Source organism: Sceloporus occidentalis, unplaced genomic scaffold (genome assembly GCF_023333645.1).
Source record: "Sceloporus occidentalis isolate IW3139 unplaced genomic scaffold, rSceOcc1.0.p SCAF_249, whole genome shotgun sequence".
Lineage (NCBI taxonomy): Eukaryota > Metazoa > Chordata > Lepidosauria > Squamata > Phrynosomatidae > Sceloporus > Sceloporus occidentalis.
Window position 1 is genome coordinate 779,467 of NW_028317229.1, and position 144,179 is coordinate 923,645.

Consider the following 144,179-nt stretch of genomic DNA (forward strand, 5'->3'; position numbering starts at 1 on the left):
CTGCTCTCAGGATCTACTTATTTATTCCTCCCCATTGCGCCCTTACTATTCTGTCTTTAGAATGATCGTCGCCATGGACGTCAGTGAAGTCAGAGCCCTTTGATGTCATTAATACGAGCCTTTAAACTTTATCAATGGAGATTCACCTCATGCCATGAATGTGTTAACCGGCTGGCTGCACCGGGCAGATGTAAAGCAGGAGCCGGAGGTTGCTGTTCTGGAAACGGGAATTCCAGGCAAACCTGTCCGTTGTGTCAATTATTGTCCTCAGTCGGTCGGTGGATCAGATAAGATGACCTTTCAGAGGTTCAACCAGGGAAGACTCCAGTGCTCAGACTCTGAAGGCTGTGGTGACGGCACTGGAGACCGTTCTCGTTCAAGGCTGTAGCCAATAAGGGTTAATACATGCATCCACTGTCAGAATCACTTATCCGATGGCCTCCACTGTCAGAATCTCCTATTCCTTACATGAAATTACTTAAATTGCTTATTTCAAGCCTCCCCATTGGTTGATCACCGAATTGATTATCCACCACTGTTACAGTCACTCATCCCTTGCCCATCAATGTGACTTATCCCATACCCTCAACTGTTAGAATCACTTATCTCATACCCTCAACTGTTAGAATCACTTATCTCATACCCTCAACTGTTAGAATCACTTATCTCATACCCTCAACTGTTAGAATCACTTATCTCATACCCTCAACTGTTAGAATCACTTATCTCATACCCTCAACTGTTTTTGAGCCCCTCCACTGTTGAGTATTCAGCGCCGGCCCCCGTTAGTCACTTATCCCCTTCCAACCACTCTTACAAATGATGACATCATAAGTGAATCCATGACTTGGAAACGCTCGCAGGAATGTCATTGTATTTCTTTCTACAGTCTCTTGGGAACGCGGGCGAATGCCTCGGCCGACTCTACCCGGGATACTTGTACCAACTTCTACACATTGGTTTCCAAATAGATGCGACACCCCCTACTGTCACAATCTCTAAAAGCCCCACTGTCAGAATTTCTTAGTCCAGCCCCGTGCTGTTGTGCAGTAGAGAGGGGGGGGCAGATATTAGTATGGGGGGGGTATTTAGGATTATAGTCTCAATACACCAAGCACCTCCTAGTTACATTTTACATTTGCTGCTGCTTAACATTCCAAGATCTGAAGACAAGCAGGTAATTACCCTGTGCCTGTTCTAGAGGCGCGGACCCGGCCCCTGCCCGGACTGGCAGAACCTGCTGCCTGCGGTCTGCTGCCAAACGCCTGCAATGTATCCACTAACAGATTCGAGCTGCCGGGTGCCGCATAATCATAGACGGCGGATATAAATCACAGAGGCGAAGGAGACTCTGTACGGGGGGATCTATACGGGGGGATCTGTACGGGGGGTTTGGGTTTTTGGGGGTTATACGCAGTTTTTCCCCAGAATGGAGCTGCGCATGTGCTGGGGGTTTGGAGACGACCCGCGGTCCTGTCCGGGCAGATCCTGTGCAAAGAAACCTTCTTCTTTTGTTACAATGTAATAGGAATATTTTCTATTCTTTCGGATGAAGCTTCTGGGGACTAAATCTCATCACGCTCAGCCAGTTAAAGAGTTTCCCCCTTTTCCTTTCTCTTTCTTCACTCTTCTCTCCTTCTCTTCCTTTTTCCCCTCTCACTATATTTCTCCCTACTTTTCACGTCTTAGATTCATGAGCCATATGCCTGTCCCATGCATCTTTAAATTATTTCACTGTATAAGCCTCTACCACTTTTGCTGGGAGGCTGTTCCATTTACCTACCACACCTATGACCCCACCCAGTCACACCACCATGCACAAAATCTCAGAGTGTCCAGGAAACAGCCCTTCAAAAAGTCACAACCATAAGTTTTCCAGCTGTTGTAGAACTACGACTCCCATGATGCTTGTCCAACCCACAATAGGATGTGCATCATGGGAACTGTAGTTCAGTGGAACTAACTTGGGTGTAGCCAATATTTAGACACCCCCACTTTATACTTACATCAGATTCAATACTAACCACCTGGGGCAAAAGTTTCTTTTTATGGGGGGCAAATGGGCTAAATAGGCCCTCCCAGTCTTGTGCACGGCCAATCCGCTTCTTGGGCTGTAAATCCGTATAACGAACGCAGCGCCCGGTCCCCCGTCCCGCCGATCGCGTAAAATAAACATTTCATTCAATTCCGGACAAAGTTCACCAGATTTCATTCTAAAGAGGAAGGAGATAATCGGCTTAAATCCCTGAACCGGGACACTCAGTTCCGTTCTCAGACGCCGTGCGGAAATTTAATTAGTTTTGTTGGAAAAATTGATATAATTTGCCGGGCAGACAACAAACGTCTCTTACATTCAATGTATTCAGCCTGTAAAAGGTGGGATCACCGGATCACCAGGCAGACCGGTGAAGGCGGAAGCTGACGGGATCACCGGATTACCGATCCAATCGGATTAGTCAGCAGCTAATAAATTATTTTGGGGATATTTAGTTTAAATTTGGGTAAACTGAGTTTGGTGGCAGCCTGTGGCAGAGCCAGTTTTATCTGATCAAATTTATCTGATCTCTCCCTTCTCCTCTCCCACCCTTTACAACGGCTGCCTGAAACAATCAGCGACTTAATGGCGGAGAGATAATGGGGAGGAATAATCCCGCAGATACCAGCAGCAGGAGGTTAAGGTGGCCGCTCCACCTGTTACGTGAGTTTGTAAACCTGTAAAGCAGGATTTGGAAAAGTGGCAGATCTGCCGTAACATCACCTGATTTACTATTCAACGGCAGTGACCTTATGTAACCCAGAAACTCATACACCCCCCCCCAATATCTACCCCCGGCGAATCGGGACGCTATGGGAAATACGGGGCAGAGCTGCAAAATCGGGACTGTCCTGCACAAAGCGGGCCAGTTGGGAGGTATGCTGTAGCTAATGAAAAACCCAACAAATTGGTACCCCACCATATGCATTTAATATTGTCTTAGGAACCAGGGGCAATTTTTGTATTTGGGTAATCAGGCGCTCACACCTCTCAACGTGTCAAATGGCCATATTTGGGCACATTTGTTTTAGGGGTGTGGTTAGAGGCGTGACTGGGGCGGAGCTGTATCCAGACTATTTATGTGACTTTGTGCCCTCTTGCTGGGTATTAGTGAAAGTGAGTGGGGCATTTAGAAGAAGAATAAGAATAATGGGGTTTATTTACCCCGTTTAAATTATAAAGCCGTTCCCTGCTGTTTCTATACACATTATCGGGGCTTTTAGAGCTGTAGAACCCTGCAATCCCCTCATACCCAGCAAACATTCTGACCTCCTAGAAAAGAGGGGCATCAGGGGGGAGAGAGGGGCATCGGGGGAGGAGTGGGGGCTATCTGAGAGGCATGATGAATGTTGTTTGATACATTTTGGGGAATGTGGAAGAAAGGATCTGTAGCAGATAAATCTTTTCATCCACTTGAAGAACGTCCCAGATCCAAATGCAAAAAATTGCACAACAACTAACGGGTCTAAAGAAATGAGGTCAGAAAACACGATCTTAAAACGCGATCGAGAGCTGCGCCAGAAGAATAAAAATAACGACATGAGAGAAATGGCTCGTATTTTATATAAGAAATGCTTATTATGCAAAATGTTTATGTAAATAACTATCCAAACGGGACGTTTCCCCTCGGAAATTATGTTTTATACCCTCTAAAAATCCACATCAACCAACCCTTTCTCAAAATAATTAAATGGAAAAAAATGTAAAGGCTTCGATAATTTGCTTCTCTAACGAGGCTTAGAAATTCACTGCAGATACAAAGTAGTCAAGTTATTATTATTATATTAATTTATTGTTACTGTTATTGCTATTATGAATATATTATTATATTAATATATTATTATTGTGATTTCTGCTATTAATATATTATTACATTAATATATTATATTAATATATTATAATTGTTATTAATATTTTGTTATTATTATATTAATATAGTATTATTGTTATTGCAATTATTAATGTATTATTATAGTAATATATTATTATATTAATATATTATTATTGTTATTATTATTATATTATTATTATGATCTTTTATATAGGACTACCAACAATTTGCACAGTGCTATATGATGCCTCCCTCGTCATCCCCATTTAAACTCTGGCACTGAAAAGGTTAAAAAGTCACAATTTTTCTTAAATTTTTTTATTGTACAGGAGTTGTTTTTTTCCACTAAGATTTTTTTTCCTCTCTGCCCAGAAGTCATATTTGGGGGTCAGTCACTACCTGATTGCCGACTCAAATGTCTATCCCATTCATGTTTAATACCCTTACTGTATTACCCTCTACGGCTCTACCACTTCTGCTGGGAGGCTGTTCCGCTTATCTACCACCCTCTCTGTAAAGTAAAGCTTCCTCCCATCCCATCTAAGCCTCTGGCCCTCTAGTTTTAGATCATGGCCTCTTCTTCTAACATTTCTCCTCCTTTGAAATAGACTTAAAAAAAGGTGATCGATATACCGCTCACCTTCCTGGCACTCAAAGAGTTACTTTGTGATGATTCTTTTTTAGCTATTTCCTAACTTGTCTTTTTGGCGTGTTTTTTTTTTACATTAATTCTGTTTTCCAAGATCTTCCGACGTCCTCATTCTCCGCAAGACTGCGAATAGCTACGATGTGACCCCCCCCCCCCCGTGGCTGGGTGTGCTGGGAATCGTCCTCCGTGTTGGCGGCCTCGGCCATTATGATTGCCATACCTCTCACAGAGCCTCCGGTCAGAGGAGTCATTCAGACGGTGTCATTCATGGTACACAGCTTGGGTATAATGGAAGACGTATTTAGTGTTAACGTAAGGCCGTAGGGCTTATGAGTGGCGTCTGGGGGGGGGCCGGCGCGCCTTCTGAGCAGCTCATTGTTACATTCCATAAAGGAATTGCCACGGGCTGCCGGTTACGGCCGCAGAAGGAACGCATTATTGCGAGCGGCCGAGCTTTTGAGGTCACTGAAAAGTAAATCAAATTGTGTTTCTCCCTCAAGGGCAGATTCTGTGTCATTGGAGGCTTTATATGGAGGGGGGGGGGGGGGTCCAAAGAAGGAAACGTATCTTCTCAAGGCTGAGCGAGGGGGTCAAACCCCCCCCCCCCGTTTATCTCAGTCGCCCGCTCTTTATAACGTGATTTAAAAGGAACCGGAGGAGCTTTGCTTGTGCGTAGCTTGTGCTTCGTTACTTCGAGCAAACTGTGATTTGGGGAGGAATAATTATGCTGATCATGAGAAAAGGAGGTTAAGATGACTGCTCCCATGGGGTACACATAAGCATGGAGGGGGTTAATATATATATTGCTTCTTTTAACATCGCAGCGGAGCCGCCTTGGAAAATGCCCCACTCTCCGGGGCGGAATGAATTGCCCGTGGCTATTTCTACAGGCAAATCACATTAACAGATGGAAGATAATAGCCGCAGACGAGGAGACCACTATGGCTTCAACCATGCAGAATATATCCTGCCTTATCGCGCTCTGTATATAAGGCATGAAAAGCCATAAAGTTCATTATAGAACCCTGTGATCCCCTCATACCCCGAAAACATTCTGACCTCCTAGAAAAGAGGGGCATCAGGGGAGGAGAGAGGGGCATCAGGGGAGGAGAGAGGGGCATCAGGGGAGGAGAGAGGGGCATCAGGGGAGAAGAGACTGGCGAAAGACTTATATTCGATCCCAGGGGGGAGAATAGGAAGGAGTCAGACTGAGTGACCCCGAGAATCTGCCCCTTCACCCTGAGATTGGGGCAAAAAGAATTGTAGTACTCCTGGTCTCCGTGTGTCCGGATTAAAGCTGCCTGCGGTGCTATACCCTCCAGCGCTGAAAGGGTTAAATAAAATCCCTGTTTGCTTTTCCATCTTCGACTGGCAGACGCCAGATGTGGCCCCCGTCCCGCTTCCTGCGATTAAACAAGTCAGTGACACCAGATCGCGGTCGTTAACTAGAGATTGACCCTGCCGTTGGGGTCGTTTTAACATCACCCCTTAACTCTTTCAGCCCCCCCCGAGGGCCACACAAACATATCCTGGCACTGCTAGGGTTACATGATTCCGCACGGCTCCTTGAACTGGATCTACGGAATAAATACGATGACTGAGGAAGCTGAATAGCCCAAACCCGTCAAGTAAAGACGAAATAACAATTATTACCGTTATTATTATTTATATAGCGCCATCATATTCCACAGTGCTGTACAATAAGTATGCAGAATTCATAGTAATCTCTACTGGTAAATGCAGCACATATGCCCTCCTGTGGCCACATGAGGAACTACAGCCTGTATTTCACACACTTTTTAATTATTGATTTATTCAGTACCATCGTATACCGTAGAGAGGTACAGTGGGTGCTCGATTTCTATCACCACACACAGAGCATTTCATGCAAATGCCCCTCTGTTTCCCATGATCCCGCAGTGCGGGATTGGAATTGGAATCCCATTGGTCAGCCCGAGCAGGAAGTTGGAAGCCGCTTCCTGTTCTCTCCCCGCGTTGGTTTAGCAGACGGTGCAAGAGCCTCTAGCGCTAGAGATTGTTTCCGGCCGCGCAGGTCCCTCCGTAACGCTATTATCACAGATATCTCACAGCGAGGGGGTGATTTAACCCTTTGATAGGGCAGCTAGATGGCAGCTTCTGCATGGAGCACAACAGAGGAGTAAAAAGGCAAGTTTTATATTGGTATTTAGGTAAAAAAAAAGAGAAAAAAACATAATTGATGAGACATATAGCTGTGAAAATTAGGACTGGGGATTATCTTGAACGAGGCTGGCCAGTTTACGGCCCCTGACAGGCCCACTCTGTGAGTACTCTCATATGCATTCTTCTTCTTAAAAAAAAAAAAGCTGCAGTACAAGCTGCAGCTTCCCTTCTCCTCTGTGGTTCTTTCCACTGATTGGCTGCTTGAAGCACGTATATCACGGACAAAGACATCTCTTGTAATGCAAATAGCGGGGGTGGTAAACGGGCAAATGAGTAAGGGGGTGTTATGCAAAAATGTAAAGGAACCACGCAGCTGTCATATACATTAAAGTGCATATGGGGGCCGGAGTGTTACTTACATGGTTTAACCCGACAGCTGGTTGTTTTGGGGGTCTTTTTGGGGGGGGGGAATCAGGGAAAATGCGACATCGTCCGGAACAGACAGTCCCATCTGCCTGCTTTGTCCTGCGTGACGGTGAGACGCGTTCCTGGAGCGAGCAGCCAATTACCGCAGTAATGGAAACACGCGGACGGAATCGCATGGAATGCACTCAGGGCTGGAGAACATTGCATCTCGTGTTGTAAATACAGACAGTCTTTCATCTTTCACTTTAGTCTCGAGTGATGAGCTGAGGGTCTCGTCCACCTGGCTCTTCCCAGCGTCCGTCATTCTCGCTTCCATAGTGGAACGAGAAAAACAACATCACAATCTTTCTTATCTCGAAGACCCAGATGGCGCGCATAGGTTGTCTGGATGGATCTCATCCCCCGCTATCAGGTGGTTTTAGGGGTGGAGGGGCAGGTAGAGTTGTTGTTTTTTTTTTGGTAGAGGAAGGGGCAAAATATTAAACTATTTGCAGAGGCACTAAATGAAATATGCTGCTTGCAGGGTAGCGTGTAATACCCTACTTGGACAGCAGGTGGTGCTAAAGTGCATTAGGATCCTGATACAAATATATGGAGTGTTTGAATAATACATTTATTTATATTATCATTTATATTATCAGATTCTGTAGCGTTGTTACAATAGGGAGCCGTGAAAATAACATTTAACACACAATAAGACATATTGGTACAGAAGGAGAAGAGGGCCCTGCGATTGTGAGCTTACAAAATAGTCAAATATATTGGAATATATTTAGATTTTATTTGGACGCTGGGTCGGACTAGAGTTAAAAAAATAATATATATTAGGGCTGCAACTAACGATTATTTTAATAATCGATTAGTTGGCCGATTATTTTTTCGATTAATCGATTAATCGGATAAAAAAAAACAATATGCAAATTTTTTGTTTATTTAAAATAATTTAATGAACTGGATGTTAAAAAACAACTTAAAATTTACATTAACATTCTTATTTTGTTATGATGTAATAAAAAAACAATATTTTCAAAGTACAAAAACCCAAACACAATATTTATGAAACAAAATAACCCCAAACATTCTGAAAAGAGGTGGACTATTACTGTTCAAGAAACTTTGCACCCAGCACTTTGCACCCGGCACTTTGCACCCGGCACTTTGCACCCGGCCCTGGCACTTTGCACCCGGCACTTTGCACCCGGCACTTTGCCCCAGCCCTGGCACTTTGCACCCAGCACTTTGCACCCAGCCCTGGCACTTTGCACCCAGAACTTTGCACCCAGCACTTTGCACCCAGCCCTGGCACTTTGCACCCAGCCCTGGCACTTTGCACCCAGCCCTGGCACTTTGCACCCAGCCCTGGCACTTTGCACCCAGCACTTTGCACCCGGCACTTTGCACCCAGCCCTGGCACTTTGCACCCAGCACTTTGCACCCAGCCCTGGCACTTTGCACCCAGAACTTTGCACCCAGCCCTGGCACTTTGCACCCAGCCCTGGCACTTTGCACTGTGCCCCTGCACCCAGTCTCCAACTCTGCCCTGCACCCAGCCCTGCCCCCACATTCTGCCCTGCCCCCACACTCACACCCTGCACCCACTCTGCTCTGCACCCACACTCACACTCTGCCCTGCACCCAGTCTCCAACTCTGCCCTGCACCCCCACCCCCACTCTGCCCTGCACCCAGTCTCCTGCCCTGCCCTCACACCCTGCCCTGCATCCCCACCCCCACCCTGCCCTGCACTCAGTCTCCTACCCTGGCCTGCCCCCCCACCCCCACTCTGCCCTGCATCCCCTGAAACCCCACCCCCACCCCCGCAAATCGCTCTGTGCGAACGGAGCCACTCGCACAGAGCGAACCGCAACTAAAAGAAGGCGCGTGTAGCGGAAGCGGGGAACGCTCGCGGAGGTAAGTAAAAGGAGCCGAGTGCTCCAACAACGAATTGATCACTCAATTAATCGATAACGGAAATCGTCGACAACGATTTCCGTTATCGATTATTATCGATTTTATTGATTCGTTGTTTCAGCCCTAATATATATATATATTTTTTGTTTTCTTTTTGTTTAAAAAAATAATAATAATAAGCCAAATTCCATTAGAAAATAAAAGCTCAAGCATTGGGGATGGGGGGGTCCTATGATCTCTCCTGACCAGCCTAGGGAGCGGTTAAATCAATGGGGTTTGTGGCGTTGCAGCCAGAACTCTATTGCAGTGCTCAACATGGCCACCTGGTGGCACTCAGCAAATGAGCGCCACAAGGCGGCTTTTCGGATAAGTTGGGTGGGTGGCCGGCTCCTCTGGCCTCTTCCGCCCCTCCCCACCTCTTGCTTAATATCTCCAAGACAAATGTCCCAGTTTACATGCTGGGGGGCTGGCGTTGACTATATCAGGGCTGGACCCTGGCACTTTAAGGCCGCTGGCCGCCTAACGGGTTTGAGTGTAGCCAACGGCTGGATATGAGAGGCCACACATTAACCTTTTATGCTCACGTCTAGTATGGCCGGGCGTATCTAGCCGCTGGATGAGTACGGAGTAATGTTTTCCAGCGGCCCACCACGTATTTGCATAGCGTGCCAGATGGCCAGTCCTGGGCTATGTCAGTTAAATGGCTGGAAGGACGAACATCACGATCGCTGAACGCATCTTTAAATAATAAACGGTGCTTTTGTTAGAAATAGAGATAAAAATAAATTCGGTATAAGGAACGTTTTGTGTTGGAGCCTCGAGTGCCCTGCACTGACACAACTTATCATCCGCTATTCCTAAGAATGATCTAGTAACGGTCCTTGAGACGTTCTTCTTCTGTTTATTCTGCGTCATTTTCCTCGCTGAAGGTGAGAGGAAGGTTCAATGATAAATACATCGGCATTGTTATGTTCTTATATTCACTAAACCGGGCTTTTCACTTAAAAGAACAAATAGAAACCAGCGGAGGATAAAAATATTCTGTGCGCGGTGATGACGTTTTGGTCCAGATATATATATTTTTTTTATTGTAATTAAATTAAACTTTAATGCCGCTGAACTCACTGTTGGAGTCACACGGTCCATGGTCTGAGTCTGGCACCAGTTATACATGTTAAAAACATTGATGTGCAGCCCTAGTGCACGCCGTCATGTGACCTAAGCAAACATTCTGAGCTCCTAGAAAGGAGGGGCATCGTGGAGGGACTGGCCAGACTAAACAGGGACACTTGTAAGTTATAAAATTAGCGCTTGATTTGTCTACATCTGTGCCATACAGAAGTGATAGAGAAACCGTCGTCGCGTTGCAGTGCTCCCCCTAGTGGCTGGTGGAGGCAAAACGCCCTCCTGTCAATAAAAGGAGCTTTTAAATACTGTAAGACTTTTATAAAAACACATATATATATATATATAATTTATAATGATATTATTTAAAAACAAAAAGAAAATCGAAAAAAAAAAAGAAAATGTTGTCCATTAGAATAACATGAAATGGATCAGAAATCCAGTGCAGACGGGGTTAATGCTATAAATGACTTTTGTAGCTGGAAACGGCTGATTTTTAATGCAATCTCGTCATAGACGAACAGAGGCCCTTTATCACTCCCATCACTCCTGTGTTCCAATTGCCTTTTATCACTCCCATCACTTCTGTGTTCCAATGGCCATTTATCACTCCCATCACTCCTGTGTTCCAATGGCCCTTTATCACTCCCATCACTCCTGTGTTCCAATGGCCCTTTATCACTCCCATCACTCCTGTGTTCCAATGGCCCTTTATCACTCCCATCACTCCTGTGTTCCAATGGCCCTTTATCACTCCCATCACTCCTGTGTTCCAATGGCACGTTGTGTTCGCTGATCCGAGTTAAAGTTTAAAAGGCTAATTTTGTTACAGACATAAATTTCCTGGTTTTCCATGAAAACAACTGCATGACCCCAAACTTTTGAGCGGCGGCGTGTAACTATACATCGTATATAAAATTTCTTATGATTTCTGTAAAACAGAAGCACAATTTCTGGCTGCAAATTATTCATGAGCTAAAATCCTCTTAAAAGCCGCAAGACTTTTATTTTTCGCGGATAAATCGTAAATGCCGCTTTCTGGCTTCTCAGCGGACGGACGCGAGATGACGGCGCCGGCCACTCAACCGGATTTTATACCGGTTTAAAAAAAAAGAAAAAGAATGAAGAAAAAGGAAAAAATCTTTCCCATTTACAGAAAACTGTCAGATCCGGTATGAATTCTGCCCACACTCCCCACTCAGCCGTTCCCTTGGTGATTACTGAGTGGGAGTCGGAGTGACTCTGACGGGGATTTAAAGAGACGCCAGAGATTTCCTCCCACGTTCGGCCCGGTAACCGGTAACCGGATCAGAGGCGAGCCGGTCTGGGAATAAATCCCAGTGAGCGGGGGATGTGCCAGGGAACGAGCCGGACCCTCAGGTTTCCTCCCTCGATGTGCATCGATGGTTACTTTAGTCACTAGAGAGCGGAAGACAAATTAAAGAGTCAGGAGTTGGAGTCAAGAAAGTCGTTACATAATCCTACGCCCGTCCCATGCACGCTTACATTCCCACAATGTAAGATCCCCTACCGCTACTGCTGGGAGGCTGTTCCGCGTATATAACGCACTCTCAATAAAGTAAAACTTCCTCTTCTCTCTCTCTGTTCTCTCCATCCCCTTGTTCTCTCTCTCTCTTCTCTCCATCCCCTCTCTCTCTTCTCTCTCCATCCCCTTGTTCTCTCTCTCTCTTCTCTCCATCCCCTCTCTCTCTCTTCTCTCCATCCCCTCTCTCTCTCTTCTCTCCATCCCCCCTCTCTCTCTCTCTGTTCTCTCCATCCCCTCGTTCTCTCTCTCTCTCTTCTCTCCATCCCCTCTCTCTCTCTCTCTGTGTTCTCTCCATCCCCTCTCTCTCTCTTCTCTCCATCCCCTCTCTCTCTCTCTCTCTCTCTCTTCATCTCCCCCCCCCCCTCTCTCTCTCTCTCTCTCACTCCATGTTTAGATCTCACAGGCTGATCATTCGGTTCCCTTTAGGGATAACCAAGCGGGGAGCCCTGAACAGGGGCCGGTCACTGATTTATCTATACATTATACAGGGGCCGGTCACTGATTTATCTATACATTATACAGGGGCCGGTCACTGATTTATCTATACATTATACAGGGGGCCGGTCACTGATTTATCTATACATTATACAGGGGCCGGTCACTGATTTATCTATACATTATACAGGGGGCCGGTCACTGATTTATCTATACATTATACAGGGGGCCGGTCACTGATTTATCTATACATTATACAGGGGGCCGGTCACTGATTTATCTATACATTATACAGGGCTGTTTCTTCATGATGTTCAGTGAAATCAGAGAATGAAATATCCAGAACTCCCAAAATGCTAAGCCGGCGTCCAGGAAGGGGTTAAAGCTCTCCCACGATGTCCCTTTAAATCCTTCCCCTGGTGCTTCTGTTTTTCCTCCCCGCTATTGATTATTCCATGAGCTGCTGTTTGTGGAGCGGCTGCTTGTGCGATGCCCCGGGGAGCTCATTAACCGCATTGTGTGGGGTTTATAGCATCGCCTGGCAACCTGGATGCTCCAGACTCGCATCGTGATATTCAGGGGCCGGCCGGGGCCGCCAGGGGCCCCGGGCTCCTTATCTGCACCCCCAGTGCAACCTCAACAACAACGGGAAATAAATAGAAAGGATGTCATCTTGTTATATTATGTCCCGCCTTCCCTTTGTACAGCGCTGCGGAATATGCTGGCGATATATAAATCAATCAATAAAAATAATAAACAATTCAGCATTTTCCTCCTCATAATGTGTTGAGGAGGAAAATGCTGAATTGTTTATTATTTTTATAGTTTTATTGATTGATTTATATATCTCCAGAAAAACCAGCTGGCCGAGGCTCTGCTTTCTGATTGGCCGGCGGGGGACAGGTCCTTATCTGACTGCATCGCAGGTTTCCGTCTCCAGGAAGGAACATGTATAAAAAAAAAGCAGCTGCCTGACAGCTGGAGCCACAAACCTATCCCGGGCATGCTTATATCCCCTCACTGTATTACCCTCTGCCACTTTTGCTGGGTGGCCGTTCCACCCATCTACTACCCTTTCAGTAAGGAAAAATTATGTTTATAAGGCTAATTTGTTTTTATTACAATTTTTTGTTTTCTGTAGAAGATTCCGGAAAAGGTTTCAGCTTCTGAGGTTTGTAGAGATAAGAATCATTTCCCGGGAGGGGCGAGAGTCCCGGGGGGCGACGCGGAGCGCGGGGTGTCGGGAGAACGCTCTGCAATAACACAAACAGCTCCCGTCGCTCCCGGGCCCCAGGGGCCCCTCTGAAGATTATTTCAGTGTTTTTTAACCATTGAAATATATTTGGGGTCCGAGGCTGGAGCGCACCGTGGGGTCGGGGAACGTTGCTGGGGCCGGCTGTATCCCGCCCGGGGCCACACGCTGCACCGTGTGCCCCCCGGTCATTCGCCAGCCGTGACCTGGTCCCCGGGTGATTAAATCTATCCATTGAACCATTTTAATCCAAGACATGTTTTCCCATCTAACCACTTCTGCTGGGAGGCTGTTCCAGCTATCTACCACCACCTTGGTAAAACTACCTTCCTCCCATCCCATCTGACCCTCTCGTGTTAGATTCCGGGGTCCCCTCGGTATCGCGGCCCCCTGGGACGGCTGTGATTGGAGGACGCCGCGTTTCCTGCGATCAGATGTAAGCGGGAGATTCCCAACGACGTCTCCAAAAGTCAAGAGCGATAATCGCCCCGAACGCTGGAAACGATTTCCATAAGTAATAGAATTCCGCCGCTCAGAAGAGATGTTGCCACGGTTACCGGGATAAAAGGATGTATTTGTGAATGAAAGCGGGGATCGTACCCGAGAGAGGGGAGAGTTTGCGGGTCACTTCAGTTTTCTTATGTTTTCAGATAAAATGTATTGATTCTCGGCACAAAAAAAAAAAACCTGAAAAATAATCAGCTGCAGCAGAACTTCCTGGGAGGGGGGGGGTTATTATTTAACAAATGGAGGGACTTCAGAAGCAATTGCAAGTGGCTTGGCATGTGCTACAAAGCCTATTTTAAAGGTAACGTGTCATCGGCGCGAATCGCTGCTTTAATAAAGAATGAGGAAGCGGATGAATGAATTCACTGCCGAGGAATGAAGTTTTACTTTACTGAGAGGGTGGTAGATAAGTGGAACAGCCTCCCAGCAGAAGTGGTAGAGACTAATACAGTGAGGGGATAAAACATGCATGTGACAGGGTTTTGCGTTTCTGTTGCTGTAGCCGGTTTACTTCTTGTTGACTGAGTTGGGGGGGTAAGTCCCGGGGGGGGCAGTTGGCAGAACAACGCGGGGGTCTCTTGGGAGGGTAACAGTTCTTGAAAAGAACTCAAAATCTTATGGGAAAGCAGGGGTTTAAAGATGCATCAGATGCATCGACCCGACCATCGGGGGCATCCAATACCCCCCCAGGTGCATTTTCTGGACACAGAAACACTTATTCAGTCGTTGGTCTCGTCTTAGATTCAGGAGCCGTATGTCTATCCCATGCATGTTTAATACCCTCACTGTATTACCCCCTACCACTTCTGCTGGGAGGCTTTTCCACTTATCCACCACTCTCTCAGTAAATGCAATCCCTTTCATTTCCAATCCCAGTGTTGTGCAAAGATCTGGATCCACTGAACGTGGTTTAGGTGGCCGCTTCGGGCCGCGATGGAGGTCGGGGCGCTGGAGCCGCTAATAATATTCATGAAGTCCGGGAGGTTCCGCCCATTCGCGATTCACGCCGCGTTTACACCCTTTCAGTGCCAGAAGGCGTGACGCAGCGCCTGGCGAGAGATCCAACTTTAAAGCTGCAGTTCCACTTAGACTTCCTTTTCCGAAGCAGCTTTATTGCGTTTCCATGGCTACGACCTATCAATGCCTGACTTTGTGTCACATGACAATTAATCGCTGAACGTGTTTGTGGGAAGGCAGTGATGGGAGTGATGATTCTAACGGATTTCTGTATTTAATGTAGGTGGAACCCCCCCCCCCCCCTTTAACGAGGTTATAAAAGCGCCGAGCGATACAAAGGAGCGGGACTGGAGTCACGGCGTGGGAGGATGTGCAGGTATTAACGTCAAAGAAACGAGAGATGAATCACCGCAGAGGGTGACGGGGGCCACAAAGGATTCCCACCACGAGTGGAATGATTCACCAGTGGGGAGGAATAAGCCGGCGTGGGAGAAAGGACAACAATCAGGCACTGTAGGTATATAAAATATTTACTTTACTGGAAGGGTGGTAGATAAATGGAACGGCCCCCCAGCATAGGCGGTAGGGTGGGCTTTTTTAGAAAGTTAGTTTAATTTAATAGAAGCTGTAAAGGCAACAAATCCCCTTTATTTACTAAATAACGCGGCCGATCATCGCCCAAAACCAGATGCGCCGACCGCGGGTATTAAGTGCTGCCCCCTGCAGTATAAACTCCCAGCTGTTATACATCACACAGACTGCAGGGCCAGCACTCACTTTCCATTGGCTGGCGAAAGCCACACTCAGGGATAAGTTTGTTGCCTGTTTACCCCAGCGTCTCCACCAAGTGCCCCCAACTCAGTGGCAGGTCGGCCCCCGTCCAGTCGCCCGATTCTCCTGCTGTAACGACTCAAACCTTAATAAGTCGTTGGTCTCGTCTTAGATTCAGGAGCCGTATGTCTATCCCACGCATGTTTAATACCCTCACTGTATTACCCTCTACCACCTCTGCTGGGAGGCTGTTCCACTTATCTACCCCCCTCTCAGTAAAGTAAAAACTTCCCTACATTCCATTAAAGCCACCGACCCTGACGTCGGGCCTGTTATACATTTCTTCTGGACACGCATTGGCCTTTAAGGTTGTGTACCGACTGCTTGAACGTCTGTAGATTACACGCATGATTTAGAGAGTTAAAATACCCCACACAAGAACCGCAGCCATCCACACGCTACATGTTACACGCCACGCGTCACGTTATCCAGAAACATTTTAATTCACGGCAGCAAAATCATCAGCATTTGACAGAAGAAAAGCCATTAAAAAGTTTGTACGGGTCCCGTCCGGACTCCCCCCACATTATTCAAGTGCGTTGCGGTAATAAAGCACAGAGCTGTCCGGAGGGCGGCCCGCGGGCCAGGTGTAAACATCAAGGGTTTTTTCTATTTTATGTGCAGCCCACGACCTTCCTGAGAACCCGGCCCTTCCCATTAAGACGTTGGACAGAAGTTCCGCCGTGCGGCGCTGGGATTCCCGTTTTTCGGCAATTTCCGTGCTCACTTTAACCCCTCCCCAAACTCTAAAGGACCCGTCAGAGACACGCGGCCGGACTGACGTCATCTAATAATAAGCGTCAGGAAACGGTTCGACCCGTTCCTGCGGCAAAGTTCTCCTTCTCCCATCCCAAGGCCCGAAAGGTTCTAGAAGGTCCTTCCGACGGGGGCGGTCGGCGGGGACCTCACATCACCGAGCACTTCCCCTTCAGCTTGTCTTTCTTCCTCTGCTGCTTGGACCTTTTCCCGTCGACCTGCAGGCTGACGGCCCGTCTCTTCTCCAGGTTCAGAAGCTCCTGGAAGAGTTCCTGCACGTTGTAGTTGAGTTTGGCCGACGTCTCCATGAAGGAACATTTCCACTTGTTGGCCAAGCTCTCCCCTTCGCCGGCCTGGACCTCCCTGAGGGTCTCGTCGCATTTGTTGCCGACCAGCATGACGGGGATGTGCTGCGTGTCTCCTTTGATCTGGCAGATCTGCTCGTAGATGGGCTGGAGGTCCTGCATGGACTGCTTGCTGGTGGTGGAGTAGACCAGGATGAAAGCGTGGCCTTTGGAGATGGACAACCTCTGCATGGCGGGGAACTGGTGGCTTCCCGTCGTGTCGGTGATCTGCAGCGTGCAGATGTTCTTGTCGCAGCTGATCACCTGCCGGTAGGTGTCTTCGATGGTCGGGATGTAGGTTTCCCTGAAGGTCCCTCTCACGAAACGGAGAACCAAGGAACTCTTCCCGACTCCCGCCGCCCCGAAAACCACCACCCTGTAATCGTTGCTCTGCTCCGGCATGGTGCCCGGTTCCGGAACGCCTGCAACGCTTCTGGTTCTGGATCCGTTACTGGATTAACATCTCAGGTCCGGGTAGTCGGACGCCTAGAACAAAAAAAAAAAATAAGAATGAAGGCGGATAATTCTGAAAACTTAGAGAAGTACACCCAAAGTAACGGCGACCGAGGGGGGGATACAGAGTAACGGCGACCGAGGGGGGGTTTACAGAGTAACAGCAACCGAGGGGGGGATACAGAGTAACGGCGACCGAGGGGGGGATACAGAGTAACAGCAACCGAGGGGGGGATACAGAGTAACGGCGACCGCAGGGCAGGTGCAGAGTGACGGTAACCGTGACATTTATCCACATAACGACATCGTTTGCCCCAAGCTCCCCGTCAGTCACAGCGGCACCTACATGCGTCGGGGCTTCTAATCCCGGCAGGACGGAGACCTCGCCGCGCGGCTCTGCCTCGAGATTCTCTCGCTCTCTGGATGAGGTTTGATTTCTGTCTCTCGGAGAAAAGCCGCCGGTTCCTCCCTTCACTCGCTTTTCTTTTTTTCTCTCCGATCTCTTTTGAATCTCTTTGAGATTAAATAAACTCTGCCACCTAGTGGCGGCGACGCGGCCCTGCGATCACTTGGCTTCAATTATATATTAATTAGAAAAATTCTAAAAAAATAAAATAGAAGGTTTTTTGGAACCTGAGAAATTTGGTTTCATTTGAAACGTTGGAACAACAAGAGAGTTTTAATTTACTGAGAGAGTGGTAGATTAGTGGAACAGCCTCCCAGCAGACGTGGTAGAGGGTAATACAGTGAGGGGTATTAAACATGCATGGGATAGACATACGGCTCCTGAATCTAAGACGAGACCAACGACTGATTAAGGTTTGAGTCTTTACAGCAGGAGAGACGGGCGACTAGACGGGGGCCGGATGGGGGCCGATCTGCCCACGGGTTCTATGTTTTTATTGAATTATGGTTTTCCCACAGAAGTGAAAAAATAATTCATCTTCACATTTTGTTTTGTTTTGTTTTAAAGATGTCCAAAACGGGTCACAAATACAGAGGATGATGTAAAGGTGAAGCTTTCATCTCAGGTAAACTATGACATCATCACCCCATTCATTCTATTGATAATATTACCATAAAAAAAACCACAGGATTCAACGGCTGGCGGAAAAAAAAATAGATTATAAGCTCCTGTTCTTGGGTTGTTTTTTTTTTGTGTGTGTGTGTTTTAACCCTTCATATGCCAGAAAGTTAACGGAGCTCATTGTAAAGCCTTCTGGTTCTCAGAGGGTTAATTTAGAGTCTTTCTCTGTCGATTTCTGTGGCACTAATGAGCAGAAATGACTGGAATCCATTTAATTCTCTCACGGGAATACCCTGCGGAGAAGACGGGGAGGAAAAAAAACATCCATAGAACGAGCGCTCGGGTGAAAAGGGGCAGTTAACACACAAAATACCCCGCTTTCTCCAAACAATAATGTAAATATTTCTCCTCCCCCCCACCTTACAAAGGCTGCCTCAACCAATCAACAACTTAACGAGAGGAGAGAAAACTTAATGGGGAGGAATAATCACGCAGATCCTGAGAGCAGGAAGTTAGGACGACCTCTCCCCCAGGATACGCAGCGGGCAACATATTTATTGCTTATTTTACCGTTAGAGATGTGCATTTAGCGTACATTTGGTCAACATGAATGATCTGCTTAAACTAAACATTATACAGGGTGATTTATCTATACATTATACAGGGGGGCCGGGTCACTGATTTATCTATACATTATACAGGGGGGCCGGGTCACTGATTTATCTATACATTATACAGGGGGGCCGGCTCGCTGATTTATCTATACATTATACAGGGGGCCGGCTCGCTGATTTATCTATACATTATACAGGGGGCCGGCTCGCTGATTTATCTATACATTATACAGGGGGCCGGCTCGCTGATTTATCTATACATTATACAGGGGGCCGGCTCGCTGATTTATCTATACATTATACAGGAGCCGGCTAACTGATTTATCTATACATTATACAGGGCATCTCACTGATTTATTTATACATTATACAGGGGGCCGGTCACTGATTTATTTATACATTATACAGGGCCGGCTGAGCCCATCCTGCAGCAGAAGCTCCCAGCGGTATGAATATCGGGGAGGAAACACTCAGATCTCCCGCTTGCTGTCCTTGGTGCTGAACACCAGCTCCAGATCCCAAACTGACTCCTAAACCAGAGAGCCAGCCCTAGCCTATCGTGTAGCTCCGCCCCTTACGGCAGTCCTTAGATCCACCCCCTACGTTCATTGGCCTGGGACCTGAAGTAGGACCCGCTCCGCACACGCGGTGCCGGTCCATAATTTACAGTTTATTGAGACGTCCGAGAACCTGCGTCCGATTTTGGTCGCTGCTAAATCTCGTACATACCACTGCGGGGCAACTGCGCTGTCTATATGATTCTGGACTACAATCCCCATCATCCTCAATACAGATGGAGGGCAGCAGTTTTCCAGTTCTGACAAATAACTTCTGAGCATTTGAAATGGCAGCACCTATATACACACAGTATATATATATATATATATATATATCTCTATATAGTACATATACATACATATTCTTTACATTCAGCCGGCCATTAACCATTTCTATGCCGCAGAAACAAGCATTACTCCTATCTCTGACACCAGCTATTATTATTATTATTATCCTTTATTTATATAGCGCCAACAGTTTACGCAGCGCTTAATACAATACATAAATTCAAGGGATATGACAAGACAAGAATTGACAGACTAAGACAAACCGATACATTTGGTGGAGAGAGCCCTGCTCGCAAGCTATACGGCTCCCAGCACCCAAAGGGTTTAAGCAGCATGCCCAGAATGCCCGCTCGTAGTTTTTATGCTCCGGTGACCCCGCTGGGATCTACGCGGTAACAGGGAACGCGAGCAGCTGCTGCGGGAGGGATTATAACGCCGACAGTGTACTCATAAAATCGGTGTATTTCTCAGTAATGATATAAAAGCCCCGGGCCGGGCGGCTCGCAGCGGGGGAGGGAGCCCCGTGTTATCACTTCTAAACCCACCCCACCTACTATAGAGGGGTCTCATTAACGGTGTCCACAGAGGGCTTTAAATCGCAGGAGAGTCTCGTGGGTTAAAGGGCAGCCCCGCTGATCCAGCCGTGTCGGGATTAGACAGGACTCGGTGAGATTGGGGTACTTGGTCGTAGTTGGGGGGGCTAAGCGATAAATGACCACATAGTGTGACGGGACCCCCAATATGAATGCCTCAGATAGGGGCTTTTAAATAGTATTTACTGGACATGCGCCGCGCTCCCAAATCTGCATTTATTTGCCTTTTTTAGGGTGAGCTTCCCTCCTTAATGCACGGATGATGCTTTCCCATGCGGCAGAGTGCCCAGAGTGCCCCGGGGTGAGATACAGGGGGCCCGCTGAATGTGAGCCTAAATAATAAGCATGTGCCTTGAATAATATAGTGTGTGGCCCCCTGCGGAAAGGTCCCTAGGAGCCCTGGCCCACCGCGCGGTCTGTCCAGGGGCCCCACTTCAGAAACCGAGCACGACGAGCATTTCACTTACCGGCGGACAGCGGCAGCGAAACGATTTACTAATCAGGGAGGAATCTCTCCAGCGACAAAGCAAGGGCTGGACCATTCCATTCCGGGGGCAGGAGAGGGGGGGCTGCTTTTATGGAAATAGAAGAAATTGTAAAAAAAAATCCCTTCATCCAATTAATTACCGCTGCATTAAACTTATGTTTTTTGATGTTAAAATAAATATCACCTTTAAGACACACGAAAGGTGGAAAAGTGCAAAGCAAATACTGGCTGGCTCCCCCTACATTTCATTCATCGTTTTAAGCAATGGAACATCCCATTCATGCAGCTGGAGAGTCAGAAAAACCTTAACCCACTCAGTGCCGGACAGAACGCAGCACAGAGGCAGGTCTCATATGAGACTGTATAGTGATGCTGGGTCTCGCGTTCCTCGGGGGCATAACACCGGCCTCTGCACTGCAGGGGCCCCTCAGGTTTAGGTCCTTGGTGCGGTATTACTGAGTATACCCAAGGTATTTGTTAACATACCATTCACTCATATCTTGAAAAGAAATTGCATTTATTTGCCCTGTAATAGTTAGGTCCAACGTAAGGTAGATACATAGGAGAGGGCCACTGAATACAGCGTGCTGGGGGCCCTGGAATTTCGTGTTATGCCTCTGGCCCGCGCATACTCCAAGAATCTGCCAGAATCCGGCCTTCAGGGGCTACAAAACTGCCACTCTCATCAAGCACTACATTATAACTTTACGTGGATAAGCATAATTGGAGTTGCCACAGCACCGGAAGGTCCCGAGTGTTATAGACGATACCATTTATTTACCCTCTTTGCCCAAAAAAATAAGCTCAAATCCATGTTAAGATTGCAGTTTGTGTGTAAGAGACATCTGTGGCCTCTTTCCCCCAGAGAAGTGCTGAATCACAGCATGACATCACCCATCATCATCAAAACTAGATCAGCCAAGACCCCAGCTGCTGCAGAACCTCCGAACCGTCCATCTTCCAAAAAGGTTCTGCAACAGCCCCACCTGTACACAGGGTCCTCACCAATCCCTAGCACCAGATCCTTCTAATTATAATTCGTTTGTGGCGGCCAATAATACCTGATCCGTGTCACATGTCGCGTGTTAAAAAGCGCTATCTCAGCCGTTATGTCAGATTTCACAAGCAAATCCAACCCTTCTGAGAGGAGAAACTAATTGGGGTCCCGCAGACCCTCGCTGAGAGTGGGAAACCCCACGGACAATGATCCAAAAGAGTATGTAGCAGACCTCATTGGTCCCTTTTTCAATTGTAAGGACTTCTAGCCCTACATTTGCAGCAAGAGGTGATGAAGTTTTCCATTTCCAGGTCTCTGCGAGTTGGCATTTAGTCGAGCCGGCCCTTATAATGAGGTCATCACGCGTGACGCTGCCGATTCTATAAACAGATACATGCGTCTGCTATCTTTAGCTCTGACGTAGAGGAAAACATTGTGTGCGTCCGCAGAAATACGATAGACTTCCCGCGACTCCACAACCCGAGGACGGCAGATTCACTAACAGATGTACAAACACAGAACCCGCCGGCAGATCGGCCCCATCCGGCCCCCGTCTAGTCGCCCGTTTCTCCTGCTGTAAAGACTCAAACCTTAATCAGTCGTTGGTCTCGTCTTAGATTCAGGAGCCGTATGTCTATCCCATGCATGTTTAATACCCCTCACTGTATTACCCTCTACCACTTCTGCTGGGAGGCCATCCTGCTTATCTACTACCCTCTTGGTAAAGTAAAGAACCTTCATCTTTAAGTATGTTGGAGTCGCTCCAGGATAATCTACTAAAGCCTTTATAATAAACTGTTCTTTGCCGCCTGCAGTCGCTGAATGTTCGGTCGGTTATGAACCCGTTATGTTATTTGACCTTTGTTTTATATTATACAGTAATATAACCCCCAGCGCTGTATACAGTAATTTCAGTCATGTGATATTTTGGGTGACTTTCCCGGCTCAAACACCACACTGAGCTGATGCTTTATGGCGATGCTAATGAAGTCCTTTCCTCCATAGACTTTCATTAGTCAAAGAGTCCAACTGTGTAATTAAGACTGAGCCATTCTGTTGTTCCCCACAGGCAGTATGATAAGGAGTCGGGGTGTTTAGTAGATTGGGGATCAGATAACAGAGCGAGAAACAAAAGATTTAATAACAAAGTTGTAAGTGGCATCCAAAAGTCGAAAAAGGACAGAGAGAGAGCTGAGGAGAGGAGAAAGCACCCTGCGTGAGAGAGAGAGCTGAGGAGAGGAGAAAGCACCATGCGTGAGAGAGAAAGAGAGCTGAGGAGAGGAGAAAGCACAATGCGTGAGAGAGAAATGGGAAAAATCCACACGAGACAGAGAGAGAGCCGAGAAGAGGAATAACACGGGGGGGGGGGGGAATCAGCAGGCAGCTCATAGTCTGATTAATAAATAATCATGATTTTTGGAAGGCTGATTTAACCCATGAAGTGCCATCGTAATGGAGGGCTCTTCATCAACGGATGAGGAGTCTGCGTGAAATCAGCCCCACTTCTCTCCGTCCGCTCATGTCGTATTTGATTGATTAAAGTGCACTCCACTCGCGTGATTAAAGATAAAGTGACGCCGAGCGACGTGCGAGTGTTATAAGTGGCAGAGACGTGGGAGGCGAGCGCGTCTGTTATTACCAAGACACAGCTTGTAAAGGTTCGGGCTATACATATGAACAAGGTGCGTGTATGAGGGGGATCTGGATACATAGTGCACGGGGGGCAATATGAACCCCAACATGGGCATTAATATTTTTTAGCCCACCCGTCTTGGCAGAGCTCTCTGCTCCGCTGTTAGTCTGCATTAGCCGTAACGGAACCTTCTGGAATATCATGTCGGCTCTTTAATTAGGACAGAACAGGGAGGGTGAGAATTAGAATAAAGTGGAACAGCCTGGTCCCCAAAGTTGTATTTGTATTACTCAGCTCCCATTGAATGGAAGCGCTACTGAGCATGTGCAGGAAGTGTACACTGGAATGCTTCCTGGTTTCAGTAGAGGCAGCCGGGGGGAGGAGTTACGTGAGACACCGGCCTTTCTTTTTTTTTCTAAATCTTGAAATAGTTGCATTGATTTGCAAACAATAAAATGCATTGGAATCCGAATCCATGCATAATGATAACAGGATTCGAGAGGCCGCATGTTCTTCATAATATCAGTAAAAAAAAACACTTAAAAACCCCCCCAAAAACACGTATTTTCTATAATATACCTATAGCTCCTTCTAGATTGTAAGCCCTTTGAGCAGAGCCGTCTCACTCATTTGTTTCTGTAATTCCACAATGTTATGTGATGCGCTACTGGTTATGTCCTGTTTACCTATTGTACTGCGCTTTGGAATCTGACAGCGCTATATAAAACAATAATAATAATAGTCTGAACTACAGCATGATTCTCGTCTTGTCTCGGTGTACTGCCATCACTTTGCCTCTAGAGGGCAGTATATCACCGAATATCCAGCAATATAAAATAAAATGATAAAGGCAATCATCAGGCAGGTTTTTATAGAATTTTTTTTTTTTTGTTGCCCGATATCACGAGATACAATAACCGTTACCCAGCAACATTACAAAAAGAAAATTCAATTTAGTTATGTGTAAATGCAATTTTTCTCCTAATAGAAATTCTTGGGGTTTTTTTGTTTTTTGTTTTACTAAAAAATGTATCGGACGATGTCGGTTTTACACACAGGTCACATATAAACGTAACTAGATTGCCGTCTGTTTTATGCACCGGCGCGCCGGGTTTATTTCCGGATCGGAGTGCGTTGTTCCGGGTTCTGCATCTGTTGGCTGGCGGCCGCGGAAGCTGCAGCGGGCGCAGAATCCACGGGAATGAATGACGCGTCGGAGAGCGACCTCTCCCTGTAAATACTACGCTCCCAGAAGTGGGTTTTGGACATTTCGGAAGCTGCCGGTCAAACTCCTCGGAACATTCCATGGAACGTGACCGGAATGTTGGCGTCCACCTCGGCTCGGGCGATTTCGTTCATATCCTTGGCATCCAAAATCAGCAGAAACGACTGTTTCTGCCCCACGCCGGGGCCAATAACCACACTGAGCAACACTCCTGCCACGGAAAATAAATATATTTTATATAAAAAAATAAAATAAAAGTGTATCCGGGGCGTGTTATGAGGAGCTCGGAATTAAAGTTCTTCCTAAACCAATTATTATGGGGAGAGGGGGAAGAAGCATGCGAGACAGGGAGAGCTGGGGAGAGGGGGAAGAAGCACGCGAGACAGGGAGAGCTGGGGAGAGGGGGAAGAAGCACGCGAGACAGGGAGAGCTGGGGAGAGGGGGAAGGAGCACGGGAGACAGGGAGAGCTGGGGAGAGGGGGAAGGAGCACGCGAGACAGGGAGAGCTGGGGAGAGGGGGAAGAAGCACGCGAGACAGGGAGAGCTAGGGGGGGAGGGGGAAGAAGCGCGCAATATTGCCCTTTTATGTGCCTCTTTCCAAAAAACTGACTTCCTCTAAAAGATGAATTGACAGTAATTACCATCATCCTCCTCCAGGGCATCCGGACTGGATACAAATATCGGCTCAGAGGGATAGGTGTTTGGCTCCTGCCATACCCAGATCTCTTTGGTTCGGACATTCAGTTTGGAGAGCTAGAAAGAGACAAAGATTTATTCAAATTCCTGATCTAGTGATGGGGGGAGAATGCGGCGACCGAACGACAAAATATCCTTACCCTGTCAGGGACAAAATGATTCAGTCCCAGGCCGTAGGCGTACGAATACGGCTTCCCCCCGTACTTCTTATAGTTGATTTGCGGGAATTCAAACGCTGTGGAATTATAAAAAGTGAAGATGCAAATCCCCGACGCTGTATACAGTAATATAACCCCCCAGCGCTGTATACAGTAATATAACCCCCCAGCGCTGTATACAGTAATATAACCCCCCAGCGCTGTATACAGTAATATAACCCCAGCGCTGTATACAGTAATATAACCCCCAGCACTGTATACAGTAATATAACCCCCCAGCGCTGTATACAGTAATATAACCCCCAGCGCTGTATACAGTAATATAACCCCCAGCGCTGTATGCAGTAATATAACCCCCCAGCGCTGTATACAGTAATATAACCCCCAGCGCTGTATACAGTAATATAACCCCCCAGTGCTGTATACAGTAATATAACCCCCCAGCGCTGTATACAGTAATATAACCCCCCAGCGCTGTATACAGTAATATACCCCCAGCGCTGTATAAAGTAATATAACCCCCCAGTGCTGTATACAGTAATATAACCCCCAGCACTGTATACAGTAATATAACCCCCAGCACTGTATACAGTAATATAACCCCCAGCGCTGTATACAGTAATATAACCCCCAGCGCTGTATACAGTAATATAACCCCCAGCGCTGTATACAGTAATGTCAGTCATGTGATATTTTGGGTGAATTTTCCGGCTCAAACCCCACACTGAGCTGATGCTTTATGGTGATGTTAATGAAGTCCGTTCCTCCATAGACTTTCATGAGTCAAAGAGTCCAACTGTGTAATTAAGACTGAGCCATTCTATTGTTCCCCACAGGCAGTATGATAAGGAGTTGCGGTGTTTAGTAGATCGGGGATCAGATAACAGAGCGAGAATCATACAAACGGCTGATATGCTGTTGCCTGAAAACTTTATATTATGGGGCAAAAACTACAGCTGGGGTAAAAAAGAAAACAGAGCGATATTTATGAAAACGTATTTGTAATCTGATACGAGGAATGAAAAGATTTGGTGGAAAGTCTCCTTTAATTACATTTTAAATAATTTTTATACCTTGGCGAGGTCCTGAGAACAGAACTTCTGGTTCGAGCCAAATTGTGTCATCGCTGCGCAGGGTGGCGGTTGCCGTGGTATAGGGCAGCGATACTAAGTTCTTTCCGGCGTCAGACTGGATCAAAAACACAAAACAGAAGATAACGTCTTAATGAAAACGTGTAGTTCTTGGTTAAAATGGGTCAATTTTTCATCATAATGTTTTTGTTTTTAAAAAGTAAATTGAAGGAAAAATATTTCTCCAAATGTAGATTCTTTTATGTGAAACCTTTTGGCCGGAGCCTGAAACGAAATGTTAAGGAGTAACGAAGTAACAGAGTAACGAAGTAACAAAGTAACAGAGTAACAGAGTAACGAAGTAACAGAGTAACAGAGTAACAGAGTAACAGAGTAACAGAGTAACAGAGTAACGAAGTAACGAAGTAACAGAGTAACAGAGTAACAGAGTAACAGAGTAACAGAGTAACAATATTCTGGGGAAGAGGGGTATGGGGGGGTCTTCTTTCTGGAAACGCACCTTCTGGATATCGAGAGGCAGCACGTATCTGCGGACCTCCGGCTGCGGCGCTTTCTCTGCGTGCTTCTTCACTTCTTCCCAATTATCCCGTAAATTGGCCAAATACAAATAATTATAAATGAACTCAAACCTACGGAGGAGAAACAAAAAAATCATCGCCGGTCGCTCTGTACAAAAATCACGCAAAAGACTTCTCCGAAACTACCTGTGATTTCTAGATTTTATCATTTTAAAGATTTAAGTAACATTCCTGGGTCTTAGATTCAGGAGCCGTATGTCTGTCCCATGCATGTTTAATCCCCTCACTGTATTACCCTCTACCACCTCTGCTGGGAGGCTGTCCTACTGTCTGCTCTCTTCTTTCCACGAGGTCAGGGAGGTGGAAATTACCCTTTCCAGCAGCAGAGATCCACAACCAGGAAGCCGTTATCCTCATACGTATTAATATGATGGAAAACGTTAAATGCTGATGTCCGGTATTTGATATTCAGGTATTCGCCGGTGTGCTTCTCCGCCACGTGGATCCACGTCTACAAAATCCAAACGTTCAAATATTATACAGTAATATAACCCCCGCCGCTGTATACAGTAATATAACCCCCGCCGCTGTATACAGTAATATAACCCCCGCCGCTGTATACAGTAATATAACCCCCAGCGCTGTATACAGTAATACAACCCCCAGTGCTGTATACAGTAATATAACCCCCCAGCGCTGTATACAGTAATATAACCCCCAGTGCTGTATACAGTAATATAACCCCCAGCGCTGTATACAGTAATATAACCCCCAGCGCTGTATACAGTAATATAACCCCCAGCGCTGTATACAGTAATATAACCCCAGCGCTGTATACAGTAATATAACCCCCGCCGCTGTATACAGTAATATAACCCCCAGCACTGTATACAGTAATACAACCCCCAGTGCTGTATACAGTAATATAACCCCCCAGCGCTGTATACAGTAATATAACCCCCAGTGCTGTATACAGTAATATAACCCCCCAGCGCTGTATACAGTAATATAACCCCCAGCGCTGTATACAGTAATATAACCCCCAGCGCTGTATACAGTAATATAACCCCAGCGCTGTATACAGTAATATAACCCCCAGCGCTGTATACAGTAATATAACCCCAGCGCTGTATACAGTAATATAACCCCCAGCGCTGTATACAGTAATATAACCCCAGCGCTGTATACAGTAATATAACCCCAGCGCTGTATACAGTAATATAACCCCCCAGCGCTGTATACAGTAATATAACCCCCAGCGCTGTATACAGTAATATAACCCCAGCGCTGTATACAGTAATATAACCCCCAGCGCTGTATACAGTAATATAACCCCAGCACTGTATACAGTAATATAACCCCCAGCGCTGTATACAGTAATATAACCCCAGCGCTGTATACAGTAATATAACCCCAGCGCTGTATACAGTAATGTACAGTAAACTTGATTTTATTTCATTTTGTTCCAATAAACTCCCTTTATCTGCAGACCTGGAGCCGCCGCTGCTGTCAGTCATGTGATATTTTGGGTGACTTTCCCGGCTCAAACACCGCACTGAGCTGATGCTTTATGGCGATGCTAATGATGTCCGTTCCTCCATAGACTTTCATTAGTCAGAGAGTCCAGCTGGGTGATTTAGACTAAGCTATTGTATTGTTCCCCGCAGGCAGTATGATAAGGAGTCGGGGGGTTTAGTAGATCGGGGATCAGATAACAGAGTGAGAATCATTATATTATGGGGAAAAAACTACAAACTGGATTAATAAAGAAAACAGCGCGATATTTGATGCAGGATAAGGGATTTTCTTTATATAACGGCTCTTAGATATAAGATTTCTAGCGATATGACATCATAGAGAAGACGTTGCCGGGTCACTCACCCCCATAGTTTCGTGAGACTCGAAGCAATCCATGTAATTGGCTCCCCAGATACTCCAAGCCGACAGGAATTTGATCAGATTGATTTTTACGGGTTGTTCTACGAAGATTAAGTAATTTGGGGTCATTCCGAAACTGGAAAAGAAATGAAAAATGATGAATTACCACCTAGAAGCGACGGACTACACGACGGGTGTCCCCACGAGATCGACAGGAAAGTAATTAATTCAACCTAAAAAAAACAACATACGGAAAGTACAGACAAAACACCGAATATGGGGATCATCCAGAAAAATAAACACAAGAGTGACAGCGACCTAGAAATACGGGTGAAAAGAGTAATATTTGCATGAGATTCTTGCTACAATGTTATCGGCATCCATCGTTATCAGCATCATTGCTGGAGATGACAGCGATGGTCCGGTTCTCCAGTCTTTGGGTGGAATAACATCGAAATCAGTAAATTCTGGTTAAATTATTTGATTGGCTGGTTGCGGGATACGGAGCGTAGAGGTTCGAACGCAACCTGACCGAGGACAACAACAACAACAACAACACCTTCTGTCATCTACAAGCCGGGCCCGGGTCGCTCGGCAGACGTCCGTCACGTGGAGCCGCGGAGAAACACGTAGTAAAGGACACGTGACGGCGTAACATGTGACATCGCCCAACATACACGGAGGGCGACACGCGGCGTGACAGATCACCTGTGAACGTAGGACGGCTTGAAGCGATCGCTGCACGGAAACTGGACAACGACCTTGGCTTTCCTGATCGGATCCTCTTTGTCTGAAATAAACATACAGAGTAGATAGTTGTGGCTAGGAGGGTATCTAGTGATAGTCGCTCATGCGCAAGTGGAGTCCTTAATCAAGTTAGACCTTCCTGTTCGGGCTGACAGAAGGCCATATGTCTATCCCGCGCATGTTTAAACCCCCTCATTGTATTAGCCTCTACCACTTCTGCTGGGAGGCTGTTCCACTTATCTACCACCCTCTCAGTAAAGTAAATCTCAGCCTCTTGTCCTCTATCTTTAGATTATGACCTTTTCTTCTAGATGCTCTATAATCACATTATTTGCCAAGCAGACGAAGTCTCTCCTCTTTGATCTCCCCCTAAAAGGCTCCGTAAGAAGCACAATTTATCATTTTCCTCCCGAATTAAATATTTCAAGCGTTCACAATGAGTGAATTGAACGGATTGACTGCAGACGGCGGACGGCAGCAAAACCGATCGCTTTGGGCAAAACACGTGAAATATCCCTCTGTCTGCGGTCACCGGCGCGTTTCTGGTCCCGTCGGGTAGATTTCCGGAGGAATCTGCAGCGCGTGACGAGCGAAAATCATTAAAATTTGCTAGACTTCGCTTTTCTGTCTGTCTTTAATACGGAGATTAAATACCCGTCCGTCCGGAGTCGAGTTCCGTACATTTAAAGGGAATTGTCACAGCTTTTAGCAATAATTAGTATTATTAATAAAATAATATATTAATAATAATAATATATTTAAAAAAAACTATATATTAAAACTTACCATAGCTTGTGCTTTTTGACTATTCTAACACAATAAACAATTGACTTTCTTAATGTTATTAACGTTAGAATACCCCTCCCCCCACCGTACTTACAAAGGCTGCCTGAACCAATCAACAGCAATCAGCGACTTAATGACAGAGGAAAGATAACTTAACGACGAGGAATAACAAGAAGTTGAGACGGACGATCCCACTGGATACACATAAAGGGGGGTTTCCCCCAAAATTTTTTTCCTTATTTAATGTGTAATTCCTCCCCCCCCCGTCGTGGGTTTATTTAGTGTTTAGAACTGTGAAATTTGGGAAAAGCTGACAGGTACTCATTAACCCCTTCTATACCCAGGAGGCCGCTCCGTTATCTGCCGATGACGCCGTGAGACGCACCTGCCTGCAGAGGAGGGATCATTATGACGTTGTAAGCAAACGCAAAGTACTTCCCAAAGCAATTCCCAATATTATAGACGGTGCCGTCATTTTCGATGTGAGGATGCGCCGTGACCCCGTTAATGGCGACGTAGTTGCACAAATCCACCTGAGATCACATAAAAAAAATAACCATAAATCGGATTTTACACTCATTTTGTTCTTTTATTTTCTATATAAAGACATAAAATCGGAAATCAATACATTCGCCGTAAGTTTTCGGAATTCTTTATGATCACGTTTAATGAAAACCTGGGTGGGGGAGGGGCGCTCACCTTTTCAATGGTTTCCAGGGTTTCTGGGTTAACCTTCGTAATGTAGTTGGTTTCTGTACATGCGTAATAATCTTCCCCGACGGGATAGACGTTCACTAACGCGTTATCCGTCACCTCCAAGCCTTTGAAGTATGAAAAAAACCTGGAGAGACAGGTTAACTACTATATTATGAACTATTATATTATATTATTAACCATTATATTAACTATTATATTATTAACTATTATATTAACTATTATATTATGAACTATTATATTAACTATTATATTAACTATTATATTAACTATTATATTATTAACTATTATATTAACTATTATATTATTAACTATTATATTAACTATTATATTATTAACTATTATATTAACTATTATATTAACTATTATATTAACTATTATATTATTAACTATTATATTAACTATTATATTATTAACTATTATATTATGAACTATTATATTATTAACTATTATATTATATTATTAACCATTATATTAACTATTATATTATAAACGATTATATTAACTATTATATTATTAACTATTATATTAACTATTATATTATTAACTATTATATTATATTATTAACCATTATATTAACTATTATATTATAAAAGATTATATTAACTATTATATTATTAACTATTATATTAACTATTATATTATGAACTATTATATTATTAACTATTATATATACTATTATATTATTAAATATTATATTAACTATTATATTAACTATTATATAATATTATTAACTATTATATTAACTATTATATTAACCATTATATTATGAACTATTATATTATAGAATGTTGTAGAATTTAAGAATTTTTGGCATTTTTAGCATTAAAATATATTCGTAAAGCGCCATTGGCTTACCTGGAAAATATATTCCGGCATGGATCTGGGAACGCAAACGTGCCGAATTCTGTGATAACAATTCGCTTTTCCGTCATTGCCCTGACGTACGCATCAGTCCGAACAAACCTACAGACAGACAGACAGACAGACAGACAGAATGTTCCGTGAGCCGCGTTCAACAATTGTTCTTATGTGCTTTGATTGTGAATACAGGTGGCAGCCTGTGGCAAAGCCTGTCCCGTCTTTGATGATGTTCTCTCCCATATCCTCCCTCCCACCCTTACAAAGGCTGCCTGAACCAATCAGCAACTGAACGTAAGGGGATAACCAACTTAATGGGGAGGAATAAAACTAAACTGTATTTTTGGATTACGGACCTGCGATGATACGTAACGTGCCCATCTTTAAACTCAAACTTGTGCAGAAGCGCCTGCCCGTCAAACAGATGATAATAGAATTCAGATCCAACTTCAAAGAGCCCAGGTCCGCATCTCAGGAGGCTTCCTGATAGCCAAGGGGGCAAGCGACCTAAATCAAAAATGTAGCCAAATGGTTTGATGAAAGAGGTAGTTTCATAATTATTACAGAGCCGCTTCATTTGTTCGGAAATGAAACAAAATAATAATAATAATACCGGTAATAATGATGATAATCATAATAATAATCATAAAAATAATAATAATACCGGTAATAATGATGATAATCATAATAATAATCATAATAATAATAATACCGGTAATAATGATGATCATCATAATAATAATAATAATAATAATAATAACGGTAATAATAACAATAATAATAATTATTATAATGATTTTAATGATGATAATAATAATAGTAATGCTAATACCGGTAGTAATAATAATAATAATGGTAATGATAACAATAATTAATGATAATAAATGGGATTTTCTCTGTAAAGATTCTATAATCACCTCCCAAGTCCCAAAGATACAATAAATATTAAAAATGATTTATTCTAAATAAAAAAGCATTTCTGGGAATGCCTTAATTTGGATAATTTCAGGTTAGGAGATTCCTTTCATACGGATATCGGTATCTGCTGCAGATACATGATTTGTGTTAGATTTATACATAAAAGCGAATATTATTGATTTATTGATAATTTATTAATGTATAGATTCTGATAAAATAACAACTAATGTCTCCGCACCAAAAACAAGTTGAATTATTATAATTATGGAAAAAGAAAGTTGAATTATTCTAATTAAATGGAATTTTGAAGGTCGTTGTTTATACATTATGGTTTCTGGTTTAATCGTTTTCGGTATCATCTGTAGCTGAAAAGCCCCTTGATAAACGTGCGGGGGTCTCACCGGTAACGTGGACGCTCATCGGGGTCGCCAGCTCCTCTACGGTTTCAAACAGTTTCTTGTAACCCCCGGCGGGATGCTCCACGCTGCGACAACAGAACGAAAAATACAAAATACAACAAACTCGAAATTTTGCCAGGGCGGCCGCCTTCCCGGCGTCAGAAAAATACACCTTTCTTTTTTTGTGATCTTCACTGTTATTGAACATTTTATGTCGTGTTGCCAAGAAGACATCAAGTGCGAAATTTACTGAGGGGGTGACAGATAAGTGGAACAGCCTCCCAGCAGAGGTGGTAGAGGGTAATACAGTGAGGGTATTAAACATGCATGGGATAGACATACGGCTCCTGAATCTAAGACGAGACCAACGACTGATTACGGTTTGAGTCTTTACAGCAGGAGAAACGGGCGACTAGACGGGGGCCGGATGGGGCCGATCTGCCTTCAGATTCTGTGTTTCTGCTGCAAGAATTCCAGGATCAAATCCAGATAAGAGGAGCCCTACAGCTCCTGTGAAGAGATCCTGAAATCCTCCTTATAGACCCCAAACGCTTACTATCCTGAGTCCCCCCTGAACCCCATTAAAGTATTTCAAGACTTTTAGCATCGGACGGTTCGAGCAGCAGATACACATCGTGAACGGGTAATGAGCCGGGTGGGTTATGTGCGGCTCGGTCGTCGCTCCCAGGGGGTTAACAATTGGGCAAAAATAATGTGACCGTGCTTTTAAGTTTTCTACCCTACAACAAGAAAAGATTCCTAAAGTACGTGATGTAGATTGTAAGCCTGCGAGCCGAGCCCTCTTTACCTAACGTATCGGGTCGGTTCTAGTTTTGTCAGACCCTTTGAATGTAGGGACTTTAAGAAGTGGTGCGGGAATTGTTGGCGCTATAGAAATAAGATAATAATAATAATTATAATATAATATTTTATTATTGATAAATAATAATAAATGATGAATTACGCAGCAGCGAAGCCGGCGTCGCACTTACCGGTTGGACATTCTGCGTCTCGTGACGTTCCCGGCCGTCGTGAATGAGACGGAGAGATTGAACTATTTATAAGAACTTTGATTTCTTTCATAAGATTAATCGTCTTAAGGAGACTCGGCAGCCAATCAGATCGCAGGCTGCAAACAGAACGTTCTTTCACGAATCGCATTCTATTGACCCCCCCCCCCGCTTTCTATCGCTTTTCGCACAACGAAGGTCTTTGAGAGATTTCTTTTTTCTTTTAGTCTTAAAATCCGACGGATTAAAAGAAAGGAGTTTGGGAAAGAATTTCGGGCTCCCGAGGGGATAAGTGCTTTTTACATACTAATTACTCACAAAAACCACAACAAATCATGGGGAACCTGCGCAGCTTCAGAAATAAAGCAAAGGGGTTTTATTACGCGGGACGGGGCTTTTCTCATTGATGGGTCAGAACTATTAAAAAAAACAAAAAAAAACTTCAAATAAGAGTAGACATGAATTATTTGGTAAAAAAAAGTTACCAAAAATGTTTAGTTATTACAATATAATGAAATTTCAACCACCTCTGCTGTGGAGCCACTCCAAGTATCTAGCACCATGTCTAAACTACATTCACCATCGTTTTTTTTACTATATAGCATCTTTTTATTTCTTCTGTGATCTCACAATATGTATAGCTTTTCCTTTCTTATATTGATGTTTAAAGGGGATCTCCCACCATTGTTTTTACCCCTAACGTCAGGTGAAAAATACATTATCTTGCAGTTTTCTTTTTTACCTATTTTGTAGTTTTTTCCCCCATAATATAAAGTTTTCAGGCAGCTGCATATCAGCCATTTGTATGATTCTCGCTCTGTTATCTGATCCCCGATCTACTAAACCCCCCCCGACTCCTTATCATACTGCCTGCGGGGAACAATAGAATGGCTCAGTCTTAATCACCCAACTGGACACTCTGGCTAACCAATGTCTATGGGGGTTATATCACGGCATACAGCGCAGGGGGGGGGGGGGGTTATATTACTGTATCCAGCGTATTAGAATTGTGTAGAAGGGAATTGGGTAGTAAATACCTAATTTTTAAATTTATTTTATTTAATCCCAGAACCACTTTCAGTGTGAAATATAAAGTAAAGGTTTTAAGGTTTTGCATCTTTATAATTCACAAAAGAGATTATATAATAAAATAATTCTTAGAAACAAAAAAACTCAAGATGCCTTTGGGGTCGGAACTCTAAGATTTAAGAAGAAAAAAAAAAAATTTAGACAAACTCCGTTTTGGAAGCCATTGTTCATGGATTTTCGGGTCAGGGCAGGGTTGTGTAACGGGATTTAGACGTCATTTCATGCAGTTCTGCGGTTACTTTGTGCCGAGATCAGACCTTCGCCCCAGAACATCCACTAATGAGATTAATCCTCGGGAGTAAAACCGCACTTTGCATTCAGGGAATTTCTCGCACGCAGCACAGAGAGCGCTAGCCCACCGGGCAAGACATGAGTGCCAGGACCAATCAGAGCGCAAGAACGCCCCCTAAAGCAAGAAAGTTCTGCTTTCATGCTGTTTATGGGGTTACCCAAGCTATTCTTGGAAAAGACCCCCCCCCCCCCCCCCGAGTCAGCCATTCGTAATGTAAGTCAGGGAGATGAAGCTGCAGCTTTCCTGCAAACCTCCCTCTTTAGTGAATAAAGCGGGCTAAATATCACAGAGACCGAGACTAGGACAAAAAATAGATTCATGTCAAACATTTCAAGATTACAAATTTTAATTTGAATAAAATTAAAAATATATGTTTTTGTGGCACACAGAACAATATTTTATATTCATGCAGGAAAACGTACCGGGTATAAATACAGACGGCAACCACATAACAACGGAGTGCAAAAAATGTAGCAATAAAAACAGGAAGACGGAGATAAAAACGAACATTATCTTAAAAACAGGAGAACAAGCGTCAGTTTTAAGGCACCTGCGGGATTTAAAAATGTGCAAAATTGGCAGATTTATGTATTTGTTTAATCAAAGCCGATACTTTTTATAGTTACACGAGTCAGACGGCCTTAAGATTTCCTTCGCTGCCCTCATGGATACCAAATGGTCTAAAGTAGCAAGAATTCGCCCGTTATGAGGAGCCCCCAGGCGTTCATTTTTGGCTTAAAATGTTATTTTTTTTGGTGTAGAAAGTCTAAAAATAGAGAGGCGATGCAGCAGAAGCCATAAATAAAAACCCCGAAAGTCATTTATAGCGACTGTAGATCCCGACCGATACCTGATCAGTTAATTTGAGAGGCTCTGCTTTTAAAAACTATTAGGGGAGAGATGATAAAGGCAGGGTAACTGGGACACTCAGTCTGCGGCCGGCACTCACACTCAGGCACCCTTTACCTGCTGCAGTAATACCGGCCGGCACCGGTGGTGGTGGGGGGGGGGTAATGTCCGACACCATTAAAAACACTGAATATTAAATGTAAACAGGGGCCGCGCTGGGAAGCTGCAGCGCATGGCTTTGTTTCCGTTCCCGATGTAGAGAGTCACCGGGGAGGTTAGACGTTCAATGTCTCAGACCCCGAAACTTTGGCTTCTTCAGGACCAGCATGGGCTGCTTTATCGTAGGTTTGTCTCCGAAGAGCTTGGCTTCGCTTTCTGTGGTCGGGAAGCGGCTGTGGTATATTTCGGGGTATTCTTTCTGGAACTGGGGGGATAAAAATAAATGAGGCATTTCCAAAGTGACTTAAAGCCTTAAAGAAAAGATCCAAACAATGTCTGCTTAATCAGAATTTTGGGAGAGAATTAAGAAATTTCAGTCCATATTACGCAGGACGGACCCCCGGGAGCGGCCCCCGCAGCATGGGCTGAGATGTATACTTTATAGATATCTCTTATTTAACTATACATTATACGGGGTCGGCTCAGCCCCTTGCGCAGAAGCTAAAATCAATAATTTATGGCGCACCGGAGCCTCGTCTCACCTGCTTGAGCTTTTTCTTCTTGTCCTTGGCGGACAGACGTCTGTCTCGGACGATGCTTTCCAGAAGCTCTTCGATGGCAGCCTGCGAGGTGGCGAATCTCTGCGCCTCGAACTCCTGGCGGCTGATCTGCTTACAAAAGTAATACGAGGGAGCGGCGCCCGGCGCTTTCGCCTGCAAGACAAGGAGAGCCACGACTTTTACACGAGATCTCGCGCAAGACCGCAGGGGACGAGGGGCCGCCGTTGGCGGTTAGAGACCCCAAACCAAGGACGCTAAAGAGACCGTTAGCCAGCAAGGTGCGAGTGGAACAGTTAGCGTGGGTCACCCGCTCACACCAGTTTAAAGGTGCTGTTCCAACTGCACTGCATATAGTACACTCCGCTGCTATGGCAACAGTGCCTGCCTTCGTGTCACGTGAAAATTAGCATTCCCTGACAAATTCTGAATAAGACAGAACTAAACTTTTTTTTTAAATAATCATTTCTGCGCATTGAGCGGAGAGATGTCCGTTTATAAAGTGGAAGTTTAGCAGAGCAGGTGGAACAGAAGCTTTAAATGATTTTAGGACATGACTTTCTGGGCTCACGTTTTATTTTTATTTTTTAGACTGCGGCCCCTAAACATTTGTCATACGTGTGCTCTCTGCAGATACTGTATGTGGTCCTGGACGGCGGTCTGTAGGTAACACGGCACTTGGAGGACGTCTTGGTGATGGTCCAGCAGGAAGGAGACGAGCCGCGTGGCAAGTAACTCATCCAGGTCGACCTCCTCGGAGCAGCACAGGACGCATCGAGAGAACGTCTGAATCATCTGGGGGGGGGGCACAAAAATTATAGAATTAGAGCCTTCCATGCAGAATATATTAATTATTAATCCATCGAGCCGCTCATCAATTGGCTGCCATCACTCTTCCCGTATCTCAAACCTGACCAGCTGAGGCATTCATTAAGACACAGCTACTACCATATCTGCTGGACGAATGTGTCCGGCGTCAACTGCATTCTCGATCACTACAGGCATTTTTCCAGGAAAATAAAAAGCCTTGGAGACCCGGTCACAGCATTTCGCTGCAGATCATCAAAAAGCCGGTCCCAACAATAAGGTTAAACGCCAGGAAATCGCATGTTTCCGATGGCGCCTTAAAGACGTCCTTACCAGCGACCTGGTGCCCATCGCGTCGTGGAGCCGCGGCATGTCGACGTTCTGGCTCATGCGCGAGATCATTCTCATCAACAGCTGCAGCTTTCTGCGGTTGGGAGGCGGGAGAAGGAGGCAGCAGAGCTGCAGCGCCTCGATGGCGACCCGCTCCAGGTGCGGCTGCAACAGACCTGAGAACAGACGGACACGTTAACGCCGAGACAGACGTGCGGCTGGACGGGGGGCAATTACTTAAAAAATAAAGAGGAACGACACCAAGGAAAACCCGTCACCCAAAATCAGATACAATAATGAGAGTCTGCAGGGATGGGAACCCAATTCGGGGCGTCCCGAGCGCACAGAGGACTTGGAACGTAACCCCGAGGGGCATTCGGGTGATTAGACCGAGTGTCGGGGTCACGTTTTTTAAAGAGGGGGACAGCGATCTACCGTAAATCTCGCACGGTTCTGATTGGTCATTAAATTTGGACGCCGGCGGTGACGTAAGAACGTTGTACAAAGCATTAGACGGATTACATTGGCTCACGCGATTAGCGTTAGAAGCGGCATGCGGCGAGCGGCGTTGGCCTTACTTTGCGTGCAGTTTGGGGAGGTTTGTGGCCGGAAAGCATTAGAGGCGAGAGCGCGACCGGAGAGCTCCATCGTGCTGTGACACAGTCTCTTCGTGACCGCGATCCCGGGATCCGCCGTCTCGCTCGCCGGAAGGGAAGGCAGACGCTTTTGGGCAGAGAGTTGCGTAGATTGGCCGGGCCGGATCGTGATCTCGGCGACCGGCGCGTTGATGTTGGCACAGGATCCGAGACCGTCCCCCATGCTCTTGGATTTTCTGTAGTCCAGCTGCCCGCTGCGGGGGTCCTCGGGCAGTGCCTTACGAGCAGGGGGGCGGCGAGGCGCGGGATCGGTAGGAAGGGCGAGCAGGGACCCCGCTTTATTTCTGGACCAGTTGGCAGAGAAGCCCCCTTGGGATTCCGAGGGCAAATCAACAATTGGTTCCATAGAACAGCTCCGTACCCCGGCTTTGTAGAGCGCATGCGCGTCCGTCGCGGAGAGAGAGAGGTTCTGACAGCTCCCCCCAACGAGCCGGCCACCCCTCGCTCTCCTGTCCAGAGACGGATACATCCGGGAATCCGCGCTCCCTCCGTGTTCTCGGCCGATTTCCCCGAAGCTCTGATCCTCCTCGTCTTCCTCTTCCTCGTTGGGGACTTTACTCAACAAGCTGAGGAGGAGGCACTCCGTCGACTTAAAGTTTGCCTCGTTGGCGCGCAGCGTTTTAGAGGACTGGGGGCCGGACGCGTCATGCTTTCTGTTAGGCCTGTTAGGAACCGTTATGTAGCCACAGAAAACTATCAGGGAACGAAATAGAAACGATAAGAAGTGTCATAGAAACGGGATGGAAAAAGCAAACAAATTGGCAGCTCGTTAGCGTTAGTAAGTTATTGCAGACAGCGAGGGTACAAGCGGCCGGGTACAAGGTCATCCCAATAACACCCTGACCGTATTTATATAAAAAAGGTAAATAGAGTGGAACGGGGAGGAAAGAAAAAAACAAACAAAAAACGGTAACGATACAGACTGCAGTAAAGTTCGTTCAGATTGAAAAGTTACAAAGTGCTGCGGAAGCAAATAAAAAAATTGAAGATTTTATACGTACCTAAAATATTAACAAAAAGCTCATAATACTCGTAGGTAAGCAGGGGCTCGGCGAGGCTCAGGAAATAGTCCGCCACCGTCCTGAAGACGTCGCGTTCGAACCCGGGGTACGTCGGCTGGCTCAGGTCGTTGTTCCTCGGCCCTGGGAAGAGGATACAGACTATTTTATATCTATAAACTTGCCCCGTGTTCTGCGCCCAACAGCTGCAAGGGTGGCCGATAAATGCGGGTCTTAAAAAAAACAAAATAAATATAAAAAAAAACAAAACAACTTTGCTCCATGGATAGGGAAAAACAATAAAAGAAAATAGGGAAAAAAGGCTTTGTAACGGTACTTGTGATCTGTATTAAATACGGAAGGTTATGATTGACGGCCACCTTTTCTATGGACCCCAAGCCCTTGACAAGAGCCAATGCCGGCACCAAAGGGGGTCCGACAGCCCCGACAGCTAGCGGGTCCAGGCCAAGCTTTTCCGTGACATTCCCCAGAGGATCTACCCGTCACCCCCAACCAGTCACACTCACAGTTTGCGAGACATTTCATGGCCGATAAAACCCAATGAGGAAGATCATCTGAAAATAAATAAATAAATAAATATTGGTTTATCAAACATTTGGAAATAAGTTTGGCTCAAGCAGCCGGTAATCGGTGGAGACGTCAAACCCTCCGACTGACCCGTTTTATCCTCCAGGACGACGACGCCGTGTTTACTCGTGTGCGTCATGTTGTACATGATGTGACCCGGGTTTATCTGGGCAGGATTTAAAACCTCATCCAGGGACGGCAAGGCCAAGATCTTCTGAAGACTGATGAAGGAAAGGGTTAAAAAAAAATTTATTTTTAAAGTTTTTTACATGCTAAACTTTTCCATACAGAGAGAGCTTTGACCGGATAACGGACGCCGGTGGTCTCAGCGGCCCGAAGTTCTCGCCCTTCTCTGCCTGAAATAATCGGGGAGAGATAACTAAACGGGGAGCGACGCGCCCAGCAGGGAGACGGCTGCTCCCAGATCTTACTGCGTCAGAGCGATTCTCCCCCAGATCTCTTCGATGTCCTTCGTCGTCAGCTCTTTGGGGCCATCGGTGCCGTTCTCCAGATCCTCGTCCATCTCACACGCTTCGTTTTCCTGCTCATCCTAAACGGGGTCAAACAAAACGCATTAAACAGAATTAGAACACTAAGAATAGTCCTCGGCCCTTCCCCGGCCCGGCGGGCTCACAATACACTTCTGGAGGAGTTTTAGAAAGTTCTAAAGACTTGTAAATAATAATAAATAATTATTTCTTGTACAGAATCCGCTTTATGCTGCATTTATTACCCGGAATGGGAAACGGTGCAGGCTCCAAAAAAATAGGGGCAAAAATTTCCCTAAAAACAGCCTCAGACATTCAGCGAAACTCATCCGAGCTGCTAAAACCTTTCCCCTTCCTGAGTAAATTATACATTGTCTGGGGATCGTGGGACAGACCCCGCAGTCTTTAAGAAACTTATTAGACAGATAAGGGCCCTTGGGCCGCCCGCACCGGGGAGATATTAGGTGATTTATTGCAAAGAATATATTTGACCAAAGGGGTCTATTCACTAGAGGGGGGGGGGGGGGCGTGAGAGGACCCGGCGAGCTTCTTGAGCTTAGTCGGCCCTGTATAATGTATGATTCAATCAGCGAGATCCGGTCAACCCTACATAGCTGAGAATAGCGGGGGAGAGAGATGGTTAAAACCCCAACTCTGCCTTTAGTGAATAAGCCCCAGACGCAGCGGTGACCGCCGTACCTTATGACCCGACGAGGCGCGCTTCCTCGGCACCTTCCGGGAGAAACTCGCCAGCTTGAAGATGTTGTCTCGCTCCTTGAAGACGTTCTCCAGGCTGCTTCTCTTCCACAGGGGTTGGCGGCTGGGAACCGGCTTCACCGGGGAGCTGGAGGGAAACCTAGGAGGAGGAGAGACAGCGGGGGGGTTACACGGTCGGCTCCGGGGGGGGGGGCGGCTGGAAGGTCCCCGTGCCCCGGGAGGGAGGGACGTACCGGTAAAGGTTGTTGTTGTCGTCCAGGTCTTCGGCCCCCCACCTCCCTTTGATATCCTCGATGACGTGGTTCTTGAGGAACTTGCGCAGCAGCTGGACGCTCTGCTGCCGGGTCACCTCCGCCCCGAAGTTACTGTTGTTCTTGAGCAGGTGGTGGAGCCAGTCCACGGCCTCCGACGCCGTGAAGCAGTTCCCGTACGTTTTGAAGTGCAGCCGGTGTCTCTTTAACGGCATCCCGGCCCGAAAGTACTTTGTGACTTCATTCCACTGACGGACGGACAGACAAATTAAGAGATTTACTGAAATAGTGCATTTCGCTGCCAAAAATCGCTCGGTTACACAGCCGCGGGGCAACGATCACCATGATGCGGACGCACAGACCACTGGCTAAGATAGGGTTAAATACTAGCCGCAGTCCGGTAACAATGTAGCCCAAACTACATGAAGTATATTTACTGCCGATACCAGACGGCAGTCTTACGCCCCCGCAGAGGATCCGGCATACCGGAGAATGAAACCCCGTGCCGTCCGACAGGCTCAGAAACCTCACGGGGCGACACATATATGATCCAACGAGACGCACCCTTCCATTAACCCCTTAACGACAAAGCCCGTACATGTACGGGCTCAAAATACATTGTTTTCAATGGGTTTAGGGACCGCCCATTTTAAAGGCGCTGATCCACTTAGACTAAACATGTTAACGAAATAAACCTCATCAGATCTGTGCGTTTAATCGCATAAAACAAGAACCTCTCTTGGTAGCACCAACGTATTCTGTAGCGCTGTATGCCAACGCCCTGTCACTGATTGCTTTAGGGCCACATGACAAACTATACCCCATTATATATATATTTCTGGACACACAACAGTACTGGGAATAATGTGTTAGAATACGGCACAGTGGAACTGCAGCTTTAAAAGCAACGATTCCTTTATATTGCATAAAACCCACAAATAGCAGAGCCAGAAACACATTATATATCAGTATTATTAAACCAGTATGGAGGAGCGTATTTAATACACAACATGACAGACACTGGCAGCGATATATTCTTCATTCCCGGGGTGTAACTAAAACTACATTTTAACAATTAAAAAAATCTTGTGATTATTTGTTTGTTTTTTTATATCGCCATCATATTCCGCAGTGCTGTACAATGGATCAACAGGGCATAAGTATTTACCAAAACAATTCGACTTACAGAAACAAGGGGTAAGGAGGACCCGGCCCGAAGAGCTTACAATCAATATATTCTATTGTTATAGCGCCAACAACACCCTCAGCGCTGCTCACCGGTCATACATTCTAAACTAGAACTGACAGCTGAACCGATACATCAGATAGAGGGGCTCGGCTCAGGAGCTCACAATCCTACTGAACAACTGGGACTCAAAAAAATAGAATATTAAGCTGGAGGATCAATAACAGCTTTTTTGGGGGAGAAACTTTTGCAAAACACAGTGCAGAGAACTTGCCGGCAGATCGGCCCCCGTCTAGTCGCCCGTTTCTCCTGCTGTAAAGACTCAAACCTCAATCAGTCGTTGGTCTCGTCTTAGATTCAGGAGCCGTATGCCTGTCCCATGCATGTTTAAATTACCTCTTCTGCTGGGAGGCTGTTCCGCTTATCTACCACCCTCTCAGTAAAATAAAACTTCATTGCACTATACCCAAACGTCTAACCATCCAGTGTCAGATTTGGAATTATTGTTTAAAGTCATGAAACGCCATAGGGATCGGAACTATTTTATTTTCTTCAGGATAAAGTTTTACTCCGGTGATAACTGCCCAGCAGACAGGTACCGTGTTTATCAGGCTGTCAAAAGGTGGGGAGGAAAAAAAACCCCAAAAACAGTAAATTATAGAAAACAAACAAATTCTTTCAAGAGGCAGGACTGATGCAGATGATCACTGCAAGAAGTCAGCTATTGCTCCCCCTTGTTTGGCTGCATCTGACCTCAGGGTAAATAAGACGTATTTTTTTACCTCCAAGGAGCAGCCAACTTCTATTCCTACAGACAGGAGAGAATCAGCAGGGGGTGGGGTGCTAAATACAGTGCAGTCACCATAGAAACCATTGGAATGCGCCACGGGGCGTGGGAGCAGGGCAGAGGGGTCACAGACAGGGTTAGTTGCTGGCTAGGTATGATAGGAATGTCAGTCGTCGGGCATACGCTTATAGACAGGGACTGTGGCATCCGACCCTGGCCGGGACACCCGCTTCCCGCACGGGACAGGCCCCGGCACACTCACCAGCTTGGTCGCCCTGTACGGGCCCGGGGTAATAATCCGGCTCTCCATCTCTATGACACCGCGCGAGCCGCCTGCGGCTCTTTAACCCCTCCGGACCACGTGACTCCGCGGACTATGCGAGCAACCGTCCGAGACCGGTTTGAAAAACGAGCCACGGGAAGCCGCACGTTCTGATTGGAGGGTTCGACAGCCACGTGACGCACCACTGGGAAAGCCCATCCTTAGACTTGGAGCCTGTAGGGCTGTACCAAGAGACACTGCAGGGGTGCATTCCCCGTGTCAGGCAATGACAGCGGATCCCTGATCTAATCCACAGACTGTGCTGATATATATACTACACACCAAGTGTCCCTGTTTATTTTGGACAGTCCCTCATTAACCCTCCTAACATCCTGTGCCCCTTTTGCCCTGTTGCCCCTCTTTTCTAGGAGCTCAGCATGTTTGCTGGGTTTGGGGTATCACAGGGTTCTGCAGCCCTAAATACCCTGATTCTTTTATATTCCACACCATAACACGTCGTAAGATGAGGGACGGGGTATTATTTCCTCCGTATGACCACACGAGGGATTCGGTTAATTATTTTAAGTCTACAATTAGCCATAATACGTCTTAATAAAGCGGGGTCGAACTTTTTCCGTTTATTTATATAGCGCCAACAGATTCCGTAGCGCTGTTACAGTAGGGGGGACAAGGAAATATTTAACAATCGAAAGTAACTTTAACACGCATTCAGTTTTGTGCATTAGGAGGAGGTGGCCTTGCTCTTATTAGCTTACAAGCTATTACAATGTATCAGTGCATTAAATGCCAGCATGTCGTTATCTCGCCTTCAAGGACTTTACGGAAACCAAACACACTCGTCGGGTTATCCACCTTTTAATTGTCTGTTTGCAATGATTTCATTACCAGCCAATGCCGCATTAGCCTGTAAATAAACCAATCAGAAAACAATAGCATTTCTCCGCAGCGAATCAGGACTAGCGGGCTAGCATTTTATTTATAACAAAAAAAGTTTACCTTGTACCAATAAACTTCCTTTATCTGCAGACCTGGAGCCGCCGTTGCTGTCAGTCGTGTGATATTTTGGGTGACTTTCCCGGCTCAAACACCGCACTGAGCTGATGCTTTATGGCGATGCTAATGAAGTCCATTCCTCTATAGCTTTTCATCAGTCAGGGTGTCTGGCTGGGTGATTAAGACTGAGCCATTCTATTGCTCCCCACAGGCAGTATGATAAGGAGTCGGGGTGTTTAGTAGATCGGGGGTCAGATAACAGAGCGAGAATCATACAAATGGCTGATATGCAGCTGCCTGAAAACATTATATTATGGGGCAAAAATTACAACTGTGTTAATTAAAAAGAGTAATATTTTGGGAAAACATTTTAAATTGAATACTAGGTTTGGTCAGAGCTCTCATTTTAGTATTTATCAGGTTTTCCATATCTTTATCTACTAAATATGGGTAACAGACAGTATCTGTTTCAAGGCAGAGCTGATACAGTAACAGATTGAAAGAGTAAGAAAAACAATCTTATTCCCAGTCTATCGTCGCCGGATACTAACGGCTTCTATACAATTAACTTGTACTTTGGTTGCAGAGCCCTATTTCTCCCCCTTTTTGAACCACCACTGCTGGGCGGCTGTGGACAGTGCTTTGAAAAACAGCCAATAAAAATTCTGTAGAGACATAACGAGCCCCCTTCAGAGGCAGCCACCGGTGCTGGAATGGGTGATGGGGGTAACCCCCTTTTGGGGCTGCTCTGCAGGTGGTCTTCGACTCTCTGCATTTGAAGATCCTGATAAAGGGACATGTGGCCCCTAAACATCCACAGGTGGTGAGCTCCCAGGGGATAGATGCAGTGCCCCAGGGTGGGATACAGGGTGCGCCGAATGTGAACCTGAATGATAGGTCTGGGGTTACACACGACATTATGGGAGCCACAGACCTAGGGTCCCTAGGAGCCCGCACACTCTGCAGCCAGTCCAGGGGCCACTCTGCAGCAAAAGCACATTTTTTATTTTATTTTTTTTTTTTCATCCAGTTCTGGGATCCGGCGCTGATTCTGGGTTGTATTCGGCAGCCAATATATCTTCAGTTTTATAAAAAATGAAATAAAAAAAAAAAACAAAAAAACACCGAGAACGTAATTGGCCAATCAGTTAGGTCCATTTCCATTGATCGGCCTCCATAGCGCGCGGATTCGTATACACATTCTATGTTATATTATGATATAGCACCGGCTAATAAACCGGATCGAAGGCCCGTTGGGTTTAACGTATTCTCATCAAACACACAAACAAAAAATAACAAAAACACCTCAATGTTTTATTGCTTGCTGGATATTGCTTTTCGAACACAAAAAAGGAGTGTATTTTATGGTCAGCGATTAATGTTTTCCCAATAAACTCATAGAAAACCTACAGGAACGAATCAGCCGCTGTGCAGAAACATGGAGATTATAACCGTTAGTGCGGAAAACGCATAAAAACTCATCGTCGAAAGTTATAATTATATATAAAGTATAAAAACCGCAACAAAACTGTTACCGACGGACGTAACCCCCGCCCTAACCGAGTAACTCCGCTATAAATACTGCCGTCTTCTCGGAGCGGGATAGATTTATAGATAAACTAAATATGTCTACATCGCGCCCCCCGACGGGATTTACTCCTGGGACTCCTTGCCGGCGAGTCTGTAAACCTCCGTTGGTCCGTCTAGGCTGGTAATTGTGGTCGTCAGCTGAATCTCCTCGGTGCTGCCCATGCCTGTACTACCTAAAAGGGGAAGAAACCGTCAGAAGGAACGCATGCGCGGCGCAGAACCAGGAGGTGGCAGGTTCAATGATCAGAGGTGCACCCGCCACATGTTCCAGAACAGAACACGCTGCAAGGTAGATCCAAATGCAATTATTATAACAAAGAGGGTGGCAGATAAGTGGAACAGCCTCCCAGCAGAGGTGCTAGAGGGTAATACAGTGAGGGGATTAAACATGCATGGGATAGACATACGGCTCCTGAATCTAAGACGAGACCGACACAAGGGTAGGAATCAGACGGTTGTTTGCGAACGCCGACAATCTGAACTATCTACTGCTACACCGAGCGGCGGTTCCTTGCACAGAGTCCTGCTCACAGGGAAGGGATCATATTTTTGCCAAGTTTACAGCGAGGTTCGGTTGCTGCTGCTTTATTGTGAATCTACGTTAAAGACCCCCTGTCGGAAGCCTCACATATATATTGAAACCTAAAAGCTGCGCATCCCGTGAGCAGGAAGTAAGAGCGTCAGCTCCCGGGGCAAAGTCTCACCGTTTCCCTGGCCGTCTCCATACTGCTTGTGCGAAGGCGCGTAGAGGAACATGAGGGCAAAGACGTAGAGGTTCCACATGCCGTAGACCCCGGTGAAGAAGGCGCTGTTCAGTTCAACCGAATATTCTCCCCATTTCAGATTCCCGTCCGAGACCTGCGGAGGCAGAACCCCAGCGCGGAGTTACAGACGGGGACAAAATATCTCCAATACATTTATAATCTATCCACGCCGCTAAATCCCAACGGCACTGGGCTTCAGATCCATCCGAGGATCTAAAGGGGTGGCTGCTCCAAGGCCGGATCCCTGCTGGGCTTTTAAACGTGTATTTAATATCCCGAATAGATTGTTTCAGGTTTGTAAACAGCGTGGAAGCTGAAGCCCTATCTGCAGGATCAACTGGACAGGGCAAAAAAAATAAAAAAAAATAAAAAAAAATACCCCACCTAAAAAAGAAAGATCTGCGCGTACCTGAGTAGTGATGAAAAAGACGACCGTCAGAGCTGCGCAAGCCAAGGTCACAATCATCAAAAACTTGAATCTAAATATCAGCCCCTGTGGGAAGAAATATAATATATCTGTATATTCTACATAATAATAGAGAGACGCCCACTAACTACCGGGCAGCAAACAGAAACATTTACATACATAAAAGGGGTTAATAAAGCGCAGGAGGGAAATTTTATTTGAAAGGAGGAGAAAAGTTACAACAAGAGACCGGAATCTAACACTAGAGGGTCAGAGACTGAGATGGAACGGAAGGAAGTTTTACTTTACTGAGAGGGTGGTAGATAAGTGGAACAGCCTCCCAGCAGAAACGCCCATATTACGTATGGATTAAATACACACCCTACTTCCAGATTCTAAAATATTTCCAAGGCGTGTTCAAACCGCTGCATTACCCCTTCCTACCAGCAGGTGGCGGTATATACGAGTGCAATAAAAATATATTTTCTTTTTCAACAAAAAATAAAGGAAAATGGAAGCGCCCCCCCCCCCATCCTCGATTTACTGCAGCTTCATACATGTAATATTTTCATTAAGTGGCATGTCTTGAATAGGTGGGCTTTTTTTTTCACCCCGGTCACGTATATCATTTATCTCAGAGTAGGCAAAATCAACCATATTTTGGCAACGTTTAGCAGAAGGAAGGTCACCTACCTGGTAGTGCAGCCTGCGCGCTTTACTCATCGCCGGCAGACTGGTCTGCTTCCCGCCGATGTTCCGGAACACCTGGTAAACCATGAAACAGAGGAACAAGAAATACAGACAGGCGCAGATCCCGGCCACGATAATGAACGCCATCTGAGCGCGGGCGTTAAGGAACGAACAATTACAATCTTTATCCTCAAAAAACAAATAAAAAATACAATAAAAAACATCTGCGCCAAGACGGTAACTAGAAAACCAGGGTCAGGATCCGCGTGCGGATGGGAAGCCAGACATCTGAAACCGGTTCTGGAATATGAAATGGGGGGGGGGGGGGGGCAATTTAGGACAGCCAACCCCCACAGACACTGGAAGGGTTAAAGGAATTCTATTGTCTATCTTACAGAAGCCTGGTGGACTACAACTCCCATTAGTCTTTGCCAGCCCAGCACATGGCTGTTATAGTTACAGGAGTCGGATTCCAGTAAGAGTCGGAGGTCCAGACTATCGCCGACCGCGTGGCCAGTGGGCATGGAGTTGGCCACGTAAGGCACCATATTGGTTTTTGCTCACTGCCTCCACTAACTGGGTTAAAGATGCCGGCCGGCAGCCAGAAATAAAATATTAAAGACGTTACTCACACTTCTACGGGTTTAAGTAAAAAAACGTGTCACTTCTGCTCAGCTGGTGTGAAGAGACAGGACTGGGGGGGGGGCAGTTGATCGGTGTGATGGTGCTCCCCACCGCCGGCACAGAAAGGCGTTCGGCATACCACAATTTCTCTGTGCGATATAGATATATTTATATATTACATATACACACACACACCTCTTAATGATTAGGTCTTAAAATTTTTATATACATATTTTATTTATTTTATTTTATTTAAGCCCTAATCCTCAAAAACATCCCATCACCCACCTGATCGGTTTGCCGTATATTTAAAGACTAACGTTTTAAAAAGTTCATTCTGTTACAAATAATAAGTTTTCCAACGTGACTGGTGCACAGAGATACGGCACAACGGTACGGAAAAAGAGGTTCCACCCAAAAGGAAATGTCTTTTTTCGGAAAGTTTCCAGTTTTTTTTTTTTAAGAAAACAGAAAGGCACCAAGCAACAGCAAGAGTACGTCGCCGGACTCTGGGGTCCTACGTAAAGGATACAGCCAGTTCTGCACCAACATCTGTCGCCCAAATGCTGTAGAACGGGTTCTTCAGCTGCACCCCTCTGGGAAAAGCAAAACACACAGGTAAAGTTACTCGGAGGCGAATCGAGACCACCTCTGCCCCCCCGCGGCCAACGGTGAGATCAGGAAGAGACGTGACGGAATGTTGGTGAAGCCTCAAAGATTATGCCGGCGTTCCAAAGGGGGTCCCGGCAGCCCTATGTCCCCAGACAAGGTGCCCAAGATATTTGCCCACCTCCCGGTATTCACAAACACGTATGTTTTAGAGTAAGACACTCACCGCTCACACATGTCAAATATAAAGAGACAGCAGGATCCAAAGGCAATGGGGCCGACCTGCTTCCAGTAAACGGAGATCCGATTCCGGTCGCTTTGATCCTACAGACGCACAGCACAAAGATCACCGTCAGCTCAGTCTCACAAATAGATAAAAGGGACAGACGAGACGGGCTCAGGGGGGCTTATCTGCCTTCAAACGCTTTTGTGTTAAATAAAATGTTCTAGGAGGACTTGGTGGAAAGGAGACGCCGTGTTATAAGTAATGGGGTCATTTAAATGACGGGGCTTTTAAAAGAAAGCAAGACTTTGAGAAGCGTGTGAAGTCCAGCAAGGCAACACGCGGGGAACCAAAGGATCTCGTGGACCATTCCTGGGAATGCCAGAAAGAGCAGCTTCTACGTTATACACCATATTTCTAACTAAAAAAAGATATATACATTTATATACACGGCTACAGAGCCTTTAAACCCCACCATCATGTGCTCTCCGCAGAAGATGATCCAGAAGGACAGCAGCATCGAGTAGAATATCCCCTGCCGGATATCACCAAACAGCAGCATCCAGGTCCAGTCGAAGCCGATGGAGAACCACTCGACAGGGATATTGATGAAGGTCATGGAAAAGCCCAACGCGAAAATCACTCTGGGGGCAAAACAGAGCAGTTTGGGTTTTTTCGTTTTTTTAATCAAAGACTTTAATGCTCCCATGAAGCCAGCGTCTGCTCGGATGTCTTTTTATCAGGCAATTAATAAAGAGATTGCAAAAGCAAACAAACCAAAAAAACCAAAACTCCTACTTTTCCAAGAGAACCGGTGACCGCGTCATCATGGTGATCCTCCTCCAGTACCAAATCATGATGATGATGATGCTGGGTGTGAGGAAGGTCTTCATAGCAAACCAGACTTTTGTGAAGCCCCCATTCTGGAATATACTCTGCGAGGAGGAAAAAATAAAATAAAAAAAATACAAATTTTTTTCCAGCAATTGAAAAAAATTAGTCACATTTAATCTCATACGCGAAACAGAGAACGTCGAGCATATAATCAGGTTTCGTTAAAGGGAATTTGGCCTCCAGCCCCCTGCGCTATGCAAGTAACAGGCCAAGTTTCGTCAGAAAAGCTGCGTCCCCTGCAATTCGGTGACGCAGTATATATATATATATATATATATATATATATATTTTTTTTTTTATTTTAATGGTCACCGGGCCACTGCTACAAAACCCCACCCCCCTTAAAAAACAAAAATTCTCACCACAATATGCAGATCCTGAATTTCACCAATTCCGATGTTGATTTTCTTCCGTTCGTTGACCGGCAGACGGATGTTAAGCAGGTAGAATTTATGGGCTATGCTCCCGAGCTCCAGGAGCGGAAGGGTATCGCAGTCGTAATTACGGCCCTCGTTCTCGTGAGTCTGAGAGGAGAGAAAATACGGAGACAAGAAACCGATCATGAGTGACATCGAAGCGAAGAAGTCGGGGGGGGGGGGGGGGTTCCATTTAAACAACAGCTTCCAACTTTAATAAGCAACCTTTAATCTTCATTTTCCGAACCAACCTTGGGCACCGGCAGGATACACTTCAGCTTCCGCTGCTCCATGGACCGCGCCATTTCCGTCCAAGGATCGTTGGGGTCGTCGCGGTAGGCCATCGCCACGTCCAGCGTGACCATCGCGTTTTCCTCTGAAAGGCAAGCGGTGGAACAATCAAGAACATGGAAATTCCAGAACCCCCCCCCCCCCCCATGTTCTAGAACTCCGCTGGATAGAGTGTAACGACCTCCGGATACTTTGAGGGTCTCAAACAGCCAAAGAACCGTCTAGTAAAGGCATAATGCTAAGAGGGTCCTGCAGGATCTGCCCCCAAGTCCTGTCCTATAAGGGTGGTCCTCCTCAAGGGCCCCGTTTTGCAAATTCCCATGCATCGTTTGAGACCACTGCAACGGGAACGTTAGCGGTTACAGAGAAGGGGAACGTAGGCACGCATGGGCTCGGCACACGGCTCCTGAACCCAAGACGAGACCAACGACCCAGAAGAAATAAAATAAGCAGACTGCGGCTCTTAAGGAAATCCGCCCACGACCCACCTGCCAAAAAAATGGTGCATTTCCTCCCAAAAACAGCAATTTGCCCATAATTTTTTTCAGACCACCTCCGCAGAACTCGTATCCACGCACCCACTGCCCTTACTCTAAAACATCAACATTAAAAACGCTCGTCTTCTAAAAATTCCCCGTAGGAGGCCGGATTCGTGTGTCTGCTGGAAAGAATCCAACTCCCTAAGCCTCGGCCGACGAGCGTCTGGACTATTTACAGACATCACAGAAAGGCGTAAGCTGGCGGAATGACACGATGTGACGAATGTTATATAGAACGTTACAACTGTATATAAAGTATGAAGCCACACTGCGGACTGGAAAGTTCAGGCTCCGGAGCCCAATCTAACCAGATTATTATTAATATTTGGAATTACTTAAAATGCCAATTATATGCATTTACACAGCTCTGACATATCTGAAAGCGATAAAAAGGGTCTTTTAATGCAAATTTGTCATTCATTTTACAGAACCCCACAGTGAACACCATACTGCTATACGGTCAGCCCAAGCAGAAAGAACAGTATAAATAGTAATAGTGTCACTATTTTAAAGTTCCTTTAGCAAAACCCCCAGCGCTGTATACAGTAATATAACCCCCCCAGCGCTGTATGCAGTAATATAACCCCCAGCACTGTATACAGTAATATAACCCCCCCAGCACTGTATACAGTAATATAACCCCCCAGCGCTGTATACAGTTATACAACCCCCAGTGCTGTATACAGTAATATAACCCCCCAGCGCTGTATACAGTAATATAACCCCCAGCGCTGTATACAGTAATATAACCCCCAGCGCTGTATACAGTAACGTCTGGTTTTCTCTCATTTTGTTCCAATAAACCCCCTTTATCTGCAGACCTGGAGCCGCCGCTGCTGTCAGTCGTGTGATATTTTGGGTGATTTTCCCGGCTCAAACACCACACTGAGCTGATGCTTTATGGCGATGCTAATGAAGTCCCTTCCTCCATAGACTTCCATTAGTCAGCGAGTCCAGCTGAGTGATTAAGACTGAGCCATTCTATTGTTCCCCACAGGCAGTATGATAAGGAGTCGGGGTGTTTAGTAGATCGGGGGTCAGATAACAGCGCGAGAATCATACAAACGGCTGATATGCAGGAGCCCCAAAACAGTCTGCAGAAAACGGTCGATAATGTATTTTTAAATACCTTCTTATCCCGCTTGAGGAACCGATTAATCCGTCCCCCCCCCCCCCCCCCAACAAGCGCAATAGGAAAATCCCTTAGTTTCTGTGGGAGCCGCCATCTTGCGGTCCATCACTTGGTTTAATTTGCCCCCCCTCGCCCTGAGATATTTCCGATAATCTCTAGCACTAAAGGCTCACGTGCCGCCCCCTAACAACGCGGGGAGAGAACAGGAAGTGGCTACCAACTTCCTGCTCAGGCTGACCAATGGAATTCTACTGCAGTCAGCAGCGAGGGATCATGGGAAGTGAACATTTGGCATAGAGGCCATTTAGTGCAGGATTGCTCCATTTTATCTCAGACGCGGCCGTTTTGCCGGATTTCGGATAAATTACCGATGGCGTTCCTGAATTTGAAGACGACGTTCAGCTCCAGGATAATCAGCATGAACTGGAACCAGGAGCTCATCTCGTAGCCGCTGAACGGGATGTGGACGGAGAACACGATGTCGTTGGCCTCGATGAGCCGGCTCATGGCTTCGTCGAGGGACTGGACCTTTTCGCACTTGTCTTTCCCCCACGGCATCAGCCACTTGTTGGAGCCGTGGTGACCTTTCCGGATGTCGATACATTTCGCGGCCAGGAAGCGGACAGACGTCGTGGGCTTCGGTGCTGAAAAAAGAAAAAAGTGAAAGTAACGTTGAAAGCCCATTTTACCAACTATTGTGTTAAGAAGAGGAAAAAAAAATAAAAATAAAAATTATATAAATCCCTAGGGAGAAGCTGCAGCTCCCCTCATCGTCCTAGTCGGTTTCCATAACTGACTGGCGGCGGGGAAAGGAGGGGGCAAACAAATTTAAAGGGACCCCTCAGCCATCGCAGTGCAAAACTAATTAAATGGTAAATAATGCATAAAGAAGGCAACACATGAACATCAAAGATTGAAGACGTTTCCTCGTAGAGACCCCCGAGGTCCCAAAAGCTTCCACAGCCCTTCTGCCGACTCTTCCATCAGCAAACAGACACTAGGGAGTTGACCTCATTTCAGCAAAACTAAGTTGAAATAGTAACTTTTTGGGTTTTTACGACCTTTTCTCTCTAAAAAGCCGTCCATCAGCTTCAACGCGACTGAAGCCTCCATATATAAAAATAAAAAAAAAATAGTACCCCCACGCCCCAGAGTTACCCGCATATGACATCACTGGGGCAGAGGAAGATACCACTTAAACACTAATGCAACCGCATAACAAAAGTGAAAATTTTCAATCATGGTTCCTGCCCATAAACAAAAAATCATAACATGTGACTAATACCCCAGGGTGGGGCATTTACAGGGGGTGTGCTGCAAAAGGTCTTTCGACAGGTACATCCGAGCCAAATAGTCTCAAAACTTTACATCTATAAACATCTGCACTTAACAGAATACGCAAAAAACAGCTCTTTTTAAAATTATATAATCACACACTTTAACAGTTTGGGGTCACTCAGACTGCAAAAATTATTATTCAAAAATAAAATAAAAAATGGATCAGAGATCCAGCACAGACGGGGTTAATGTTGGAAATGACTATTGTAGCTGGAAACGGCTGATTCTTAATGGAATCACTCCCATCACTCCTGTGTCCCAATGGCCCTTTATCACTCCCATCACTCCTGGGTTCCAATGGCCCTTTATCACTCCCATCACTCCTGGGTCCCAATGGCCCTTTATCACTCCCATCACTCCTGGGTCCCAATGGCCCTTTATCACTCCCATTACTCCTGGGTCCCAATGGCCCCTTATCACTCCTATTACTCCTATGTTCCAATGGCCCTTTATCACTCCCATCACTCCTAGGTTCCAATAACCCTTTATCACTCCCATCACTCCTGGGTTCCAATGGCCCTTTATCACTCCCATCACTCCTGGGTCCCAATGGCCCTTTATCACTCCCATCACTCCTGTGTTCCAATGGCACGTTGTGTTCGCTGATCCAAGTTTACGTTTAAAAGGATAATTAATGGTTAGAAAACACTTTTGTAATTTTGTTACAGCCAGAAATTTCATTGTTTTGCATGAAAACAGCTGCGTGACCCCAAACTATTGAACATACATATAATAAAAGATATATACCTCCATTAGCTTAATATTTTTATATTATTTATATTAGAAAATAAGAGGAATCTGGAACGATGAACGTCAGTATTTATTTTAGGCTCCGTTGGCTTTTTTTGTAATCTATAATAAAAATGATATGAATGTAGAATTATTAAAATTCTGTATTTTATAGATCCAGCGTCGGTCACCCGCAGATAAGATCCATCTTTGAACCCGAAGTCAGAAGGCGTGGGGTGCGTTTAATTGGAGAGTAACCCCGGGTCCTGCAGCGAAAGCAGTCCTTTCAACGTCAATTACCCAATTAGAGGCGGAATCGCAGCGCCCTCACCCTGCGCGAGCGTCGCACATTCCTGTCTGTCTGTCTATCCACCCAATTACCCCCTCGTGCGAGGATCCAGGCCCTGCGCACACATACAATGCAGCTACGCTTCACTACACCGAGCAGCAGCAGGGCACAAACCAGCCAAGCCAGCTAAAGGGAACCCGTTTAACACCCAGGACATCAGCTCAAAAAAAAAAGCACCTATTGTAAAGCAGAGGCCGAGATAGAATGGAAGGAAGTTTTACTTCACTGAGAGGGTGGTGGATAAATGGAACAGCCTCCCAGCAGAAGTGGTAGAGGCTAATACAGTGAGGGGAATAAACGTGCATGGGATAGACATACGGCTCCTGAATCTAAGACGAGACCAACTGGTTAAGAGGAGTTATCCCACCTACATGCAATCATTCACACAAGGAGCATTTTGGGCATCCACGGAAGAGACTACACTGTCGACAACAACAAAAATGGCAAGTATTAATAAGCCTCAGCAACATACACATAGCAGTAGAAATGCCCAAGAAGTTTTTTGCGCTGCTACAGCAACAACTTTCAAGCAGCACCCAATATACACATTAACAAGGTTTTTTTTTTTTTTTAATATCTGCCCAGAGTTTGGCCGCCAGCGATGTCCGGAACGACGATTCCAATAACTACCTTTTCTTTTAAAGCGTTACATTCGGCAGGCGAGACAACAGCCATGGTACGTATTCAAAGAGTTCCAACAGAGTCTGCGGCGCTGTACAAAGAACACAGACAGACTTAAAAATGATCAATAATAAAGAGATGTGTCATTACTGCTCCAGAAAGAGTTAACGTGCCTCTGGCTCATCTACCCCGGAAGGGGGTAATAGTATTTTGGGCGAGGAGGAGACGAGTTACGACACGCGAGGCGCAGGAAGCGCTGGGAGGCCGGAGCTCATTCTCTCCACTTAAAAGCATTCCAGGAGGGATCTGTAATCACTTCAAAGTACCACTGGGTATTGTTACACGATTACTGCCCCCCTCCCACCCCCGGCTGCTCAGAGCCCAGGGTCCAAGACCCCATAAAGGGGGCAAAAACCTGGTCTCCAGAGAACAGCTGTGGTCGCACAATAGCCCCCCTACCTGTCTGCGGGGTAATTAACTCTGCAATTTCACCCCCTCCCCACATGCCATTCCCTGTTCCCAGGACAGAGGGGAGGGACGCCATATTTAGCAGCTATTTAGGGGTTAGAAACTTTAAAGTACAAAGAGGCAAAGGGAGCGCCTTAATGTATATAATGCGGGGCTATTTAAAAGTGGCGTGCGATAATTTTTATATAAAAAGAAAGAAGGGGGGGGGAATAAGTCTTGATATACTCATTACTTACATCTAATATTAATCCACTTTCAGGACATTAAGTTATTTTATAGCATAGGAACTGAGGTTATAGCCATAATACTCCCTGTTCTCAGCAGCCAGGGGAAGCAAATCACCATTACACCTTGCATTTCCTATTTAGTTTCACGGTCACTTCCTGTTTGGATCACAGGATGAAAATAGTGTCGTCGCCCCCCCCCCCCCCCCCCATCTTACCGTACCTCGGCACAAAATGGAAAACACAGTTGCCATATGGAGTTCATTAAAGTTAAGTTCATTCGGAGAAGATATAAATAATAAAAAAAAAATAAAAAAAATAGGTAGACATCTCTAGCGCGCTGCGCGAGTCAGACATGTGCCTGCGCGCTCCTCGGACACAAGGATTATACGCTCTACCATTAAGCAAATAAAGAGCCGTCATTTTATTCTCTTATGAAGTGAATGGCAACAGCCAATCAGTGGCTGCTTCCTTGTCACATGACAAATATGCATTCCCGGAAAAAAAAAAAACCAAACTACATATACACACACACATATATACACATATATATATATAATGCAGAGTAAAATAATTACGTCTCGGTAATTGGGATAAATACAGTAATACAGAGTAGACATCTGCTGTACAGAACTTGTCAGCAGACACCCATCACCCTCAGCACCTGCCCTGGTGTCTGGTGCTGCGTGAAGTAGAATACCCCCTTGAAGATAATTTTGAGAGGGCTGCAGCCGACAGAACGGAATCAGGAATAGGGGGAGTTTTTGGCAGGATGCGGCCGATACGGAGTATCGAGTATAAAACGGAACCGGTCTTTTCAGAAGTCTCCACGTTTAACAGCCTACCTGCGGGCGACGGCGCTACAGACGGGGGCAAGAGGTGCAGCTGCCTTCGGGATCAACATTAGCCGTCCCGTGGGCTACATCACCAGCTGAAGGTCTGAAAGGCAAACGATGATGTCATATCCCAGCACCTGACATCATGTCCAGGAAGCCGGCACCAAGTGAAGCACACACAGCAAAGGTGGCAGAACCGATGCAGACCCCCCCCCCGCCCGTACTGCGCCACTACCGATGACAGACATGGGTGCGGGTATGAATGGGCATGGGGTCTCCTGGGGTAAGCCCAATAACCCTGCCTAGAGCAACCAGCGCTGAGTATCCAATCAGCACCTCAAGAGATACATTGTATACCCTTCTCTGCAAGATTAAAGCCATATGAAGTTATGACATCATCACATATCTGAAAGTGAGTGGACTGTGACAACTGGGTTTTTCTATTAACCCTTTAAAACACAGAGTGGCAGATGCTACGGCTGGATGAGGACGCCCGACATTCTTTTTCTATGAAAACCAATATTTTAAACACTGGCCCTTTATCTAGCTGTCCCGGGGCCCTCCTGCTACAATATTCTGGCATATTAAAGCTCTGTTTATTTACAGCTTGTCGTCAAACAGAAACCCCCTGGAGGGCGAGACAGACCCGGCCACTCAGAGCCGACACGCACAAAGGGTTAACCCACTTGACATACCAAGGGCATTAGTCCTGTGCCCCGATCCCCGGCGCTGCTCAGAGCTCGCTTGTCCTACACGGATTTAAAGGGACAGCACCAAGAAAAGAAAAAAAAAAAACACCTAATATGCGATAATAATGTTTAAAATCTTCTAGTAAAATATTCATATTTTTTCCATGACTGCTTCATAAAATATTAAGCGTTACCTGTGTGCACTTTTTGTTATGGAGCCTCCAAAATGTCATCCTGACATTAAAAAATAAATAAAAAGAAAAGAAAAGAAAAAGAAGTGTTTATTTTACGGGCTACGGTACACGAGAGACACTTATTTGCACGGATTTCACAAGCGCTGATCCAGAACACGGCTCTCATGCACCAAACGCGATCCAGCTGCTGTGCACGACAACTCCCATGACACTCAGCCAGCGACCGCGCCTGCCTGCATCACTGTGCACAGCTGGAGCGCTTACTTTGAACCCAGTTATGGGCCAATTAGGAAATGTAACCTGCATAATGGTGAGAACCGTCCATGATATATTAACCCATTCCCTACCTCTTACATATTAGGAATAAGCTTAGTGATATGGGGGGGGGGCTATAGTCTGCGTTAATGGCAAAACATTAATCTCGATTTGTAGAATAAGTGAATTCTTAGCAGCTCCAGCTTTGGAAATTAACCCCGGCAGTCACCGATTGATGGGAGTTGTAGTCCACGTCCCCTTGGCCTCTAGCGCCGGTTAATCCCCTTCTGTGGGGTAACGGAGGGCGAGTAAATTCCTTGGGAACGATACGAGGTTCACACGGCCTGTAGTGTCCTTTAATAACCATCACAGAAACACAATGAAACAGGACAAAAACTTACACCGTCGCAGGTTAACTCTTTGGGTACCACACTGGAAGCTAAAACACATAGAGCAAACGCAGACATATATACACACACACACACACAGCACATGCGCAGACAACACAAAGTATACCTAGTACTATGAAATCTGTAAACACAACAGGATAAGAGCTGGAAGCAAAAAAAATAAATAAAAAATTAAGTAAATTCTGCCTGAAATCAATTTAAAAAAACAAAAACCAAAAAACAACCACAGGATAGAAATAAAACATTGCAACAAACGAGAAAAAAAAAAAAAAGGGGGGGGGGATTTAATTTCACTCCCACGTTACAAGATTTGGTTAAATCACTTTTATTATCTGAACACGAAAATTCTTTCCCAAACCCAAAGCGCTAAACGCAGCAACAATCACTATTGTCCTCGAAATAAACAGGGAAATAAAACCGCCGACGACCAAATTCTCTCGTCACACGGGGGGGGGGGGGGGGGGGTCGGATTAACCAAAGAATTTGGGGAATAATAAAAAAAGTAGTAAACAAAGGAACTGAAATGCAGGATCTTAAAAGGAGAAGGAAGGGTTAAAAGAAATAAAATAAAAAAACACTGGAGGATGAAAACCAGAATTACTGAAAATGTCCTGTTTTAAGGCACATCTTGAAATGTATATTTTAGGATCTGACCCCAGATGTGAGGCCACCTCGACCGCCCCCCCCCCCCCCCCCCATTATCTCTTGTACAAAACCAGACTAATTTCCTTGTTTCAGAGTGAATGGCGCACACATGCGCAGGAGCGTCCCCCGATTTAAAAGGTACAGGCAGTAGCCAGCTGAATGCGCCACTTGCCACTTTTTTCACTCCATGTTCTCTACCCAAAAACTCAATACCCTCAGGACTGCAGTTATTTGCGATTTAGGCAAAAAGCATAATTTTAAAAGTTTTCACCCCCCGATTTGCACTTTTCTCTATAATACGAGAATAAATCATTTCATAACTTTTGTAAACAGATCACTTGTAACAAATTTACTTTCTACCCACAAATAGATACAAAAGGAGGCCATGCGCAGCTTGGGGAATCTCTATTACCCTCCTGGATTGGGGCAGAATTAATGGGGGGGGGGGGGCAGGCAGGGAAGGGTTAATACAAACCAGAGGTTATGGGGGGGGGCAGAATACCCTCTAACTTTTACCCCCCAGCCCACTGAAGATTGTCCCTGCTTTGGGATGCATTCTGGGGGTAAACGGGGAGGGGGGAGGGGTAAGAGCGAAAGTTTCACTCACCGATCAGCCCCCCGACCAGGAATGCCAGCACCTGGAAGACCAGCAGGGTGACCCCCACCATGCACAGCTTCTTGGTGCTCATGTTTTCTATGATCGCCCCCGCCATGATGACTCCGGTGCGGACTCGGTGAGCGGACTCTCTCGGTACGGATTTATAGCACAGGCTGCCGCAGCCTCTGGGTCACGTGACTTGCTCGCTCCCTGCGCCTCCCCTGGCTGCAGTACCGCCGCGCGGCCACTGGGGGCAGAGCAACCCCTATCACTGCCGCTGAGCCTTACCTGCCGAGTGTCCCTGCTCACAAGGGCCAGTCCTTCCCTGAGCCCTAAATCCCTGATCCCTCTAGGGGACTAGTAAATTAATTTAACGATTTGCTTTGCAAAATTCTTGTGTTTTTTAGTAAAACACATTGTCTACATATGTTGGCTCCGCCGTGCTGCTCGCGCATTTTATTTTTTCCTTAATGTAAATTCCAACTAATAGAAATCTGTAATATCAGTGATCATATTAATATTGGACAAATTATAGAAGTCCCTCTTGTTCTTGTCATGCCTTGAAATGCTGGCAGCAGTTGAATAAATGTCCTACTTTCCCTCCTCATGATGGATGAGTAATGAGTATCTCCCTGAACTTCTCAGCATTGAAGAGACCATAAGCCATTCATTCTGAGCCAATCCCCAACTCTGTATACAGAAATGAAGCCCCAAACAATGCTGAGCTGATGGCACTGCTGGACATCTTCTGATTGCCAAGGGCATGTAAGCCTGATGTGTCTTTCATCTGCTAAACTAAATTTTCATTGGCCCATCACTGCGCCTACGGCCCTCGACATTTCCCGTTTCTTTGTTTGATAGAACATCTGGAAACCCCTGTCTGCCTTCACATTTCTGTCTGTGAGAGACCTGGCAGGGTACAGCTACCCTGGGTGTTGTTGCTGTGCTGAGTCTTGCGTCTGGTTTGAGAGGTAGTCTGCGCATGTACAGAGCCCTATACAACACTTTTGCACCTGATCAGTACACCATATAATGGACTCCTTGGGAGGCGGACCTTTGGTATCAGATTTGAAAATTTCTGCACTTTTTGAAAATACGCGATATGGATTTCATTAAAGCACAATTTATACTTTTTGTGCGTTTTTTTTCCCCTGGCCCCAGTTTTTTTCAAGCCGCCTGCTTTACCACAGGTAGACAGGTAGCACATTTTAAATTTCCTTTTTTATGGTCCGGCTTTCCTTAGGATTCTTTTTGTTGAAGGTTGATTTAAGATTTAAAAGGACGCGAGTGATGGATGTTTCTTCAGGACTCTGGAAAACTGCAGTGAGATCATGTCTCAAACTTACGCAACAATCACAGTCACCCGACGCTGTATGCAGAAAAAGGCAGCAGGATCCGCAGAGACTCTTAACTTCTTAACGGTAATAAGGTACAGATTTTTATTGACTCGTTATTCACTTACATTTCGCAGCTATTAACGGGGTGCTTAAAATGCTTTAAAAATGTTGTGCTGTTTCTTTTTACCCCAGTTGTAGTTTTTGCCCCATAATATAAAGTTTTCAGGCTGCATATCAGCCGTTTGTATGATTCTCGCTCTGTTATCTGACCCCCGATCTACTAAACAACCAGACTCCTTATCATACTGCCTGTGGGAAATAATAGAATGACTCAGTCTTAATCCCCCAGCCAGACACTCTGACTAATGAAAGTCTATGGAGGAACGGACTTCATTAGCATCGCCATAAAGCATCAGCTCAGTGTGGTGTTTGAGCCGGGAAAGTCACTCCAAATGTACAGTTCTGGGGATTATATTACTGTATACAGCGCTGGGGGTTATATTACTGTATACAGCGCTGGGGGTTATATTACTGTATACAGCGCTGGGGGTTATATTACTGTATACAGCGCTGGGGGTTATATTACTGTATACAGCGCTGGGGGGTTATATTACTGTATACAGCGCTGGGGGTTATATTACTGTATACAGCGCTGGGGGGTTATATTACTGTATACCGCGCTGGGGGGGTTATATTACTGTATACAGCGCTGGGGGGTTATATTACTGTATACCGCGCTGGGGGGTTATATTACTGTATACAGCGCTGGGGGTTATATTACTGTATACAGCGCTGGGGGTTATATTACTGTATACAGCGCTGGGGGTTATATCACTGTATACAGAGCTGGGGGTTATATTACTGTATACAGCGCTGGGGGTTATATTACTGTATACAGCGCTGGGGGTTATATTACTGTATACAGCGCTGGGGGGTTATATTACTGTATACAGCGCTGGGGGTTATATTACTGTATACAGCGCTGGGGGTTATATTACTGTATACCGCGCTGGGGGGTTATATTACTGTATACAGCGCTGGGGGGTTATATTACTGTATACCGCGCTGGGGGGTTATATTACTGTATACAGCGCTGGGGGTTATATTACTGTATACAGCGCTGGGGGTTATATCACTGTATACAGAGCTGGGGGTTATATTACTGTATACAGCGCTGGGGGGTTATATTACTGTATACAGCGCTGGGGGTTATATTACTGTATACAGCGCTGGGGGGTTATATTACTGTATACAGCGCTGGGGGGTTATATTACTGTATACAGCGCTGGGGGTTATATTACTGTATACAGCGCTGGGGGGTTATATTACTGTATACAGCGCTGGGGGTTATATTACTGTATACAGCGCTGGGGGTTATATTACTGTATACAGCGCTGGGGGGTTATATTACTGTATACAGCGCTGGGGGGTTATATTACTGTATACAGCGTTGGGGGGTTATATTACTGTATACAGCGCTTGGGTTATATTACTGTATACAGCGCTTGGGTTATATTACTGTATACAGCGCTGGGGGTTATTACTGTATACAGCGCTGGGGGGGTATATTACTGTATACAGCGCTGGGGGTTATATTACTGTATACAGCGCTGGGGGGGTTTTATTACTGTATACAGTGCTGGGGGTTATATTACTGTATACAGCGCTGGGGGGGTTATATTACTGTATACAGTGCTGGGAACTATAAGAAAGAATAAAAATTAGGTTATTGTCTAAAACTAGAGAGTCAGAGGCTCAGATACATTATAAGGAAATTGTACTTTATTGAGAGGGTAAGATAATATAAGTGGAACAGCCTCCCGGCAGAAGTGGTAGAGGGTAATACAGCGAGGGGATTAAACATGCATGGGATAGACATACGGCTCCTGAATCTAAGACGAGACCAACGACTGATTAAGGTTTGAGTCTTTACAGCAGGAGAAACGGGCGACTAGACGGGGGCCGGATGGGGCCGATCTGCCGGCAGGTTGTGGGTTTCTATGTTTTGGGTGTAATTAACCGGTTATTGCCGAGTCAGTCACTGAAAGTCTATCTCAGGATTCCTGACCTGACTGCAGATGTTGCCCGGGGTTGGGGTATTTCCAGGATGAGTCCGGGTATCGCTGCCAGCACTCGCTATCACGCAAAGGGCTCTTTTGTTAAAACAAGAACTCAAGATTTAACCCCTTACTGGAACGCGCCGGAGTAATCAGACATTTTAGCTAATCAGTGACAGTTGGCAGTTGAGGCCCCCGCTGGAAACCAACTAATTAAATGAGCTGTGATATGCTTATAATTAACTCGTTAAAATGTACAGGATCTAGTCAAATACCTCCCAAGTATCCCTGATTAAGAAGCACAGTCCCTGTTTGGTCCCCACAAACACCTCCCGCGCCTCTCTCTCCTCCCCTGATGCCCCTCCCCCCCCCGATGCCCCTCTCTCCTCCCCTGATGCCCCCCCCTGGTGCCCCTCTTTTCTAGGAGGTCGGAATGTTTGCTGGGTATGAGGGGATCGCAGGATTCTACAGCCCTAAAAGCCCCGATAATGTGTATAGAAACAGCAGCTATATATTTATATATATATATAAATTAAATAATGGGATTTTCCCGTCCCCAGCAAAGTCATCCACTCAATAACCAGACGATTGCAGAGATATTTAACCCCTTTGGGGATGGGGTAGATCCCAATCCATGATCTACTTGATTCCAAGGCACAGTTATATGTGACATCCTGAGACCCCTGTACTGTGTAAGATTCGATTTCCCCGGAAGCCCCCCATCTTGGCTGACCTTGTTATTCGATATTAAATGTTCCAGTCCAAGCAATGTGACAAAATATTTAATGGCATCTAATTCTGGGCAAAATGCCTAAAATTAGGGAAATAGTGTCCTCAAAACTGCTCTGAATTCAAAGACTGTAATCTGTAAAGAGGACAGTCCTTTGGTGTGCTCCAAATCCCCTGTGCCCCTCTTTCCCCCCCCCTGTGCCCCTCTTTCCTCCCCCTGTGCCCCTCTTTCCTCCTCCTGTGGCCCTCTTTCCTCTCCCTGTGCCCCTCTGCCCTCCTCTGTGACCCTCTTTTCTCCATTGATGCCCCATTTCCTCTCCTTGTGCCCCTCTTTCCTCTCCCTGTGCCCTTCTGTCCTCCCTTGTGCCCCTTTGGAGTTGGGGCACTACCTACTGTTCGAAACCTCCATATAAAAAGAGAAAAAACAGGATTCGCCGGCAGATAAGAACCCCTTGCCTGTCTGTGTGTGAGCGTGAGTGTGTGTGTAAGTGGTGTGAGCGTGAGTGTGTGTGCGTAAGTGGTGTGAGAGGGAGTGTGTGTTAGTGACTATGAGTAAGTTAGTGTGTTAGTGTGTGTGTACATATGTGTGCCAGTGCATATGTTGGGGGGCAGTTGGCCGACGGGGCCACTTTTGCTTTACTTGCCCTAGTGCCAGAAGGTGCCGACCCTCCCCTACCCCTGTCCCTTATTAGTATTATTATTGTTTCATATAGCGCCATCATATTCCGCAGCGCTGTACAATGGAGAGGAGCCAAGGCTGGTGCATTTGAGACAGGATAAGGGCTTTCTTCGGGTGGAATGCCGCAGAGATGACAGGCGCTGGCGGAGATGCTTTCATGTCAGGATTCTCGCTGCCGCCTGCTGAGGCCGAGAAAGAGAGCGCTTTCTGCGGGATTCACGCAGCGACTCTGATTAATCCCGAGGCGTCCCGCCGGCCGCCAATCCCCCGCAGCCGCCATCCGGATCTTTAATGTGAAACACATTCTGCTTTCTTCCAGCCCCTGGAGCCAAGAGAGAGACTGAAACCCGCAGGCATTTCGAAAAATTATTTTCCATTTTGCTCTTTTTACCTCCTTTTAATGAATCCAAATTATTAATACAAAAAGGCAAAGGCAAAAATAACAAGACGGTAAAATACCTTGTAACGTAAAGAAAAAATATATATACACAATATTTATTTAAGAGATGATTTATACCCCCCAAAAAATTTGGCTTATGTTAAAAAATATACATTTGATTTGTGACATTAGAAACATTCCCTGTAAAGACAAATAAAATCAACGTAATAATCATTTTTTGATAGGAGCGGCCGTAAAATATTATATTTATTATTGCTATTATTATTATATGTATTATATTTATCATTACTATTATTATTATTATATGTATTATTATATTTATTATATGTATTATTATATTTATTATTGCTATTATTATTATATGTATTATTATATTTATTATTACTATTATTATTATATGTATTATTATATTTATTATTACCATTATTATTATATGTATTATTATATTTATTATTACTATTATTATTATATGTATTATCATATTTATTATTACTATATTATTATTATTATTATGTAGATTTAATGTTATTATGTTATTTCAGGCATGACAAAGTCTAGTGACGTCATAGTATGTAAAATGGGATTTGAGGGTAAAGAGGGATCTGAGTTATGTCAACTCTCAGGGTTTTTGCCCCAATCTCAGGGTGAAGGGGTAGATTTGGGGTCACTCAGTCTGACTCCTTCCTATTCCCCCCGCTGTGATCGTATATAAGTCTCCCAGTTGGTGCCTTTGCTCCCAGTATGTTATGGTTGATATCCCTGCTTGAATGCAGGTGACTAAATTAAGTGTATCTTTAAATAATGTTTGCTGGGTATGAGGGTATCGCAGGGTTCTATATCCCTAAAAGCCCTGATAATGTGTATAGAAACAGTATGCTCTAAAATTAGAGTCGGAGGCTTAGATGTAATGGAAGGACATTTCATTTCAACAAGTGGGAAATAGGTAGATCTGCCTTCCAGCAGAAGTGACAGAGATTAATACTGTTGAAAATGTGCAGACTAGATAAACCAAATGGCTCTTTTCTGTTGTCTTACCTTGATTCAGGAGCCGTATGCCTATCCTATACATGTTTTAATTCCCTCACTGTAGTAACCTCTACCACTTCTGCCGGGAGGCTGTTCCACCATATCCTCCACCCTCTCATTAAAGTAAAAGCCTTGTATCTAGTCAATATAATGTCATTGTTAATTTCCCCTGCCCCTGACTGTAACAGCGCTACGGAACCTGCCGGCGCTCTATAAATAAAAGGTGAGCTCATTTCGGTATTTCTATTCCTCTGGCCCTCTAGTGGCCGCGCTGTGCATTACACCCCCCTTCTTGTGCCTCTCGTGTTGAATCTGCCAGTCCGAACGCACAGCTGGGTGTGGGAGGGGCGGTGAATCTGCCGCTCCGGGGCAGGCGCCGTGTACTTGCCCTTCAGTGAGGGTATTGAGTAGATGTGGAAGTTGGGACTTTGCCCAGCAGAGGGGTATTATTCTGGGCGCTGAGGGCAGGCTGAGCCATGGCAGCCCGGGCACTGTACAGGTTACCCGCCCTGGGAAGGACTGCTGTGCCCCTCACCTGCTCGCACTGCCCCAGGTTTAGCAGTAGGGCTGCAGGGCACGGCAGGGGGGCCCAGTCCTACCCAGTGATCTCGGGGGAGATTCTGCCCCTCTATAGGCATGTGTATGAAGCTAACACACGGAACAGTGAGGGGTGCAGACAGAGGTAAGTTACCTGCCTGCCTGCCTGCCGGCCGGGGGCGCCAACCCCTCATAACAGGTGCTACGGTGACAGAGCCAAAGGGTTTCAAGGGGCATACCTCCCAAGTGTCCCTGGTTAGTCTGTCCAGTCCCTCTTTGTTCTCTAAACCCCCTTTTCTAGGAGGTCAGAATGTTTGCTGGGTATGAGGGGATCGCAGGGTTCTACAGCCCTAAAAGCCCCGATAATGTGTATAAAAAAAGCAGGAATGGCTTTATGAAACACACACACACACACACATATATTATACACAGACACAAATATATATTATATACACATATATATAATACACACACACACATATATATATATATTATACGCACACATACACATCTATATAATACACACACATATATATATTATACGCACACATACATATATAATACACACACATATATATATTATACGCACACATACATATATAATACACACACATATATATATTATACGCACACATACATATATAATACACACACATATATATATTATACGCACACAGTTGTACGGCAGTTAATGACGTTTTATAAAGTCCTGCTTCCTACCTGCCCCTCTGGGAATTGTAACTGTCAGGAGGTATGTAAATTTACAGAAATAAACCGTGTTTATTCGTCATGTGACCCTTTTTTTGCAGCCGCATTTATTCACATAGGAAAGGAATCTGCATGCACCGTGTATAATGTATACCGCTGGCCCCTAAGAACGTCTCAGCCAACAGGTGTCAATCCGGCTCCCGACTACTCCCATGATGCAGAGCCATAATTCAGCAGGGTCATCCTGGTTTGACACCTCAGTTACTTTAAGGGACAGCCTGGCAAGGGTTGCAGTTGAAGGACGTCAGTGTGTTTCCTTATAACCCAGATAGAGATCCCGTGTGAGTGCGAGAGGGGAACCTTAGCCCAGGGACAGGCCCGGGGCATTAAAGGTGCTGTCCCACCTACTCTATCAGTTTAACACTTTGGTAACTTAATGCAGCATTCGAAACACCAATACAAGGGTTATTTAACGGACAAATCCTTAACAGAAATAATTATTTTATTATCGGCCGTTTGCCATGGAAACTTAAGAAGTTTGCTCTTTTTGTAAAACCTTTAGGCAGAAGAAGAAACTGAGAGATCTGCTGAGGATTATTTACATTCAATTAATATTTTAAGTGGAACATTACCTTTAATTTAAATGCTTGCATTACATGGTGAATCCATGCCTTGCTCTGCGGCCCTGAACATATATCGTTCACTTCTACACTAGGGTTCAAACGTTTGGGGTCACTGAGCCGTTTTTATGGAAAACAAGGAAATTTCTGGCTGTAACATAATTACAAAAAAAGGTTTTCTAACCATCAATTAGCCTTTTAACACAACGTGCCACTGGAACACAGGAGTGATGGGAGTGATAAAGGGCCATAGGAACACAGGAGTGATGGGAGTGATAAAGGGCCACTGGAACACAGGAGTGATGGGAGTGATTAAGCGCCATTGGGACACAGGAGTGATGGGAGTGATACAGGAACACAGGAGTGATAAAGGGCCATTGGAACACAGGAGTGATGGGAGTGATAAAGGGCCATTGGAACACAGGAGTGATGGGAGTGATAATGGGCCATTGGAACACAGGAGTGATGGGAGTGATAAAGGGCCACAGGAACACAGGAGTGATGGGAGTGATAAAGGGCCATTGGAACACAGGAGTGATGGGAGTGATAAAGGGCCATTGGAACACAGGAGTGATGGGAGTGATAAAGGGCCATTGGAACACAGGAGTGATGGGAGTGATACAGGGCCTCTGTCCGCCTATGAAGATATTCCATTAAAAATCAGCTACAATAGTCATTTACAACATTAACCCCGTCTGCGTTGGATTTCTGAACGGTAGGGTGCTATTGAAAGACACAGTAACTCATGATGTTGGACGTACCTCTACTTAACGGACGTTTGTCTCGATTATGTACAGATTTTACGTTATTTATGTAATTTTTTGGCAGGTATGAAGAGTTATTAGAAGAAGTGAAGCGCGGCGGTGGTGAGAGCGCCATTCTGCGACATACCCAGAGGAATAAAAAGCTGCTGGTGCGAGACAGATTGAAGCTGCTTCTGGATGATGAGCCTTTTCTAGAGCTGTCGCCGTTTGCTGGCCTGGGTTTACCGTACGGTGACGTTCCCTCCGCAGGGTGTCTGACAGGTAGGTCGTCGCACCCATTTAGTTTGGAAAATCCCTCTTTGGCCCCCGAATCTCTCTAGTTTTCTTCCCACAACTCATTACTGCTGGGGCAGGCCTGGCTATGTGGCCAGTGATGTATTTACGTTTGGGGCCACCCAAGGACAGCTCCCCCAGTTGCCTCCTCCTCCTCTGGTTGGCACTTTATGGCCAATGGCAGCCCGTGGCATACATGGCAGATCAAGTAGCGGCCCACCGGGGATTTGCCCAATGTGTCAGATGCAGTGACATATCCTACGTAGACCTTGGCCTGCAGACCCCCCTGTGCCCAGCTTCACAATGGGCCCCCGTGGACCTGCCGTCCTAGGCCTATGCAGTCGCTGTATCTGGTCCATCGGTCAGATACCCGGTGGGCCGCTGCCCGATCTGCCACGTGGGCCACAGGCTGTGAGAATACAAAAACATAAGGTGTGACCACAGATGCATCATTTAGCATCCATGGGCCTTAAAGTCAACTCACGTCTGGCCCTGGCTAGGGGTATTTAAGGTGCAAAGATTTGAAGGTCAGGTGCTTGATGGGAAATGCGCTAATTCCAAGTGTATGCGAAAGAAATGTTTTCACGATCTGTTTTGGGATGTAGGCAGGTTTATTGATTGGGTTGTATCCCCCCCCCCCATTTTTTATTTAATTTGTTTTTAAACCGTTGTAGGGGTCGGAAAAATCTGTGGAATTTGGTGCATGTTTATTGCCAACGACGCCACCGTCAAAGGAGGGACGGCGTATCCGATTTCAGTAAAGAAGCAACTAAGAGCACAAGAGATCGCCATGAAGAACCGGCTACCAACAGTGTACTTGGTGGACAGCGGAGGAGCGTTCCTACCCCTGCAGGTAGCGGCCCAGCTTTTATATATATATATATAAATATATACACACACATGCCTGATGACGTAACCATTGTAGCTCATATTATTCTATGCCTTATGATTGACAGGCAGAGCTGTTTCCCGACAAAGAGCACGGAGGGAGGACGTTTTATAACGAGGCCATAATGTCTGCCTTGAAAATTCCCCAGGTACAGATATCTCAGCAACCACTAGATGGCAGTGTGCAGCCGTCAACTGATAAAGGGGCAACAACTCAGATCACCCTCAGCTAACTGGTGTGATGGGAGTTGTTATCCAGGCTGTACTCCTGTCCATTCTCTTGCCTTTCATGAAGATGACAAATAGTTTGTTAGTAAGTAAGTAACAAACCGTTACTCCTCACCTTCTGTCTCATTCTTCCTCAACCTTCTGTCAAATTTTGTATATTGTCAGTTTTAATGTTGTTGATTTTCACTCTCCCTATTGGAATAGAGCTATAAGGTAGTATAATGTAAGGAAGATTTACTTCTAGCGGAACAGCCTCCCGGCAGAAGTGGTAGAGGGTAATACAGTGAGGGTGTTAAACATGCATGGGATAGACATACGGCTCCTGAATCTAAGACAAGACCAACGACTGCTTAAGGTTTGAGTCTTTACAGCAGGAGAAACAGGCGACTAGACGGGGGCCGGATGGGACTGATCTGCCGTACGTGTGAAAAACACACTTTAGGAACAGATTAGAGAAGATTTATAAGGCAGGAGTCTGATTGGATCCTCTTTTTCCGTTTTTGTTTTTTTTGATTGATTAAAGTGCGCTGCGCTCCCTCGGCGTTGTTATAGCTGTGACGCTAAACGAGGCGCGCATGTTACAAGTGGATCTAAATGTATAATGAGGACGTCTGCTATTACTAAGAAAATCTTGGTTCTGAAGTCTTCTGGTTGACGAGACTTATGGAACAGGGCTTAAAAAATGTGAGGAAAATGCAAAAATGAAGTAAAAAATGACGAAACCTTAAAGTTCATGTATTTTAAAAATAATGGGAATATTAAATAAAATATTGTATCATAACCCTCCCCCCCCTAATATTTCAGGTGTCCAAATTGGGACTCCTGTGTTGGGTGGGGTGTCTAGAGCCACGATGGGTAGGACCGAAGCCAGACAGGGCTGGGACTATTTGCCCGAAGAGCCACCTGGGGGGCATGGGGGGGGGGGGCGCAGTTGATCAGTGCCTGAAAACTGGGAATGTCTGTAAAACAACGGGACACTCGGGATGTCTGTTATTTGTTGTCTTAATGGTGTATTTCATATACTAATCAGGTGGCTGTGGTTTGCGGCTCCTGTACGGCAGGAGGGGCTTATATACCGACGATGGCGGAGGAAACCATTATAGTAGACCGCATCGGGACTATATTTTTGGCTGGCCCACCTCTGGTTAAAGCTGCCACCGGCGAAGACGTCTCCGCTGAAGACCTTGGAGGAGCAAAGTTGCATTCAAGGTGAGTGTCACGTTACGTGATTATTATTCTATAGCGCCACCAAATCCCGCAGCGCTTCTTACAGTCCCTACGGGTCTGACGGAGCTAGAACCGACAGACTAAGACGAGCCGATGCATCAGGGAAAGAAGGTCTGGCTCACAAGAGCTTACACTCTATAAAAATGGTTTGTTTTTACGATAGAAAAATAACAACGTAGAACTAATGTCTAAATCTTACATTTATTTTAGATTTTATATCGTTGATTGGGAATTCTTTTTGTTAAAATCTATATCACAGGAGATTATATTTGTTGTGGGTAGAACTTGTAACGATAAATGATTCCGTGTATCTTTAGTTGGCCGTCGTTAACGTCGTCCTGTATTGCAGAGTCAGCGGCTGCGTCGATCACTTTGCGCCAACCGAGGCAGAAGCTTATAGTCGCGCGCGGCTGATTATTTCAACCTTGAACTACGAGCCTTCGCCTATAGAAACTAGAGAATACGAGGACCCCTTATACGACGCTCACGAGCTGCAGGGTCTAGCCCCCCGGGATTATAGCTGCACCCTCGATATTAAGCTGGTAAGTCTGTTTTGGACTTTGGGACCACACTTTGAATATGTTCCTCAAAACCCAACTGGAATAAAAACTGTTTATCAGCAAGAAACACCGGCAGATCGGCCCCCATCCGGCCCCCGTCTAGTCGCCCGTTTCTCCTGCTGTAAAGACTCAAACCTTAATCAGTCGTTGGTCTCGTCTTAGATTCAGGAGCCGTATGTCTATCCCATACATGTTTAATACCCTCACTGTATTACCCTCTACCACTTCTGCTGGGAGGCTGTTCCTTTTATCCACCACCCTCTTAGTGAAGCATAACGTTTCTCGCTGCCTATATTAGCTGTAAAAAGCCCCACGTCAGTGAAGACCGATGGTTTTTCATTGCGTATTTCTAATTGCGTTCCTTTAATATTTAAAGGGAAAACCCTCTTTCTCGGGATCATCAATTAATCCGTTGAATTTAAAAGTTTTAGATTCTAAAGAAAACATAACAACATTCAGGCTCTAATACAGTCAATTGTTGCTATAGAAACGGATAAATCTTATGGTTTTGTGTAGCGATAGACCGTTTTAGCATCTGAGGTTCTCTGCAGAAGACATGGCAGATTCTGCTGCAGAACATCTTGGTGGAAATTGACTTGACTTGGTCTGAATAAAGTCTGATTGCAGACGGAAGCCGTCACCGCGTTATATTGAGCAACGTTGTAAAACGCGTCGACGCTTTATAAATAATAGTATATTAGGGGTGGAAGGGGTGCATGTGCCGCACTGACCCGGAAATGTCTTCTTGCAGATCGTCGGCCGGCTTGTAGATGGCAGCAGGTTCTTGGAAGTTAAAGCTGACTACGGGATGTCTTTAGTTACAGGATTTGCTTCGGTTGAGGGGTATGTCTGACACGTTGCTGCCCCGTTCACCAGGCAGGAGCCTCTTTCTATATGTCTAATGTTGTGTTGCGTTGTTGTGATAAGATTGTCTCGCCCCGGACCCCGTGCTTCTCATAGGTGCCACCCCCCCAATGTGTAAAAACTTTAACATTCCCTGCGGAGTGACGGCATATGACGGCGTGTGTCCCGTTTCTCTATCAGACATTTGGTCGGAATTGTGGCCAATAACGGAGAACTAACCCACGACGCCTCGTTAAAAGGAAGCCACTTCGTACAGATCTGTAACCAGCGTGGCGTCCCCCTCCTGTTTCTGCTCAACACCACCTCTCGAGAATCCCCGCCGCCGAGTGTATTAAAGGTAAGGAAAGGCGATTCTTCCTGTTTCGGGTTCAAATACCGCAAGGTTTATATTTTATTTAGGATTCCTCCGATCTCGGATCTCTTTAACGCTCGTGACCGGCGAGAGCTGAAAAGTCAGGGTACTCGTGAACTTGGGGTCTATTCAGATTTGGAGGACCGTTATCAGCCGCGGGGAACTCTGCAGCTCAGTTTAGGAGAGTTGCTGACACAGAGTCCTCTTATCATTTAACACCTCTGGGAAGCTCTCAATTCTCTTGCCGTAGAGCTCCGCAGAGTCCCTGGTATTGGGGGTATTGGGGGCATTGGCGACTCCAGCGACCAAAACCGTAAAAAAATGCATGTGGGAGAAACTTAGACATTTGTCGCTGGCTCTCGGCTACGTTGTAGGTGAACAGACCCTGTGAGCATCTCTTCAGACGAGGAGCCAGATATCGATCCAAACACCAAGGCCAAGGGACAAACCAGTAGCGAAAGCCAAAATTCTAGGTGAGGTCAGTCCAATCCAATCCAGAACATTAAAACAAAGTATAATCCTGATGCACAAAGCAACCGGGTCGGATCCAGATCTCAGCGGAGTCCCGGAGTAATTCGAGAGCCAGAATAGAACGAAAACGCGGGGGTTATAGAAACATGCAGATGATTCTCAGCACCGCGGGACCCTCGAGTACCTGTTTGGTCCGCTGATAGGGTTTAAATACCTCTGCCTGATGCGACCCCCTAATTGCTTAATTAGCCACAGGTGAGCTGGAACCATAGCCGGGGGGGGGGTCAGTACCGCGAGGAGGCCGAGCGCCGCGTAGCCTCTTGGGAGAGAGATAGGTAGATGCGGGATCTTACAAACACACGGTCGCCGGTTAAAGCCTCGGCTCCTGGGCTCAGGTTCTGGTTTAAATTCCATTCTTAATTCATTCGAGCGATGTTACTCAAACGATCGCTTATTTTATCGTCTTCCAGGCAGAAGAGCAAACGAACCGATTAAAAGCTCAGGCGTCTATGATGGCGGCCGTAGCTTGCGCCTCCGTGCCGAAGATCACGCTGGTTATTGGCGGCTGTCACGGAGGAGAAAGCTTTGCCATGGTAAGGGCTGTAAGGACACGACGCTCCTGGGTGATTGTGTTTGATTTGTGTTAAGATGTTGTCATCATTGATGGGTGGAGGTTCGGGGCTGTAGTGGAAATCAGACCCATCCGGCCCCCGTCTAGTCGCCTGTTTCTCCTGCTGTAAAGACTCAAACCTTAATCAGTCGTTGGTCTCGTCTTAGATTCAGGAGCCGTATGTCTATCCCATGCATGTTTAAATCCCCTTGCTATATTAGTCTCTACCACTTCTGCTGGGAGGCTCTTCCACTTACCTACCACCCTCTCAGTTCTGATGTGTGCCTGGGCAGGGAAAGCTGGAATGCCACCTTTTTCAGAGCGATGCATTCATTCTCCACCGAGCTGATGTGTATCGTCACTTTTTTTTTTTTAGTGTGGAAGGTCATTTGAACCAAACTTTTTGTTCCTGTGGCCAAACGCGAGAGTTTCCCTCATGGATCCGAACAGCGTAACAGCAAACCTGCGCATGGACGAGGAGCGCCTCGAAGATGAGAGAGGACAGACGGTCAGATTGGAGAAGTACGAGTTTTACCGATGCCAGAAACGCAGTTTATTTGGTTGTTTTGTCCGTCACTCATATCTCGCGCAGCAGAGTTAATGGAATCCCGGTTATTTTTTACGAAGGTCTTTAGCAGGACTCACAATCCCGTAAAATGCAGCAAATAACATAAAACGGGCACTAATAACGTATATATAAAATATACTATAACGACATATACTGTAGTGCAGGTCTGCAGCATCCTAATGGGTCTGATAAAAACTCCAACCTTTGCCACTTCTGCTGGGTGGCGGCTCCATTTACCTACAGCTTTCTCAATATATTTTTTTATAGTGGTTAGCTCTGCAAGGCAAGTGAAAGGTGACGTAATTGTACTGAATTGTCCGTTGAGGGGTGCAGGGTCCCTCCTCTTTGTTTTACCCAATTTCTGGGCTGCCCAGCTTGCGGTAAACTGTTTATTCTGAGCTGTTGGGTGTCTTTTGCTTCACAGGCTGAAGGAGGAGAGTAATGCATTTTATTCATCGGCCAGACTGTGGGATGATGGGGTTATATTACCGCAAGACACCCGAAAAGTAGGTGCCACCAATAACTCAGGGAAACGAGTGGTTTTGGAGGGTCAGAGGCAATAGGGCAATTATCCCCAACTGGCAAACCCTGTATCCCCCTGGTAAATATATTTTATAATATGGGGTTGATGCGACACTCAAAATCTGGATCCAGATTGCAAAGGGTTATATCCAGAGTAGTATAGGTTGGATTATTATCTGGGGTCAGAGTAACACATACATTCTCCAGGGCTGGGGTATGATGTCTGGGGGTATTGGAACTCACAATTATCAGAATGTGTTTATTATTTTACCCAGAATATTACTTTACTATAAAACTAGATAGTACCGAAATAGTTCAAAAGTTTGGGGTCACTTAGAAATGGCCTTGTTTTTGAAAGAAAGCATATTTTGTCGATTAAAATAACATGAAATGGATGAGAAATCGAGCGCAGACGGGGTCAATGTTGTAAATAACTATTGTAGCCGGAAACGGCTGATTTTTTATGGAATCTCTTCATAGGCGCACAGAGGCCCTTTATCACTCCCATCACTCCTGGGTTCCAATGGCTCTTTATCACTCCCATCACTCCTGGGTTCCAATGGCCCTTTATCACTCCCATCACTCCTGTGTTCCAATGGCCCTTTATCACTCCCGTCACTCCTGTGTTCCAATGGCCCTTTATCACTCCCATCACTCCTGTGTTCCAATGGCCCTTTATCACTCCCATCACTCCTGTGTTCCAATGGCCCTTTATCACTCCCGTCACTCCTGTGTTCCAATGGCCCTTTATCACTCCCATCACTCCTGTGTTCCAATGGCCCTTTATCACTCCCATCACTCCTGTGTTCCAATGGCCCTTTATCACTCCCATCACTCCTGTGTTCCAATGGCCCTTTATCACTCCCGTCACTCCTGTGTTCCAATGACCCTTTATCACTCCTATCACTCCTGGGTTCCAATGGTCCTTTATCACTCCCATCACTCCTGTGTTCCAATGGCCCTTTATCACTCCCATCACTCCTGTGTTCCAATGGCCCTTTATCACTCCCGTCACTCCTGTGTTCCAATGGCCCTTTATCACTCCCGTCACTCCTGGGTTCCAATGGCCCTTTATCACTCCCGTCACAGCAGTATGAATCCAGCGTGAATGTTGTCGCTCCCCCTGCTCACCCGGAATCTTTCCTCTTGCCAGGTGATTGGAACGTGTCTGAAAATTATCAGCCAACAAAAGTATCAGACGCCTGCCTTTCAACCAGGTCCTTTGCTGAGAATGTGAGTTTGTTGCCAAGAGAATATATTTTAAATAATTTGTACATAATGGAAATATAATAAACATTTATATATAAATCTACATTCTTTTTGTGTTTTTTGTAAAAAAAATCTCTGTTGCAGGAAACAATTTAATTGAAAGGATCCTTTTGGCCGATGGGGGATCCTCTCTGTTAAATAATATCCGAGGTTTCTTGTTCTTTTCAGCTCTCTGTTTTACCCGGGGGTTACGTTTTCTTTAAAGAGGCAGTTTAGTGCCCCAGCCAACCCAAGAAGTACTTTGTGAGTAATATGCATTCTGCTACCTGTAGGAAACAAAATCAAAGTGATTTAATTTTAGTAGAAGCTGCAGCTCCAGGGCTGCAGCACATTGCCTCCTCCGTTGTCCCAGTTTCCCTGAAGCAAACAGTGAGTGTCAGGTAGGTGCTTCCGAGTGGGGGGGGACGACAAATGCATAGGGGGGGGGAATCTGCAGAACCCCATCCATGCATTTGTAATGTGGACCCCGGGGAGCATGGTCCACCAGGGGCAAAATAATTATTACATGCACCCTGCGTATAACATAAGCTGACCTGTGAGTAATAAAGTGCACCACCGACACGCTGCCTCTGGGGGGCAGTATTTCACTGAAAATGCAGGATTGTGGAAAAAATGTGAATCATCAGCCATGGTTTGTAAGAATGATTCCCCCTCTTTAGTCGCCTGAGGTCATGCAGCACAGAAACCGTAACAAACACTTCATGTATCGGACACGCAGGTCACATATAAACGTAACTAGGTTGCCGTCTGCTTCATAAACCGGCGCGGAGTACGTTGTGCCGGGTTCTGCATCTGTTGGCTGGCAGCTGCGGAAGCTGCAGCGGGCGCAGAATCCACGGGAATGAATGACGCGTCGGAGAGCGACCTCTCCCTGTAAATACTACGCTCCCAGAAGCTGGGTTTTGGACATTTCGGAAGCTGCCGGTCAAACTCGTCGGAACATTCCATGGAACGTGACCGGAATGTTGGCGGCCACCTCGGCTCGGGCGATTTCGCTCATATCCCTGGCATCCAAAATCAGCAGAAACTACTGTTTTTGCTAATAATAAAAATATTAATTATTGTATTTATTTTAAAGAATTGCAAATAATTTGTGTTTAAATAAAAGTGGAAGTAAATGGTTATTTTTCCTCCTGGGCTTGGAATCTTCTGCGCTGCAACTTCCCGCATCGATCGATATGAACCTGTTGCTTCTCTAGCGCTAGAAGCTCATGCGCCGTCTGCGTATTTTAGTTACAACGGAAAATATGTATTTACGTTCATTTTACACTAAAAAAGGCATTTTTAGCTCATCACGGATTTTATGTCGGTAAAGAGGGTGTTTAGAAGCACAATTAGTCATTATTCCCAAATGAAATGTTTCGCAGTGTTTTGAATGGAGGTAAAATCATCTCCGGTCGTTTTGGGTAAAACACGTGAAATATCCCTCTGTCTGCGGTCACCGGCGCGTTTCTGGTCCCGTCGGGTAGATTTCTGGAGGAATCTGCAGCGCATGACGAGCGAAAATCATTAAAATTTAATATTATCCACTTTTCTGTCTGTCTCGTTGTTTAATAAACTCTTTAATACGAGTTTAACGGGTATCTGGCGGATCTGCAGGTATCACCGACGCAGGATTTTTATGTTTCTATAGAATATTGTTATTCATATAATTATTATTATTATCATTCTATTATTACTATATTATTATTATTATCATTTTATTATTACTATAATACTATTATTATCATTATATTATTACTATATTATTATTATTATCATTATTATTACTATATTATTATTATTATATTATTACTATAATATTATTATTATCATTATATTATTACTATATTATTATCATTATATTATTACTATATTATTATTATCATTATATTATTATTATTATCTTTTATTTATATAGCGCCAACAGTTTACGCAGCGCTTCATACAATCCATATATTCAAGGGGTCTGACGAGGCGAGAATTGACAGGCTAAGACAAACCGATACATTAGGCGGAGAGACTCGGCTCGCAAGCTTACAATCTAAAGTGAATGGGGCGACAAACATACAATAAAGAGCCGAGTTCCGTACATTTAAAGGGAACGTACGGTGCTTATTACCGGTAATAATTACATTCATTTATTAATATATCCTGGTGCTTTTTGTTCATCACTGTGTTTCTTTTTTTTTTTGGGAGATGGGTCTTTTAGTGTTTAGGCGGGGAATACTTCATTGTCAGGTGACGTATACGCGGCTGCTGATAGGTTGTTGCAACTGAAACTTAATAAGCCTTTTCAAAAGTTTCTGTGGTTTTTTTTGTGTGATGAAAATGACTCTTCTGCTCATATTTATTTACTTCGCACACGAGGGGGGACAATGAAATGTTTTGTGTAAGTGGAACAGCAGCTTTAAAACAAGTCACCAGAAACGTGTGTTAAACGGCGCTTGTCTCTCGTCGTGTATTTAGTGTCAAAAATAAAGCCGATTGAATCAGATTATCTGACGGGTCTAATATTATTTATTTAACTCCCGGGTCTGACGGTCGCCGGCCCGGCGGAAATAATTCCCGGGAATCAATAAAAATATCGTTTTACTACTCGATAGAAACTCGGTAACAGCAACAGAGCAGCAAATAAAGAGGATCTCCCACCAAATTCTTTTATTCCTTGTGTCAGAATAAAACAAAGTTTTAAAACATATTGCGCTTTTTTACCCCAGTTTTAGCCCCATAATATAACGTTCTATGACGTTGTCCATTTCTACTCTGAGTTCTTACTCTGTTATTTGAGCCCAATGTGGGGACAAACCCCCGACTCCTTATCATACTGCCTGCGGGGAACAATAGAATGGCTCAGTCTTAATTACCCAGCCGGACTCTCTGACTAATGAAAGTGAAGGATATGAGACGCGTTTAGGTGAATAACCGCATTAGCGTTTAATCCGCCGCTCGGTGGGTCTTTGTTTTTTTTTGGTACAATTTTAGAAGCTGCAGCACCGACCCCCCCCCCCCCCCCCCGTGGCTTCTTGAAATCAATAGAAGTGTTTTTTGGGCATGTGCACAGGGGGCGGCGGTCCCGCGAGATAATGGTGGGGAGTGTACCCCCCGTGGGCGTGGAGGGCAGGAGCAGTGAACTTTCAGTGCCCCCCCCCCTCAGCAGGGTGACTGATGCCCCCCTGGACCTGCAGCATAACATCTAGGTGTCCACATCTCCCGTAAACCAAGGAGCTGGGGGGCAAGGAAAGGGGCAAATCCATACGGGGGGATTCTGCAGACCACCCAGGATAATGTAAAGGGGTTGCGCGGCCGGTATATACAGCTTCTCCGGGATTTTCCAGAAATGTCCTCTCGGCGTCGCAACAAAGTTACCGCGGTGAAAACTTTCCCTGCATGCGGCGTCCTGGAAAAGGAGCCAATGCTGCGCGTCCGGAGCGTCTCATTCATTTGGGAACCCCCCTGTTACAGGGTCACCGTACCCAAGGCTGGGTCCCCCTGTTTGGGGGCTGAGGAATCACAAGTCAGTCCCTCATACGGATAGCACTCAGCTATCCACGGATCATCCAGACCACCATTCGTAGCAAACCAAGAAGAACTCTCTTTATTACAAACACACAGAACTTTATACAATCTCAATGCAATGTGCACCGAACCCAACCCCCAATCCCATCACTCCCATCCCATCACAAATCCCATCAGTATACAGGGGATGTATCAGGTGAGGGGATTACAGAATACAATGGGTTCCCCCACCTGTGTTATCCCCCCTGTAGTGCGGGTGCCGGCTGGGCAGACAGGGCTGTGTTGGCTGATTAAGAGCCCCAGCCAGATTATAGGATCGTCTCTTTGAAGGCTGGGGCTGAAGCCACATCAGTCTCTGGGCCGGTTACACAATAAACACAATATAATATATTACCGGGTCACAGTATACGGAACCGGACACAAAAGTGCTCCGTGACCCGGCTAAACTTCATATGACACATGAGCCAGCTAGCCTGGCCCTGTCACACCCCCCAATCCCCCCCCGACCCCCCGAAGCCCCCCCGCATTTCACCGTAACGGCAGATTTATGAGAATTCATTAAATCCGGGAGTTTCGTTCCTCGTTATCCACGGTTATCCGTCACCCGTTCGCGCAATTAAAAAGGAAATATCTGTGTGTTTCCATGGCACCGGAGCGCTGCGGCTCACGGGCGGCCCACACAGGGGTCGGCCGGCTATAAAATATTCATTCCCTACAAACACGTTTGATGTTTCCAGCTCTCAGTAATCAGAACGCCTCTGTGGCCACTGTTTGTTTAAATTCCCTCAGTGTATTAGCCTCTACCACCTCTGCTGGGAGGCTGTTCCACCTATCCACCACCCTCTCAATAAATTAAAAAACACCACCAGCGACAATTAAGTTTTGATTAAAAATGTCTGTTTATTTCTGATGACTTCTGAAGGAGAGACCCGTGAGGTCCAGAAAGCTTGTATTGAAACAGATGAGTGACGGTAGCCCTTTAACTGTCTGCAGGCAGGGACGGACAGCGACCGGTGCTGAATTTCTGTCTGCTGCGCCCCCTGCTGGTGACGTCTATATTTGTGTCATATGTCATTTAATGTTATGGGTAGAGTTATATAGCGCCGTCATATTCTGCAGCGCTGTACAATGACTAAACAGGACATAGGAAGTAGAGCGTCACGTAACAATTTGGGCAGAAAGAAAGAGATCCCTGCCCAAAGGAGCTTACAATCTATACGATCATCTCAGAATTTATGTCAAAGAGACTCAATGAAAATTTGAAATGTAAATATGTCACAAAAATACCTCACATAATACACAGGAAATATTACTGTATACAGCGCTGGGGGTTATATTACTGTATACAGCGCTGGGGGTTATATTACTGTATACAGCGCTGGGGGTTATATTACTGTATACAGCGCTGGGGGGTTATATTACTGTATACAGCACTGGGGGTTATATTACTGTATACAGCGCTGGGGGTTATATTACTGTATACAGCGCTGGGGGGTTATATTACTGTATACAGCGCTGGGGGGGTTATATTACTGTATACAGCGCTGGGGGTTATGTTACTATATACAGCGCTGGGGGTTATATTACTGTATACAGCGCTGGGGGTTATATTACTGTATACAGCACTGGGGGTTATATTACTGTATACAGCACTGGGGGTTATATTACTGTATACAGCGCTGGGGGTTATATTACTGTATACAGCGCTGGGGGGTTATATTACTGTATACAGCGCTGGGGGGGTTATATTACTGTATACAGCGCTGGGGGTTATGTTACTATATACAGCGCTGGGGGTTATGTTACTGTATACAGCGCTGGGGGTTATATTACTGTATACAGCGCTGGGGGTTATATTACTGTATACAGCGCTGGGGGTTATATTACTGTATACAGCACTGGGGGTTATATTACTGTATACAGCGCTGGGGGTTATATTACTGTATACAGCGCTGGGGGTTATATTACTGTATACAGCGCTGAGGGTTATTACTGTATACAGCGCTGGGGGGTTATATTACTGTATACAGCACTGGGGGGTTATATTACTGTATACAGCGCTGGGGGGTTATATTACTGTATACAGCACTGGGGGGTTATATTACTGTATACAGCGCTGGGGGTTATATTACTGTATACAGTGCTGGGGGGTATATTACTGTATACAGCGCTGGGGGTTATATTACTGTATACAGCGCTGAGGGTTATTACTGTATACAGCGCTGGGGGTTATATTACTGTATACAGCGCTGAGGGTTATTACTGTATACAGCGCTGGGGTTATATTACTGTATACAGCGCTGGGGGGTTATATTACTGTATACAGCGCTGGGGGTTATATTACTGTATACAGCGCTGGGGCTGTAGGGAAGAGACATGCTCTGTAATGTGAGACACGCGGTGTCTCTTTCGGGTTGTGACGATTAATAGAGATTCCACCCAAACGCCCGGAGGGCCGGATCTCGTGTTCTTCCTGCAGTCGATGAATTTGTTACAAGCCATTTTCTTTAATTATTAATCCCTCTCTTGGTATTAAACATGCATGGGATAGACATCCGGATCCTGAATCTAAGACGAGACCAACGACTGATTAAGGTTTGAGTCTTTACAGCAGGAGAAACGGGCGACCAGACGGGGGCCGGATGGGGCCGATCTGCTGGCGGGTTCTGGGTTTTTATGTTTCAGATGGTAATTCTGATTGGTTGAATGAAATCCACACGCAATTGGTGCTTCCTGGAACCCTTAAAATTAGGATTTTTGTTTATGTCTGGATATCGGGGATAATTTAACCTCTTCAGTTTCAGGATTTTATTTTTGTGAAACACATTTTCAGGTTTAATTTTTTAAAGAATTTTTAAGATTTGAAATTTTTTTTAATACATTTTCAGGATTTTTTTGTGTGTGGAACATACATTTTTTTGCAGTGGTCCTGAAATGGGATCGACAAAACAAAATGTAAAAGCAATGAAATGATGCAAATCATGAAACACATGAAAACTCTCATCATACTCAGCCAGCCACGAGCAACCAATTTCCTGTTTCTATACACATTATCGGGGCTTTTAGGGCTGTAGACCCCTGCGATCCCCTCATACCCAGCAAACATTCTGACCTCCTAGAAAAGAGGGGAATCAGGGGGGGAGAGAGGGGCATCAGGGGGAGGAGAGAGGGGCATCAGAGGCCGAAGGGGGACGTCAGGGGACGAGAGCGGGGCAAAGGGACTGGCTAAACTTATCCAAGACTGTTTGCAAGTATGACATAGGTTTCTAGGTAATGTAATGGATTATTATTCCACCCCACCGCGGAATGCAGTAATACCCCCAGTATTAAGTGGCAGTTTAATGCCGTGACGCAGTTTATTGGGGGGTCCCATAGCGCTCCATAGAATGAAAATCATTGGCAAAATTCTATCAGCCGCGGACAGATGGAGGAGAAACCCACGCGATGCGTTTTATTCAGTTACCCGTAAATCACCCCGCCGAGGAGCCGGGGGGGGGGGGGGGTTGGGTGGGTCGAGCCGTCTCTTAACCCAACTCACTCCGAAAACAAAGTTCTAACTCGTCATTGAATAAGGTGTAACAGGAAATGAGGGTGGCAGATAAGTGGAACAGACTCCCAGCAGAAGTGGTAGAGAGTAATACAGTGAGGGGATTAAACATGCATGGGATAGACATACGGCTCCTGAATCTAAGACGAGACCAACGACTGATTAAGGTTTATACAGCAGCAGACTAGACGGGCCGAATAGGGCTGATCTGCCGGGAGATTCTGCGTTTCTGAATCACCTTCCAAGTGTCCCTGTTTAGCTCACCCAGTCCCTCTTTGGTAGCCAAACCCCCAACACCCTTCTTTTCTAGGAGCGTATAATGAGATTTGAATCATTTAAATCCCTGTCATTGGCTTATCTGCTTTCTGAATGAGTTTCGCCATCGATACGGTGAATTATCCACTGTCTGCCGAGAAACTCCGGAGGAGATGCAAAAAAAAGTAAGTTTTCTGCGGGAAAACCCGCTGTGTGCGCAAAACGCAGGAACCGGGCCTCGGAATCCGTTTGTCACGATAAGTGTGAGTGATGAGCGGGTGTAACGAGTGCATCCTGGCATCACCCGAACGGCGGCAAGAAACGGCGGCAGAGACGTAGGATCGTTATCTCCGCTTTCATAAACAAAAGAAAATATATCAGAAGGCAGAAACGACCCCGTTATGAGCGGAACTCAATCAGCGTCGCTTCGTTATAAATCACTCCTCAAAATGCGTAGCAGCTGATTTTACAATGTGGGGGGAAAAAACTCCTGGGGGCGGAGCTTGGGAGTGTCACTCAAACTGGCAGAGCTACTCTGCACGTGCAGAAAATCGAATTCTAAAAACAAATTATTTAAACAATTCCCGCCGCCGCGGGGAAATCGATCAGAATCGGTGTCAACGAATCGCCGACCAATTCCCTTTAATCTGTAAATTTACTGCAGAATATGGATTTATAGATTTATATGTTTTCTGGATTCACATAATTTTAGTGAATTCATTTGTAAATAATAAACTTCATCTTTCCATTCTTCCCAAGTGTCCCTGTTTGGTTTGGTCAGTTCCTTTTTCATACCCTGATGGCCCCCCCGATTTCCTCCACTAATACCCCTCTTACTTCCCCTCATGCCCCTCTCTCCTCCCCTGATGCCCCTCTTTTCTAGGAGGTCAGAATGTTTGCTGGGTATGAGGGGATCGCAGGGTTCTACAGCCCTAAAAGCCCCGATAATGTGTATAGAAACAGCAGGAAACGGCTTTATACATTAAACGGGGTAAATAAACCCCATTATTCTTCTTCTAAATGCCCCCCTCAGTTACACAAATACCCTGCAATAAAGCACATAAAAAGTCTGAGAAATCCCCCCCAAAACCAGAAAGTGGTCTGGTCCGGGATCTTTCACGAAGGGCCGGTCTGACTGGGTCACTCGAGGAGACGGGGGGCGCAGTGATGTTACAAAGCGGCCAAAAAGAAAGCAGCAGACGAGGTAAGGGGGAGGGAGTGAGTACCTTGTACGAAACATGCGAAAAAGTACAAAATCAACCTTTCTCAACCTAAAATTAATTTCAGTCCTGCTGCAAATAACTGCGCACCCCACACGGTGTCAGGATGACCTTTTTGAATAACATCAACGTTTCTGCAAAATATTTTTCTCTTTAATATATTATCTGAGACACGAACACGGAGAAACTTTAAACAAAAAAAAACTTTACTGAAAGAGTGGTACATACATGGAACAGTCTCCCAGCGGAAGTGGTAGAGGGTAATACAGCGAGGGTATTAAACATGCATGGGATCGACATACGGCTCCTGAATCTAAGACGAGACCAACGACTGATTAAGGTTTGACCAAAAAAAAAAAACAGAAGCAGGATTCACAGTTTTCCTGTTCCCATGACAACTGAATGTGTTTAAAATCAGTGATTTCTATGACTTGCAGCTTAAAAAAACAGCTTTCTCTCAGTGAGTACGGACTTACGAGATGATAGAAGAGGCCGAGACTTCATGGTGGTTCTTAAACCGAGGCCTTAGACCACGAATGGCCCTCACAGGAGACCTGGAGCCGCCGTTGCTGTCAGTCATGTGATATTTTGGGTGACTTTCCCGGCTCAAACACCGCACTGAGCTGATGCTTTATGGCGATGCTAATGAAGTCCGTTCCTCCATAGACTTCCATTAGTCTGACTGGGTGATTTAGACCGAGCCATTCTATTGTTCCCCACAAGCAGTATGATAAGGAGTCGGGGTGTTTAGTAGATCGGGGATCAGATAACAGAGCGAGAATCATACAAACGGCTGATATGCAGCTGCCTGAAAACTTTATATTATGGTGCAAAAACTACAAACTGATTGTGAAATCTTTGTTTTTAATCTGATAAAAGGAACATTTTTTTAGTTTAAAGCATTAAAAGCCGATGCCGTAGCTGATTAAATTCCCTCATTTTAATGATTTCTGCCACCTGTGCCAGAAGGCCGTTCCACTTATCTGTCACCTTCTCAGCGAATGAAACCTTGCACTGCATCTAACCCTATAGTTTAATGGTAAAAGCGGGCAGTCACCATAGCAACCAACAGAACACCAGGGTTTTCTGTATATATATATATATATATCTTTCTTGATTGCTGCTGTTATATATTAAAGGTGGGGTTCCATCAGGCCTTTAAGAGCTGGGAGTGATGGGAATTGCATTCATTTGCTGTGCACTGGAAATGTAATGGTTAAATTGTATCCTTTTTATGTACCAAGATAGTGTTTAAAACACTCAAATTCCACCAAAAATATTTGATAAATATAAATATATTGTTTTTGGCCGATGTGAGGAATTCTTTCTTTCTTCATCTCGTTCTTTTGACGGACGCCGCGGTATCCGGGGTGACAGCTAATTTCCAGCCGGTGATCTCGTTACTCTCACCCCCCAGCAGATCGTTTCTCGGGGTGATTGATGAGTATTTACCTGCCAGCTGTCAGATTTATTAAAGATCCCGTTCCACCTACTCTGCCAAAATTAACACTTCTGTAACTGGACACAGCATTAAAAACATCATTCCCCAAAAAATAATTCATCAAGCTTGTAGAATTCTGTCTGGCTTTGAATTTTTGAAGGGAATGCTTATGTATCATGTGTCACATAAGCCGGCACTGATAGGCTGTTGCCATAGACACGGAAGGCATTTCTTAAAACCTGAGTGGGGCATTTAGAAGAATAATGGGTTTTATTTACCCCGTTTAATTTATAAAGCCGTTTCCTGCTGTTTCTATACACATTATCGGGGCTTTTAGGGCTGTAGAACCCTGCGATCCCCTCATACCCAGCAAACATTCTGACCTCCTAGAAAAGAGGGGCATCGGGGAGGAGAGAGGGGCATCGGGGGGGGGGAGAGGGGCATCCGGGAGATAGAGGGGCACAAGGATTTGATGCCCAAAGACGGACTGGAAAAACTAAACAGGGACACTTGGGAGGTTAATAAATGTTATGTTTAATATTTTAAAATATTTTAACATTTTTTGTCCCATTCTAAATGTTTCCAGTAGAATACGGTAAGAATGTGATTACTTCACACAATAATTTAATTCATTATAATCAATAACTTTCCGGTACTAATTTTCAGCCGATTTAATTTTATAAATGCCAAAGAAAAATAAAAAATGTCAGAAATAATTTTAAGCTAAGTTTAGCAGAGTACTTTTTTTCCCGCATATGCAAAGCAATGTCTTTTTCAATCAAATTAATTCCATAAATGATTAAAAAACATTTTTCTTCAAATTTTCATTAGGCATAATCTGCTTTTTTAGGCATATATTACTAAAAATTCCCACGGGACATTAAAATGACGAGTTCTTAAATAGAATGTATTTCCTATGAAGAACCAAGTAATAAAAAAAAAGCCTAAAGAGCGATAACCGATGAATACGCGGCTGGGCTGGAGACGACTTGTGGCGCTGGCGCTTTAAGGCCAGTGGCCGGCTGATGGTGTAAGTGGGACGGATGGAGCGGCAGCGGCCTACCAGGAGCTTTCATGATGTGCCAGATGGCCGGTCCTGGTCTCGATGAATATATTATTTGCATATTTTTTATTTTAGATTTTTTAAAATGTATTTTTTACTTAACAAATGATTGCTCATTAAAAAAACTGTGATTGACAGGCGCCATATAACTTGCTGAACTCCTACCATTAGTAACCATTAGAAACGTGCATTTAACTATTATTTGGTCGTTAGTGGTAAGAAATAAAAATATAAAAAAATATATATATTAAAAAATATAAAATATTAAAAAAATTAAAAACAATACTGTATAAAATGGATTATTGTCGCCATCACAGCTTTTAACATAAAAACTTCCTTTTTTTTTAATTAAAACTAACTAGTGCTTATGGTTTTCTTGCCAATCAGAAGTTATTTAAAAAATTTGGAGCCATTTCTTATTTGGAAAAAAACGGAGGGTCACAAAAACTGGCAAAACTAACGTAAAAGTATTTTTGATTTGGATTTGTACAAATTTTACCGAAATTATCCAATTTTGCCAATTTGTACAAAAGTGGACGGACCCCAAATGTAACAAACAGAAATGAGAGTGTGAGAGCGAGCGTGAGTGAATGAATGAGCGTGAAAGACAACACATTTTCTTCTCTGGAGAAGCCCTCCGAATTCTTTTGAACTTAAAAGGGTAGGAACCGAAATTCATTGCTCGAAAATGAAAAATTTGTAAGAATCTTTAAGTTAAGAAGCTGCCCCCCCCACTGTATACACACAAGGTGGGTTTTTGATATATATATATATGTTGCTTATTTAGTGTTTAAAACTGTAAAATGTCCCCCCCGCTGGAATTAACAGATTCAGGACTGAGCAGGGATCCCATCGACGAAAATGTAAAAAAAAAAGATTTTTGAGTATTCGTTAAAAAAAACCATTTAAAAAATATATATTATTGGATGAGTATTTACCGAAGCCCCTTTTCTTTGCATGGCGGGTAGATTTCCATCGGCAATCACAGCCAGAGAATGGTATTTAAAAAGGGCTTGGAATATCGATCCCGCTGAATACTTCTCATCCGTCTAATAGGAACGAGTCTGATTTGTTCGTTAGCAGAATCCCTTCTCACCCAAAGTAGGCGCTCCGCGAGTTTTTAAATGAATTGTTACGGTTCGCAAATCAATAGGGTTTCCAGCGCTAATCAATTCCTCAAGGTAAATACCATTTTTTAAGTTGCCTTGTGAACAATTTTCTACAATCCATGTTTTACTAAATGCCGGGAGAGTCGAGCGATCTACAGGGAATCGGCCAATCAATTCCCTCCCAAAGTAAATTGACTTATGGAGTCACCAACCTAGCACTTAAATCTAGAATTTTTATCAAATGGAATTCAATTAGCGCCGCCAATATAAAATGAGGCATTTCACGCGGACGGCGCGCGTGTGTTCGGAAATATTTCTATATGTTTCTTCATTTTTCTATATATAAGTTACGTACACAAACTTTACTAAAAGGGTGGTAGATAAGTGGAACAGCCGCCCAGCAGAGGTGGTAGAGGGTAGTACAGCGAGGGGATTTAAACATGCGTGGGATAGGCATATCTAAAACGAGATTACGGTTTGAGTCTGGGGGCCGAAAGGGGCCGATCTCCCGGCAGGCTCTAGATTTCTATGTTATAAACATACCATCAATATGAAATCAATGAATCCATGCTTCTTCAATCTGCATCATCTTTGTGTCTATGTACAGAATTCTGGATTTAAAGGGACCCCATCATGGAACATTTTAAACAGAACAAAACGGAGTATTTTAGTAAAAAAAATAAACAGCAAAAATTGTATAAAAAAACCATAATAATAATAATTATAACAACAATAATAACAATAATAATATTTAATAATAATATTCCGCCTGCTGATCTAAGCAGTGGATACCCCTTTAAGCCGGGCTTTCCAAACTGTGTTTCTTGAATGGAAACCCCCCTTCAAAAGGGACTGGCTGGGGTAAACAGGACACTTGGGAGGTTTGTCCGAAGGAGGTTATAGGGAAGACGCCAATATCCCCGCTCCGAAGTTACCTTCTGCGCCTCTCCCCTTGCCCCTTGTTTTGGCTGCGAATGTCTCATAAAGCGTATCTTGGCACCGAGGCGTCTGAATAATGATTTGGGCTTCTATGTAAGACATCTGAACGAGCCATAAGGTCCCCTACAGCTTGGCACCAAATATCCACATTTTTTTCACACTTTTCACTGACTGTCTCTTTTGAGCTGAAAACCCTCTTTATGGCATTCTGTAGACACTTTGCTCATTCTTGGTTTAAAATATATTTTAATATCGTTACACTGTTTCTATTCACAGGGTATATAGATTATACTTTATGGACTTGGCCTCCTAAACCCCAAACCTTTCCCCCTAGCTTCCAAAATTGAGCCACTTGGGTCCCTCACTGGCCCTACTGGAAGAGCTCAGCTGCAGAGCGTCGCGGGGCAGCCATGCGGGAGCTGCAATGGAGGTCTGTGTTGCAACCATTGAGTTTGCGGCTCCCTGGGTCAGTGGGGAGGGGGGGGATCAGAGGACCCCCTCTACCCAGCAATAATCCCCACTACAGTGGGACAAATGGGCTCCTACCCACTACAGTGCCTGGAAATCAGGACTATCCTGAAAAATCCAGCACTGTTGGCAGGCCCGGACTGGCCATCGGGCACACCGGGCGTTTGCCCGGTGGGCCGGGCCACGGCAGGGCCGCATTGACTTAGGGGCTGATGGAGCTGCAGCTCCAGGCCCCTACCCTACCTACGGCCGCATTAACGCAGGGCATAAGGGGCACCTGCCCCTTAAGCCCGCCGCAACTGCGACCGGGTCCGCCACTCTAAGGGGCCGGGAAGTCCCCACCAAGGCCGGCCTTACGGGTCTGCGGCCGCACAGGGTTTAAATTAAAACATCGGGGTTTTTTTAACTTTATTTAACATCCTCCATGTTAAATAAAGTTTTTTTAACTTTATTTAACATGGAGGATGTTAAATAAAGTTGAAAAAAAACCCCGATGTTTTAATTTAAACCCTGTGCGGCCGCAAACCCCTAAGGCCTGCCCTGGTGGGGGCTTCCCGGCCCCTTAGAGCAGGACCGGCCTTTGGGGTGTGCGACCGCACAGGGCGTCACACTCTAGGGGGGGGTCCGCACCGGGTGCCGCTCATCAGGGGGTGCCAACTTGCGGCACCCGGCACCCCTCCAGAGACGGACAGTAATGTCCGCCGCTGGAGGAGCAGGCTCGCAAGGGAGCGGTATCGGAGGTCTTTAACAGACCTCCGGTTCCCTTGAGTGATTTTAAGCCGGGTTCAACCCGGCTTAAAATCACTCAAGGGAGCCGGAGGTCTGCTAAAGACCTCCGATACCGCTCCCTTGTGATCCGCGCGGCAACAGCTGCTGTGTGCCGGGGTTTGTTGTTGGATCCCGGCGCACAACACTGAAGCCGCGCCCACCGCTGTCCGTGCCCTCTGACCCGGAAGAAGACAGAGAAGACAGAAGAACTGAAGAAGAGGAGCGAAGAGGAGGAAAAGGAGCTGTAAGGAGAAAAGAGGAAAGGTAGGAAAATATTCAGTGAGAGTGGATTAGTATATATGTGTGGATTGGTATATAGGTGTGGATTGGTATATGTGTGGATTGGTATATATGTGTGTGGATTGGTATATAGGTGTGGATTGGTATATGTGTGGATTGGTATATATGTGTGGATTGGTATATATGTGTGGATTGGTAAGTGTGTGAGAGTGATGGGTGTTATGCTGTACCATTTCCAATGTCTTTTTCATGATCTAATTATGCTCTAAAAGTACATCATAACTCCCATCACTCTATACTGTTCCATACAGTGGCAGAGCTGGGAGGCAGAGGCTTTGCACCCTCACCGCAGGACTCTTGAAAGGTAAGTGAACTTCAAAGAGGGAGAGGGTAGATAGTTAGGAGGGGGTAGATAGGGAGAAGGGCGTGAGACGGGGGAAAGGGGGTAGATGGGGCAGAAGGGAGTGAGAAGGGGTAGATAGGGCAATCATACTCCTATCATGCCAAGTCTGCGAGTACATCCTGGAATCTGGGTATGCCTGGGCATGATAGGAATGTGATTGCTGTTAACAATCATATATATATACATATAATATTGTTTTTTAATTGTTTTGTCCTATTTTGGTGTGTTACTTACTTTAAATAAAAGGGGTTTTTTTATGGTGTGGGGAGGTCATATTCGGTTTCGGACAGGTAAATGCTGCATTTTCGGTTTCAGTCCAGAATTCGTTTCGGTGCATCCCTACTACTAAGCCAGACTATGAAGTGGTAGGCCTACACCACAACAATGTTTGGCGTAGTATATAGTGATTGGGGTTATGCTGCACTATTGTCAATGTCTGGCTCAATGTATAGTGATAGGGATTACGCTGTACCACTGTCAATGTGTGCCTCAGTATATAGTGATAGGTGTTATGCTGTACCACCGTCATTGTCTGCCTCAGTATATAGTGGTAGGTGTTATGCTGTACCACCGTCAATTTCTGCCTCAGTATATAGTGATAAGTATTATGCTGTACCACCGTCAATGTCTGCCTCAGTATATAATGATAACAGTGAGAAGAGGCAGAGGTGGTAGATAGTGATACAGGGGGATAGATAGTGAGAAAGGGGAGTTTTGTTACAAGTTTTTATTCCTTTCTTTTTTTGGGATGGGGGGGCACCAGAGGAGTAGTCCGCACAGGGCGCCAGAACACCTAAGGCCGGCTCTGCCTTAGAGTGGCGGACCCGGTTGCAGTTGCGGCGGGCTTAAGGGGCTCTGCCTTAATGCGGCCATATAGGCCCAGTCAGTCCGGTCCTGACTGGGCCTATTTTAAGGTAGGAGCCTGGAGCTGCAGCTCCATCAGCCCCTAAGTCAATCCTGCCCTGCCACAGGCACGGTCGCAGTTGCTGCTTGCTCTGGCAACAAGGTAAATAGGGTGAAGGAAGGGGCTGCAGTGAGAAGGGGCAGAGGGGGGTTAGGTAGTGAGAAAGGGGGAGAGGGGATAGATAGAGGCGGTACATATTGAGAAGTGGGGAAGGGGGTTACATAGTGAAAAGGGGGAACATAGTGAGAAGGGGCAAATAAGATGATGAGAGGGGGTAGTGTGAATGCGTATGAGAATGAATGAATAAATGTGTGGATGAATTGTGTGAATGCGTATGACAATTAATGAATTCATGTGTGGATGAATTGCTTGAATGATTTGTGAGACTGCATTAATGAATGTGTTAATGATTTGTGTGAATGATTAAATGCAAAGATGGTACATGAAGGGTGGGCTTTAACAATAAATAAATAAATAAATATGGGCTGCTCAGGCTTAAATGCCCGGGCCTATTTTTTGTCCCAGTCCGGGCCTGACTGTTGGTATGTATGTGTTCCTAACTCCAGAGACCAAACTGATGACTCGTTACTCATATAGCCAGTTGGATGCTGGGATAACTGTAACAAGAAGGGGTTAATATTCACACCATACATCAGAGAAGTCGCCCGGCGCTCCCATGCATCGGTAATCGCTGGCGCGCCCCTCCGAGCTTCCAAAGCAGAACTAAAATTAGTCCATTTAATACAAAATTCAGAAACATGTTTAATTTATCAAAAATGTATTTTTAAACCAGCGCGTCGGTGGCTTCTGCTTCGTGATGGGCCGCTGGGATGATAATATGAACTGAGAATTGTGGTTTTTGGCTGTGTGTCGTATCTTATTTATTTTATACTTTAATCGAAGACGCGACGCAGAAGCAGATAACCGTAAAATATAAAAAAAAACATATTTTACACTTTTAGGGCTCTTTTAAATGAAAATCTCAATGCAAATTAGTAGACTGTTATATTTTAAAGATTCCACTCAAGATTTTCCATATGGAAATGTATCTATGTAACGGAGTCTATAGATAGAAGAACCCTTAACCCCTAACCCTAACCCATAACCCTAACACTTAACCCTAACCTGACCCATAGCCCTAAACCTTAATCCTCACCTAACACAAACCCTAACACTTATCCCTTAACCCTAACCCTCAAACCCTAAATGGCTGATTTTTAATGGAATCTCTTCATAAGTATACAGAGGCCCTTTATCACTCCCATCCCTCCTGTGCTCCAATGGCCCATTATCACTCCCATCACTCCTGTGTTCCAATGGCCCTTTATCACTCCCATCACTCCTGTGCTCCAATGGCCCATTATCACTCCCATCACTCCTGTGTTCCAATGGCCCTTTATCACTCCCATCCCTCCTGTGTTCCAATGGCCCTTTATCACTCCCATCACTCCTGTGTTCCAACGGCCCTTTATCACTCCCATCACTCCTGTGTTACAATGGCACGTTGTGTTCGCTGATCCAAGTTTAAGTTTAAAAGGCTAATTGATGGTTAGAAAACCCTTTTGTAATTATGTTACAGCCAGAAATTTCCTTATTTTCCATGAAAACAGCTGATTGACCCCAAACTTTTGAACAGTGTGGCACAACATCAAAATACTATTGCTGCTAATTGTATTTTATATTTAAAGGGAACGACAAATGCCTAAAATGTATATAACTTTAACCACAATCTAAGCTGTCTCCAAAAATAGTTTTCAGTTAGAATTCCTGAACCTTCTTTCACACGGCTAGAGAATTCTTCCATTCTAATCAAATTGTTACATCGCTTCCAGCAGCCAATCCGTGGCAAGAATTCTTGGACCACCCAGGAGGAGCACAGCTTCAGGTGAAGAGCTGCAGCTTCTATCTCAAATTATTCACAGAATGCTAGGGCTATTCACAGTCAGCGGGCTCTGGACCGGCCATCGGGCACACCGGGCAAATAACCAGTGGGCTGCTAGCCAACAGTGCCCCATTCTCACCCAATCACCCAGCCACTGACCTTAAAACGCAATGGGTGTCTTCATCACCACCAGTCCAGCCCTGGACAAAAACAGATGGCTGTTATAATTCAACAAATTCATGAAATATTAATTCCAAAAATGCCCTTAAATCTAAAGATATTTCATGACTTTGTTGGGTAAGAATCCCTTGGATCACAAACTTCAGAAAAGACCCAATCTTCGTAAGAATCCAGTAAATCGCAGGAACATCTATTTTTACATCCAGCCACCCAACATCATGCATGACGGGGAGCGGAATCCAAAGCGTCCCACCTGGGCGTGAATCTCAAAACAACTCAATTCTGGGTGGAATTTTTAGCAAAAGAGAATTATTAACAAAAAAAACACAAATCCGACTCAGGCCGGAACTATCTGCAGTGAAAAGGACTTAGAATTTCCATCCAATGTTTCTTTATTATATTTAATTTATATTTATTATATTATTTTTATTTCTCTACCCACCACCTATGACTTCTACTGCAAGGGTTAAAGAAACGGTAATCCTTTCCATGGCTGGAGCTGAACAGATCAGAGACACCATTATTGAGTTATTATTTAACGGCGCGTGTGTGACAGGGCCAGGCTAGCTGGCTCATATGTCATATGAAGTTTAGCCGGGTCACGGAGCACTTTTGTGTCCGGTTCTGTATACTGTGACCCGGTAATATATTATATTGTGTTTATTGTGTAACCGGCCCAGAGACTGATGTGGCTGCAGCTCCAGCCTTCAAAGAGACGATCCTATAATCTGGCTGGGGCTCTTAATCAGCCAGCACAGCCCTGTCTGCCCAGCCGGCACCCGCACTACAGGGGGGATAACACAGGTGGGGGAACCCATTGTATTCTGTAATCCCCTCACCTGATACATCCCCTGTATACTGATGGGATTTGCCTCAGCCCTCAAACAGGGGTACCCAGCCTTGGGTACGGTGACCCTGTAACAGCGTGGAAGAAGAAATATGGAGTGGACGGCGCGGCGCTTAATCACCGCTCCTCATATCAAAAAGAGTTTGAGTTCAGGGCAGAGAAGGATGTGATGGCGGCGGCACGTCCAACAATTCTTATAACATTTAATAACTGGCCGGCTGTACTCACCACAGCAAAAGTCATCCATCAAAACACCCAACGTACAGCACTGTATACAGTAATAACCCCCGCGCTGTATACAGTAATATAACCCCCCAACGCTGTATACAGTAATATAACCCCCAGCGCTGTATACAGTAATATAACCCCCAGCGCTGAATACAGTAATATAACCCCCAGCGCTGTATACAGTAATATAACCCCAGAGCGCTGTATACAGTAATATAACCCCCCAGCGCTGTATACAGTAATATAACCCCCCAGCGCTGTATACAGTAATATAACCCCCAGCGCTGTATACAGTAATATAACCCCCAGCACTGTATACAGTAATATACCCCCAGCGCTGTATACAATAATATAACCCCCAGCGCTGTATACAGTAATATAACCCCCCAACGCTGTATACAGTAATATAACCCCCCTGCGCTGTATACAGTAATATAACCCCCAGCGCTGTATACAGTAATATAACCCCCAGCGCTGTATACAGTAATATAACCCCCAGCGCTGTATACAGTAATATAACCCCAGAGCGCTGTATACAGTAATATAACCCCCCAGCGCTGTATACAGTAATATAACCCCCCAGCGCTGTATACAGTAATATAACCCCCAGCGCTGTATACAGTAATATAACCCCCAGCACTGTATACAGTAATATACCCCCAGCGCTGTATACAATAATATAACCCCCAGCGCTGTATACAGTAATATAACCCCCCAACGCTGTATACAGTAATATAACCCCCCTGCGCTGTATACAGTAATATAACCCCCAGCGCTGTATACAGTAATATAACCCCCAGCGCTGTATACAGTAATATAACCCCCAGCACTGTATACAGTAATATAACCCCAGCGCTGTATACCGTAATATAACCCCCAGCACTGTATACAGTAATATAACCCCCCAGCGCTGTATAGAGTAATATAACCCCCCAGCGCTGTATACAGTAATATAACCCCCAGCGCTGTATACAGTAATATAACCCCCCGCGCTGTATACAGTAATATACCCCCCAGCGCTGTATACAGTAATATAACCCCCAGCACTGTATACAGTAATAACCCCCCCAGCGCTGTATACAGTAATATAACCCCCCCAGCGCTGTATACAGTAATATAACCCCCAGCACTGTATACAGTAATATAACCCCCCCAGCGCTGTATATCCCCAGCAAACACAAATCTACAGTCTTGTGGCAGCCAAACTGGGGTGATCTGGGGGATGTTGTTGCTATTAACTCTATTTGTCAAAGTGCCCGATGTTCTGCGATGCTGCACTTGTTATGTCCTCTGTATACCCAGCGTACAGCGCTGCTGCATATGCTGGCGCTATGACAATAAATAACAATGAAGGGCAGGATCCCAACGTATTTTTTGGCCAATGTCTTTTGACTCTCGGGCTGAGATGATCTATAGCCCCCCCCCCCCCCGGGAATGTATAGAATCCCCCTTTAACCCATTTGTGCCGAATGCATTGTTTGTGTCAACCGCTGATATAAAAATTAACCCTTTGCACGCAGGAGGCGTGTAATATCTTACCAGGAGCGCTGTGCTTCACCGTTTAGCTGATGCGTGCTTTGCGCGGTTACCATGGGAATGTTTTCTGAAATGAGTTCAGATTCATCAATGTTTCAGAATTTGTGAATAATGAGTACCTTTCCTGACCCCCACCTCGTCTCCGTCCCCCTCCCTGAAACTGTAACCCCCCAAACACGGAGTCCACGGCGATAACTTACCCCATTGAGTTAACTCTTTCTTAGCGTTAAGTTACGGTGTGATTGCAGCGGGCTTTGTAAGGGTCTGAGGGGGGCTTCAGAACAGGGGATTTATTAGATCATTAGACAATGCTGGTTCTGCCACAGGCTGCCACCTAGAGTTCCAAGTCAGGTCCCTTACTGTGTCTATTCCCCTTTTGGGGACTGTTACTTTGTATCACACTGGGAGAGCCCCGTTCCTCATTCTATCCCGGGCGCCCAATTGGGTAAAAAAACCAATATTATAGTAAAACCTTTATCTCTGGGCATAATTTGTCTCCCAGACAACAGCCTCGTCTTCTATCAGAGCGGTTATGTGTGAAAGTGTTTGCGGACACCATTGTGTATAAATCACGGACATTCTCATCTGATATTCAGATGTAACAAACAACAGGAGAGAAATACCCGTGCCAAAGAGCTTACAATCTATTCTCTGTGTCTCTCAACACAGCTGCTTCGCAAACATGGGATTCATGAAATAATAAAAAAAAAAATATATATCTATTTATCCAGATTTCCCAGATTCCTCGTGCATTTTGCGCGTGCGGCACGGATCGGCACAGATCGGCACGTGTGGCGGGTTTCGTCTGCTTGCGCGAAGGTGAAATTCCTCGGAGCGCTTTTGGAAAAATGTAAAACTAAGCAAATTGCGTTAAGCGGATAATTAGAAGGGGGGGGGCAGATCGCCCGTCTGCGCAGAGGCAAAAATGACATCGACTCACAACAGATTTCGCACCTACGGGAGCAGTCGTAGAGAGGATGACATAATTGTTGCCCCCGGCAACCAGCGGCATCCTCCTGCCAGCCTCTCGCGACTGCGTTACCGAACTGGCACGGGATTCGGCGCCCGCTGCCGGGGTCGGCGCCCATGCGGCCAATCTGGAGCCGGCGCAGGGTGAGCAGGAGCTGGCACGGCGCGGGAACATCGTGTATCGGAAGCACGGGCCCTCGGCATCCATTACAACGCTCCATCCCGCTACATTTTAACATCAGGTTTCCATTACTTAACCCCTTTTGTGCCAGAGGGATGCGACGTGATACTCGGTGCGGTGTTTCTTCAGCACCCCCCCGTATCTAAAATACATGCACACACTATGACACACACGTGCTCTAACAACATACACTTACACACACACACATATATACATACACACACATATATATATACACACTATCACACTCTGTATGACACTCACACTAACACCATACACACACTCACTCTTACACCAAATAATAACACACATGCACGCTAACACCATACATTAACACCCTCAAACATGCTTACATCATACACTAACGTAACTAAAATACATGCATATACTATGACACAAACATGCTCAAACACCATATACACACATATATACACACACACATACTATTATACTCCCTCACACCGCTAACCCTAACTTAACTCATGGGCGTTTCGTTTGCCAGGCTCCTGCATACGGTGACATCATCACCTTATTGCCTATCCACTGGCCTAGGGCTGAGGTTTGTTTCAGGGAGAAGGCCGCCCCGCTGCTACATGATCAGGGGCAGATCGACCTAACGGGTAATCAGAGCGCGCCATGTGCCAGCTGGCCCACATACACTATGTATGTATGTGCAGGATTATTCCTCCCCATTAAGTTATCTCTATTATCCTCTATTGTTAAACGTCTGATTGTGGCAGGAGTAGACGGGAGAGAACGTCAGGTTAGGAGATGGATTAGATAATGCTGGTTCTGCCACAAACTGCCACCCATCTCAGCAGATGACATCGACTGGCAAACGGAAACCACCGACGACGTGTAATGGTAATCCAACGATGCGAAACGATGCGACGGGGCAATTATTCTTTAGTTTATTCCTGGAAAGATTCTATTGCACTTCGTTCCGTGTGACGTGAAGCGTGATCGCGACATATAACACGGACTGAACACGAAACGCCGCGGGATCTATACGCGTTTGTGGCTCCTCCTGGAGAGAACATTTTTTCTGCATCTGATTGAAATTTTGGTTAATTGTTAAAACGCCCTTTTTTTCCAGCTTTCTCTCTCTCTGTTACTTTTAGTTAAAATTTGCTATTTTTGATGATTATTAATGTAACTTTATCTAAAAGTAACAAATTCCCCGGGAGAGACAATTGGATGATGGCTCAGAGGTAACGGCCGCATCCTTCCATTTTATCCTCTGATAAAGAGGCCACAGCAGACTCCATGCAGAGCTCCATCCACAATATGTTGTGACATCAGGTAAATTAGTGACATCACAGGATGTTCCCCGTCACATCCTCTTTTTCAATTGGATACTTGTTGGGACATTTGATGATGCCACAATGTCAGCCCAGATGTCTTAGATTCAGGAGCCGTATGTCTATCCCATGCATGTTTAATCTCCTCACTGTATTACCCTCTACCACTTCTGCTGGGAGGCTGTTCCACTTATCTACCACCCTCTCAGATAAGTAAAATCAGTATGAAAAAGGAAGCCTATGTATCCGGGTATCGCTGGAGATTTTGCACGTGTTCACTAATGTCCCTTTTTTCATCACTCGTGATAGGAACCTGTTCTCCGGTGTGATGTAGAAACGATCCAATTGGATGCGGGAATCACTGTTTCATGATTTATTTATGTGTCTTGTGAGTGAATCAGCTGACATTCGTGCTCCGGGGCTCCTCCACGTGACCGATGTCAGTCTTGGCCAAAGCAGGGACACAATGCTAGAATCTTACCGATAGCTCAGATATATATATATATATATATATAGCAACCGCCAGGGCCGGCCCAAGACAAAATGCCGCCTGGGGCGAATTTTAAAATGCCGCCCCCCCCCTTATCTACCCTTCCTCTCCCTCCGTCCCTGCCGCCCCCCCTTGTACTTACCTTTCAGCAGTCCTGCGGCGAGTCTCCCTGTTTGAGGAAATCTTCCGGCACTCAGCATTACAAGCCGGCACCGAGACCGAACAGGGAGACTCGCCGCAGAGGAGAGAGAGAGGGGCGCCGAGCGGGTACTGACAGCTTGGTAAGCGAAAACCACTCGGCACCCCTTTCTCTCTCTTTCGCTTTAAAAAAAAAAAAAAAAAGGGGCTTTGCCGCCCCTTCAAAAGTGCCACCTGGAGCGGTTGCCCCATTCGGCTCCATTGTCGGGCCGGCCCTGGCAACCGCATGGCACGAGGTCAGGCAACACGTCCTGATTCACTTGCATGTGCCCTGGAGCAGAAGATGAGCACTTCCGATGCTTAAAATACCCCGGATATTAGTCACAGCTGTTTAGGAAATTAACCCTTTGCATTTTATACAGTTTTAATAAAACCAAGTAGAGTAAAAAAAAACAGCCTTCTATACAGTATTACCCCCCCAGTGCTGTATACAGTATTACCCCCCAGTGCTGTATACAGAAATAACCCCCCCAGAGCTGTATACAGTAATAACCCCCCCCAGCGCTGTATACAGTAATGTTGGTGACAAAAACCTGGTTTTATCTCATTTTGTCCCAATAAACTCCCTGGAGCCGCCGGTGCTGTCAGTCATGTGATATTTTGGGTGTTTTTCCCCGCTCAAACCCCACACTGAGCTGATGCTTTATGGCGATGCTAATGAAGTCCATTCCTTCATAGAGTTTCATTAGTCAGAGAGTCCAGCTGGGCGATTATGACCGAGCCATTCTATTGTTCCCCACAGGCAGTATGATAAGGAGTCGGGGGGTTTAGTAGATCGGGGATCAGATAACAGAGCGAGAATCATACAAACGGCTGATATGCAGCTGTCTGAAAACTTTATATTATGGGGCAAAAACGACAACTGGGGTAAAAAAGCAAACAGCAATATTTTAGAAAACTTATTTTTGATCTGATAGTAGGAAAAAATTTAGGGTGAGTTCCCCTTTAAAAGGTTAAGTTACTGATTAGCAGAATTATTCTGGGCTCTTTTACGCTCGTTTCTCGGAGGCTCTCAGCGTCTCTCAAGTCTCCTTATAACCGAAGCTCTTGGATACAGCGGTCTCTTTTCTCTCCAGGTGTTGGAAGCGTCAGACCTCTCAGCGGAGAGACGCTCTCATCTCAAGCATTTACGCGATTTATAAATGATAAAGAAAAGTCTACAGACCAAGGGGCGTCTCAAAAATCCCTAAGACCAAAAATTATTGATGCCCCCTGTGACAGGGCCAGGCTAGGCTGCGCATGCTGGAGAAAGGTGGAAAATGGGTGAATTTTGTTAAAAAATGGGCAGAAAGTGTTTGTAAACTTGGTTTAGAGTGGGTGGAGTTATTTTTATGAAGCCCTTCCCTCCCTCGCTCCCAAGGCAGCCCAGACAAAGTGGTGCTCCTGCGCATGCATTTTCAGCCTTATGGAGAATTCAGCCCCCAGGGTTTCTGAATTGTTTTTCAATGTATCTGTGTCCACAATGTTTTCACGTCCAGTCTCTTCCAGGTGATGCAGGAAGTCAGAATATTCTGAATGAGGTCATCTGTATTCAAGCAGGGGTTCTAGCACTGCTAGAGGGGTGAGAAAAGCACCAGGTGGGATGTTCAGGTCTCATTTAATCAAAGATGAATATGAAGGAGTCGGCTCTAGACTGTGCGACCCTGAGAATGTACCCACTCATCCCGCGACCCTAAGACTGGGGTAAAACCCCCAGGAATCAGGGGCAAATCCTGACCCTTGCCGAGGATGGCTATACTTGTACGCATGGCAGGACAGGAGGAACGCCGTCTCCAGGCCACAGAAATAATCCCACTCCGGATGCAAATATTTGACACATAAATGTAACTATTTTATTTAAAAAGAAACATATCGGTTGATACATATTATCAGCTGCGATGGCAAAATAAATGTATTTATTTAACATCAAATCATAAAAATAGTCACACTACTGGCTCTACCATATTGGCTGCAATGAGCTTCTGCTGTGGCAATGACCGAAAGTAATGTCCATTAGAAGGTGGGCCATTGAATTGGATCTTGTTTCTGCTCCAGGTTTATAAAGTAATTATAAATTAAGTAATTAATATATGAGGAATATTCCTGCTGTTTTTGGGCTGCACTGCCACAAATCTGTAAAATGTTACTCATGACATAAATAATATTAGTAAAGTGTAAATATATGTAAAATGTTACGAGGCTCTTATATTAGTATTTCTATTGTCACTTTTATAGCACACACTTATAGTAGTTTAGAATAATAATATTTAGAATAATAATAATAATTCACAACTGGGGCAAACTGATTGGTTGAAACACCAAGTAACCAATCAGAACCCAGCATTTATCATGAGACAAGGCATATTTGTAAAAATGGATAGTTACAATAACTTCCCTAAATTCCTTTTTATTTTATTGCAAGTGAGGAGGGATCGGAATCTCGTGCCAGACAATTAGAGTTAAGTGAACGGCTTTATCAAAGAAATTGTCCCTTCCAATGAAACCAAATGAAGAAACCGGCGATCCGGCCAAACGCTGTCCAACTTACTAATGTGCCTGAATTTTCCTTAGTAAGATCAAACAACTCACTAGTAATATTTCACGTTTCCATGGCAACCTAAAAAAATCCAGATCGGCAATTAGCATTGAGAAGTGAGAAGTGCAATCCGAAGCCATTTTTATCGGCACGATGATCCAAGGAAACGAAACGGAGTGAAGGTGGAGTAGAGTTACGGGGAACGTTTCATGACGTGAAGTAAAGCCTGCCGGCAGATCGGCCCCCATCCGGCCCCCGTCTGGTCGCCCGTTTCTCCTGCTGTAAAGACTCAAACCTTAATCAGTCGTCGGTCTCGTCTTACATTCAGGAGCCGTATGTCTATCCCATGCATGTTTAATCCCCTCGCTGTATTACCCTCTACCACTTCTGCTGGGAGGCTGTTCCACTTATCCACCACCCTCTCAAAGGAGGAATATAATATTATGGCACCGCCTATGGGGCAATAGAAAATGCCCACTAGTTAGAAAAGTATATTATATTTTGAACACCAGAAATAAACTCGGCCATGATGTCAACTTGAGTTTTAGGGAACCATCACCTAAGTAACGTCCACGGAGACGCAATTCCCACAATTAGCGATTTCTCTAGTACGTAAACATTTGTTGTTTTTTTTTTTGCTACGTTTTTGACGTTCTCAGAAAAACCACCTGAGTTCAGTTCATGACTCTGATTACACACAGAGGACTCGGAGACCTTTGCGTCACTTAAAGTACTTCTCAGTTAAAGTACTTTATTAAAGCGAAAACGTGAAGCAGGGAATATTGATTCAGCCGAGTGCCGGCTCCAAGATGATAAAGTATTTGAAGATGAAAATAAGAAAAAGGAAATGTTTGTCTCCCCCCCCCCCCCCCCGATTCATCATCCTAATGACTAAACGGCGTGTTATGATCTGATTATGAATCAGGAGAATGTAAATCATTATTAACGACGTTCCGCGGATCAACATTAAACATCAATGGAAGGTTACGCTTCTTATTGTGAGACTCTTTCACTAGATTTCATTTCAAAATATTGCAACAATTTGTAAATGACATAATTAAGCTGGAAGCAATATATTGAAAAATAGAACTAATTCATCTTGATAACGGTGTTTTGGAATAATGGGGGATTAGCGGCACGACGAGTGCTCAGCGAAACCAGACGCGTTTGTTTTAATTGGCTTATAATATGCCAGCTGTAATGGGTATTGATCTTTAAGGGAAGCTGCAGCAGATAGGGTGAACGTGGTGTCAATGCAGGTCCTCTCTCTGGTCCTCTATGGTCTATCTGTGTACAGACAGTGCCGTGGCTGCACTGCCTCCTGGTGGAGACGGTATGCAATTGAACATGACTGCTATTCTTAAAATATACTGCACTGCCATCTAGGGATGAAATAGTGTAGGTGTGCTTGCTACTGATTACCTTAACCGCGGATAGTCCACTTCCATCTAGTGGCCAAAGGGTGTAAGTGCGCCTACCACTGATATCTTTAGTTTTTTTTTATATATACATAGCACTGCCACTAAAGGGTGCATGAAGGCTAGTCCTTATTAATGCCTCCTGCAGGACTTCCCAGCCCTGGACCTACCACCCTAGGAATCCACCAGTGCATAGAATGTATGTGTGCCTGCCAATTATATCCTTAGCCTTTGATATACAGCCCAATCCTTAACTTTTTTTATTTGAACTACATTGCCTCCTAGTGGTGAAAGAATGTAACACCCCTTTAGAACGAAAGCTCATTTGAGAAGGGTCCCTTCTAGCATTTTGTTTCTTTAAATCCACATTACATGATGTACTTTTTGCCATGTCCTGTTTGGCCATTGTACAGCACTGCGGAATATGATGGCGCTATATAAATCAATCAATTAATAAATATAGAATGCCAGCCATTGATATCATCCTCTGCTGTGCTACCTTTTACTGGTGCCTGTCACTGGAATCCTTAGCTTTTTATATTCATATCTAGATACATATCGGTAAACTTTATTGGCCAACAGAATATTTTATTAGATAGGGAGACATTAGGCAGGCTTGAAAAAAAAAATCTAGATTCACCCCGAGGGCAGGAGACAAAAAAGCAATAAGCTCTGTCTGCGAATAGAGAAACAATAGTCGGATTCTAGTTGGATCAGGAAAAAAAAACCTTTTATCCGACAGTACAGGATCCATACTAATAACTTGCCCATTAGTCACTTCTTCTATGTGAAGTTCCAGCTGTGAAACCGGCGGAGAGAAAAGGAAACGGTTTGTAGTGAACTTTCTGCCAGGAGAATGAATAATTATCATACTAACTGAAAAAAAAAAGTGCCAGAAGTGGGGTGAGGGGGTATTAGGGTAGTCCCGGGATATGGGTGCTTGCCGTTCGTGGCGGCCACTTTCATGACCCCTTATGGGCGGCTCTATTTTGTTTTCACTGTAAAAATGTCAAAACACTCGATATATATGAAAAAATGCATGTTGCGGGCAGAAGGAAGACAGAAACATACAACGTGACGACCAATGATTGAAAGAAAAACTGTTTTGAAACATTTTATCACAGCAACCAACACTTATCATCACATCATTATACCCTAAAGATAGGGACAAAGGGTTAAAAAAAACATGATCCAGGGACTCTAGGGGTTAAATAACCTGGTCATGAAGAAGGCATAGAAACAGTTAACTAGTGATACCAAAATATGCAGTTTGCTTACAAATAAAATGGGAATTAACCCATTAAGCCACATGTGCACTCAGGTTTGTTTTTTTTTAATATTAGTGATTATCGGTAATTTAGTACTTTTTGATGGTTATCAAATTCTGTTACTTAATAAAACATATTAATGCAATAATAATAATAATACTAATAATAATAATTATTATTATTATTGAGGAGCCGGCCCATGTGAGTGCCTATTATTATTATTATTTGTATTAATAGTATCAATTAATGTATATAGTGCCATCATATGCTGTGGCGCTGTACAATGGGTGAAAGGGACATAGTAGTGCATCCCATAGCAATGTAGACAGAAACAAAAGGTTAAGAGGAACCTGCTCAAGGAGCTTACAATCTAAAGGTATAGTTAACACTAGCATGAGCCGGCTTAGCTCCAGCTGGCCCAGCTATATCCAGAAGCAATTGACTCGAATGATTCTAATTATAGGGGAAGAAATGTATAGCTGAGCGAGAAAGCTTCTGTTACATGTTAGGTACACGGTGGAGTGGAGTGCAGCATTTTCTGGGCCAAAATTCCTGATTTTAGCCCATCTGCGGTAACTCAACAACCGGAAAACCGCCAGTTCCCACCCCTGATAATAATAAACTTTGGGGTCGGGGTGCCCGTTGCTCCTTAGAACAGACCGTTTGTTGGCGGCCGAGCCGTTGGAATAAGGGTCGCTATGGAAACTGTTCCTTGTCAGGAGGTAAAGTTATTCTGAATGAAGTCACTTGTGTTCAAGTGATGATGTCACTCATTGGACCATTTTTAATTGACATTAATATGAAATAAAGTGCTCAAACTTCCGAAATCTAAAAGTGATCCACCAGCCGGGAGGAGGTGTTACGGCGGATGATTGGAAATTAGTCCTTAAAGCATTTGAAAAATATCAGATCATGAGACGCAGCGGGAGGGAGCGGCGTTCAGAGCAGAATGTATGAAAATGGGAATATTTCACGCACGCCGTCTCTTTGAAGCTCTAAACGTCTCATTCGAGGGTCACATCCAGGTAATCTCACCGAAAAAATGTAAGGTGTGATTTAATGTTATTACCGGGGAAGCGGATCCGGGACCGGCCATCCGAGGCGTCGTTACGGAAACGCCGCCGCTGATTATCACATCTCCTCTGACCTGGGATTTTGATAGAAAAATCATTTTTGCAGTTTTGCTAAATTATTAATGTGCTTTCAAAACGTACCCCGCAGCGCTGCCTGCCACACGGTTCATAAACACGGGCGCGGAACGTCTGCGCTGATGCTTCATTATTGGATGCGTTGTGGGCACTAGCGCATACCTCTCGAGTGTCCCTGCTCAGTATGGCCAGTCCCTTTTTGGGCCCCCAATTTCTTTCCCCATCTTTCCTCCCCCTGGTGCCACTTCTTCCTCCCCTTAATGCCCCTCCTTTCTCCACTGATGCCCCTCATCCCCTGATACGCCCTTTCCCTCCCCTGATGCCCCTCTTTTCCAGGGGCTCAGAATGTTTGCTGGGTATGAGGGTATCGCAGGATTCTACAGCCCTAAAAGCCCCGATAATGTGTATAGAAACAGCAGGAAACTGCTTTATAAATGAAACGGGGTAAATAAAACCCCATTATTCTTCTTCTAAATGCCACACCCAGTTACACTAATAGCCCCTCCCAGTCACGCCCCTAACAACACACCCTAAACAAAAAGCAAACCTTTTTGACCATTTGCAATGAGGTGTGACGTTTTCCTGTGGGTGGATAATGAGCCAAATGGGCGTGGCTAAACTTCTATGACCAATCCTGTAGATCCTCCGGCCAGCCCAGCTTGTGACATCCTATAGCCACTCTTTTTGTTGGAGGTGGATGTGGATTGGCCTCTTTATCGATTTCTAGCGCAGATCTCAACCAATCCCACAGCTCCATAGGCCAGCAAGGGCAAAACCGGGACTGTCCCGCAAAAAAACAGGATGGCTGGGAGATATGCAGCAATATGAATCACAGAGGCAAACTTTATATTAATATTTAGGTGAAAAGGAAAGATTAGTAAACTGTACAAAAATAGAATCAGGAATATTCTAGAATAACTCAGTTTCCATTGGAAATTGGATTATTTAAATCAGCAGGACTCCCGTTGATATCTCTGCCGGGGGCCACCTATCTCCTTATTCTATACGAGATCATTAGAATCACGCGATATATTCTGTAAAAGCATCCAAATTTCATTGATAAGCAGTTTAACCCCCGCATTACCCTGGCGGCTTCAGATAGCATCAGCCGAGCAATAATATTTTTTACGTGTTTCTAAAAATGTTTAAATAAAACAGAATTTCGAAAAGAAAAAAAAAATCAAATAAACAGGACGCTTGGCAAAAGGAATTTGTGAGGTTTGTGGAAATCGGCTAAAGAGTGGAAAATTGCCTCGTGGAATGAGTCACAAATCGGCTATTTTAGAAATTCTAGTAGATAGTAATTTAAATTCGCACTGAAAAGAGATAACACGGGAGAGGAAGGTCTATTATTAAACGCGGTATCGTTTGTTTTTTTTAAAGAAAACCTGTAGCGCTATGATTTTTATATCGTTTTTTTTTTTCATTAGTGACAATGACATCATCATCCCTTTTGTCTGTTTGATTATTACTAATTTTTTTTTATTTTTTTTAATACGCTGGTATTTCTCTTCTTTGGGGATAAAATCCTTATTGCTGCTCAGTAGGAACGTTGAGCGGAATCGATGTTTATGGATCGGCTCAGCAAAGGGTTAAAGAAAGAACCTAATAATTTTTTTTATTGAAATGTGTGAACTTCTTAAAGAAAGAAAAAAAATACCCCATTAAACATAAACCCCCAGTGCTGTGTACTTGACTTCGATTTGGATATTTTTTTTTTTGTTTTCTTTGTTTTCGGACAACAAATTTCGTTTCCCAACTTTTCGAAATTCAGACAAAATTCGGAAGGTTTTTTTTTTCCCGTCCGAGATTTGGAAGCGATATTTCGGACTCGTCTTTCACTTACAGCATCGGAACTGCACCAACTGCGACATCCATCCAGCAGTGAGCCACGGGACGGAATTCCTCCTAAAATTGGACCATTTGGATGAATCGATCCCCTAAAGTGAGGAAGGAGGGACTGGCGGACGGAGTCATCCAGCCACATGGCATGGGACAGAATTCTCAATTTTTGTGCACTAGTCTTCTTTACTGGGGTTTAGAGTTAAACGGCGAGTGCGATACATGGTGGTTGTACTCTTCTTAACCCCTTAAGGACAAGGGGCGGCCCTTAAACCCATTGAAAACAATGCATTTTGAGCCCGAACATGTACAGGCTTTGTCATTAAGGGGTTAAGAACGGGGAATACACAAAATTCTCCAGAATAAGGAGGAATTAAACCTACATATTAGTTCGGGGACTACTGGAGATTACAGAGGATTAAGAAGGTGGAAAGGTAGGGAGCGGAAAGTAAAATGGAAACTTCATAAATAGGTTGATTTACATAATAATGACTCTTTTAGCATTGATTTTCTGCAGTACTTATCGAAGCAAATCATAACGCGCTGCCTCCTTCATTAAAGGAGCTCTTATTGATAATTTTCCATGCCTTAATGTAAACATGAATTCATTGATCTCTCCTTCTCCGGTGTGAGAAATGTCTGGCGTTCAGCAGTAAACGTCACCTTATTTACTTCCAGGGTTTAAATGGTTAACCCTCTATATCATATTTAATCATTAGCCAGTAAAGTAGGGCAAAAGGGCCAGTTAAATAGGCATGGCAACATTTTCAATGGCAAGAGGGGCACTTTTGGTTTAGGGGGTGTGGTTAGAGGCGTGGCTGGGGGAGGGACTTTAGCCAGACTTTTTATGGAACATTTTTCCCTATATGGAGCTTTTAGATGAAGAATAATATGTTTTATTTACACTATTTAATTTTTAACACCATTTCTTGCTGTTTTTATACACATTATGGGGGGTTTTAGGGCTGTAGAACCCTGTAGCTCTACAACCCAGCACCCTGCTGTCTTTTTCCAATACTTTATTGCATTACCTGCTTACCTATAGATCCTCGGAAAAAATTAAATCCCTTTTGTGACAGGGCCAGGCTAGCTGGCTCGTGTGTCATATGAAGTTTAGCCGGGTCACGGAGCTCTTTTGTGTCCGGTTCTGTATACCGTGACCCGGTAATATATTATATTGTGTTTATTGTGTAACCGCCCAGAGACTGATGTGGCTGCAGCTCCAGCCTTAAAAGAGACGATCCTATAATCTGGCTGGGGCTCTTAATCAGCCAGCACAGCCCTGTCTGCCCAGACGGCCCCCGCACTACAGGGGGGATAACACAGGTGGGGGAACCCATTGTATTCTGTAATCCCCTCACCTGATACATCCCCTGTATACTGATGGGATTTGTGATGGGATGTGGCTGATGGGATTGGGGGTTGGGTTCGGTACACATTGCATTGAGATTGTATATAAGTTCTGTGTGTTTGTAATAAAGAGACTTCTTCTTGGTTTGCTACGAATGGTGGTCTGGATGATCCGTGGATAGCTGAGTGCTATCCGTATGAGGGACTGACTGGTGATTCCTCAGCCCTCAAACAGGGGTACCCAGCCTTGGGTACGGTGACCCTGTAACACCTTTCCTCTGTCAACACTGACAAAACTCTGCTCCCAATGCTATATTCTGCCCCAAGTGCATTATCTGACATTTATTAACGTTAAACTGCAGCTGGCACATTCTTGACCATTCTTCTGGTTTACTTAGAAAAAGGACGGTATTCGGAGAGGGGAGCAAAGGTGGGCACAAAGGGTTTGGGGAACAAAGAAGGACTGGCCAAACTAAATCGGAACACTCGGGAGGTATGGGTACAGACTAATGGAACAAACTAGCAAACCAACAGGTTTCCAGGCGAAAAGGTGATTTCATTATTCCCGTGACAAGTACAGGAATATTATTCTTTCAAGCCTTTCACAGAGTGGGTGTCCTGTTTGATCCATGCTGCTGCATGTGGGCCGATACTGGCATATATAAAGAGCGCTGAATTTCCTTCAATACAAGCGTGTAATTAATTTCATTGTGAGGAGTTTGGGGAAAAAGGGAGGCATTTCGCTTTATTCAGGCTGTTTGTTAAAAAAAAAAATGATTTCTGTTTTTTCATAATGTGTCACATTTCTAAAAAAAATTACTTTCTGCTTTTAGCCTTGGCAGCAACTGATTTTTTTTTTACATGTACCATTGTGTTAAAAAAAAAATAAAATCTATTAACAAAACAATTAATTGAAAACGCAATTATACAAGGAAAATAAAAAATAAAAACAAATAAATAAATAATAACAAATATATATATCATATTGCATTATATATATATATATATATATATATATATAATGGGCCCTCCTCACCTGTTGTCCCTGTAAGTCAAATTGTTATGTTATATACTGCTTGTTAGGTCCTGTCCACCCATTGTACAGCGCTACGGAATTTGATGGTGCTATATAAAACAATCAATAATAATAATATATATATATAATATTTATTTATGTCCCTTAGGTAATAATATCGCATATAATATAATAAAGGCATTATAGAAAAGGCCTCATGGTTACTTAAATTTAATATTTTTATTTAATGTCTCTTTTTTTGCTGCTTTTTTTGTACTTACTTTGTCTAAAAAGACCTTGGGAGAGAAAAGATAAAAAACATTTATAAATAAATCAGGAATTATGTCCGGGGCATTGTGCTGAAATATTGAACGTGTAGCTTGACGCGGTCGACCAGCGATGAATGCTAATTGCCGGCCAGTAATATATTAAGCGATATTCACAGATGAGTCGCGGATGACGGCGCCAATTTCTGCATCCAATTGCGCTTTGAAAACAAACCGGCGAAACGCAAAATTCAAATAGTATTGGTTAATATTGATTCCTCTCAGCGATTGGCAAAGAAAAAAACAATCAGTGAATTGTTTTGCTTTATAATATTATTTCAGACGCAGACGCACGTGGAATGCGTTTTATTTTGATGTGTTTCATTTTTAGAGATTTGGGTGTTATTTACTATATTCACAAAATATAAGTTAACGACTGCCTATTTTTAACATTGGTTGTTTGGGCCTAAGCATTCGTTTTCAGGCTACAACACTCATTAGGCTCGGCCGATAATGTTTTAGCTTGACGGAAAGTATAATAGAGAAGCATTAGGGGAGGAAAGAGTTACATTGGGGATAGGAAAAAGTTAAATTGGGAAGGAAGGGGGCATCAGGGAAGCAGAGATGGACATCAGATGAGAAAAGAGGGGGATATGGGGCAAAAGATGGGCATCAGAGGAGGCAAGAGGGACACATGGGACAAAAGGGGGGCATTTGACGAGGAGAAATGGGTACTGAGGGACGAAAGAGGGACAAGGGGGACATAGGGGAAGAAAGAGGGATGGGGTAGAAAGAGGGGCATCAGGGGGGGAGAGACAGCACAGGGGAGGAAAGGAGGCCATCAGGAGGAGGAAAGAGGGATTCTGAGGGATTGCAAATCCTGTCTACTTTAATATGCATTATTTAAAAAGTTACAACCCCCCACTGACCTTAGGTAGAAGCTGCAGCTCTCAGCCTCCTCTGTGGTCCAATGAAGCTTGAAGCAGCCTAGCTTCCCTCTCGAGACGTTTGGCGAGCCAGCGATGGCTGATGGTAAACTTATCACCTGCAGGGGGAATAGATGGTGGGGCAAATGCAGCTGTAAATGACAGTGTAAAGGGGCCACGCAGCTGTCATACGCATTAACCCCTTAATGACAAAGCCCATACATGTTTTCAATGGGTTTAGGGACAGCCCATTGTCCTTAAGGGGTTAAACTGCATATGTTGGCTGGAGAGTCCCTTTAATTCTTTAGCATAGTCCATGTGCAGAAACTTAGATATATTTCAAACCTGGTTTAAAATTCACTTATTGCGAAAAGCTGATTTAGAACCCGTGTGCTGAAAAGAAGACGCAGAACCCGTTTGTGTTACTTTTGTATCTAATGAAATACAATTATTTTCTGCTTCCATTCCAAGCCGAGCGTCATATGATGGGGAAGCTGGAGAAACAATAAGAGATTACGGTCTGTGTTAGAAGTTCTTCGTTCCTTGAATCTTTTGTACAAGAATGCGGTTTCAGCAGCACTGTTAATTGCGACGGAAATGCGCTATTGTGTAGCCGGTTTCTGAAAGAGTAACGACTCGTCTCGAGTCGGCCCGAAAGTCTCGAGGCAGAAAAATCTGATAACTGAGATGAAACAAAGTCTCTCGTTTTAAACGCAGGTTAAATAATCGCTGGAATTCTACAAACAGAAGGAATTATTGATTTGTTTGGCGTCTTCGGAATTGCGACGGAAAGATAATGGTTTGGAATTGCTGAGCTCCAAACAGGGGATTAAATGGACAGTTCTTGGCCAGAGATCAGCCACATAACTTTGATACAGAGCTAACGCTAATAATGCTTAATGCATTATGATTTTAGTAACACAAACCTGCCAGGTGTCCATGTTTTATCTGGCCAGTCCCTCTCCTAAATAATATGCCCCCTCTTCCTCCCCTGATGCCTTCTAGTTTTTTCTACAGCCCTAAAAGCCCCGATAATGTGTATAGAAACAGCAGGAAACGGCTTTATAAATTACATTTTCATAAAAATGACTAAAACTAAGTTGGGGCATTTATTTTAAAAAAAGCCTTCCATAAAGTTACAAATAAAATTTTATATAAAAAAAAAATTTGATTTTTTTTTGTAGCAGAAAGCATTGCATGAGGTTTTCGGTATGAAGAAGGCGCTAAGTGATATTACTGAGTCCCTGCATTGCAATATTGCTGTACCGGGAGCCGCAAGGACATAAACGTTCATTTTAATATATAGTAGTCAGAGAGTTACTCAATTTCTAAAGCTTTAATCACGAAAGTGGACTTAGGGGGTCTTCTTGGAAAAAAAACCCCTTCTATTTCCCGTTGCAGCTGTGTATTACGGAATGACTTGTGGGAAAGAGTTAATTTAACGATTATTTTTTAACATAGATTTCTATTTAATATCCCTTTGAAAAGGAAACATATTCCATATTGTGCTTTTTTTTTTTTTTTTTAATTTAAAAGTTTTTATTCGTCAGAGTCATGGTACAAATGGGGAGACATGTCACAAATGGCAAATAACAGCCGTCACGCAGGACGGAAATGTCATCACATGAGCAGCATAATGAATGGTAACAAAAAGAAAAAAGGAAAAAATAATGAAAAAGATGACCTCCCTCAGCAGATCTATGCATTCAACAGAGACGAGACTGACGACGGATTTTATATTTTTTCTAAACATATCCAGCAAAAATAACGCAACGGATGCGTGAGCACATGTAATACAATGTAGAATAGACATCGTGTGTTGTATGGAGATGCGGAAAACAAATGCTCACGAAAGCAAAAATAAAAGTAACAGTAACAAAAAAGAACTAGAACAGATCAGTGATATATCATGTGATGGAAACCGCGGGGCAGCAAAAATGATGAATGTGTGAGACGTCCTGCAGACAGGGAGTACAGTAGAGCTCCTGCACAGTGCGGAGCAGAGGACGATATATATGAGAACGGCAAAATATCAATATGGCAGGGTACTGGTCGGGTGTGGTTAAGATCAAATAGTCAACAATATTCAGAGAAAACCTGACTAGAGAGCCAGGGGGTCCAGATTTTCGTGAGTGTGAGGTGCAGGACGAGTCGTGAGACATTTTCTCCAAAACCCTGTGTCTTTCAACAGTGGTAACTATTTCGGCGGGGGCAGGAGGGAGAGGCGCCCTCCATCGTTTAGCAATACAGAGTTTAGTGGCTATGAGAACGTGTATAAGAAGCTTACGTGTCGAGGGAGGGATAGGTTCGGGAAATAAATGGAGTAACGCAAACTCCGGGAGAAAATCAAAAGGGCAGTGAAAAATGCGGCGTAACAGGGTGAAAATTTCTGTCCAAAGCGGCTTCAGGACTGGACAGCTCCACCATATATGAAGCATGGACCCCGAGTGTCCACAACCTCTCCAGCAAAGTTTGGATTGGGTTGGCCACATGTGTGAGAGGCGGACCGGGGTGAGATACCAGCGGCAGCTGAGCTTCTTTTGAAGCTCCAGGTGGTTGGTGCAGTGGGTGACCCCCCGCATCGCCTCCTCTGCCTCCAGCCAGGATTCCAATGGAAATTCCGTGCACAGCTCCCTTTCCCAGGCAAGCATATGAGGCAATTTACGGGCCGAGAAACGGGCTATTAACAGCGAATACCAGATGGAGATGGCCCCTTGAAACCTGGGAGCTGAGTCACGTAGGGAAACCAATTGATGGAGAAACGGGGCAGAGTGGCACACGGGGGAAGGCAGAGAGCCCAGCGTATGACGGAGCTGGAGGTAACGGAAGAAGTCTCGCCGAGGGACGCCGTGTGTAGAAGTGAAGTGTGAGAAGGGGAGCAATACCCCGTCTGTGTATAGGTCCCCCAACGTGGAAAGACCAGGGCGGACCCAATGGGAGATTGTAAAATCAGGGATGAGCAGCTCTAGAATCCGTAAAGGAGTGATACGTGTGAGGCGATGCAGAGTAGGAAAACGCTTGGCCACCTTGTCCCATGTGTCAATAGTGTGCCTAGTTGTCGGGGGCAGAGGCAGAAGGCGCGGGCGCTTAGAGCGGGGTAGCCACAATAGTTGGTCAATAGTGAGAGGAGAGATGACACTATTTTCCTGAATGGTCCAAATTGGAGGACGGGTGGATGAAAGGAAGGGAAGTGTCTGAGCAAGAATGCAAGCCTCATGGTAAGATTCTATGTGGGGGACGCCAAGACCACCTTGAAGGCGGGGCACGTAACGGGTACGATTCGCCACTCTGGACCTACTCCTGACATACGTGAAGGAAACAAAAAACTTCTGAATAGAGTGTAGGAGCCCCCTTGGGGGTTTAACCGGAACTGTCCGAAGCACATAAAGTAATTTCGGGAGGGCTGTCATTTTTAAGGCATTTACCCTGCCCAGCCAAGAGAGCTCATAGCCACGCCACCTAACAATGTCCCTCCTCACAGAGTCCCAAACCTTCACTAAATTAAGAGTGTTTATGTCGTGAAGTGACTTGGGTAAGCGAATACCCAGATAAGAGAGGTGGGAGGACCTCCACTCGAACTTGTAAGCGGAAGAGAGACGAGCCTTGCTACCCGGGCCCAGATGGAGACACATCGCCTGCGTCTTAGAAATGTTGATAGAGTGATAGGAGACTTTAGAGTAGCGGGAGAATTGAGAGAAAAGAGCGGGGAGGGATCGCTCCGGGGAGGTGACCGATGCCAGAATGTCATCCGCGAACAGTCCGAGCTTGCTAGTATCGCCATTAGGTAACGGAAATCCAGAGATCAGGGGGTCCGAGCGTATGTTGGCCGCTAAGGGTTCGAGTGCGAGCGTATAAAGTAAGGGGGATAAGGGGCATCCCTGACGGGTACCGTTCGTAATGGAAAACGGGGAGGAGAGGAAACCCATCATCGAAATGCAAGCGGTGGGAGCTGTGTAGAGTGCTAGGGCCGCTTGAATAAATGGAGGGGGAAAATTAAATTTATGCAGAACACGCGACAGAAATTGCCAATGGAGTCTATCAAACGCCTTTTCGGCGTCGAAAGAAATAAAAAGGCTGGGGCGTTTGTGTTTGGCTGCATCCCAAAGGGAATTCAGGAACTTGCGGGTATTGTCGGAAGGCTGGCGACCCAAAACAAAGCCGACCTGATCAGGGTGCAGAAGGGAGGGCAGTAGAGGGGCCAGTCTATTTGCTAGAATTTTCGCGTAGATCTTGAGGTCGGTGTTGAGGAGAGAAATGGGACGGAAATTAGGGCATACTGTGGGTGGCTTACCTGGTTTAGGCAAAGTAACTACATGCGCTCTAAGGTTCTCAGAAGGAATAGTGCCAGACGACATAAAGGAACGGAAAAGAGAAAGTAAATGAGGCCCTAAAGTAGGTAAGAAAGAGCGATAATACGCGGCAGTGAATCCATCCGGACCCGGGGCTGAACCCTTTTTAAGCTGGCACACAGCTCTTTCAATCTCCCTCAACTCAATAGGCGTGGCAAGAGGCTCAGAAATCTCAGGTGTGAGGATGGGTAAGTGTGTAGAATCTAAATAAGTATTAATGTCCGCTAGTGAGGGTTGAGAGAGGGCAGTGTCATGTTGCAGGTTGTATAATTTGGAGTAGTAGGTGGCGAAAGTCTCGACCATTTGAGAAGGGTTGCGAATCTCGCGACCCGTAGCGTCAAGGATATGAGAAGGGCGGGATAAAGAAATAGTGTGCCTAAGTTTTCTAGCCAAAAGAGAGTCAGCTTTATTGCCTTTCGCATAAAACTTTTGTTTAAGCTTCATCAGCATATATGCCGTGGAGCGGGCGTTAATTTCCAACAATTGGGATTTAATGTGTTTGATATTGCGCATTAGGGAATCAGTCGGGTGGCGTTTGTGAAGAGTCTCAGAATCGTGAAGTTGCATGAGAAGGGAAGTTTTATCAGCAAGATATTGTTTCTTAAGGTGGGAGGCTAAACTAATCAGCCGGCCGCGCATGACTGCTTTATGAGCATTCCAGACCGTCTCCACAGAGGAGTCAGGGGAGGCGTTGTCAAGAAAGTAATTAGTGAGATGCGTCTGAATTTGTTCCTTATGCGCCGGATGTGACAGCAGTGTGTCATTAAGGCGCCAACTACCTCTGCCCGAGACGGGATAAGAAAGCGCAAGGGTAAGTATAAGCGGGGCATGGTCAGACCAGGTTATGGACCCTATGGAGCACGACTTGGCTGATTGGAGAGTAAATTTATCTAGAAAAATGTAATCTATACGGGAATATGATGAGTGTGGCGCGGAATAATACGTGTAATCGCGTTCAGAGGGGTGTAGGACCCTCCAGGTGTCAAATAGTTGGTTGGAGTGTAATAAAGAGGACATAGCGGAGCCAAGCGCATGTGTGCGGGAGGTGTGTGTGGAGTGTCTGAAGGTGGAGCTGTCCAGTTGGGGATGAAGAGCCGCATTCAAGTCGCCACATAGGATGACCTGACCCTGTTTTAAAGCATCTAGTTTAGATAAAAACGAACTGAAGAATTGAAACTGGGAGGTGTTGGGGGCATAAAAAGAGGCTATAGTGTATCGGACGGAATTAATGTCGCACACCAAGATGAGGTAGCGTCCCTGCGGGTCAGGGCATTTACGTATCAAGGAAAATGAGAAGGTGTTTGAGAAAAGAAGCGAGACTCCCGCCTTTTTAGAGGTGGCCATGGAGTGGTAGTGCCAGGGGAAGCGTTTGGAAAATAAATTAACCGTACTAGACTTTTTAAAGTGAGTTTCTTGGACACATACGATATTGGCTTTATGTAACTTGACTTCAGACCACAGGGAGTTCCTCTTCTGAGGGGTATTAAGGCCCTTGGCGTTTATGGAGAGTAAAATCAATTCAGCCATAGGTATAAAGTGTAAAAAAAACCTGCAATTGTCAGGTGAAAGAATACCCGCAGGGGAGACAATCCCTCAGAATGGAGCATGTGATAGCGACATATGGGTGACCACACCCGACCAGACAAAACGAAACGGTGTGGAGATGAAAGAATATTCAAAGGAGAAGCATCACTGATTACAAACAAAAAGATAACATATGATAAACAATAAAAATGTATAACCAGGGCAGCGAGCCCAAACATGATATGGAAAAGGTGTGCTAAAGAGGTAAATAGCACTAGGGGGGTGGAGAGGTGACATAGGCACATCAAGTGAGATAGGCACATCCAGCGGGAGGCCGCGTAGCCAAAAACTGTGTGACGCAACGTGGCCGTATGTAGGAACCCGAGGGAGATGTGCATGTATATATATATATTTAAAAAAAAAAAGGAAAAAATCATGTATGCAAAACGGTATATATATATATATATATATATATAAAAGAAAAAGGTGTAATGAAGTGTGCAGTGCTGGTAAACAGCTTCCCAGAGGGGGAGATCAACTAGGGCCCACGGATGGGGCAATAAAGGTCACAGACTCGAGCAAGTCAGAGCCGGGTCTTATAGATGGGAATCGCCCAAATGAATCCGGAGTAGCCGGGGGCAAGCGAGAAAATGGAAAGTATGTGTGTAGCGCACGTGTATGATAAACGAAAACAGTAAAACGTGTAGAAAAATCAGCTAAACACAAAAAAAAACAAAAAAAAAACCCCTCACATAGGGGAAACATCGTGGTCGACCCGCTCAAGACCCTGGTGGCAGCGGGAGGCACAACATGGAGAAATCAAGAGGTTACCGTCCCGGAGAGTAGCGTAGGGCTTCAAGTTTTCGTGGACCAGTCCCTCTTCAACTGTTTCTGCGGGGAGATCTTTTCTTTCGCGGCAACAGGTGGCGGTGGAACAGGATCAGCAGGCGGGTCGATTCCCCATGTATGCAGAAGAGCCAAGCCGTCCTCCGGGGTGTGGATGGAAGACGCGGAGCCATCTCTAACAATGATGAGACGGATGGGGTAACCCCATCTGTAGGAGATTTGATGAGATCTCAAGAGGCTCGTCACTGGAGCGAAGGAGCGGCGACGCTGAAGGGTAAGTTGAGAGAGGTCTGTTAAAAGCATGATGTTCTGGAAGCAAGGAGGGAGATCAGGTTTACGTCTGGCCGCCTGCATTATCTTTTCCTTTACATCATAAAAATGCACCCTAGTCAGAACGTCCCTAGGGGATTTCAGGGATAGTGCTTTGGGCCTCGCGGCACGGTGCAGTCTGTCTAGGCGTATGTCAGCGTTATTACCTTCTCCCAGGAGATGTTTGAAGAGGTCCACTACAAAATCTTGCAAGGCCTCTTGGCCTATGTCCTCTGGAATGCCCCGTAGGCGTATGTTGTTCCTCCGGGAGCGGTCCTCCAGATCCATCACTTTCGTCTGGAGATGTGCTATCTCCGATTTAAGTGCTGTGTGGTCATCCGCAAGGGTGTTGTGAGCGTCGGCGAATTCCTCCATGCGCCTCTCCAGTTGATCTGTGCGGTCTCCCAGGCCATCCAGGTCGCGGCGGATGGAATTAGCGATGTCCTGGATGTCCTGATGGAGTTGTTCCCGCATCTCGCGTAGAAGCGACTTCATAGTGTGTGAGGTGAATGCGTGTGTGTCTTGAACCAAATCGGCATGTTGGGCGTCCGATGGTGAGAGAGGTCTGGAGCGAGAAGACAAGGTAGGGCCTGTAGATGCGTCCGAGTCCTCCTCTGGATCACGAGGTAGGCCCGACAAACGAGATGCATGCTTTTTCCGAATTTTCGGCTCAAAAAAGTTCGGCATTTTCGTGGATTTTTTCGTGCGGTGACCCGACATGTACGTGGGACAACCAGGATGAAGTAACAAGGTGAAAATAGCCACCGATGGATGCAGATGGAATGCTGAAAAGCTGGCTAACCGCGGAGCTCCCTCACCTTGCTTCCGTTCAGTTCACCATCCAGACCACGCCCCCCCCCATATTGTGCTTTTGCATACATGCGCAATGACGCATTTATTTATAACAGAAAAAATATACATTCTGGGGTCTTTTCCATGGACTGCCCTACCTCCTGATGTTAACCAGTTAAAAAGGATACATTTCATTTACTGTGATTTTAAAAATAAATATCTATTCAAATATACTCGTCTACGCATTTTTGCTTGGTTTTCAAGGATATGATACATTTGAAAGAACAGTGAGCTTTGTATTGAGTCTAGCTATTTCTTGAGTTAATCCTAATAGCAGGTCTCACTTTACAGCCTGCTGTTAATTAGACAGTTCATTTACTCAGTGAGCTCAGTAGGTCTAAAATGCTGAAAAAGGACCCGTTGAGCTTTATTTTTCAGTCTCCTCTACCCAGAGACACAAATGATCGAGTGGTCAAGTCCAGCTGTTTGTGAGGGCATGAGTTGCCAGCTTCAGGAAAGGGCATGCAAGTTCAATTTGAACTTGCATGTCTTCACTTGAAACTCCCAAAATATAATACCCTTTAAAAAAAAAAATAAAAAAAAAAATAAATAATAATAATCATAATAATAATAAAATTAAATGCAGCCCCCATTAAATATATTATTCTTTTTAATGCAGAATAATTATATATACTGGTATATATATATATATATATACCGTGTTTGCCCGATTATAAGACGAGGTTTTTTCCAGAGCAAATGCTCCGAAAAATACCCCTCGTCTTATAATCAGGGTCATCTTATAATCGGACCTCAAATAGGTCTGATTATGAGACTAAGATTCAGATCCCCCGCAGCGATGCAGGGGACCTGGATCCTCCTGTGTTATGCCCCTCCAACTTACCGGTGCTTCTGAGTCCCCGGTGCTTAGTCCGGGCTGCGTGTAGAGCTCTACACGCTGCCCGGACTAAGCACTGGGGACTCAGAAGCACCGGTAAGTTGGAGGGGGGGGGCATAACACAGGAGGAGGCAGGGGACCTGGAGCCTCCTGTGTTATGCGCCCCCCCCAACTCAGAAGCACCGGTAAGTTTGGGGGAGGGAGTGTTAAATGAGGGGGTTGTAAGGCATTTCTGGATGCAGAGTGCTCTGTGAAATGCCTTTTAACCCCTTTAATGCCACTCTGCCTCCTGAAATGCCTTTTACCTCCCTATATGCCACTCTGCCCCATAATATGCCTTTTAACCCCCTAAATGCCAGAGTGGCATATAGGGGTATAAGGCATTTCTGGAGGCAGAGTGGCACATAGGGGGTCAAAAGGCATATAGAGGGTTAAAAGGCGTATCATGGGGCACAGTGGCATTTAGAGGGTTAAAAGGCATATCATAGGGCACAGTGGCATATATGGGGTATAAGGCATTTCTGGGGCAGAGTGGCAAGCCTAGGGGCAGATGTGCATAACTGGGGGGCAGGTTGAAAAAAAAAAGGAAATAAAAACAAAATATTTTTCTCAATCATAGCTTTTATTAACAAACAATCGTTCACATAGTTTACATGAATTAACATTTACTGGGAACACTTTTTTCCTACAGGGTCGTCTTATATTCAGGCTTTTTCTTTTTTTCATAAATTAATATTCAGATTTTGGGGGGTCGTCTTATAATCGAGCAAATACGGTGTATATATATATATATATATATATATATATATATATATATATATATAAATGGGAAAATCTGGGTACTGGATAATGTTTTTATGAATCGAATTACCGTATTTGCTCGATTATAAGACGAGGTTTTTTTCAGAGCAAATGCTCTGAAAAATACCCCTCGTCTTCTAATCGGGGTCGTCTTCTAATCAGACCTCAAATAGAGTCTGATTAGGAGACTAAGATCCAGATCCCCCGCACCGCTGCAGGGGACCTGGATCCTCCTGTCTCACCCCCCCCCCCCCCCCATCATCATACACACTTACCGGTGCTTCCTGCTGTATTGCCGGGGCAGCGGGTTGACGTCTACGCAATCCGCGTAGACAACGTCCGCTGCAGCCGGAAGGAGGTGTGGCTAGCAGCGGGGGTTGTCTGCGTCCGTCGCGTAGACCTTCCCCGACTGTCAGAGATCTCTGATCTCTGACAGCCGGGGAAAGTATACGCGACGGACGCAGACAACCCCCGCTGCCAACTCCACCTCCTTCCGGCTGCAGCAGAAGGCGACGTCAACCCGCTGCCCCGGCTGGAAGCACCGGTAAGAGAGGGGAGAGAGGAGAGGGGGGAGAGAGTGTGTGTGTGTGTGTTAGTTAAATGGGGGCATAGGGCATTTCTGGAGTGGCGTTAAGGGGGCATTTAATAGAGCACTCTGCCTCCTGAAATGCCTTATACCTCCCTATATGCCACTCTGCCCCATAATATGCCTTTTAACCCCCTAAATGCCAGAGTGGCATATAGGGGTATAAGGCATTTCTGGAGGCAGAGTGCTCTATACAATGCCTTTTAACTCCCTTAATGCCACTCTGCCTCCTGAAATGCCTTATACCTCCCTATATGCCACTCTGCCCCATAATATGCATTTTAACCCCCTAAATGCCAGAATGGGATATAGGGGTATAAGGCATTTCTGGAGGCAGAGTGGCATATAGGGGGTCAAAAGGCATACCATGGGGCACAGTGGCATATAGAGGGTTAAAAGGCATATCATGGGCCACAGTGCCATATTGGTGTGGCAAGCCTGGGGGCAGATGTGCGTAACTGGGGGACAGGCTGGAAAATACAAGAAATAAAAACAAAAAAAATATTTTTCTCAATCATAGCTTTTATTAAAAAAAATAGTTTACATGAATTAACATTTACTGGTAAAACTTTTTTCCTTTAGGGTCGTCTTATATTCAGGCTTTTTCTTTTTTCCTAAGTTAATATTCAGATTTTGGGGGGTCGTCTTATAATCAGGGTCGTCTTATAATCGAGCAAATACGGTATATCTCTTGCATACCACACAAAGACCTCTCTCTAGATTGTAAGCTCTTTGAACAGGGCCCGCCTTACCTTTACTTAAATTCCAATTACTGCACTATTATCCCATGAACAATATATGAAAAATTACGATTCATTTAATAACTAGAACTCTCCTATCCAATGAAAACATTCTGTTGGAAATTAAGGGTTTTATGTCTCTTTATGTATTTAATACATTATAATTTAATAACATATACTTAATTTGTCGCTCATGTAAAGTTTGCTCCCTATGCAGGGAATCGGTGGAAGTCTGATGAAGCCGGAACGCAGAGGACTTTCATCTTCGATGTGAAGTTAGTAGATAGCTCTGAAAGTCGAGGGAGAAGGGGCTTTCATCTTGACAGACAATAGCAGGGTATGGCTTTTATCTTTGAAGTCAGTAAGGAGCTCGCTTTACCTGGATACCGAGTAGCAACTTCACACCTTTAGATTGTGATAGAAAGTTACGGCACTTACGCCCAGCTCTTATATGACGCGTAACCTGCGACAACGGCTCGCATTAATAAACACGCATTCACATATAATTATACATTTAAAGGTATGGGAGAATTAGATTTTTTTCTCAAAAAAGACAGAATCTAAGAGTACGTAGGAAAAACGGGCAGACTAAATGGGTTGAATGCTTTTTGCTTCCGGTGATCATACGGTTCATTTTTTAGCCATCGAAGGGAAGTCAAGTTTGTTACCTTATAGAGCTTAGCAAATATGGAAATGATACCACAAGATGCATGTCTGGCTTTCTTAAAACCAATCCCCTGTATATATCGGGGCCAGAAAGAATTATTGTTTGTGTGCGCCAGGGTATGGTGTTAGTGTGTGTGTATGTGAGAGAATGCATGGATGTTAGTGTGTGTGTATGTGAGAGAATGCATGGATGTTAGTGTGTGTGTATGTGAGAGTATGCATGGATGTTAGTGTGTGTGTGTATGCGAGAGAATGCATGGATGTTAGTGTGTGTGTATGTGAGAGAATGCATGGATGTTAGTGTGTGTGTATGTGAGAGAATGCATGGATGTTAGTGTGTGTGTATGTGAGAGAATGCATGGATGTTAGTGTGTGTGTATGTGAGAGAATGCATGGATGTTAGTGTGTGTGTATGTGAGAGAATGCATGGATGTTAGTGTGTGTGTATGTGAGAGAATGCATGGATGTTAGTGTGTGTATGTGAGAGAATGCATGGATGTTAGTGTGTGTGTATGTGAGAGAATGCATGGATGTTAGTGTGTGTGTATGTGAGAGTATGCATGGATTGTAGTGTGTGGTGTTAGAGAGTGTACGTGGTTGTTGGCGTATTTTGTAAAATAGTGAGTGTAGGTTTTAGTGAGTGAGTGTGTGATAGTGTAGGGTGTTGGAGTGTGTATGTGCTAGTGTGAGGGTGTGTGTGAGTGGGTGGGTGTGTTAGTCTGTAAATGTGTGTAAATCATACACCAAGGCGTTTAACCCCCGGATCACCTCATTTTGCTGCTGAAAATCCTCCCAGACGTATCATCACCATTCCACACATACGTCTTTATAGCCTTTGGAGTTCATCGCATCGCTTATTTAACTCCTACAGTACCGAGAATTACTTTTTTTCTTCTTTTACTACATTTTGCCCATCTGCAATTATTACAAAATGTGTTTATTTTTTTATGGGGCTTCCTGGGTTCAAACTTCCACCCCGGAAACATTAATAAGAGAGAAAGATATCAGACTATTAGCTGATAAACGATGTGCTGGAAACCAAGATTATTCTTATAGCGAAGCCGAACAGATCCACCCAACGTCTTTTCATGTCGATCTGAGATTCTAGTTTCTATGGTAACTGAGTGAGAGTTTAGTAAGTACTGTTAAACTGTGTTGCAATTTTGCTTAGTCTAAAAAAAATACGGAAGGGGAGCTGATCTCATTGGCAGGCATATCCTTCGATGTTATATATTTTTTTTCCTTATTACACCAGGAAAATATTTAAAATAATCAGATTTGGTTAAGATACACGATTGTGAATACATTTATAAAATCTAATATTGAAATGGATTTGCGTCATTGCTTCATCATGCGAAACCACATGCAAATCCGATATTGTATGTTGTATTTGTACATTTGCATATGACATCGCAGAATGATGTCACAACAGGTAGAGTCGCGTACAATAAAAAATATAAACCCTGTGATGTAATCGTTTAGTTAAAGCTCATCACAATTATTTTTTTTTTACATAATTAATACATATAATACATGATGGAATATGATGGCGCAATATAAAACAATAAATAATAATAATAATAATAATAATAATAATATATATCACAAAGCCCCACATTCTTCAGTTACAGAGCTTCCAATTACAGACATTACCATCAGTTACGTTTTACTGTTCTAATTGGGAATTAAAGCGCTTGATGAGGACATTTCACCTGAGCGCACAATTGTTCAATTCCGTAAAATAATCTTTGCTACGCACACACAGCTCGTTTTTTCCCCCCAGCGGAAACATTAGCTTTTAGGTTTGAAAGCCAATTATTACAGAAGGGAGTGTTGTGGGATCAATACACGTCGGAATCATCTGAGTCTCTCTTTGGTTTGTCTTCTTCTTTATTTTGAAGACAGATAGGGCGTTTTTACGCTAGAAAGAATTTCAGGACAAAATTAACTCAATGAACAGACGGCACATGCAGCCGTAGAATTCACCGGGTGTTATTGTCTAACAATTTTTAAAGTGCCATCAGATATTATCCAATCATTACATTCCCCGAGGACAAATTCTTTTGGTTCTTGAGTAAGGCTTTGAGTTGGCGGCGGCCATTTTTTGTCAGTCATGTGATCTTTTGGGTGGCTTTCCCGGCACAAACACCACACTGAGCTGATGCTTTATGGCGATGCTAATGAAGTCCGTTCCTCCATAGACTTTCATTAGTCAGAGAGTCCGGCTGGGTGATTAAGACTGAGCCATTCTATTGTCACATGGCTTTATCCTTAACAGTTCCCCCAATGAAAAAAAATACTATTACTGTCAGAATCTGGTCCCTTTCTGCTACAATGTAACACAAAAAAGAATAAATTGTATCCGCTTCACTGGTCTGAAATTCCACAAGATTGTCCCGGTCCTACCGTGCTGACCAAGGCGGTATCGAGCCGCAGCTGTCTGGATGTGGTCCCCGGGACATTATGTTCTTCATGTTGACCTGTTTGGTTAAATAGTATCTGAGATGCGTCCTTCAACTTGCAAAACATCTCCTCCGAGGACCGAGGGATACGAATTCCTTTCATGTCTGTATTGGCAGATTGCTTAGCAACCGAGCAGCGCTTAACCCCTGCTATCGAAAACTGAAGGTACACATCCAGATGGAACGTGGCGCTTTAATTACGGTTTGTCTAAAACATATAGGCAACAAACATAAAAGCATAGAACCTTCCGGCAGATCGGCCCCATCCGGCCCCCGTCTAGACTACTTGTTTCTCCTGCTGTAACGACTCAAACCTTAATCAGTCGTTGGTCTCGTCTTAGATTCAGGAGCCGTATGTCTATCCCATACATGTATAATCCCCTCGCTGTATTACCCTCTACCGCTTCTGCTGGGAGGCTGTTCGAGCACCGAGCACTAAAGTCTGATGCTGTTAGCGTGTGTGGTATTATATGGCGTTAGCATGGTGGTGTGTGTCAGCATATGATGTTAGAGTGTGTGTTAGTGTATGGTGTTAGCATGAAAGTGTTGTAGCATTTGGTGTCAGCATGTGTGTGTTAGTGTATGGTGTTAGCATGTGTACGTTGGTGTGTGGTGTTAGAATGAGTGTGTGAGTGTGTCATCATATGATGTTAGAGTGCGTGTGTGTTAGTATATGGTGTTAGCGTGTGTATGTTGGTGTATGGTGTTAGCATGAGGCAGTGTTCTAGCATTTGGTGTTAGCATGAGTGTGTGTTAGTGTATGTTGTTAGTATGAGTGTGTGTTAGTGTATGGTGGTAGAATGAGTGTATGTGTTAGTGTATGGTGGTAGAATGAGTGTGCGTCAGTGTACGAGTGTCAGAGCTGTGCCTAGAGTTCGTGGTGCGAGTGAGCGGAGGGAGGAAGTTTACATTTTACTATGCATGGCTGTTTTAGTTATGGACGGGATGGAAAAAGCAATATTGCACCCAGGCACTAAATTTAGCCCCGTTCTGGCCCTGTTGGTCGATCACTGTAAAATCCGACACTGGTTTTTCCGCCCCGTACTATTTTTAAGAAGCTACATTTTTGTCCAGAAAATTCTATTGCATTAACTCACTTGGGTAACGGTCACATTCCTAAAATAACTCAAAATCACATCAAAAAATAAGCTTAGTTTATTTTCTTCTCCAGTGTCTGTCACCCGCGCTTTGCATCCGGAAAATCTCCAGACTCAGGATTATATTAAAAAAAATATATATATCTCATGATCCAATAAAAATGAATGGGCGGAGCCCCCGCCGTTTCCACGGACGCTGCGTTTTAATGAATGAGATATCTCCGTATTTTCGTTCGTTTTTCCCCAGATACATCCTTTCTTAACATCTGTGCTTGCAAGTTTTTAAATGACTTGCTGACTCGGGGAGAATCCGTTCCTTTCTTGGTAATTAGTAAGATTTAGTACTAATAGTATTTTTAATAACTGGTTTTTAACAGAAAAGTGTTGCAGCCGGTAGTAATTGCGCTTCTTACCGCCCGGGTAATATTTCTCAGGATTAATGATTTCAGCTTCTCTCGTTCCAATATTTGTTATGCGGATTATTAGAAATATTTAGTTTTTTTTTTATGTAATTAACTAATTTCCTTGCGTTTAAAAGACGTCTTTGCATACGGATAATTTCTTAATTACAAATTTCTGCTTTCCAATAATGGCAAATACTGCATTATTTTTAAACTTCTATCATTATTACACACATATATATAATATATATAATATCAAGGACCCTACATAATACCTGTAGGGTCTTTGGCCAATAAGTGAAGTTGAAAACATAGAAGCCTAGAATCGGCCGGCAGATCGGCCCCCATCCGGCCCCCGTCTAGTCGCCCGTTTCTCCTGCTGTAAAGACTCAAACCTTAATCAGTCGTTGGTCTCGTCTTAGATTCAGGAGCCGTATGTCTATCCCATGCATGTTTAATCCCCTCACTGTATTACCCTCTACCGCTTCTGCTGGGAGGCTGCTCCACTTATCTACCACCCTCTCAGTAAAGTAAAACTTCCTTCCATTCCATCTAAACCTGTCACCCTCTAGTTTTAGATTATGGCCTATTGAAGGGGTCCTCTTAGTCTTAGAGACCCCGGTAAATCGGACCCCCAGATACTCGTGGGAAAGAGGTAACTGTATTTCTCCGGTCTGTAAACATTATCTCCGAGGGGACGGCGCGAGGTTAAAGATATTCCACGTTTCTGTCATCACTCACATTACATCCGTACGCCGCCTTGTCCAGGGAGCGTTCACTTCCGTCTGTCATTTATATTCATCGAAAAGAATTGCTTATCATAAAGTGGACAGGATGATATCGCGCAGGTGCTGGGAGGCAGATGGGCTCTCTGATACTGTCTGTACATGAAATGTGAATTGATTGCAGGTAGAGCTGATTCAACACAAAATACTGACTGTAAAAACACATAGTTCACAAGGATGAACCTGCCGGCAGATCGGCCCCCATCGGCCCCCGTCTAGTCTGCCCGTTTCTCCTGCTGTAACGACTCAAACCTTAATCAGTCGTTGGTCTCGTCTTAGATTCAGGAGCCGTATGTCTATCCCATGCATGTTTGATACCCTCACTGTATTACCCTCTACCACCTCTGCTGGGAAGCTGTTCCACTTATAGATTCAGGAGCCGTATGTCTATCCCATGGATGTGTAAATGCTGTACAGTAACGCACACGTATAAATACTTACATATACATATAAACACACTCTCGCTCATCATCAGCGCAGCTCTCCCTGTTTTCATACCGAAGCTATATATATTTTGTATATTATATACTTTCGTGTATATTCTTCTATACTTTGTCGCCGCGTTGACCAATACAATGATAGAAATGTATAATATTTATATAGGTGACACTTTTAAGGATTTAGAAAAATATTAACGTTATTTATTTAAGATAAAAGTAACTGTAACCACACATTGCTTGTTATATGTAACATAAAATCCCTAACAATATCTAATATGCAGAACAGGGAGCGTGGGATTTAAAACCTCGAATAATTCATTGATTTTTCTTTCCCACAGGACAATCCAAAAATAATGGGTTTAAAATGAGCCAAAAAACCTCCCAAAACATCGATATATCAACCCAGGAGAGATATGATGTCATTTCACGCCGATTTCTAGCAATGGTCTCATTGCTACCCTTCTCGTAGGAAGCGTTTTGAATTTATAGAGTGAAGGTGTAATAAGTCAGGTAGCCTCCTTGGTGGGAAATCATTTTATGGTCTGTATTTAATGGGAGGTTGGATTCCTGGGGGTTTATCTCACGTCTGGAGCTTTGATAACGTCTTTCCTTTTTTAAGGGAATTGATAAGATTGGAGCGTAACACGCGATACGGGTCATCCTGTACCGCTGATTGTTCACATTCACTGTTCGGAGGCTTGTAGTGACTTGGAACCCTTTAAATCTTCGCACGCCCATCAGTTGGGTCGCCCAGGCACGGGCTGATCATCTAGCAAATACCCCCCGTGGGCAAGTGCAGGGGACACAAGAGTGTGAAGAGTTAAACATGAAGACAGCGCTTAGTTGCTCCTGGGTGAAGTGATTCTTTACCCCTCCTCATAAAACATACACACACATACTAACACATAAACTCGCTCTAACACATAAACTCGCTCTAACACCACACACTAACATACACACACATACTAACATACACACACATACTAACACATAAACTCGCTCTAACACATAAACTCGCTCTAACACCACACACTAACATACACACACATACTAACATACACACACATACTAACACATAAACTCGCTCTAACACATAAACTCGCTCTAACACCACACACAGTAACATACACACACATACTAACATACACACACATAATAACACATAAACTCACTCTAACACATAAACTCGCTCTAACACCACACACTAACATACACACACATACTAACATACACACACATACTAACACATAAACTCGCTCTAACACATAAACTCGCTCTAACACCACACACAGTAACATACACACACATACTAACATACACACACATAATAACACATAAACTCACTCTAACACATAAACTCGCTCTAACACCACACACTAACATACACACACACACTAACATACACACACATACTAACATACACACACATACTAACACATTTACTCGCTCTAACACATAAACTCGCTCTAACACCACACACACTAACATACACACACATACTAACACATTAACTCGCTCTAACACCAGACACTAACACACACACATACTAACACATAAACTCACTCTAACACCACACACTAACACACACACACACACACACACACTATATCCTCTGTCTCTCGGTCTATGGGAGGCATGGACCCGAAGAGATTCCTCCCCATCATCCTTACCCTTATAGGATTGCCAGAAATGGTGCCTTTTTTGGAGTTTTCTGTGATAAGTACACGATTCCTATGAAATTCACGCTGATTATATATTTCTAGGAGATGAGGGCCCAATCATAAGGTTTTTGTAGAATGCGCGTGTCAAATTTCATTGAAAAGATAAAAATAAGATCCCCAAATGGCATGCCTGACATCTTGTGATGATTTAAGTGGTGGACACCACCGCAGATTTAATATTTTTTCACAGACACGGAGTTCAAGAAAAGACGGATTCTTGAAAGAGAGAAAGTCATCGTTCTATGTGAATAAAACATAAAAATAAACATTTAAAAAGCTTTTACTTTTTAGGTCTCTTTTTTTCTAATTATTCTAAGGAATTATTATTTTTAATATATATATATACACTAGACTTGCATATTCATACTTTTAGAAGTACAGAGAAGCCGTTGTCGGAGAAAGTAGGGAGAGGGTGAGTGAAAGTGAAAGATAATGAGTGAGCGAGAAAATTTTTTTTTTCCAAATAAAAACTCCCTCCAAATTTCTTCGGAAGTGATGGGGAAATCTATCATTTCTGTTGTTTTGGTTGGAATAAATTCTCAGATTTGTGCAATGCTGACTACTTCTACATAACTCCCGACAGCCCCGGTTCTTGGGCACTATCCCGCTACCCTGGGAAGCTGCCCCACTCTCCTGTTTTTGTGGGCAGTAGGGATTCCGGGACAGTTGGGGAGATGAAAAAATCAATCGAGGTCTATGCTGCTGTCTCTCCCTGCCTCCTCTCAACACACGTGCCCTAAAATTTCGAGGGGTACAAACCTGCAAGTGCTATTTGACCAAATACAACACATCCAGTGACCCCTGATATGAGTCAAATTACTCAAAACGTGTTTCCTATCGTCCTGCAGCCTCGATAACGTACTCCTTGTGGCAAGCGGGCATCAGCCAAGGATCCATTGGGCTCCTCGGGTATCTTGTTGACTCATATTATCCAAGGAAAAGGAATATTGCCCCCCTCCCCCAGGGCTTTATCATTTCAATGCCATTTCATGAGCATCTTGGCTGTTAAAGGGTTAAAGCTAGCCTGGCAGGAATGGCTGCGTATCATGTATGAGGAGCAGGATTGTCTGGATACATCGTGTCCACACGGCCCTGCACATTCTGATGCATTACCTGCAGTTCCCATAGTAGTTCTGAGCTCTGAGCCCTCATCATGCGTAGAATCTCTCCTCTTCTCCTCCCACGCAGTCTCCGCTGCTCTGCATTTGCCTTTTCTGCAGTGATCCGTTAGCACAAATTGTTTAAGTAATTGTTATCTGTGTTTTTTATAGTTCTAGGGACAAACATCTCATTCCGACTCACCCTTGATGCAAATCCCCTCCCGTTCTTTTTTTATTTTCCTCCAAAATCTTTGATCAGGGGAAGTCTGGCTTCATTTCTAAAATCCCAAAGCCTTCCCCTTGCCCTCTACCTAGGGGTTTGCTGGTAAAGGGGTGAGGGGTGCACTGGTGCCACCTTCTCTGTTTTTTTATATGCCAAGTGGAGCAATATGACAATATTTTTGGCAACAGTGACCATGAATGGCCTTCCTGATCCAAGCCGCAGGAGTCTGGGACACAGTGCTGGAAAAACCACCTCTCGGCATCTACCCACCATGGTAGGTGAAAGCAGGACACGAGTCAGGAGCACCTAGGTCAGGTAACAAAATCTGCAGTCCTGACACGGTCAGACGGAAGCAAAGTAGTCTAGGAGGGGCGAGGTCATACGCGGTCAGGCGGGTAAAACTAACGGGGTGGAATGGGTGAAGAGAAAAACAGGAGCTGGGAGCCAGGTTCACGGAGCAGGAGCACTGAACACCAAGTTGGAGACTCTTCTATACAACTTGAAGCCTCTTGGCGTTCAGAGCTCAATAGGGGAAAGGGGTGTCACATGGTGGGTGAAGGGGTTAAAATGACTTGGTTCTTTTAAAGCCCTTTACAGTTCACGTCCTGGAAGAGCAGCTCTCCCTGTGCATCAACATTTTGAACCCAAAGATACCCAATGATGCCCCTCCTTTGATCTGATTGTTGGCTTCAAGTGTGCCCAAGAGCGGGCATTCTGCGTGGAACCGGTTGGGATATCCAATCCTCCAAATACATTTTTGTTTTTGCCAAAATATAATATCTCTAGGATTTCCAAACAGACTGAAAATTCCCAGCTGGTCCTCTGTAACTACAAATGTATTGGCACAAAAGTCACCCCCCCCACCTGAGATCAATAACACGTTTTATTATTATTTTTATTATTACCACCTTTTTTTATTAAGTGCCACCAAATTACGCAGCGCTGTACAATCTAAACAGGTTGGTTAACACAAACATAACAAGCATTAACATGAACACATACAGATACGACAGGACTCTGCCCTCAGCCGCCATCTAAGCCTTGTGTTACTTTTACACCATTTTCCTGGCAACAATGTATCAATATTAACACTTTACAGGGGGTTTATGACCATTTTTATGTTGTCAGTGGAACTAATTAATGGGTTAAAGAACTTTAACTGTCAGGAACTTTTTCTAAAATTTCAGGGGTTTTTTTTCTTTAAACCCCCCCGCCCCCCCCGATCCGGTAATTATCTCGTCTCTCGATGAATCGACACAAATTTTCATTCTGCCAGAAGTCTTTTGTTGGCATATTGTCCTAATGGGCTCAGGAAGTATCCTCTCTCTTGTTGACTTGAATCGAGTTGTGATGAGTTGCTTCCGCAGAGAAAAGCAAAATGTTAACTAACTACAAATCATACAAATAAACCGTTTTAAGGGCATCGGCGTTGGAAATGTTTATGGGATTTCTGCTGTTTTTTTATGAATAAGCTGCACGCTTTACATTAACTCAATATAAAAAATAAACGCTCAGACATCAACATAAGGGGCCTTTAGAGCTCAAGCCAGAATGGAGCCCAGAATGGATCATACGAACTGTAGCGATGAGAATTAATAGCTTAGCATCCGTAATGAATTTCACATCAATGGCTGCCACAAAACGTCACAAACGGAATATTCAGATTTAATTGGCCAATATCAGTAAACGGCGAGGTGTGAAAGCGTGTGCCCTTCGCTGTCCCCAAAACCATCTTAGACTTAAATGCTGCGCGGAGACCTACGTTCCCCGTTAAGACATTTGTGTTGCTCAGTCACCTCGTGTGACTTCAGCTAGGTCACCATATTTGGGTACATGCTCCTCAGGGGCGGGGCATTATAATGAGTGACGAATGAAGAGGTAGACTTACAGAATTGACTATGTATTTTATATATTATATATTATGTATTTTATAGTATTTTAGCTGGAAACTATAAAAAAAACAAATATTGTGATTTCTGCTTAGGTAAGGGATCTAGAAGAAGAATAATGGGTTTTATTTACCCCGTTTAATTTATAAAGCCGTTTCCTGCTGTTTAGATACATATTTTTAGGGCTGTAGAACCCTGCGATCCCCTCATACCCAGCAAACATTCTGACCTTCTAGAAAAGAGGGGAATCAGGGGAGGAGAAGGGGGCATTAGGGGAGGAAGGGGTGCATGGGGATTTGGGGCCCAAAAAGGGACTTGTCAGCTATTATTAAATGTCAAACATTCCACCCCTGTATGAATCAACCTCAAGGCAAGTTATGATGCTAAGCACCTGCTAGGGGCCACAGCAAAACATGACGGGGCCCACACTTACACACAATGTTCTGAACTCTGTTCTGTGCTGCGTGTGCACTTTGGTGTCTGTCTTTCTATAAAGCTGTAACTGTACCCACAGCCGATTAATTGTTGCATTTCACGGGATGCGGACAATAAACCTGCCAGACATTTCAAAGAAAATGGTTCAGGTTAAAAACAGTTCAGAGCGCTTCCGTCAAATCGCCCAGGATATAATTGCTCCGCAGAGTCCACACGCGTGTTACTACACAACTTGAAGCCCGTGGGAGATCTTAAGATCTGCAGCAGGAATGTGGAACGTTAAAGAACGGTCTATGAGAGTACAGGGGTAAGATTATTATTATTATCGTCAAACTGTGAAAAGGAAGAAAAACTAATTCCAGAAACCCCTACACGCTAAGAAATTATAACATAGATTCAGCAGGGGCAGCGTGGCTGCAGTTCCATCCCCATAACTAAAACACCTTCATACTAACACACAAACTCATTCTAACACCCACTCACTCTAACACTTACACATACATACACACATTACATCTCCCTTCTCTCCTCTCCCTCACACCACTAACCCGAACTCTCACCCCTGACACCCCAAACACTGACTAACATCATATGATGATGCACACACAAGTCAACACCATACACTAACACACACACTCATGCTAACACCATACACTAACACACACACTCATGCTAACACCATACAGTAATACACAGACACATGCTAACAGAATACACTCACACATGCTAACACCACACATTATAACATGCACACTCTACAACTATAAAGTCACACACTCATGCTCACACACATTTACTAGTACCATACAGTAACACAAACTCACTCTACCACCTTACACATACACACACTCAACACCATACTCTAACACAATCACACATTCTATTGCCTCCTCTCCTGTCCTGTATAATGTATCCTGTATAAGACATGACTGACGACAGATTAAAGTCTTTACAGCAGAAAAATGGGCAGAATGGGGCTGCCTTTTTACGGACTTTAGTTGCGAAGGTGTAATGGTTAATACTGCAGTGTTGATTTTTTTTTGTGAGATGCGCCCCTATGTATGGTATAAGTGTGCGGCTTTAGGTTTGTGCGGACGGCATGCGGTGCCGCGGATCTCTAGTAGAGTGTTAGTTATGACCCGGTGGGGCGGGTATCTCCATAATGCGGCCCCCAGTTACTCTCTGCTGATAACGGGTTCCTCTGACCTGCATATTTCCTATTGGTGTCAGCGAGTGTTCTAAATTAGAACTCACCGGCTAATATCCGTTCCCTGCGGACTTTTCATTCTTTTCCAATCAGTCTTTTTAATCCGGAGTCAATTTTTATATTTATATATAAAAAACGTCCACTACGGCACGAGGGCACCCTGCCATAATGTACAATGTCACAATAAATATGGCTCTATACCTCACCCGTGATGCCATGTAGTCAGACGCTTCGGAGATCTCCCACTCGGCAGCAGGCATTGAAAGTTCCCGATGGATATTGAGCCGCCAGAATTCATTCCTTTGTCAGCTTGTTTGCAAAATCAATTAACACCTTCCAAATAATTGTGCCAGAGGGACGCCCCTCGCAATCCATATTCCTATAATACCAAACACTGAGTATCGCGCACGCCTTGCCATAATTCAATTATCTATCGTGGTAATGTATACACGCACACATATACATACATGGACTCTAGGACTGACGTGGAATAATAGACTTTAAAAGGGAATTGCTATTATTTGTTATCACTAATATCAGATTTATTGCTGTTAATAATATAAAGTTTTCAGGCAGCTGCATATCAGCCGTTTGTATGATTCTCGCTCTGTTATCTGATCCCCGATCTACTAACCCCCCGACTCCTTATTATACTGCCTGTGGGGGACAATAGAATGGCTCAGTCCTAATCACCCAGTTGGACTCTCTGACTGATGAAAGTCTATGGAGGAACGGACTTCATTAGCATCGCCATAAAGCATCAGCTCATTGCGGTGTTTGAGCCGGGAAAGGCACCCAAAATATCACATGACTGACAACAATGGCAAAGGTAAAAGATAAAGGGAGCTTATTGGAACAAAATGAGATAAAACCAGGTTTTTGTCATCAACCGATATTACTGTATACAGCGCTGGGGGGGTATATTACTGTATACAGCGCTGGGGGGGTATATTACTGTATACAGCGCTGGGGGGTTATATTACTGTATACAGCGCTGGGGGTTATATTACTGTATACAGCGCTGGGGGGGTATATTACTGTATACAGCGCTGGGGGTTATATTATTGTATACAGCGCTGGGGGGGTTATATTACTGTATACAGCGCTGGGGGTTATATTACTGTATACAGCGCTGGGGGGTTATATTACTGTATACAGCGCTGGGGGTTATATTACTGTATACAGCGCTGGGGGGTTATATTACTGTATACAGCGCTGGGGGTTATATTACTGTATACAGTGCTGGGGGGTTATATTCCTGTATACAGCGCTGGGGGGTTATATTACTGTATACAGCGCTGGGGGGGTTATATTACTGTATACAGCGCTGGGGGTTATATTACTGTATACAGTGCTGGGGGGGTATATTACTGTATACAGCGCTGGGGGTTATATTACTGTATACAGCATTGGGGGTTATTACTGTTTTTTTCACTGCAGTTCTCTTTTGAATAAATAATATCTGAAATAATACTTTTGGTTGATTTCTTTATTCCGGGGAGAAGAGGAGTTATTCAGGATAAAAGATTCCGTTTATTTAGCAGCGTAATACCTTGCATTTTAAAATAAGCAGTTTGTGCTCTACCATTACCATGGTAACCTAGTTCTATAGCTCAAAAACCAAACGGCAAGCAGATTGCAAAATACTGAAATTTATATGTTTCTGGAATGTTCTGTCATGTCTCAGTTTGTTATCTTATTAAACACACTGCGGGGGGGGGGGCATATCCACATATACCGGCGGGTTTCTAGAATGACCTGCGCGGGAATTTCTTGTTACTGCCCGTTTCCACGGTACCGTAGATTACTAACGGTAGCGCTCATCTACACCGGCACATCAGTGAAGCTACGGCAACAAATGACTATTTATTCTACACGTTTCACGTCCTCCAAATTAATTAAATTGGATCTGACGGGAAAAAAATGGATAAATCAAGCATCGGAACAGGGAACATGTACAAAGAAATACCTACGTAATCTGGAAAGTTTGCAAGTTAAGGCAATTCAGTCAGCCAATAAAGGTATCATCCCAAATTCTGTCTAGTACATCATTTATCGAGAGGGTGGTAGATAAGTGGAACAGACTCCCAGCAGAAGTGGTAGAGGGTAATACAGTGAGGGGATTAAACATGCATGGGATAGACATACGGCTCCTGAATCTAAGACGAGACCAACGACTGATTAAGGTTTTGAGGCTTTACAGCGGGAGGGTATATGTACCCTGTATGTATATATATATATATATATATATATATATATATATATACTGTGTGTTTATGTGTACTGCATCATACACAACTTTATTAAACACACACACACCACTCTCAGCCGCACAAAGCACGCTCTAGCACATACGACTTTAACCGCACAGCTAACACTCTAACCCACATCCCTCTCTGCAGGGCAGCCGATCTCAGACACAATATATTGAAAGAAAATGATTTCTCTTTTTGTATTCATGTTCTTTTAAAGGGGAAGCATCACATTCCAGATAATCCATTATGCTCTCTATGTTATTGTCTATATTTGGAAGCCGCCATCTTGCTGCCCCATCAAAGGGTTAAATCGCCCGTCGCCCTCAGATATCTGTGATAATAGCGTTATGGAGGGACCTGCGCAGCTGGAAACAATCTCTAGCGCTAGAGGCTCATGCGCCGTCCGCTAAAACAACGCGGGGAGAGAACAGGAAGCGGCTTTCAACTTTCTGCTCGGGATGGCGAGAGGCAAAGAACAGGAAGCGGCTTACAACTTCCTGCTTCGGCTGACAGGAGGGAGAGAACACGAAGCGGCTTACAACTTCCTGCTTGGGATTCCAATGCAGTCCGCACTGCAGGATCATGGGAGACGGAGGGGAATTTGCATGAAAAATCCTCAGCTTTGCTGACTGAAAATATAAATAACTTGAAAACAGAGCATTAAAAAGATATAAGAATAACGCTGTTGATGGTTTTACGCCAGCGCTGGCAGCGCATGTTCTTGTGTGGACGAGGAATGTGTGAACGATCACAGCGGGGTTTGTCCTGCGCGACTCACAATCACATTCCAGGCCGGTTTTGTACGCAGAACAATTGCTCTGTCACTGTGATTATCCCGCGGTGACACTGAGCGGCAGCGACGCCGAGTCTCTGGTGCGGCGCCGCGCTCTCTTGCACTTGCCGGCTGCCGTTTAAATCTGTTAAGATGTGCGGCCAGATGTTAAAAGATCCGCCGTCCGTCAGAAACGCAGCTCTGCCGGCGAGGTCGCCGAACAAAAAGGTTTCATGTGTGACGCCTGCAAAGTCATTTCGCCATTTAACGTCCGACCTGCACAAATTTTACTCACAAAGAATTTCTGCTTCCCAACCTGCAGCTGAGATTTGGCAAGAGTTAAAAATATGGACTTTGCCGGCAGATCGGCCCCATTCGGCCCCCGTCTAGTCGCCCGTTTCTCCTGCTGTAAAGACTCAAACCTTAATCAGTCGTTGGTCTCGTCTTAGATTCAGGAGCCGTATATCTATCCCATGCATGTTTAATACCCTCACTGTATTACCCTCTACCACTTCTGCTGGGAGGCTGTTCCACTTATCCACCACCCTCTCCGCAAAGTTAGACTTCAAAGCTAGCCATGAACAAAGCTAGCCATTGGCTCTCGTATGTTCCCTCACATGGTCCATGGAAATGTTGACACATCAGATCACATGCCTTCCAAGTACCCCCTTTGCATCACGGTCTTATCTGGTGGACAGATCTCCAGGATCATTGGCAGAGTTGGGGTAGGCTACCCGCCGGAGCTCTCCCTCTTCTGGGCAAGTGGCTTTGCAAGGGGTGGGGGGTAGGAAGCCATCAGTGGAGGGGGGACAAGTCACATGTGGGGGAATTTGTCCATCTAAATTGGGCTTAAAGAAATTCTACGTGCGACCTGGAGGCCGCCATTGTTGTCAGCTGGGTGATATCAATGCTGACTTTCCCGGCTCAAACACCACACTGAGCCGATGCTTTATGGCGATGCTAATGAAGTCCTGATTATGAAATGAAGTCCTTTCAGTAGTCAGAGGGTTCTCCTCGATGCTGAGACGTGTCACTGTTTACAGTAATTTGGCCTATTATGACTAAAATACACACATAAATATATATGTAGATTGTGAAAACATTGTATTATATAAAAAAAATTGAATAATTTTGACAAATAGTTCCTGAGATCCCAAATCCCCCGTCCTCTCCGCAGGTTCCCACCAAACTTCTCTCCAAATGAAGGGTCATTAAATAGACGGGTGAAAGTATACATTATACAGGGCCAGCTCGCCCAAACTCCACTGAGAAAGCAATGGGCTTCAAACATTCCGTAACCATGGACCGGTTGCTAAGCAACCCACTCGTCTGATGAGTGAGTGGCTGTTACTGTATCAAAAAATGACATTTTTGAGAAGATTAGAGTAATGACGAGAACTTCTTCCTATTAAACTGTTCTTTCGTTGTAGGCTTCAGTGGAAGCTTTCAGGGCCTCTTCTTCTGATGGAAACAGAGTTCAGGTCAGAAGAGACCTCTGAGGCGCCGAAAGGTTACGTAGCATTTTTTCCCTATGCTAGCCCAATAAAATGTATGCATTCAGTTTCTCTTTTGGGTTAATATAGCCATTTTTCTTATTCTGGCCATGGAGGAGGAAGGAGGGACGACAAGGGAGAAAAGAGGAGCACAGGGGAGGAAAGGGGCATAGGGGAGGAAAAAGGAGCATCATGGGGAGGAAGGAGGGGAGCAAGGAAGGAAAGAGGGACATTGGGGAGGAAAGATGGATATCAAGGGGAGGAAAGATAGACATCAGGGGAAGGAATGAGGAGCACAGAGATTTAAGATACAAAGAGGGACTGGCCAAACTAATCAGGGACACTTTGGAGGCACACTCCAGACTAGAAGTAGAAAGAGAATTTGACAAAAGATAACAACCATTTGCTCCTTCATTTCACCCATTTTTCCTGCTGATGTCCCTCTTTTCTTTCTGTTTCTTTCCCTACCAGATGCATTGTGGGTAATGATACGCAGGCGCTCAGAACGCTGATTAAATCCTGTCACGGATCTGGCTAGTCCGACCGACTACCTCCGCTGTCTTGTGCTCCCTTAGCCTGGGACAACACACTTCACCCGGTTCCCCGGTCACTCGCCGAGACTCAGTGTCGGGTAAAACCAAACGAAGATTGATTTATTTCTCACACACAGGGCTGGATATATCCAGCAAAACACACATTAACATAAAACAAGATATTGGGACACAAACCGCCCCCTTAATCTGCCTCTCAGAGACAACAGGGGCAGTAACGGGATTAACAATACAATAGGGGGGAGACTGATTTATACATTAAACTGAAACAATGGTGGCCTCTCTCTGGTGGCAGATCCTGGCTGTATGCTGGAGATAATCCCCTCAGCCAGTGATGAGATGATACTGCTGGGGGTAGCCACAGAAGTCTTTACAAACCCAGGGCCCATAGTCAATAGGGAGGAGGCTGGCAGTCAGGCCTCTCCAGTGGCCCCAGTGATGGAGGCTTCCGTCACAAATCCCTTAAATAAAACCCATTATCATCCTTCTAGATACCGTAATCAAAAAATTTCTATCGATAGGATGCGAAAAAATAATATAGTCTCTCTGAAGCCCCACCCCCAGCCCCGTCTCAAACCACGCCCCCTCCAACAAAACTGCCCCTCCGACAGCTTGGAACGCTGAGAAACGGGATGGAAAAAACCCAACAATAAAATTGTATCTGAGAAAAACGCGGCAAAAGCCCACCGCGCAGCCAGCTGCGTCTGACTCATCCGAGGGACTCAAATTAAGAGAAGAAATGTTATTTTTTGTAAATCTCTTGACTGCCGGCTAATTGCAGAGGTCACCAGAACCAGCAACCAGAATTATTAATAACACCGCTTCAGTGTGCCTTTTCCAGACAAATAAACATTTATTTACCGGTTAATAATAGCAATCAACGGCCGCAAGGGATTGTGGGTAGAGATAAGAATATGAGGACAGCGCAGGACGCAAAGCACGGGGTCAGACAGAAACGGTCTTATGGGCGTATATATTACCCACAATACCCCTGACTAGGAAAAGGGGGGCCAAACGGACTCCCTGACCCAGAAACATTGTTTCTCAATTTTAAACTATTAAAAATATTTCATCTAATATTTATTTCTTAAAATATTATTCAGATGAGATTCTGAACGAGTGAACTCAAACCTTAATCAGTCGTTGGTCTCGTCTTAGATTCAGGAGCCGTATGTCTATCCCATGCATGTTTAATACCCTCACTGTATTACCCTCTACCACTTCTGCTGGGAGGCTGTTCCACTTACCTACTACCCTCTCCGTAAAGTAAACACTTCCTTCCATTCCATCTAAGCCTCTGACCCTCTAGTTTCAGTTGCATTATGAGAATTAAAAGATCCAGTTACTTATTTTTTTGTTTTTTGTGACTAAAACCCATGTACAGGTACCATTCCTTCCAACTGTCCTTGTTTTTTTAGCCAGTCTCTCTTTGAAACCCAAATCCCTCTTTCCTCCCCGATGGCCGTAATGTTTGCTGGGTACGAGTTCTCCTGTTGTGTCTGTTTGTGTATAAATGTATCTTTGCTATGTATTTGTTATCCACCCCATATTTAACATGTACAGTGCTACGGTATATGTTGGCGTCTTGAAATAAAGAATAAAATGATTAATTATGATAAATTATACATTTTACCGCTCAAAAGTGCCCACCTCTCCAAAACCTGCTTTTTTTGACCCAAATTAAATCACTCGATCCCTGTTTAATATTCAGGATATGCCTGTCCCATGTATTTTTAGCCTCTACCACTTCTGCTGGAAGGCTGACATACTTATCCACCACCTTCTCAGTAAAGCAAAACTTACTTACATTAAGCAAATAATATTCAGCAGAACAAATGGTTAAGTAAGCATAAAATGCACATAATAAAACTGCCCCGATTATAAAACAAACCTGCGTTCAGAAACATGTCAGCCCGGAACATTCTTATCCCGCAGAATAAATAAATAATTAGAATAAATGAGTTTGGAACCCGAGGAACAAAAACAATAATTCTACAGAATTTCCCGGAAAATATAAACTGCGGATCTGGTAATTTTGTTCTATCTAAAAATGTTGGTATTTTGTGCTGAACGTTATTCCGCTCGCCTCTCTCGCCTTACATTTATTTTTATAGCGCCAGCAGATTCTGTAGCGCTGTTCAGAAAAATAATTTAAATTAAAAGCACAAACAATAACAAATTGGCACAAAAGGAGCTTACAATCTAGTCAATGTAAGGAGCTGATTGGATAAGGCAGATGTGCCGCCATGCGCAACGAGCTCTCGTGGGGTGCAGTTGGCGGGTGGGAATGGAGTTTAAGTAACGAGGTCTTTAGCATCAAACAATTCAGTGATGGGAAGGAGTGGGTTTAACGTTTAAGACACGTAGCGAAAATAACTTGCATCTGCAATGTTTATACAGTGCCTCGCAGACCATCAGAGGTGGTACAGGATACCACCTGCACGCACACACATATTCACTCACACACACACATTCACACACACATTCACTCACACACATTCACACTCACACATTCACACACACACATATTCACACACACACATTCACACACACACATATTCACACACACACATTCACACTCACACATTCACACGCACACACATTCACACTCACACATTCACACACAGACACATTCACACTCACACATTCACACACACACACACACATTCAAACACATTCACAATCACACATTCACACACATATTCGCACTACCGTTCAAAAGTTTGGGCTCACTTAGACATTTCCTTTCTATGAAAGAAAAGCTACGGTAATTTT

General features: G+C 44.7%; 5 protein-coding genes across 7 annotated transcripts; 1 reads left to right on the forward strand and 4 right to left on the reverse strand.

Annotated features, from left to right (window-relative positions):
* Positions 1-16,550: 16,550 nt before the first annotated feature.
* On the reverse strand, positions 16,551-17,147 carry LOC149276057 (GTP-binding protein Di-Ras2-like). Its single transcript, XM_089503953.1, has one exon. It carries the CDS (start codon positions 17,145-17,147, stop codon positions 16,551-16,553), a length of 597 nt encoding a protein of 198 aa, XP_089360079.1.
* Positions 17,148-24,678: 7,531 nt separating this feature from the next.
* On the reverse strand, positions 24,679-34,387 carry LOC149276058 (retinoid isomerohydrolase). The gene is made up of 14 exons (XM_089503979.1): positions 34,377-34,387; positions 33,388-33,470; positions 32,425-32,575; positions 32,066-32,173; positions 31,193-31,334; positions 30,879-31,026; positions 29,669-29,750; positions 28,964-29,096; positions 27,454-27,593; positions 27,064-27,193; positions 26,547-26,661; positions 25,456-25,550; positions 25,261-25,372; positions 24,679-24,830 (listed from the first exon to the last, which is right to left on the reverse strand). The coding sequence occupies exons 1-14, from the start codon at positions 34,385-34,387 to the stop codon at positions 24,679-24,681; spliced, it is 1,602 nt and encodes a 533-aa protein (XP_089360105.1).
* Positions 34,388-36,907: 2,520 nt separating this feature from the next.
* On the reverse strand, positions 36,908-44,458 carry LOC149276059 (DEP domain-containing protein 1A-like). Of its 2 annotated transcripts, none has more exons than XM_089503959.1 (11): positions 44,411-44,458; positions 42,158-42,423; positions 41,907-42,063; positions 41,151-41,263; positions 40,810-40,940; positions 40,659-40,706; positions 40,135-40,275; positions 38,481-38,653; positions 37,959-38,135; positions 37,326-37,496; positions 36,908-37,048 (listed from the first exon to the last, which is right to left on the reverse strand). In XM_089503959.1, exons 1-11 carry the CDS (start codon positions 44,456-44,458, stop codon positions 36,908-36,910), a joined length of 1,566 nt encoding a protein of 521 aa, XP_089360085.1. The 2 variants fall into 2 exon arrangements, with proteins under 2 accessions (XP_089360085.1, XP_089360084.1); XM_089503958.1 differs by having other exon boundaries at positions 41,151-41,269.
* Positions 44,459-47,077: 2,619 nt separating this feature from the next.
* On the reverse strand, positions 47,078-61,073 carry LOC149276060 (protein wntless homolog A-like). 2 transcript variants are annotated; one of them, XM_089503967.1, is made up of 12 exons: positions 60,968-61,073; positions 53,971-54,246; positions 51,892-52,016; positions 51,587-51,748; positions 51,129-51,265; positions 50,806-50,974; positions 50,334-50,431; positions 50,031-50,094; positions 48,878-49,021; positions 48,188-48,271; positions 47,719-47,872; positions 47,078-47,187 (listed from the first exon to the last, which is right to left on the reverse strand). In XM_089503967.1, the coding sequence occupies exons 1-12, from the start codon at positions 61,071-61,073 to the stop codon at positions 47,078-47,080; spliced, it is 1,629 nt and encodes a 542-aa protein (XP_089360093.1). The 2 variants fall into 2 exon arrangements, with proteins under 2 accessions (XP_089360093.1, XP_089360094.1); XM_089503968.1 differs by lacking the exon at positions 53,971-54,246.
* A 6,589-nt stretch (positions 61,074-67,662) lies between these two features.
* LOC149276061 (methylcrotonoyl-CoA carboxylase beta chain, mitochondrial-like) lies at positions 67,663-77,615 on the forward strand. The gene is made up of 12 exons (XM_089503982.1): positions 67,663-67,868; positions 69,880-70,076; positions 70,763-70,941; positions 71,045-71,125; positions 72,235-72,413; positions 72,781-72,973; positions 73,743-73,834; positions 74,036-74,192; positions 75,149-75,271; positions 75,665-75,810; positions 76,281-76,362; positions 77,532-77,615. The coding sequence occupies exons 1-12, from the start codon at positions 67,663-67,665 to the stop codon at positions 77,613-77,615; spliced, it is 1,719 nt and encodes a 572-aa protein (XP_089360108.1).
* The last annotated feature ends 66,564 nt before the right edge of the window (positions 77,616-144,179 follow it).

Coding starts and splice junctions, on each gene's coding strand:
- LOC149276057 (XM_089503953.1), bottom strand. CDS start 17,147: ATGCCGGAGCAGAGCAACGATTACAGGGTGGTGGTTTTCGGGGCGGCG.
- LOC149276058 (XM_089503979.1), bottom strand. Junction 29,751..30,878: donor GATCCCTCCTCTGCAGGCAG/GTGCGTCTCACG, acceptor TGTTTATTTCAG/ACAAAGAGGATCCGATCAGG. Junction 27,194..27,453: donor GATCTCTGCTGCTGGAAAGG/GTAATTTCCACC, acceptor TCTCCTCCGTAG/GTTTGAGTTCATTTATAATT.
- LOC149276059 (XM_089503958.1), bottom strand. CDS start 44,458: ATGGAGAGCCGGATTATTACCCCGGGCCCGTACAGGGCGACCAAGCTG. Junction 40,941..41,150: donor GGGAGAATCGCTCTGACGCA/GTAAGATCTGGG, acceptor TTCCTTCATCAG/TCTTCAGAAGATCTTGGCCT. Junction 40,707..40,809: donor CGTCCTGGAGGATAAAACGG/GTCAGTCGGAGG, acceptor ATTTATTTTCAG/ATGATCTTCCTCATTGGGTT.
- LOC149276060 (XM_089503967.1), bottom strand. CDS start 61,073: ATGGCGGGGGCGATCATAGAAAACATGAGCACCAAGAAGCTGTGCATG. Junction 52,017..53,970: donor CAAATTCAGGAACGCCATCG/GTAATTTATCCG, acceptor CTTGCCTTTCAG/AGGAAAACGCGATGGTCACG. Junction 49,022..50,030: donor ATGTTGGTGCAGAACTGGCT/GTATCCTTTACG, acceptor GCCCGCGCTCAG/ATGGCGTTCATTATCGTGGC.
- LOC149276061 (XM_089503982.1), top strand. CDS start 67,663: ATGGCAGCCCGGGCACTGTACAGGTTACCCGCCCTGGGAAGGACTGCT. Junction 70,077..70,762: donor CTCCGCAGGGTGTCTGACAG/GTAGGTCGTCGC, acceptor AAACCGTTGTAG/GGGTCGGAAAAATCTGTGGA. Junction 73,835..74,035: donor GGATTTGCTTCGGTTGAGGG/GTATGTCTGACA, acceptor TTTCTCTATCAG/ACATTTGGTCGGAATTGTGG.